Genomic DNA, 144,179 nt, shown 5'->3' on the forward strand with positions numbered 1-144,179 from the left:
TTATGTGGTCTGTGCAGGGTATGTTCTCACTTCTTCTAACAAATAGCACTACTAGAGCAATCGCACCAGGGTTCATTTGAACTGCACAGAAAGCAGTTTGTGTGTGGAGAGGAAGAAGATCTGACTAGCTTATGATCTGTTACAGGAAACGGGACAGTGTTCCAATGAAATGGCCCTCCCTCTTTCCCGCTTTGCCTTATTCCTGACCCTGCAAGTTTGATGACGTCACAGTCACATTTTTGCACACACACACAAGTTCCCCTACTCCACCTCTGGACCTTTCATGGCAGGAAAGCCCCATCGTTTTGCAACACGCATGCTGGCTTGTAATACGCATGAAAACAACTGCATATGTGCCTTGGCAGACGGGCCTTTTCCGCCTCATTCCTGGAATTGGTGTGACCAGTCTTATTGGAGAAAGAGAGTTCGGCTAACCAGGAAGTGCCAACTTGGGAACTTTTGGAGGAAGGAAATCACAGATGCGTCAAGAACAGGAAGTAAGCAACACCCCCATGAATCAGCTTTACCTAGTGGGATTGCAGGGAGTGGTGATCAAGAACCAGGATGTGAAAGAGTTTGCATCATAGCTTCCCTTAGAAGGAACAGTTCCTGTGATGTAATGTTAAGCAGGTTAACTCTTCACACATCCTACTTTCCCCCAGATGTTCAACAGAGCAGAATCAGGCCTGTCTTCAGCTCTGTTTACCTCTCAGATTGCGAATAGAGGTCTTTCCCTCTTGGTAGGCCTGTGGTTGAACACTGATGCAGTCTTGCCAGGCCATATATTTTCTGGAGGTTTGAAGCAACTGCTTTATGCCCGTGTCTGGTAATGATCAGCCTCTGAAGCAGGTTCTAGAGATGCACTTCCATAAGGCAGTGGCATATTCAGATTTCTTACAGGCTGGAGGATCCAGCTAGAAAGTATTATGTCCCAGAGACATCTCTGTAGAGGAAAAAAAAGGGACTTGTCAATTAGTCTTCTAAATTGTTATTTCCATAACCAGAGAGAGGGACAGATATTGCTGACCTTGCATTCAACAGTCTTGTTACTAACACAGCTGGCAGCATACCACAGTGGGTGACTATACATAACCAAAGGCAGCATGCAGTTGTGTAAACATTGCTGTGGCAAAAATTGGTGATGATCAATGGAAAGCTTTCATTTGTTTATGGTCGGGCAGTAACTCAGCATCTTTGGGTTTTTCTTGTATTATAAGGGCATATGACGAATTAAGTTTTGTTACATTCATTGGTATCGAAGGACGTTTAACAGTTAAAAATTTAGAGGGCCTGGCTTCAAAGTGAGAGTAGCCACCCCCCCACCCCCACCCCCTGCTCCTGCCACTCTGCTGATGTAAGCTCTACTGGTTGGGGAATTTTATTGGAGACTCTGTTTGAACAGAAGCTTAAAACAGTCTTCTGAAGAAACAGAGTGGTAACCAGTGTTCAGTAAGACTGAGGCCCAAAAATCTTTGATTGTTTAATTACATTATGCTTTATTACATTCCGCTTTTTTGCCTTAATTCAGTCCATCATCCCTTTCCTTGATATAATTTAAAATGTTTATGATTAAGAGCTATTGGCAGAAAGAAACACTGATATTTTGGTCAGCTTGCTGTCTAAACGTCTTTCTACATTTTGAGTGGTTTTATGTAATAATTACTTTTTAACACCTAAACACTTTGATGTACCATTTAAATGTAAACAATACTGTAAGACTGTTCCACAATACAGTAAAGTTGGCAAATGCTAGCATCTGCTTAGTCACAAGGGGGTAGTAAAGAACTGAACGAAGCAGGGAGAACAGCGCAGCATGGTCAAGAGATTCTTGACCTTTCGGTGTTTTTTTGTGGTTGAGTGACCATTGATTTCCACTCTCTGAGCAACACAGGCCATAGATCTCTTTTCACTTTGAGCTCTGTTTTGTTATGGATGCAGGTCAGTTGAAACAGATGTAGGCCTAGCTCTTCAGATCAGGCATGCACCATTTAGGGAGTTTAAATGTGCTTGGCCATAGTAGCCATAAACTCCATGAGGTACATCTAACAGCCATTAGAGCTTAATAAGCTGGAACAGCCTAATTCACAGCTAATGACTGGATCAGGAAACCTCATTAAAAGGGAATCTACAAAATAATCCTTTAACTTTTCTTCCAAAATAAGTCATGATGGCTCCAATGACAATGACCTTCTCAGACAGAGCTACATACTTGATTTTTTTGACCTCTCTTACTTATTAGTTTTGAGCCTGTATTCACAAAGATTATTCAAGTAAGAGTGCTGAATAAGGATATTATATCTACATATATATGTATATATATATATATATATATATATATATGTGTGTGTGTGTGTGTAGATATGCACACACTAAATGGACAGAAGTATTGGGACACCACACATATTACACCACAGGAGATTTTATGACATCCCATTCTAAATCCATCTGCATAAATATGGAGTTGGCCCCCCTTTGCAGCTATAACAGCTTCCACTCTTCTGGGAAGCTTTCTACAAGATTTTGGAGAGTGTCTTTGGGAATTTTTGCCCATTCACCCAGAAGAGCATTTGTGAGGTCAGACATTGATGTTGGATGAGAGAGTCTGGCTCGCAATCTCTGTTCAAGTTCATCCCAAAGGTGTTTGATGGGGTTGAGGTCAGGGCTTCCATGCTAAACTCACCCAGCCATGCCTTTATGGAGCTTGCTTCACTGGGGCACAGTCATGCTGGAACAGAAAAGGGCCTTCCCCAAACTGTTCCCACAAAGATGGAAACATACCATTGTCCAAAATGTTTTGGTATACTGAAGCCTTAAGTTTTCCCTTCACTGGAAGTAAGCGGCCTAAAGGCCAGTCCCTGAAAAACAATCCCAGAGCATTATCCCTCGTCCACCACACTTCACAGTTGGCACAGTGCAGTCAAGCAGGTAACGTTCTCCTGGCATTTGCCAAACCCAGACTTGTCCATCAGACTGCCAGATAGAGAAGCGTGATTCATCACTCCACAGAATATGCTTACACTGCTCCAGAGTCCAGTGGTAGCATGCTGTTCAGTGCTAACTAACTACAAGTAATACTGGAATACCATGAGAAGAGATTTGGAAAAGGTTAAAATAACACACTAACATACCTCAAAACCACAAATTAATTTTATTTTTTAAATTTTGCTTATTTGCTTACTTGCTAAATTGTATTTATATCAGTATAATTATTCATTTTAATATAGTGTTTTTCTGTGCAAATAAACACTTACTGCTCAGATAAATTGCCTTTCTGATTTTCTCAGCCCAGTTTCTTGCACAGTACTGTATAAACCAAAACAATCAAGGATTTTTATTGTACCGTGATATAAATATTTGGCTATACCACCTGCTACTAAACTGTTCTTATACATATGCTGACAATAACGTAAGACTCAAATGGGATAGACTAGCACATTCTTGCTAATAACCTTGTCTTTTTGAACAGATGTTCTAGTAGCATGAATACTTGAGATGTTCAGATACCACTATTAATGGAAATGTAACATTTGGGCTCTTTGTTTAAGCATTAAAGTGAAAGATATAAGAGTTTTTGCCCTGCTGGTGTTTAGTGAAACAGTGAAATTTCCTGAAACCGAAAACTTGCTTTGGATATAGGACACCTTTCCTGCAACAGACAAATAGATTCATCAGACTGCTCTGGAACTCTGAGGGGAAACCTGTGGTGATTCACATGAGCCAAAAATGAAGAACTTGAGGGATAAAGCCATGTGATGTGCTGTTCTCTGATGAATCTGGGACATGCTCATCTGTCTGCCAGCCAAAGCAATGTGTCTCTTGACCTTCTTTTGGTGGACGAATCTCTGCAATTCTCATATCGAGGCACCTCAGGTTTTGTGTGGATCAATTTCTTTTGATTCTGTTTGACCACTCATCCAGAATTCTCAGCAGGGAATCCAACTTTGAGACAGATCGAGGCCATCCGTCATTTTCTGCCTATACACAGTCCATCTGGGTCAAATCAGCTCAGGGATGTAAACATTAATTTGTGGTTCTTTTGTCTAGATACATCTCCTAATAAGGCCTTCACTGGTTTGGTAACTTAACTGGAGAGTAGCATTTACTGTCAGAATGGCCAAGAGAGTAATTCTTACATTCATACATTATTCAGTCTTGTGCAAAGGTTTGAACATGACATGTTTTGTTGATTTAGTTAAAGTTAAAATATATTAACACATCTTATACAGAGAACTTAGATGGTATTTTTTGGCAACCTTTCTTGAACAGTTTCTGTTTTTGTTGTTTAACATATTGAGAAAACATAAAATGTGCCATAACTTTTGCATGACTATCCCCCCCCCCTCAATACATTCAGGTCAGCAAATTAACAGTATTAAATATGCATTAACAGCATGTGTTAATGGAGCAATAAGCAATGTTTAAGACAAAAAAAACAAATCCAAACACTATGTATAAGACTGATTTGTCTAAGTTGGCTTGTTGGCATTGTCGAAGTTGGCTTGTTAGGCTTGTATGAACCATTTTATCAAAAGGGGCTCTGGGTCCACACCCATGGGTGATGCCATGTTGAGACTATGTGACAGCAGGGAGCAAACGGTCTGCAGGAGAAAAAGATTTGTGAGCTCATTAGTTAAAGCTGCTAAAGCTATGCTAGTCACTTTCCCAAAGCTTACTTAATACAATATGTGACAGGTGAGTTGCGTGTTGCTAGTATTGAATGAAAAAAAATGATCATGGCAGATCTGTACCCTTTGGAAGTAGAAACAATAGGGAGTCAGCAGCATGTAAAAAATGCAATACAAAGGAAGAAAACTAAAGGGCTAGCATCGTCAAAGAACCAGGATAAACATCTGCATCACGTTTTCCAGATGGAAAGTCCTCATTAAGGACTGAAGACTTCAGAGTGCTGGTGAAGTTGCTTGTTTTCTGCTAGAAAGATAAAATTACCAATCAAACATACATTTTTGTTCCCCTTTATATTGTGGCATCCACCACCGGCTGCACTGCTGTGGGGAGTTAGGGGGTGTGGCAATGCAAATTTGCCCAAATATGCAATGTTGCCCACGTTTTCTCCTGCACCAGTGCTACAATATCTTTGATGGATCAAATACTTTTTGTTGTTAGGCATTGTCGACATGACCAAACTCAGTATCTCAGTGCTAGCATAAACACTAATTACATCCCCACTACAAAGTGAACGCTTTGATCAATCTAAAAAGAGAAGTCGTCCATGCAACATTACATTTTGCAGCACTTAGAATTGATGTAATAGTGCTTGGTCCTCATTAGGAAGAGTAAATAATTCACTAAGTTGTGTTGCTGTCAGTCTGATACTTTCTCAGCAATGTAAACTTCAACTGCAAGTGATAGCAAAGTTACAAAAATCAGAAATAGCTTGATCTGAAACATTACATAATGCTGCTCGATGCGTTTGTAGCTGTTGTGTGTTACTTGGACAGATAACTGTTACTGTCTAAACTGGTTATGACGACAGCCGTGTCAGTTGTTGACAATACAGAACCCAAAAACAAGCATTTCATATAGTTACCAGCAATTTTCCGTAGCCATTGACCATCGTTCCTCTATCAAATGAGGAGAGGGCAATTGTCTGCTTATAGAGTTCCAAGAATGTTGCCATATTGGTTGCTTGCGAAAGACAAAAAATATTGCTCCTTTAACTTTTTCACTTAATCAACAAAACTTAATTTGAGCAGGGATGCCCAAATGCTTGCATACAACTGTTCTCTTCGTTTCCAGTTGAGCCCTTAGAATGGTTCCTTTGCAGGTTCAAAGATTAAACTCCAGGGCTTCATGATATTACATGCTCTGTTTGCATTATATTGGGGAAAAAAGGTGTGGCTTGTAGTCTTCTATTCTCTGACAGGACCATGTGACCCACCAAAGCAGAGTCTGAAATGTTTCTCTGTTCACTGGAAAGACATCAAGCTGTCTGTGGCACAGTTGGCTTGTGTTGGGAACTTTTCTAGCCCAGTGCATCACACAGCACAAGTGTTTACATTGGTAGGTGGCATACAACCTGCAGTGCCCAGCTAAGCAGGGAAAGTGGGTCATATGGAAACCCACCCAGGGGACCTTAAGCTTACTGGCAGCATCACAGAACTTCACCTGTCTGTCTGTTCAAGTGCTGACCACTGAGAGACACTGAGATATCCATTCTCTTGTGCCTTGTAAGCAGAACGAGCATTGCTGCAGCAGAGATCCTATTCATTATGTTAATATGCTGGGGTTAGGTTGGTATCTAGGTCTGGCCATCAGAACTGCTAGGAACATGCCCAGTGAGCCACTGTATCTATTATATTTACGTTTTGTGGTATTTGACAGATGCTCTTACTCAAAGTGATTTACAGTTTAATTATGTTACAGTGCTAAGCGACTGTAGCATTAGAGGTCTTGTTCAAGGACTTTGATTAGTGTGGTGATTGGTAAGGTTGCACAACAGTTATTCAAAAAGTAGTCGACCAATAGTAATTTCCAAATTAGAAACAAAAATATTTCAGACAGCCTGTTTAGCTTGATAATAGGCTGGGGCAGCAGATGTTGCAGTTTAAGGTGTGAGATTTGCACTACACAAGAGTTTTAATTGTATTTCAGTAAGTTTCAGCCTCAGGCACTTTGCCTTCAAAACATACTCAGACTGTCTGATGCAAACTGCACATTAAAATCACCACAGCTCTTAGAATCTTACCTCTCACTGAGGATTTTAACTGTCTGTGGCTATCCATACTTCCATGAAACAGCTTTATTAGTCCAAAATGATTCACTATCAGGCTAATAGGCTATCAGGTTAGTAATGAGCAGTTGCATCTCTATAGATAAGAATTTCAAACCCTCACATAGTCGCTTAACCAGAAAGCTGCCCCATTTTAAGATGTTATTCCTGACTTTTGTGTGAACCTGTAGTTTTGACCTGTGTTTGCCAACTTCCACTCCACTTTATCTAATGGTAGTTTGTTTTTGTTACAGGAATGTCATGTGAAACAGTCTGTGGTTGATTTGCACAGAAAAGAAAAACCTTCGTATTAGAGATGCGGTTCTCAAAAGCTACCTGTTCTGGCTTAAGAGCCTGTATAGTTGCACACAGCTTACAGTAGAATTGGTTTTAACCTGTGTAGTACTTCCATACTAATAAAGTACTTTGGGCTTGGGATTTAGCAGAAAAACTGATTTCTGCTCTCTCTTTTTGCCTGTTCACTGCCATTTTTACAGCCACTCTATTTCAGGCAGTGTCTTTAACCCCTTAAAATCCCAGCTTATTACCCACTAAGGCTTATTATTCAGTAACTACATTGACTTTAATGCAAACTGGTTGAGCTGTTCTTAGGTTATAGAAATGTGTAATAAAACTGGCCTTGTAGGGGGTTAATTAATTGACTGTTTAGTCAACTACCCTGTGCAACCCCTAGCGTGATGTGCTTGCCCAGTCTGTCACATGGAGGATAGTAGCATTACCCACTACCCTAGACCAACTGCTATGCTATATGCTATGCTATGGCTGTACTGTCAGTTCACAGTGACAGGGAGAACTAGGAAGTGAGTTACTTGCACATATTGCCTTCTCATTACATCTGTGTGATCACACAATCTAATTATAAGTCCATCCCCGACTGGAAACCTCAAAGGTTGGGTTAAGGGTTTAGGATTAAGGATGACTGACCAGAGAATTTGGTCATCTTTGATTGCTTAGCTAGATAGAAAGCTAAAAAAACAGCTATGTTACAGCTAAACTACCTTATCTGTAAGGCAGCCCACTAAAAAGCTAGCAAGATTAAATTTACCAGTGAGTGCACACTGACAGTGGGTACAAGAATGGTTGGTATCTGGCCAGTTGGGAAAGGCCATTCTGGACAAATTTCCAGGGACAGTTTTTGATTTCTGTCTATTGCTGGTTGGTATGCCACATTGCTGCAACGTAAGGCTGCTGTTCTTCTCGAGGCTCCTGTGCTTGCTTCAAGTCTGCTTGGGTCGTTAGTGGCCAGTGAGAGAGGGGGTGGGCAAAATTTCCTGCAGGAAGGAAGTCTGCTCTGTGGAGGGGCTCACAGTTCCCTGGGGCAGAAGTCTTACACACCGCAAAGTCCAACCCCAAGCCACCCCACCCCAGCGCAACACTACCCCTGATCCACCTATCCCTGTATCACTGCACACTTCCCAGAAGTTTCCTCTCCTGTGGGGCTGGAGAAAACGGTGTTACCACAGCGCTGATGGTGAGGTGGAGATTAACAGTTGACTGATGCACAATAGGAAGTTACACTGTGGGAATGTAGGCGTGGAATGAAATAACCGCAAAGTGTAGATTTCACTGAGAATCAAGGCCTGGAAAGATGCTTGTGTCAGATTCGGGGTATCGTGAGTTGAGGAAGATGGTCTGTGTGCATGTGAGCATGAGATATCTGGTGTAGGTGTATTTATATCTTTTGCCAGAAAGTGGGTGAAGTTTCTGCATTGTTCTCAGACTGTAAAGCCATTAGCAGTGTGTTTATATGGGGTAGCAGAAGAATCATATCATGGTCTCTGCTTGTCCTATTCAGAACACCCTATGCACCCATTCAGAACAAAGTATTAAGTCCATATTGAGTTTAGTTTTGTTTCCAATGTTAAAGAAAGTAAATGTACGAATGACAGAGGTTCATTTGTGTCTTTAGCTCACCCGTCCTGCTTATTGATTGGTAAAATAACTTGTCAGTTATTATATATAGTGCAGTTGTTCCACGGGAGAACACATTTTTCATCCATTTTTTATTTAATAGGTTCATCATGCTTGTTGTATTTCATCATCATCATCCTCATCATCATTACATATCATCTTAAACCACTTAATCCAGGTAGGGTTGTGGTAGCAGTTGGGAAAACAGAGAATCCCAGACTCTGTCCCCCGCAACTTCCTCCAGCTCATACTGGGGGACCCCGAGCCGCTCCCAGGGCAACTTAATATAATAGATGTAATCCCTCCAGCGGGCCCATAGACGACCTCAGGGTCGGGTCTCATCACAGTAGGCCATGCCTGGTAAACCTCTCCTCTGAGGCATCCAGGGGGCATCCTGATCAGATGCCCAAACCATCTCAACTGGCTCCTCTCAATGCAGAGGAGTAGCGGCTCTGCTCTGAGCTCCTCCCGGATGACCACCTGCCTCATTTCCACCGCTCATTTCCACCGCTTGTACCTGTGATCTCATTCTTTTAGTCATTACCCAAAGCTCATGACCATAGATGAGGGTTGGGATGTAGACTAACTGGTAAACTTGTTTAAAATCTGCAAATATTGTAGTAATACTCATGTCACTGTTAGGTTTGAGTAGAAAACAAAAGTGTTAATATCTTGAAACACCCAAAAGAAATGGGTCCAATCAGGTTTCCTTTTTCCATTGGTACTTGAATAGATGCAGCCAATCAGCTCTACCTTTGGTTAGGCTTCAGAAACTGGACAGAAGGCCATTTGAATGTCAGAAACTGGGAAATACCATTTTTCCAATAAGTAAATTGCACTGGAACAGTCTATGAAGTCACATTTTCAGATGGAAAATTCTAGATGATGCACAAGTGTTGTACCATGGGGCCAGAAGAACGACATTTTGTTCCAATGTATACAAGTGATACTGAGGAATGACAATAAAGATCACTTGACTTTCGAATGGTGAAATGCTGAAAAAAAGTATATCTGATGCATTACTATTAGATTTATGTGTTCTTCAATATAGATATTTGTCTTTTTCCATGTGGTGGGTAAAACATTTACCATTAGCACCCAAACACAGCATTAAACATTAGATTAACTACCAACCTAATTAGGATGTGACATTGGAATCAACCACATTTTGATTTGCAATAGGACCAGTTTAATTTGGAGAACATGTAACTCTATGCCTTCTAGAAGCCTTAGATATATAATTAGCTGCAAGTTTCAATTAGTTAACCAAGTTTCAGTCAAATGTTCGAAATGGTAAGCAATAGCAGCATCTCTATGTGGGGGCCCTGAAGGAGCCACTATAATACTGAAGCATACAAGGTATCTAATATAATAATATAATATAAATATAATATATCTAATGTTTGTTACAACCTTCAAATGAAACATGAAATGTTGCAAGCTTCAAATGTCCAGGTTTATGTCCAGCGTAGCTTAGTGATAACATACTGCTAGATCTTCCATAAGGATGGCAGCACAAATTAGAATTAGTATAGAGGCGTTTTTTTACATTTATGGTCCAAACTTGAGGCCTAGCTCTAATAGTCACATTTTACAATTGTCACAATTTACTGTCTTACCAGACTTGTGACAAATAAGACTTAGTCATCTCCTGATAACATACTTGGATTTTGCTTTGAGCTGTTGGGAATTCTTGCATGAAAAACAGACAGTATGTTCTATCATGAATAAAACAAATCCCATTTGTATTGATACATTTGGCATATAAACATGGTCTGGCAAGTGTGTATTTGGAACTGGATGTTCTTTTTTATGGCTCATGGGCTCCATGTTTAATGCTACACAGTAGAGGCCATCTGCTTGGTTGAGGAGATCAAGCAGCAAAGCCATCAGATCAACTTAATCTTTAAATGAGGGACACAGCATAGTAGCTAACATGATTGTTCTGTTCTGGAAATCATAATAAAACAATGTTCAGAATTTTATTATCATCAGCAAAAGAGCCTACGCAAGCCTCGACATATTTAAGCTGGGGAACCCCGTCAAGCAAGTGCCACCTGAGCTAGAAATGGCCTTGCGGCTTTTTCTTTGGATTTGGCAGTCACACATGCGTGACAAAGTCCTGTTGTAAATAAGATTCAGGATTAGTACATTCAGCTGGATCAGGTATAAACTGAAGGCTTGGAGGGTAAAAAGAGGATGGCTGTCGTGTTTGTTTTCCATTTGAGAACGTTTAATGCGCTTTGTTAACTTAAGTCCACTGCGGCCATTAATGACCAAAGCACCGAACGTCCTTTGGGCTCACTTACATCATACCATCTTTGATTCATTTTGAAAGACATCATGTACCAGAGCGCAGCCAACAAGAGCGTGACGCTTCATGTTTGCAAAGGACAAGTTATAGATTTAACTGGGAATATCGCACAGTAATCTAAGCCGGAATTCTCATCTTACTGAGTTTATATCCGCATGTGCCTGGAAAGAAGACTGTGGGCTGTGAGTTTACTGATTTAACCCTACTTTGGAAGTTTACAATTATATTGTTTTTACTACACTAGCAGCCACACATGGTTTCGCCCACGCACTGCACTTGTGTGGCCTGCAGCGTCAAACCGCAAGCAATTTCATCATCACCGTTTCACCAGCCACAAACGAGTGGAAAAAAGGCTAGCTCCATTTGAAAACCATTTGAAAGGGCTTGTACTACTAGACGCTACTGAAGCATTTCACCCATTGATAAAAAAGAATGGCCAACTGAAAGTCATAATCCAGTGAAAGGCAACAGTCAACACTGGTGAGTCAAGCGCAGACTGTAATCCTCTAACAGGCCCTCTGTTCTCTAGCAGCTATTACGGAGGCCTACTGAAGGGATTATGGGTAATTAGGGAGAAGACAGACGGAAAAGAGAACAGTGCTGATGGAACATACTGTACATCAGGCATGTCCGGACGAGTGGCTTTAGCCTCTGAGATCATTGAAACATATAGAACAAAGGCACAAACTATTGCAATTGTTAGCTGCTCAACTGCTTGATGTGGTAAAATCAGCACGTAAACCAGAGTTTCGGTGTTACTTTTCTTTATTTGTAGAACGTGTTGCTTTAAGGGGACTGTAGGGGGCAGCATGGCTCTTCATCCGTCCACAAAGACCTGGCCCCAAGGCTTTGTATGGCCAGTTTTGGCCTGCCTTGGATTCTCTCCCTCCTACTCTCTCTAGATTCTGCAGACACTTGACAGCTGTGTCCAGCTGTAGCTGTTCTATTCCATGAAGTCAGGAGAGTCTGATTTCTACAAAGTGTGTGTACAGTTTTTAGATATTTCATTTTATGGTTGTACCGTGCAAAAGTCAGATACTGCCCTTAAGTTATTTAATTTCCAGGCAAAACTGATATAAAGGAGAGGTTATTCATTTTTCAGGAGATGTTTCTGAAGATATTACATATAAGATCATCCACATGCACAACGGCAAAGTAAAAGGAAAATAAGTTAAATAAGAGTTTTCAGAAGTTGACTTCAAGAAATGAATAAAAGATATAGAGAATGTGGGACTACGAACAACCATGCACGACCGGATAGACCACCAAAACTTTCACAGTTAGATAAACAGTACTTAAATCTTTCATCTGTAAGTGATGAGAGAAAATCAAGCTCCAGATCTGAAAAAATACACAGGTGTTTCTTTCCATCCTTCCACAGCGAGAAGACAACTCAACCCTATGAGTCTGAAAGGGAGTGTAGCTGTCGAAGTACTTGCTGAGAAAAGGAGATTGGTGAATCAAACAAAGAAGCTGCTGGTGTTCTCAGAACAATGGACTGTTTAACCCAGAGTCCAGACCTCAATGTAACGTAATGGAATGTGTTACTTGGATTGTGAGAGGCAGAAAAATCCAACCAACTTCTAAGACTGAACTTTAGAGGTGTGGAAAAATATCTCATAGAGATATCACATAGAGACCCTCAGGGTGGAATGAGTTTTAAAAATCCGGTACCATTTACAGTCAGAGTTGAGCAAAATACTTTGAAAAAGTAGTGATGGCTGGATATTGTCTTAAATGTACTCTGTAGCATATACCATTACAATACATATAAAATACATAAGTATGTTTTTAGATTGGAATACATCTTGGCACACTGAAAGATCATCTTATTTGACTTTATTCACATTGTTCCTCATGGTTACTGGTTGGCAGTTTTCTTCATGTAATTACTCTGTTAATACATTTAATGAAACATTTGCTTATAATTGCTTTTTTGTTGTTTAAAGTTCAGAAAATCACCAATTATTTGGTTTGTGTCTCACTGCCTGCTTCAGTCCATTGCTTCTCTCATAGTCTCCCAAGTACAACATTAATCCCAAACCTATCACTCACAAACATGTACAGTACTGGGGAGATTATTAGTTTGATTATCCCTCAATAGAGCTCAGTAACACTGACATTAATAACTGAGCATCACCTTGTTTAATCAGTCTACTCTGGCTTTAGCAGGAACTTCAGTGTTCATAAAAAAGCTGTTCACTGAAGTCCTCTGTAAAATAGTTAATAAAAAAGCATTGGATGGTGTTTCTTTTCAAGATTGTATGCTTTTTTATTTGGTTGGTTAGTATACTAAAAGTGTTCTCCTAAAATATAAAAAGTAACTGTATTCTGAATACTGCTTTTTCAAGATGTAACTTGGGCTGAAAACAGATACTAATTTCTGGATTCTGAATACTGTATTCCTGATACTTGTCTTCATGCGTAGTATCTATGTATGGAAATTAAGCTGAAAAAAGCCCATTTTGAATTCATTGTCTGTGATATCGCCAAAGCCAACGCATATTCACCTATTAAACCTCCAGCAGTTTAGCTGGTCCATCCACATAGGGCTTATAAGTGAAGGGCTTGGGTGTTATGGTTTGGATTACTTTTTGAATGGGGCACAATACATGGGGGCCAATCAGAACAGGGGTCATTTACATATAGCCATCTTAAATTCAAGGTAACAAAAAAAGCCAAGAGATGGTTGGAAAACTGGTATTGTACATAAACATAAACTGAAGTGAAAAAAATGAAATGCAAGAAAATATCAGACATGAGCCGTTTAAGAAAGTAACATGTGCAATTGTGACTTTCATGTTTGGTTCCCCACTCCTCACTCTGTACTTCTCAGTTACCTTCAAAACCACGCTCCCGCCCACTTGCCGTTCTTTTGTTTCAGTTCCCCACCTCCATCCTAAAAATACTGATTGATGCAGATAGTACTGTACATTTCCTTCTTCTTGATTTCCGTCGAGATAGCGCACACTCCACCCTCTCTTACTGGTGTATTGTTGTTGAGATTGAGCGGGATGGTTCCTGTGTTTATGCTCCATCTTCCTCTTGGACACGAGTGGAGTCATTTATGAAGGAGTTGAAAGAGCCGGCAGGGCTGGTAGAGGGCTCAGGAGGAATGAGGGCTAACGACTTGGCTGCCTGACATGTAGCCGCCTGTCCGGCACCGTCTGCCCAAAACCGGGGGGACAGAGCGCATAACCTCGGCTGACCTCTTCACATGACCTATCTTCCAGTCGCGTATGAATTGCCCATGACCCCAGAAGCCGACCAGCTGGGCTTCGTCTCTTGATGTTATGTCTTTGATTGCTTCGATCAATTTGTCACGTCGCTTTCGATTAGAGAGGGCTTCTACGCCTGAGTGGACGGTGAATAAAGTGAGTCATGAGAACTTCCTGGGGCATCCAAAATTTCATGTGTGATGAATCCACTTCTGAGTCCTGTGATGAAAAGTGAAAGGTCCAGGATTGGCCTGCTTCCACCACCATCTAATTAACAGGCTTGCTCAGCTGCACTCAAAATGAAAATGACATCATTGTTGATTTTTTTTTTTCTTGAATGTTCACACAGCAGCTCTCTTTCTTTTCTTTTTCTCAAACTCACTTGACTACAGGCTTTTTGTAGCTGAAGAACCACTGTGCACCATATTTCATATACTTTAGGACACCGATCTCTCCGTTTATTGGGTAGACCTACCTACTGGCCAGTTTATTTGGGCCTGGGGTTGGGGAGGTGCATATTTCTGACGGCTGGTCAGAAAAAAAAAAAAACCTCTTCCAATGCCAAAGAAAGTGTTTTTCTTGCACTCTTATAATACAGGATGAACCCAAAGGCCTTATGCCTTATTTTCACCTTAAACAAATAAAAGTGACCGCCACAGTTCTTCTTTAATTATTACTGGTTGCTATGACCATGATGGCAAGCATATGTAACTAGTGTACGTCAATACTTTGCTCCTGTTCATTTTGCCCTTGTTTTGCTCTTTACTGTGCTTTGTACTGCAGCAATAGAATAATTTCCCTATCTTTCTATCTATCTATCTATCTATCTATCTATCTATCTATCTATCTATCTATCTATCTATCTATCTATCTACACAGCTGCATGCAGTAGTTGGTTGTATAATGTTTTAGTTTTAAAACACCCAGGGTTGCAACTATTAAATATTTTCATTTTCAAATAATCTATCCAAAATTTTCTTGAATATTTGATAATTATACTATGATCTAATGACAGCTATTGCTGCTATACAATCATTTTGCTGGTGTTTTGTTAGAAATGTGTGATTTTATTCAGGTTAAAGGAAGGCTAGTTTGAGTCAGGTTTAACGCAGTATCACTGAGCTCAGAGCAGTTTTGGACTCAAAACCTGATGATATGATTCAGGTCTGGCTCAGACAGGATGTTCTCAGACTGTATTCAGGTTCAGACCAAAATTTCAGGCCAACCAAAACTAAAGCCACTTGGTGGCTGATAGCTGTCAATGTCACTACAGCCACTTCTTTGGGACAACCTGTAATCCGCCCCCCCCTAAAATTAAAAGTTTAGCTTAACTACTGGGTACCCCAACCTTCTAGGTGCACTTACTGCTTTTGACTGTTGCTATCCACCCTCTACTGCTTCCATCAGTGGGAAAGTGAACACTATAGGACCACTGCAGACCAGAAACTGTTTGGGTGGTACCATTTATCAGTACAGTAGTGACGCCAACATGGTTGTAACATGAGTATTTACATAGTTTGTGTGTCTCTCATATGAGCAGTGCCGTATTATTTTAAAGTGAGCATCTAGACTACAGCTATATAGTCAGAAGCTATAGTCAGGGTCAATGGTGTCAGTGGATTATGAGCAGATACGTCAGAGGGCACAGGTCAACAGTGAAAGCTTTGAGGTCAAGACAGGTTCAGCACTTACATAAGAACCCAGGCCTTTAGTGTGTGAGTTACAGAGGGATGAAGCACTTGTGGAATGTGGAGTAAAAAGAGACCTTCCTTCTGTCAACATATCACCCTCCCTCACAACTCTTACTACCTCTTCTCAGAAACTGAAGGAGAGGAGAAATAATGTGAGTAAGGCTGAGAAAGTGAGGGAAAAAGAAAGAGAAAGCTTGAATGCAGACAAGGTCATTGTCAAGCTCTGCATTTCCGCTTACGCTGAACAGACAGCACGAGTGGTCTCTGTCACAGTTTGAAAGTCTCAGGATGACGACTGATAAAATGAAAAAAGCGGATATAAAAGGTACATTAGGCTGCAGAAGAAAGAGAGGAAGAATGATAACACAAAGGAACTGGCCTGCAATAGTGTAGCAGAGACAGCCAGAGAAATCGAGGCAGAGGCCAAGACAGAAGGCCATTATTATAAGCGCACTGAAACATCTGCAGGCTAATATCGCTGCAGTCTGTAACTTAACACTCAAACCAAACTCAAGGTCTACACCAACGGTGGCCCAACGTTTTGTCTTAGAGGGTGCAAAAGAATATATTAATAAAGAAGGTAGGTTGGTTACTAAAATAATAGACTACTAAAATAGTTTAGGAATAATAAGAATGTATAATAGGAAAATAAGAATTTAAAGTTAATTAAAAAAGAAAATGTTTGTTTTCTCATTGGGTAAGGGAGTAGGGTGTGTACAACTTTCAGGTGGGCCAAATCAAATATTCTCACAGGCCAACTTTGGTCCACAGGCCACACTTTGGGCAGACGTGGTCTGTACACTTATCCATAAGAAGTTTGAAGGCATAATGATATTTTGTTGACACTAAAAAGGCCTGGATGGTCATCTTTGACCTTTTGTTATGAGATGTTATCACTTTGAGCTGATCCCTGACTGCTACTAAATTAGTGCTGATTTCTGTGTGACATTGTTAACAAATCAATATTAAGAAGTACAAAAAAGTTCTGAGTATTCCTCCTTCGTAAGGTCATTAGCGGTCATTTTGACTGTATACATTATACTGCAGTTCATCTATGCGAGCCGAATCTTTCTATTCTGTTTTCCAGCGGGTTGGACATTACTTTAGTGGTGGTTATTCCATAACCTACCTGCCTTATCTGATTTACCTCACAGAATATCCAGAATCTGGACCAAAGCATTAGTATGGTAGTATGTGGTTTGAGACACAGCCACAGTCTAGCCTGTAGTCAGCGCAGTTTGCCACAGAACGATTTGGTATGAATTAATTTCATTTTGATTGTACTAAATGATATTTAACTATGCTCAAATTATATCTACTTGTTAGTTTTATGAATACATGTGAGTTAATTGAGAGCAGTTTATAAGTTTCCTTTTGAAAGTTTGGCCATTTACCAGTAAAAAAGCCAGATTTCCATGGCATACAAACATAAAAAGCAACCATCATGCGACAGAAACATTACTCTTATGCATTATTGTTATATTTGTTCATGTTTGAAAGTAATTAATGTAATACGTAATGCTTTTCTTACAGAAACACATCAGTTTTTAACTAGTTATAGAGCCTCTGTTGTTTATTAGTAGAGGCCCTTATGGATTAATTAATAAAACTCAATTTAAATTTGTCATATAGACATTTCTTATGACATATCCCAACAATCCAAAATATTTGTTTTTAAAAATGTTTTCATAAGCATGTAAAATTCAAATGGTTAAAATGACCCACATAGATTTTGTAGTAGTTATAGAATTCCAGCCTGTCTAGCATTAAAGGACAACTCCGTCATTTAGTAAAATAACTTCTATTTGACATGCAGAAGCTATATTACCTCCCTGAGAGTCTAAAGTTATTGTTATTGCTAAACTTTTGCTTCTCCTTACATAGTAATTTATATGCAGTTACATAATTACATGATTGATTACCTACTCAGTTATATGTACATTTATTTTACATTGTGTAAGATCAGTACTGACAGGTTTGAGTCTACACTTTCTCCATTTATTTTGATATCAAACAAAAACATGGCAAAAGGAAAGATTTTTGTTTCCGCATAACACTGAACATAATAAAGCATCTCCTTTTCTTACAAACACAAATGTCATATGATTGAAAGTTTAGAATCTGTGCTTTTGACTGAATTTCTCCACTTATTTCAGGGGATATCCATCATGGAACACCAAGACACTTTTAGACTTTACTGACATACAAGCACAAAAGGAACTTCACTCCAAAACACAACAAAGCAAACAGCACTCCTGACAAGACGCTGCTTACATAATTTATTATAAAAAAGTAATATGATTCCCTATTTATGTAATGGCAGTTAGGAGTTGCTGTCTTGGTGGCTTGACTTTTCAAGAAAAAACATTTCTTATGTTTTGGGAACAGATGTACTTAGTTTTCAGCCTAACAAATAGGAAAATCTAGTTGTCGCCAAAAGTATCTGAATACATTTTCTCCATGTGAATGGGATCAGAGCTGATCCAGGCATATTTTAATGGGTGTCAGTCTATACTAAGCCCAATCCAGTTCTAATGCTTTGTTTCATTTAGTATTTTGCGCTCTGTTGACTCTTTTTTAATTTTCCACCACCTACTGCAGTGAGGTGCAAATTAACAAAGAGAAATTCTGCATTGTGGAACAATTTTCCAGTAAAATATGAAAGCGTAGATTTATGAAAACATCATTTGACTTTGAACTAGTCACACTTCTGCTAAACAGTAGCACATAAAATGTAAGAGAGCAGCTATTATGATTTAAGTTTACTTTCTTCCACTTACAACAAGCAGCATGCCAACAGAAGCATGTACTAAATACAGTCCCACTGCGTTTTTCACTCGCGAGTCACAAAGGGTCAAAAATAAAACTGTCACCCTCTACCTTACCAGCTGCACCACTGCACTGCTTTAAAACTGTTGTTTAGCTGTGTTCAAAACTAAGAGACAGGAACAGGCCACTGTTTGTGTAACAGTGTATGCACAACACTACAAAATACTCTTTTCACATAAATAGTTCAGAGAGTGTATATCACTATGCATGTCAAAAATGAAGAGATTGTCCTGCAGAATATTAAAGTAACAGCCAAATCATCCGATATTAGTTTGATCAAACACACAATAAAATGGTAATTAAAATAGTAAAAACATATCATTTCAGAATGAAGTAATTTCACTTTATTTATTTGCAGACTTTCGCATCTAAATTATGTAGCTGAATTATCTATGAAAACACAAAGATTGCATCAAAGTGGATCTTTATTGGCTGATACTCAACTCTTAAAGTACCGGAATTGTATCAGGTGGCAAAAAACTGGATCAGGATATCCCTATCAAAAACACATTTGAAATTGTATTAGAGGTTAGCATACTTGTGACATCTCCCAAACAACATTATTGGTGATTTAATACATTCTATTACAAATATAATTTATATTCCAAACTGGAAATGTAGATGGAGATGCCTTTTCAGCTCTGTCTTGTGGAAGCCTAAAGTGCATTCAGTAAACAGCCCATTTGACAAATAAATAAACAATGCTTGTTTTATTTTAAACCAAGGGGACCTCCAAGGACTGTACTAAAAGTTAGCCTTCAGCAGAGGAACTTAATTGCTGCCTTCTGTCATTTGGCTGGCCGTGTTCCCCTATTCTTCTGGGGAATGTCTCATCTGTCTAAAACAAACATCATTACACAGCTCAACTTGCAACTGTCATAAGCATTTTCTTACATTTCTTACTACTCATCAAGAGAACAGTGAATGGCTATTGATTTTGGCCCATGTCTAATAACTGATACTTTTGACTGAAAGGTCATTTCAGTGTCGTTTGGACAGGGGTGTATAGTTTTACTTCGTAGTGGGTTCAGAAAAACAAGTTCTATTTACATATACAATACACAAACCTCAATTCCAAAAAACTTGGAACAGTATGTGAAATGCAAGTAAAATCAGAACGCAGCAATTTGGAAATTCACTTTGACTTGTATTTAAACAAAAACAGTACAAAGACAAGTCACTTAATGTTTTACTTTGTCAGCTTAATTGTTTTCCATTATTATATGAAGATTCTGAAATTGATGACTGTAACACATTTCAAAAGAGTAGGGATGGGCAATTTAAGACCAGGAACATTATGAAATGTTTAAAAAAAAAATCTTAAAAAGTGATGCAATCATGCTTGAGTGTAAAACGAGCATTAAGGAAAGGCTTAGTCCTTAACCCCTTAACAGGCCAAGGCTCATTAAGTTTTGCTGCACACTTCTATAACCTAAGAAAGCTCAACCAGTTTGCATTGAAGTCCCTGTAGTTACTCAATACTAAGCCTTAGCATGTAATAAGCCTGGTATTTCAAGAGGTTAATGAGCAAGGATGGGTCAAAACTTGCCAAACACATCAGTAAATCATCCAGCAGTTTAAGAACAATATTCCTCACAAGTGATTACAAGGATTTTACTCACTCACCCACTTTACTACTATCATCAAAAGATTCAGGGAAGCCAGAGAAATCTCTCTGCCTAAAGGCAAGGCTAAAAAGCACAACTGATTGCCTGTGATCTCTGACCCCTCGGATGGCACATTAAAAACCAGCCTGCTCCTGTGATGGATATCAGCACATGGTCTTGGGAATACTTTGACAAACCATTTTAAATAAACACTATTGTTGCTGCATCCACAGCTGCACTGTGCACAGCAGAAGCCATAGGTCCACAATGTCCTGAAATGCCGCCAACCTCTCTGGGCTCAAGCTCCTCTGAAATGCACTGATGCACAGTGGAAATGTGCATTGTGGTCTGATGAGTCAACCTTTCAGATTGTTTGTGGAAATAAAAGGACCGTCCAGACTGATACAAGCGTAAAGTTGCACGTGTAAAGCATGGTATGGGGTGTATTGGCGCCCACAGCATAAGTTATTTGCACATCTGTGAAGGCATCAGTAACACTGAAAGATATATACACATTTTGCAGCAAAATATACTGCCTTCTACACAAGGTCTTTTTCAAGGACATTCGTGCTTATTTCAGCTCGACAATGTCAAGGAACATTCTACATGTTACAACAGCATGGCTGCGTAATCAGAGAGTGAGGGTGCTAGACTTGTTTGTGTGCAGTCCAGACCTGTCTCCTACGTATGGCGCACTATGAAGTGCAAAATATGATAACAAAGGCGCCATATGGTTTCACAGCTTAAGAATCTACTTTCAAAACTGGATCAGTTTGTGTCGTCAGCCCACAAATGATTATTAAGTGTTGTTACAGGAAAGTGTTGTAACACAGTGTAAACGCAAGGTTGGGGAGGGATGACAAACAAACAAACAAAAATCAGTTCAGTTAATATAAAATCAGCAAGTAAATGGTCAAATATTTTGTTTTTTGTACCGGAGGTTTGTATGATCATTTGTTGTTATGCCAAAGAGAGACATGAGCGCATAACATTTTTGTTATAGTCAAAAAGTGCATTGTATTGAATGTTGTGCTGTAATTGCAATGCAGTGAGTGTTGAGCTAAGGCTCTTGTTGAACACAGACCTTATCCACCCTTTACTTTCAAAACAGGAAAGGGATATTAGATAAACCATACATTTCTTGATCAGTGAACCACAAGCTGTCCTAAGCCTCACAGCCTTGTTGACAAGTCTCAGCCGAAGGGTTGTCATTTAGATGAAAGTGCCGCTCTTCACCTGGTGGAACATCTGGCCGAGGTGTGGAAACAACGGTGATTACAGACCCACCAAGCTTGGCGGCCTGTCAGCTTGGGCTTTTTTCCAGAGAACTGAGAGGTAGCAGCACAGAGATGATAGAGTGTCTTCTTGGTACCTCCTTACAGGAACAGGTGTTCGCCTGTGCGCAGTCTTCCTAACATCCACTTCCTAGGGTTAGCAGGTTACAAAGTATGTTAGCCCTAAACTAGAGCAAAAAAGTTAAAAGCCTTCGCCTTCGCTTCATTAGCGCATATGTACTTGTCTGTGTGATGTTTTCTCAGGCTGGCTTTACAGAGTGAACCATTTGAAAAACTGGTTGCCAGTTCTGAGTGGCATGAAACAGTTTCCATGCAACTTGGCAGTTATATAAAGCAACTTAAAAAGAATCAGTTGCATGCAACCCATTCTGTTATTCCACTATTTAGCAAGATTAGTAACTAAGAGTTTTCCCACAATTTAGTCATTGCCAATTCCCACCCACTAGCTAGGTCTCTCTCTATCAGATGACACTGGCAAGCTGGGAGAGTTAAGGCTAGCATGTGCTTCCTCGGAGGCACGTGAAGCCAGCCACTGCATCTTTCTGAATTATTGCAAAAGTAATGTCATCACACAGCTCAATGTGCTTGGAGGAGAATGCTAATCACCAATTGTGTTATGTCAGCTATGGGCTTAGCTGCCTGGTGTGTGGCCAGTTAGGCTGTCTTGGATTCCTGGGCACAGATGGCTGTAGCATTGGCAAGGATTGATCTTGTGATCTGATGATTGAGCCAATGCGTGGTAGCCTGGTAGGTATCAATCCCGATCACAGCAGACTAACAAAGCAGAGCAAATGCAGGCACAAACTGTTAAAAGAGGTGTGACATTGGCTAGCATGCTAGCTAGTTAACCTAAGGCTCTCATGTATTTGTTGTTATAGCTCAGATGATTGACAAAATTATAAGTCTCAATCAGATGGACCTCCCTGTCAGCCATACAAGAGACAATGCTTTGTTTTATTGTCTTGTCCACAGTTTGAAATCAGTGATTTAAAGGCGATCACTTGAAATGACAGTGTTTAGTGTCATCATTTGGTACACAATCTTTGAATATGTATTTCATAGAAGTTGAGATGGTTACAAGTGTTGTAGATCAGTACCAGACATGTGAATTGCAGGATGCTTAACCTCTTGAAATTCAAATACAATCTAGCTCCTTGCAAAATTCAAGGAAACAAAGATGGATGAAAGTCTCACCCTGCAGGGCCAGCCTCAGACTTACCTTGGTCACTGAAATTGTGAAATTGAAGAAGGACAAGGTCCATGAAAATGTTTCTATAAGCAATATAAGGTAACAGAGGAAGCAGAAGAAGGTCCTGATGCCAGTAACTGCTATAATGACTTAGATCTAGTGTTTGAAGTTGGACTTTAGTACTGTTTCAAATTTCCAAACCTGACAGATGCAGAATGATTGCACTAGATGCTACCAGTGCTTTGGTTCTTTGTTGTGCCATCTGTTCGTGGGATGTCCTGCTTCTACCTCTGAACCAGGGGTTGAGGTTTAGGAGCTTAGATTTCATGCCAAATGGGGTCTGCCAGCTTCAATATATCACAGCATGGTCCTCACTCTAAACTGTCTGATTTCATTTCTTTCTCTGTTTTCTGGAACGTTTTTAAATTCTGTCCACCTGAGGCACGTTTTGGCTCGGCTGGCGTACAGGGGGCCCCTAAGAAACTGCTGAGTTGCCCCCCACACACAGATGAGCAGTGGGTAAGGGATACATCAGTTTATGGCAAAGAGGCACAAGAGAATGATTACAGTAATTACGGGGCCTCTGGACCTACGGGGTCGTGGATCGACACGTGCTGGCTGCACACTTGCAAAGTTGGGAAATGAATGCAAGAAAAAAGAGAATGGTGTGACCTAAGGCACAGGATCTGGACTTTAAGCTCACCCCAGCTGCTGACGTGGGCGGGAAATGGGGAGTAAGGTCCCTTCAACCCCAAGGGGAAGTCCTTTTGACGTCAAGAAAGGGCTCTTGCTCGCTGGTCCACTGTTTTGATACCAGTTCGAGGAGCTTGGTTTACAGGAGAACAGAAAATTGGAACCGGTAGAAGGAAAAGTGGAAAGAGTGGTATAGTACCTCTTTAAGCTACACTGTCACACACTCTTTCCTTTTTTTTGCTAACATACAATTTTGCCTTTTTTCTTTTTTTTTTTGGTCCCCCAACATTTTCTCTCACTTGTTGACCCTTCATGGTTTCATTTGTTTTTTCTTCAGCTGTTTCTTGTGAAAAGGTTTAGGGTTCCACCTGCTTTGGTAGCATTGCTTTGGCTACATTTTATGCTATTTTAAGAGGAAGCGAAAGAAGATGAGCAAAATAAATTGTGATCCAATGCTATTTTTCCCCACTTTAAGAGCATGGTCCTTCTTTAAGTCCAAGTGGCAGTTAGTTACCCAGTACATGGCCTTCTGTGGATAAAAGGTCAAGGTTGTCAGGAAACATGTCGCAAAAACACTCTCCTACCACACAGAGTTCCATAAGCAGACTCAGCCAGTATCTTCTTTTCATCCAGACTCGCTGAAACTATATTTATATCTATCCTACAAACCTTCCACAAGCTTATTCGCGCCACCAACTAAGTACCACACACCTGTCTGTATCCCAGATGCATCAAACTGACACAAGTAGATCTGTACAGATTCAACTGACTCTTGATGCCTCAACAGTAAATGACTAGAGACACTGAAAAAATACTGTTCAATAATGATTGGAACTCTTTGAGCATAAGTTCAGTTTTGTTTTTTTTGGTGAACAATGAGGGGTCATCAGTCTGAAATGCTTTCACGATAAGTTTCTGAGATCGTCTTGGATCAGAAAAACCTGTCCAAACCTTGATGGTTTTATCACTTGCTCTTAGTAACCTAGAAACCGATAAAAGCTGTCAAAAAAGTATATCTACTATTGTAATAAGAGAAGTGCTCCGAGACTGAAGTGCAGTAGAATTCATCACTGAGAAGGCAGAAGATGAGTGTACAGAGTGTACCTCATTTCTTTGCTATGTAACTACAGATGCGCCTAAGGGTTCAATACTGAGCCCTCTTTTATTTTCCCTTTGCACAAGGCCTTTGGAAAGTCATCCATACATATGACTTTTTGTGAAATATGTGTGACCTAATTGGTCTTTTCTACTGCCAGAAATCCCTGTCCGAACTGCTTTATCACATTAAACTGCATTGCGCCCAGTCATGACAAGACAGAAGAGCTTTATTTAACTTCTAAAACCTTATTAAGGCAGATGGTTTGGACTAGAATGCACTGTATTTACCATCTGTAAAGAGGTGGCTTATCTTGGATAAGGGCCTATCATTCAAGAAGAAATTTCTCCTTTTCAGCTTGTTCTTGTCACAATAGACCAGTGCTGATCTTCCACCATGTACCATTATAACTGACACTACTGCTCATTTCCTGCAGTTGGTTTCCTACTGAAGAATAAGTTCAGTCTGAAAACCATATATGCCAACAAAATCTCTGACATGCATGTAACTCCCTCTCGGAATACTGACCAGAGCAGGTCTGCTTTTCATCCCTGGGCTCAAAAATGGACAGAGAGGGAAAAAAGCTATGGCTAATTGCATTGGGGGCTAAATAAAGTTAAAGTTAATGAAGTTAAAGCTAAGTCTGCACAGAATATTTTCTTTAATGCCAACATGATTTATCTTTCAAAATGAGTTGTGAAACATTTGAATAGTTTAGTTTCTTCTATTTCGTCTGCGTATAAGCACATGCACACACATATAATCACATTGATTCCAGACAAAGGCATACAGTGCAGGTAAAATATGCAGGAAAAATATGTAGATGCGCAGAGGAGATTAGAGTAGGCTGTGATCAGTGGCTGAAGCGGATATGATTCCATGATAGATTACTTTATTCTCTCTGTGCTGAGGACACGTGTGAATGTGTATGTAATTATGGTTCTGGTTACGTGCATCTCTGTCATTAGAAACACATCTGAAACGGGTGAAGTCTGCGACAGAGCACACAAGACTGTGGAAAAAGCTGCTAAGCTGTGGAAAAAAATGTATAACCCATGTACCTGAGTGAAAACAGATGACTGACAATTGCTCAAATAACAATTAAAGTTGCTCTTTGGAATTATGCAATTCTGTAATTTACAAATTCAGATTACAGACAAAAAAATAAATAAATAAGTGAAAATGATCTGATGAGAACTGATGAGAAAACATGAGCTAAAGAAAATTAAAAAAAAAAAAACAGTGAGATGTGAATGATAAGGAGGGTGATTTTGGCAGGGATACCTTGCATAAGCGTGCTTCAGTTTACAGTAAATTAGCCTAACATGACCTTAAATGGACACCTGAAGCAAAATAAAAAATAAACCACTGATGCATCTGTTGTAAATATGCCTTGTTACAGTGATTATCTCTTGGAATACTTGTCAAAGTCCCTTCTGCTGACCTAAAATGGGAGTACATTTTAAAGAGGTTGGCTATATGATTTTTTTTCTTGCTAGCTCACTGCTAGAAAAACCAGCATAGACTATTATGGAAGAAAAATATATTTAGATATGTTAGCTCGTATTAAAACACATATGTGCAATATATGTGATGTTTGGCAATATGTGGCTAAATATATGCACAAATGTCAATATCTTGAAATGTACCACTGTGTTTTGTCATTTCTTCTTTTAACAACATGCTGTACTCTGGGAACTGAGGAGACCAACTGCTGTAGTTTTGAAAGTGAAATGTTTCCTCATTCTTGTTTGATATAGGATTTCAGCTGCTTAACCCTTCGGGGTCTCCTTTGTCATATTTTTCATTCATAATGTGCCAAATGTTATCAGTGGGTTACAAGTCTGGACCGCAGGCAGATTAAAAAACAGGGCTCTTTTAATACAGAGCAATGCTGTTGTAATACATGTAGAATGTGGTTTGACATTGTCTTGCTGAAATAGGCAAGGCCTTCCCTGAAACATGTATATATCATTCAGCATTAATGGTGCCTTCACAGATGTGCACGTCACCCATGCCATGTGCATTAATGCACCCCTATACCATCATGAATACTGGCTTTTAAACTGTGCACGGATAACAAGCTAAGTGGTCTTTAGCCCGGAGGACACAGCGTCCATGATTATCAAAAAGAATTGCCAACGTTGATTCGTCGGACCACAGGACACTTTTCCACTTTCCCTCAGTCCATTTTAAATGATCTCGGGCCCAGAGAAGGTGGCAGCATTTCTGGATCTGCCAGTATTCATGATGGTATATATGGTTTGTTCTTTGCGTTTTAAAGTTTTAACTTGCATTTGTGGATACATTGAAAAACTGTGTTCACAGACAGTGGTTTTCAGAAGTGTTTCTGAGCCCATGCAATGATCTCCACTACAGAATCATGTCTGTTTTTAATGCAGTGCCGCCTGAGGGCCCGAAGATCACAGCCAGCAAATACTCATTTTCAGCCTCGTCCCTTGCATACAGAGATTTCTCCAGATTATCTGATTCTTTTAATCATATTATGCACTGTAGATGATAAGATCTCCAAATTCTTTGCTGTTTTACGTTGAGAAATGTTATTCTTGAATTGTTGTGGTCAACCCCTCATCATCTCTATTTCTGAAAGACTTTTTATAGCCACTCATGTTACTGACCTGTTGCCAATTAACCACCAGGTGTTTTTTTAGCATTACACAACTTTACCAGCCTTTTGTTGCTCCCGTCCCAACTTTTTTGAAATGTGTTGTTGGCATCAAATTCAAAATGGGCATATTTTTCAAAAAATAAAATTTCTCAGTTTCAACATTTGATTTGTTGTCTTTGTACTGTTTTCAATGAAATATAAGGTTTAAATGATTTGCACATCATTGCATTTTTTTTTTTATTTACGTTTTGCACAGTGCCCCAACTTTTTTGGAAATGGAGTTATAGTTTCTTTGCATGTGGGAATAGCTGGTCACCACCAAAACAATACTGGTTAACCAGCATGGAATTCATGCTGGTCTGAGCTGGTCTAACTAATGTCACTGTGTACTAGGAAGCCAGGTATCTAATGATATCTTATTGCAGTTGTATTATTTTGCTAACTGTGTTAATGTCATCACTACGTGCACACCTGGATTCCTGAAAATCTGCTAAAGTGACAGAAATTACTTTCAAGTTAGGAGGACAGCTAGCTAGATATCTTACCATTTGTTACCTCTTCTCTGTCTGAGAACTTGCCCTTTTTGTGCTGAGTGAAGTTGATATTGCTAGATTCTTGACTATTTGCTGTGGTAGATATCCCATTAACTCTGCTTTCAAATCTGTTTTGTAGTCCTCTGGGTCAAAGTTTGAACTGGACACTTATAAATGGGCATTATCATTAAATTCTTCTTGCAAATTTAACATCTTTTCAGGGAAAAAGTAAAAAACAACATCTTCAAAGTAAAAAACGGTAATCTTGAGTGACTTATAATTGTAAGCAAATGTAGCTTTAGCTTTAGGACCCTTGTTACTAGAGCCGGGCCTGCCTGGACAGGGAACTGAACCTCAGTTTCCTATATGCAGTGAAATGGGGTCCACTACACTATCCAAACATTAACCTTTTCATATTTTCTACACGACTGTGCTCCATTCCGCATGCATACTGGAACTGAATTATGTCTTTGATAAAAAAAAAAGTTAGCTTCCCTGCATGGTGACACTGGTTTATGATATTCTAGTGCTGGGCTGTTGCTTGTTCAGCTGGTCACCCAGCATGGCTAGGCTGGTTGACCAGCGTACCAACCTCCAAAACACAACATATGCTGGTTTTGCTGGTAACCAGTCATCTTGGTCTGTCCTGTCTTTTCCACAGCAGGTTGAGATAAGCACTATACCACTTATGGTATTAGCCTGGATTTATTTATTAGCCTGCAGCTCAGTGGCTATAAGCTAGCAGTCAAGAGTTGTTCAGTGCCATAGAGCAGTATTTGCAAAATGCATGCTGGGTATTGTATTGAGAAAATACTGATGGAACAAAACTTGATAATGATTTAAAATTGTGTTCTGTCAAAGTGCTGAGGCTGAGATACAATGCTGTCCCAAAAAATACATAACAAATGATATATTAAATGTCGGTTGCCTCTATAAAAATGAAAAAAAATATTAAAAATTAGAATACTTCACTGGAATTGAGCAATCATTCATCATTCATATTAATTTACTATAATTGTTTATTAATCGTATATTAACTAGTACTGCATCCTGCCACAATAATGAATAGCTTTTCACACTCATTCAGTTTACTACTTCAAAAAGATATATGGCGGACTGTCTTGATGTCCTATCAGTACGTCTACCTGATGTATATTTTTTACTGGTGGCTAAATGGATACAATTTGACTGGCCTTGCATAAACCCTGCAGCTGAGCATGAGCTGTTTTGAGCTGCTACCATTAATGGCAGATGCATTTGTCCAAGCAAACTGCCACACATTCACATTTGAGCTCCCTTAGGAGCCTAAATAGGTGATAAATGTGAAAATAATCAAAGATATACACTGTGTGTAGACGTCTACCATCTGTGGCAACAAACCCAGCCTAGCAGAACACACTGACGAGCAGGGTGACTGCTTGTTTTTACTCCATCAAGTACCTTTCAAACATTCAAATGTAGAGCCTCGCTGTTTATTTTAATGATCCATGTAAATAGCAAAATGAGGGGGGAGGGGGATGTTAGTGTGGACAAATTTAAAGTAAAGGTGACTGAGTGTGTGTGGTCAGCCATAAGCATAAAAGACAATGTTGAATAACACAACCCATTCAGCAGGTTTGGGTATCAGCTGAAGGAGAGGTGTGTGTGTGTGTGTGTGTGGTGGGGGGGGGAGTGTGGGGGCTTGTGGGGTGGTGTTGGGAGTGGCATTCACGGAGAGGTGAGTTGGGCCCAAAGCAAACACGCTGTTTTACAATGGCCCCCCTCATGGCAGACTGTCAAAGTATGGTAAGCGAACCTCAGGAAGTGATTCTCGTGTGTCGCTGGGGTTAATTGTGTTTTGGTGTTATCTTTGAAACGGGACCCCCATCACCCCTATACTCGCCAGCTGGGGAAACAAAACAATACGGGACTGTGTCGAAAGGGACTGGCTCTCACTCATACACACACACACACACACACACGCACACACACACACACACGTACACAGACACATTCACATTCACACGTGCCAGTTCTTGAGCAACGCTGGGTGAAATGAGGGCTCTGTCGGATCTCACTGTTTGATGTCTCAGCACTTTTATCAGAGGCTTTGTGGCAGCTCCTGCAGTCCTGGAGTCTAAATCATGTTCTGGATATGACAAGGCTTTGCTTGGGGCTGCAGAAAAGAGGCCAGAAAAATGGAAAAACTACACTTTTTCTTCAAAGAGAAAGCTGCCTCTCAGAAGAGCCTCTTTAACTGTAAAACCTGTCAAATTTACCACTGGGGTGGATGATATGGCAATAACACTGTATGTATCACGATATTTCATTTTTTTGTCAGTTCGCCAGCAACTAATGCTAGCTTGCAGCATGGAGGTATTCATTAGCCTACACTATCAGCAAAAAGTACACACATGCTGTGGTGAACATATTAGAGCTAGGCCTTCAGTTCAGGAGAAAAACCCCATGTTGTAATGCTAATTTCTGCTAGCGCCCATATGGGATTCTGGTAGTATGTTATCACTAAGCTAACACTGATTCATATTAACATTTTATTTCACCATTCTAGATTAAACATGGACACTGTAACAGACAAATAACATATTTTACCTTACATACAATGTTTTACAGGGACTCCTTCAGAGCCCTGGCATTGCCGCTGAACTTGTGACTGAAGAGTGTTGGTGAGGTTACCACTCATATTTCCAGTTAGTGATGTATCTGGGACTTTCAGAGGGACTTTTCAATGATGTTTTTGCACAAAATTTGTCCCACCCATTGGAAATCTTCTACAGCTCTGAACAATGAGAGAGCTAACTTGTATCCACCTAGATACTTGATTCATTTTCTGTTGGGTGTTTTACCTTTTTGTTTCCAACCAAAACTTAACAATGAAATGAGAAAATGACTACAGTACAGATCCTGAAGTTTCCTCACTGTGTAAATGTACCCTCAAAAGTACAAAACAGTCTTTAAGGCCCAATTGTGTGCCGTCATTGGAGCCAGAACAGGGTGTATGAGCATTGTGGACAATCCTCAATAGATGTATTACTAATGTGCATATTACATGCTGGGCATTGTAGTGAGAAGAAAAACTGTGAATTGTGTCAAAGCGATGAGACAGACATGTAAAACTACATTTCGTCATCCTACCAGAATGGGTGGTCATCATAAAAACCTAATATTCATTAAAGACTTACAACAGTGGTGCATTATGAAGTAATTTGTCCTTATATGAAACAGCAACTGGTTTCATTTACTGTGTACTACCACATACTCTAATAATGAAGGCTTCAGAAAAAAGTGGTCCTATGCGTAATGTCACGATTTCCTTTTTCGCTAAACCACCCACCATCACACTCCCACACACACGTGCACAAAAGCATATTAACTATAATGAGGGGGTCCATGTGTGGTGTGTTAAGACAGAGGTCTGCAGTGTGAAATTGCTGCCCTTGCATCTCACATTCCTCGCGCGGGTGTATGGACCTGTGTGGCTTTCCTGGAATCGGAAATTTCACTCCCAACAATGCCTCCCTACAGCTCCTGTAACATGAGCAGTGAGAATTAGACAGTATCGTAGCTTGCACATTTGTGCAAAAATAAACCGTACATAACATGTGACTCCACTTATTATAGAATTAAATGAGGAACTGCTTAGGAATGCCTTACCTCTCATTATTTTATTACATACTTTACTCATTTGTTATGTAATACTGTGATCATTTCACAGTATTATATAGTTGGTTTAACCCCTTACTATAGAGTTAATCATAAGACTTATTATTAAATAGTACTATATTTTTTAATGTAAATGATAGCTACTGTGTTATGTAATATTTACAAAAACAACTGATAACACTATATTTGTGTTTGTAAAACATTAAATACCTTGTATCTCAGGGTCTTGTTCACAAGTCATGGGAAGAGTGATCGTGCAATCGGCTGCAGGCTGGGACAGGTGGCAGCAGTAATGTGGTCACTGTACCGGACTGTCGTGGTGAAGAAGGAGCTGAGCCATAAGGCAAAGCTCTTTGTTTACCAGTCAATCTACATTCTGACCCTCATCTATGGTCATGAGCTGTGCATAATGACTGAAAGAATGAGATCTTGAATACAAGCAGCAGAAATTAGCTTTCTTCGCAGGATGGTGGGCTACACTCGATACTTGATAGGGTAAGGAGCTCAGTCATCCGGGAGGAGCTCAGAGTAGAGCCGCTACGCCTCCGCATTGAGAGGAGTTGAGGTGGTTTGGGCATCTGATCAGGATGCCCCCTGGCTGCCTCCCGGTGGGGGTTTACCAGGCACGGCCTACTGGGACGAGACCCCGGGGTTATCCTAGGACCCGCTGGAGTGATTATATCTCCAAGTTGGCATGGGAGTGGCTTGGGGTCCCCCGGAATGAGCTGGAGGAAGTTGCGGAGGATAGGGTTGTGTGGGATTCTCTGCTCTCCCAACTGCTACTGTGACCCTGGATTATCTGGATTAAGCAGTTAAAGATGATGATGATGATGATGATGAAAAATATCTTGACTGTACTGTTTACATTTAAATGCAGGTCAAAGTAGATTTCTAAATCACTGCTTTCTGTTTTTATTTGCATTTCTCGTACTGTCCCAACTATTTTGGAATTGTTGGTTTGTACTGACGATACTCATCTTTTGTTTCCCAGTTAGTATCTTGTATTTATGCATTAGTTGTCTTCTGGAAAGGCACTTTTACTTAAGTTATTATTGCACAGTACTCTTGTGTCTCTCTGTATCCTACATACAGGCCCTTAAGGGGTTGATACACTGAGAGTGTAGGGGCAGCTCCTCACTGTCCCTTTAAGACTCTTAAGATACTCATGAGGCAGGATAGGGAGTTTTCCTAGAACATTTTTGTCTTCTAGTACAGTTTGATTTATGCGTCTGTACTCCAAGAACTATTCTGCAAGCTTTGCAAATGCATCATCTTGGAGGTTGCTGGCTTTGAGAATACTGTGAATGGAGGCTAAATGGTTTGTGATTACCAAAACATGTAAATGATGATGGTGAGCTGGGGTTGGCTTGCACTGCACAGAAATGCTCAGATGGTGTCTAGTCAGTCGGCACGTGAGTTCCTGCTTCGTCTGCAGACGACCGCGGATTCCACTGTTTGACCTATTCATGCTCTGCTCAGCTTCTGTCCAAATGCCTAAATTTAGAGTGTGTTAACCGCTTAAAAACCCAGACTTTTACATACCAGGCTTATTATTCAGTAACTACAAGGACTTCAATGCAAACTGGGTGAGCTATTCTTAGGTTATAAAACTCTGGGCTCACTGGCGGGCCCTGGCCATGTAAGGAGTTAAGATTTTTCGATTAATTTTATTTATATGCATGTGAAGGGTCACACTTAGGATAGATTGGGTGCATTTTTGGTCATGTAATTGACAAATTAGTTAATCAGCTTCAGTTAATCAGCTTCAGTTGTTTAAAAGTCAACATGAATCAGAAATCACAATGTATTTTTCTTCCATATTGTGACATGAAGCACCATGCAAACATCTTAGATATCTGAGAAAATGAAGTTATTTTTTATGGGCAGTAATATATTGTGATTTTGTGTGTTAGCCTGACCATTTCCAAAGTTCTCCTCGAGGACCCCAGTATTTACAATTACCACTGAAAACCTGCTTCAGCTCATCTATTCTTTTATTAAATTAAATAAAATTAAAGTAGATGTGCTGCTGATGGAAATTAACAAATCCCCTTGAAGATCACCAAGAGGTCAAAAACCAAACTTGTTTTCTTGTGACTGCATTCTTCTAACCAAGACATTATTTAAAAAGTTATTTTAAAACTACAAATTCTTGTTACGATTTACTGTATTTACAACCCCATTTCCAAAAAAGTTGGGATGCTGTGCAAAATGTAAATAAAAACAAAATGCAATGATGTGCAAATCATTTAAGCCCTATATTTAATTAAAGATACTACAAAGACAACATATTAAATGTTAAAACTGAGAAATTGGTTTGTTTTTGGAAAAATATATGCCCAATTTGAATTTGATACTGGGCAAGTTGGGACAGGGGCAGTAAAGTTGCGTAATGCTAAGAAAAATCACCCGCTGGAACGTCTCACAATTAATTAGGTTAATTGGCAACAGGTGAGTATTGAATATAAAAAGAGCATCTCAGAGAGACATGTCACTTTCAAAACTACAGCAACTGGTCTCCTCCGTGGTAAACATGCCCCTGTCCCAGCTTTTTTGAAATGTGTTATTGGCATCAAAATCTAAATAGGCATATTTTTTTACACCATTGCATTTGCACAGCATCCCAACTTTTTTTGGAAATTGGGTTTTATGTCTATTTATGTCTAATCGAATATTATATAACATTATATAGGTAAAAACACATTTAGTACCAAAATAAATAGCTTTAAACAATTTTTTTTTTTTTTGCACAGTACTGTATTTCCAAGTAAAACTCAGGGAGGCTAGCTGGGATGATAGTGGAGGATGTGTGAAGGGGAGTTGAAACATGATGTTATTGGTTAATATTCTTTTTCTGCTTGCTGGTGCACAGTGACATGATCAGAAATCAAAAAAGACGTTTTAGAGGCAGGCAAAAATCATTACACATTGATTACAAGAAAACAGGATACTGGCAGTTTAAATGAGGATAATGGTCAGTCATGCTTAATTCTGACCAGCAACATGAAGTCAATATGACTTTAACTGCTCTCTAAGGGATTTGCCGATGCTGACTTGAGCCGCATCAATGAAGACAGGCTACTCAGTGACAGTGATGGAAAGACAAATTAATGCAGAAATCAATAAAGGGAAATATGTGATAAGCCACACACAGTTTCCTTAATATATAAACGGTTGCTAAAAAAAAAGAAAAAACACATTTGTGGGTGGAGCATGGCCGGGTCAGTTTCAAAGTCTGCTAACTCCATCGCAACCTCCACTCTGAGAGGCTTGACGTTTAATCTACGCAATACATGTGTCACTCGAAGGGGTTTAAGGGGGGGATCATTTGGAGCACATGTCAGGAAGGGAATCTAATGGTGCTTCAACTCCAATAAACTTGGCCAAGTAATATGTAGGAGTGAAGTGGCCTCATTTTTTTTTCATTTTGAAGATGGAGAAAGCAGACCATTTTTGAACATGCTCTCTTGTACTGTTGCGTCTCTGGATTTGGAGGCCTTCTTTCCCTGAGAGAATTATGAGCACCTCTCGTTGTGCTTATCTTGTGGTTTCTCAGAGTCCAGCGAGTACAGGCCAACTGAGGCTCAGCCGCACACACTGTACATCTCCATAACCCGGCAGAGCCTGCCAAATGACGTCAGGCGTGTCAATGCTAAAGGCTCCAGTGAAGGATAAGGCACGTTCGCAGGGTGGTTTTTGTAGGAGAATCTTTCATCATTCGCCTTCTTCTCCAAACCGCCAGGTCTCTCTGCTTTTCTTCTTCTCTTTCTCTGATTTCTCCAGCTGCCCCACCACTGGCTTTTCTCTCAGCCCTGCTGACGTCCAAAGCTCTCGACGTGCGAGAGAGGCTCTTACCCTTCAGCCGAGCCATTCATCACAGACGCGAGAACGCTTACATAATACTATTTACACACGGAGAAAGTGCAGGCTTATGTCATCACCCTCAGATTACCACAACAAAGAAAGAATATGATGAAAGAGGAGACTACTCCTACTGTCCTCCTTTAACTGTAGCCTTCTTAAATCAGCGTGCGGTGTCAACAAACCTCATAAACAATTTTCAGGAGGATAATTCATTTTCGCTATATTTCAGTGTTGCAAAATTGTCCTGCACTGTGTCAGTAATAGAAGCATGCAGAGGCAAAGGTAATTGCAAGGATTTAAAGTATTTTTTTTTAAAGTATTTAAAGTATTTTTTCCATATAAGAGGTTTAGGGACAGCCCTGAATTATTGACATTGTGTAGGACACTGACACAAACTGAATTAAACCGATTAAAAGGAATGCCAAATTGAAACTCTAGTATTTGTCACACTGTATGACTTGCCAAAAACAAGCGCTGCCATTATTTTCTGTGCTGTAAAGGACAGGAACATTTACATGTATTTCAAGTATTATAGTTAGGGTTAAACATTTAATTTAAGGCACAAATGTCACTCACAGGTGTTTCATTTGGAACAAGCGCTTGGAAGCGAATCTACTACCGTAGGTATCACATTGATAATATAAACATTACAACATAAGCATGTAAATGTAACAGTATATTTACATCATAGTACAATTCAACAGTGCATTTACAACCCCAATTCCAAAAAAGTTGGGACGCTGTGTAAAATGTAAAACTATGTAAATAAAAACAGAATGCAGTGATCATAGTCCCATATTTTATTCACAATAGAACACATATGAGATGTTGAAAGTGAGACATTTTACCATTTCATGAAAAACATTAACTCATTTAGAACTTGATGGCAGCAACGCATCTCAAAAGAGTTGGGACAGGGGCAACAAAAGGCTGGAAAAGTAAGAGGTACTAATAAAAAACAGCTGGCGGAGCAATTTGCAACTAACTCAAATTACTGCGTATAAGAAAAGCATTTTAGAGAGGCAGAGTCTCTCAGAAGCAAAGGTGGGCAGAAGTTCACCAATCTGCAAAAAACTGCATCTAAAAATTCTGGAACAATTTCAGAAAAATGTTCCTCCCTGTACGCAAGGGACAAGGCCGACGGTCAGCATTGGATGCTCGTGGTCTTTGGGCCCTCAGGCAGCACTGCATCGAAAACAGGTATGATTCTGTACTGGAATCCGCTGCATGGGCTCAGAAACACTTCCGGAAATCACTGTGAACACAGTTCTCCTTGAAATCCACAAATGCAAGTTAAAGCTGTATCATACAAAGACGAAGCCGTATGTCAACACAATCCAGAAACACTGCTGTCTTCTCTGGGTCAAAGCTCATTTAAAACAGACTGAGGCAAAATGGAAAACTGTTCTGTGGTCAGATTAATCAAACATTTTACATTCCTTTTGGAAACTTGGACGCCGTGTCCTGCAGACGCAAGACGAGAGGGACCATCCAGCTTGTTATCAGTGCACAAAAGCCTGCGTCTCTGATGGTATGGGGTATCAATACTGAACAGTATATAGAGGTTTTAGAACAACATATGCTCCCATCCAGACAACATATCTTTCAGAGAAGGCCTTACATATTTCAGCAAGACAATGCTAAACCACATACAGCATCCATCACAACAGCATGGCTTCACAGAAGAAGAGTCCAGGTGCTGAACTGGCCTGCCTGCTGAAATGAAAAATCCAGGAAGAAGACCCAGGACTGTTGAGCAGCTTGAATCCTACATTGGCCAAGAATGAGACAACATTCCTCTCCCAAAACTCCAGCAATTGGTCTCCTCACTTCCCAAACGTTTACAGACTGTTGTGAAAAGAAGAGGGGATGCTACACAATGGTAGACATGGCCCTGTCCCAATTTTTTTGAGATGTGTTGCTGTCATCAAGTTCTGAGTTAATGTTTTTCATGAAATGGTAAAATGTCTCACTTTCAACATCTGATTTGTGTTCTGTGTTCTATTGTGAAAAATATGGGTCTATGAGATTTGCAAATCATTGCATTCTCTTTTTATTTACATTTGTTTGCTCAGCGTTCCAACTTTTTTTGAAATTGGGGTTGTACATCACCTGCAGTTTTATACAATGAAGCACTGACAACTGTCGTGACCTTCCTTGAAGTTACTGAAATTTTACACTTTCTGTACTCTTTAGCTGTATAAACTTGTCAATACGGTAGATATACAGGTGTGTGCTGTGTGTTTATGAAAAGATTCTATAGCAATAAAATACACTAGCAACAAAACTACAGTACTGTCTTATACTGATATGTATGAGTTTTAATTGACTTGGACTTTAGACTAAAATCTTTTGGCTTTGAGTGACTGTATACTTTAATAATGTTTATGCTATTAAAATAAACGATTGAACATTCTGTTTTGTCACTAGCAAAACAATCACAACACCTAAACTTTACCTAATGTTTCGGTAGTGACAATTTTAGCTAATTATGAACAAAACTTAAAAACACTAAGTACATGTGTTTGCTAGTCATGTTAAGTACATGACTAGCAAACACAGCTTTGAACAGTTATACACACGTAAAATCATAATATTTTCCACTACAATGCAAAAAAGTTAAATTCACTGCAGAAAATATGTGTTTTGGAAGTTTTAATTTTTAATGTTCCATATTGATTTTCAGACTTTAGGACACATTTATTTCAAAACAGTAGGATCTAACTGCTCACCATGTGGCCATGAGGGGCAGGGATGCAGTCTCACTTCCTGCTCCAAAATGCAGGGGTGTGGCTAAAATAAGGCTCCACCTATGGACTAAAACTCTTTGTGTTTCACTTTTTAATACAGTATTTAATACAGTTTTTTAATTCCTTTTTTATATTTAAAAATTCATTACTTGATTAAAAACAGCACAGGAAAAAATACAAGATAAAAAACAGAAGTTAAAATTTAGGGGTTAGAGTTTTGAACAGCCACTTCCAAATAGAAAGATTCCAAAAAGAAATTATGAATTTAAATTTGAATGATGAATGTATTTAGTTTATCATCTCAATAAATGCCCTGTGTTTACATAAACCATAACATGATCCTAAATATGTACAACTTGAATACTTAAAGTATATATATATATGTCCTTTTTATTGTATTTTACTATCACAGTACTTCATTATGCCATTATGCAGTTTCTTACTATTACTATATAATAAGTATAGTAGTATGGTATGGTAGTATAGTACGATAATACTATGTATTATCTAGTATCTTACTTTTACTATCATATTCAGGATTGCTTGAAGGAACCAGGCAGAGAAAACACATAGGCCAGTTAAAGCTGTAACACATCATTACCATATTGGCCTTTAGGGTGCTAATCCATTCATTCAGACAGCATGGAATGACTGGAAATGCATTGCATAATACAACCTCACAGTGTTACGGTTATCTGTTACTGTACAACTCAGACTCATTGTATTGTGAATGAGCAGTCATTTATTGACCAGCAACAGGCCGCGATATTTAGGAAATCCCCCTTTGCGAGGGCATTTCACACAGTGTTGCATTACTTTAACTGTTGGAACTAATTATATTCAACCCTCCACCTGTAGAACTGATTTTATGCTCCAGTAAAAATCGCAAAAATTTAAGACTTTGAGCATAAAGGAAAATGAGAAATTCTACTCAATGAGAAGCATGGACTCCTTACTCTGAATCCATACCACTTCCAGAAACAGGTGGTTATTTTATAGCCAAGCCATGCACTCACTGAGCCCCATGGCAGCCAGGCAGTAACCCCGTCTTAAGTAAATATGTTAGCAAGATATACAGCTCCTTCAGGGGTTATGCAACAAAAAAAAGTTGGAACGACTCTTAAACGGATACCACGGCTGCTCTGAAGCAGAGTGAAAGAGGCACTTTAGCAAGTTCTGTGCTTTATTTCTTCATTTAAATTTAATTGAGCCCAGCAAATGTTCATATGAAACCTTGTTATGGAACAGGCTGGATTCAGGAGGGTAATGGAAGGTACTCTCAAGCTGGAGATCTAGATTATAGAGGGCTGATCCAAGAGGTCTTGTAAATTATAAATCCACCTACAATCCATGAGTAATTGGATGTTGACATTATTAGCTTTAATGTTAACTGTTAGCTTTCATTTTAAAATCACAGAAGCTCTGTTCCAGGTGCTTGCATTGGTTCACAGGAGCCTCCACACTGTTCTAGCTTGTTCCTTGCTGTTCTGGATTGTTCCAGCCTTACCCTGTCAGGGAACAGAAAGGCCAGACTACAGTTCCATAAAAAAGCCTCTGGAGTTCTGGGGTAGATGATTAAACTGAACCACAGTGATGGAAAGAGGAGGATGTAGCATAAAAAATGAACTGCACATGATCCTCGTCTGGGAAACATGGTGGCGTCAGTGTGTATGGCTACCAGTAACTGGATAATTAGAAAAGGGTGGACAATTAGACAAGTGGTGGCAACCAAAAAATAAATTCTGCAGTTTTCAGAGAGGTATTTTGACAGATAGACACAAACAAATGTATCTGTAAAGGGCCAGTGTGGCCCATTCCAATCAAGCAGGAGCACAACTGCCTCTTTGCCTATTGAATCAGTTGGCCAAATGTTGCTTTTGACTCGGTTCAGAAATGGGAAGCCAGAGTTTGGGATTGCACCTTCACGGAGACCTTCATGAAAGCCAGTATTGTTAGCAACAAGCTAGCCAGCTAACATCTTCATGGTGTAGTTGCTATCTTAAAACCAACTACTGTTTATGTATGTTGGCTGATCTAAGTCACATCTCATTTAAAAGTAACTTGAGGAAATGTTTGTAAATAGATAATTGGAATATATAATTTATTGTGGAATAAAACATCGAAAATGATCCCTTTAACATTGGGTTTATAATATTTAAATCTATTTTGAGTAGGTTTCCTGGAGGCGAAAAGTCCAGTCTAGTCCTGGACTACACAGCATTCTGGACTGAGATTCAGTAAAAGGAAAGTGACTCATTCCCTGCCCAGGAAACTGGCCAATACTGTTATACATGTTGTAACAGTTTCCTTGCTTGGCCTTTGCCCTTTTCTCTCTCTTCCTTCAGTCTTGACTCCCTCATCTACTCATCCTAGCTTCACCCCCTTATCATCTGTCTCACCTGTGTCTGTAACCCCTCCTCATGATCATTAGTCCCAGATGTTTCTTGTCCTATGTCTCTGTATTTATACCCGTTTGTTTACGTTTCTTCCCTGTTTAGCATTGTGATTTGTTATCCCTGTTATTTCTGCTATTGTCTTGTTACTTCATGCTTGGTTTTGCCAAGTATTATTTTCCTTTATTTTATTTTGCCAATCACTCTTAGTGTTTTCTTCCTAGTTTTTCCTGATAGATGTTTTGAGATTTTTTTGTGGCTTCTTTTTTTCTTCTGGTTTTCTCTTTGTCCTCATGAATATTCCTGCATTGCTTGCTTCTGCCACATTTAATCAACTCTCAGATGGACACAGATGATGATAAAACTCGCACCTACATCATGCCTCCTCTCTTCTTTCATCACAGTTTTATATCAAATAACTGATTATTTCATATAAACAAGTATGCACACTTAATAGTTATATACTTATAGAATGCACTGTATAGTGATAGTGTGATCACTTCTACAAGGGACCAGTGCACACCCAGAAAAATGTGAACTGAAATGCACTTTAAATAGTGCTTGGATTGTTCTTTCCTGCTAGATTGTGGATGAGACTACAACCCCATTTCCAAAAAAGCTGGGATGCTGTGCAGAATGTAAACAAAAATAGAATGCAATGATATGCAAATCATGTAAACCACATTTTTTAAAAAAGAAAATACTACAAAGACAACATATCAAATGTTGAAACTGAGAAATTTTATTGTTTTTTGAAAAATATTTGAATTTGATACCAATAACAAATTTCAAAAAAGTTGGGACAGGAGCGTGCTCATCACTGTTCTTTTAACAACACTCTTTAAGCATTTGGGAACTGGGAATATCCATGATTTCCAAAAAGAATTTTAAATTTTGATTTGTCGGACCACAGGACACTTTTCTACTTCCTCTCAGTCCATTTTAAATGAGCTCGGGCCCAGAGAAGGTTTTACATCCTGTTTATTTATAGTTTCGTCGTTGTGTTTTAGAGTTTTAACTTGCATTTGCAGATGCAGTAATGAACTGTGTTCACAGACAGTTTTAGAAGTGTTTCTGAGTCCATGCAGTGATTTCCACTACAGAATCACGTCTGTTTGTAATGCAGTGCCACCTGACAGCCCAAAAATCATGGCCAGCAAATACTGGTTTTTGGCCTTGTCCCTTGCATACAGAGTTTTCTTTAGATTCTCTGAATGTTATTATGTACCATAGATGATGAAAAGCAGAAGTTCTATGCTATTTAATGTTGAGAAAACAAAAAAAACAATAACATTTCTCAGTTTCAACATTTGATATGTTGTCTTTGTAGTATTTTCAATGAAACATAGGGTTTAAATGATTTGCACATCATTGCATTTTGTTTTTATTTCCGTTTTGCACAGCATCCCAACTTTCTTGGAAAATGGGGTTGTATGATCCATCTAAATAAGGGAGCGTTGTGGCCATCAGGACAGAGCGATCCGTTTCCAGCTTGTCCAGAACCGTGAATCTTCTACAGTAGTAGATGCTGTGCTTTTCCATTATGGGACAAAACAGACTGTTCCTTTTTTTGAGGGTAAAAAAAAAAAAACAAAACACCAGATTCAAGAACTTGAACAATGTTGGATATTAAAAATGAAAACAGTCCCATTTCTGTATTTGCTTAGTAGTAGACAGACTAGCCTGAAAGATTAGAGAACATAAATGAATGTCTTTGTTATTCTCATGTCATAGCAGGTCACTAAAGACCCCCTTTCTAAAAAACCTCTCGGAAATCTGATTGTGTTTATAACTCCAGGCCTTAAGTGGAAGTCAAAGTTGCTTTTGGAGACTGTTTTTGTTTTCTTGATGACTCAGGGCCACTCGTTTCTCCTCAGACGTACCAAGTACGTCATCTCATACGCAGGGCCAACTAATGCACTGCGTGAAGTTCCCTTGCATCCATTCGTATGCTAAAGAAAAAAAAAAAAACACTAAAATTGTGGATGTCCTTATCCTTAGAAATACGGGCATCTGGCCTAGGGGGAAGGACGTTACTTGTGGGAAGGTCTTCAGAGTGGGTGACTCTGGCATTGTGACCATTCTCTTTCACGGTGAGACAGCCTGAGTAGTTTATGAGCCATGACTAAGGCTTGGTTCCCAGAGATTCTTCCCACTGAGACCATTTGGGGAGAGAAAAGTTCAACGGCCTGTACACTTTACACAGTAATAATGGCTCCGGTGAAGAGTCTGTTTTTTTTTTCTTCCTTCTACTTCTAAAGGTTGTTCTAATGGTTGTAAGGTTAATGTTTAGGTGATATCAGCCTTCTGTTGTAGACATGGCTGAGATGTGGTTCTTCCCTGGAAGAGCTGAAGAGCAAGAGTGACACTCTGATGATGTAATGTTGAGTCTTGTCAAATGGAAATCTTAAACTCCAGAGGCATAAACTTCCAATCTTTAGTTCTAAGTTAAGATACAACAAGATAACATTTTTCACAAATGCATATAACAGAAGCAAATCTTAATTTAGCAAATAAATCAGTGACTGGTCCTTTTTAGATGAAATAAACACTCAACAGACTCTCAGTAAGTGAATAAGATATCTCACTTATTAGACTCTTTATGCAAAAAAAAAAACAAAAAAAAACTTTTGAGTAACTGTTTTTAGAGACGCGATGCTGTGAAATTCAGCATTCAGTGACTGTTGCTCTGAAAGGCTCAGTCATGGCACACAGAGCCAGCAACTGCTTAGAAAAGTTTGTTTCCCGTCACTGAACAGAAGTGTATTCACATGGCCTTGTGAACAGCCAATCAGAAATGACAAAATCTGAGAGTTGTGGCCAGATTAATATGCAACAAGTATCAGATGGTCTACTTACGTGGGGCAGAGAGCCACTAGGGAATCCTAACCTACTCAATCAGATCGATAATCAATTGTTTTGTCTGTTAACAAGCGAACCATTAATATGTGCACAGCTAAACAATGTCAACAAAACTATAAACAACAGTAAGCTGGACAGCTACTGTTGCAAAAAATGAAAAAACATAACCAAAGTGCAATGAACTAGAAGTTTCAGCAACCTCAGTCCAAAAAAAGCTTGGAAACTTGGAAGCACTGCATTAAAATCATTTGTACACAAAAGTTTTTGCAACCATGGTTAAATTACATGTCATGTTTGCTGTTCTAGGTGAAAATAGATTAACACATCCTATACAGGGAAAAACACTTTTTCTGCACATCTTAGTGCACAATTTCTATTTATTTGCTGAGTTTAATATATCAGAAAAAAATATTGAAGGTTTCAAAACTTTTGCACGGCCATATTTTATTAGCAAACAGTAATTATACATTAAAAAGTGTGGTCTGTGTACAGGATGTTTTAACATATTTTCACTTACAAAATCAACAAAACATACAGTTTGACTAGTGGCAATCAAACTGTTGCATTTGACTGTATACAGAATTCGGGAGAAAACATCTGCTTTTGTAAAGCAATTTCACAACTATCAGGATGCCTTTAAACTGACCACAGTTAAAACAAGACCTCGTCCTTCATGATTTATCTAAGAAACAATGACCAAGCAACTTTAGTAGCCCTTAAAACCAACTTTGAGTCAGCTGCCACAGATGGTAAAAGTGACTTTTACTTTAATGGGGTTAATCATTATCGACAGACCACATTAGTGTTTGGCGGCTCAGACACGTAATTGTGTTTGGCACCGACGAAACCAAACAGTTAACAACAGGCCCCATAAAATACATCAGCAATTGAGACAGTAGTAGAGGAACTAGAAGAACACATCACATATCTATCAGTCATTGACCACAAAGTGGATGTGACATCAGCAATGACCTCACATCACTACAACACACCTGAATGACTCCATAACTGTGGATGTGGGCGTGTTACACACACACACATACTTAACATGAAAACGGAAAGCTTTAACTTTGATTGTTCCGCTGGTCTTAAACCACAGAGTGCATGATTCATTAGTAGCTAGGGAGGTGGCGGGCTTAGACTTCCACACATTGTTCAGGGGCTTCCTGCTGTAATGAAGGTCACTTCATTACTGGAAGTCTCACCACTATTTTAATAAGGATGCATTTGTGAGGATGAATGATGTACTTAAATTTAGGCCGTACAGGAACATCCCAGTTCAACCCTCGTCCTTGATGGTTCCTCCAGGATGTCTGGTGACAGGAAATGTTAACTTTAGAACTGAATAGAGTGGAATCTGATTGGGTTTGATGGCTCCTGTTGCTTCCAAGCTTCCATTCAGATTCTTCTCTGAGGATTTTTTTCAACAGAAAGTGCCACTCAAACAGTGTCTCGCAAGCAAGCTCTCATAGTGAGCAGCGCTAGCCTTAGCTAAGACATATACTTTGTATTTTTACAGTCTTATGCAAAAGTTTTAGCGCCCCTGATCAAATGACATGTTTTGTTGGAGTAAGCACGTCTTCTACAGAGAACATACATTTTAATTTAAATGTACTGTTTATTTGCTGAATTTAACATGGAACACAATAAGACAAAAAAAAAGTTTAAAGTTTTGCGTACGATTGTAAACGAGAGAATGAATTTAAAGTTGTCCTTTTACCAAATTTGTTCTATTTATTAATTTAGACCATATATTAAAGAGCATGAATCTTGTTTGAATATTTATTTATTTATTTATTTGTGCCTGAGGTGCCTCACTGTATCTGCTGCACTATTTAGGGTGGAATGGGAAATTCAAATAGGAAACTAACTTCAGCTTTGTGCCAGAAGTTGGGCCTGGATAGTTACTGGTGGGTTCAGCATCCAGCATTTTTTATGTGTATATTCAGGTTCAAACATACATGGTAGAGGCTCATTTTTGCAGAAAATGTGGTCCTCAAATTCATATTCACACATTGTATTGTATATGTATATGTAAGTACACTCGTTTAGCGGCTCTACCTGTGTTCCCCTACTTTGCACATGTGTTGTCCATGTCTTTGGTCATGTTACATGGAATGTGCCTATGGCCAGACAAGCCCCCCTGCACTCTCAGAAAAAAAGTCACGACACTGTCACTGAGGCAGTACCCCTCTTGTCACTGGTGTGGTACCCTCAGGGGTACATCTCAGTACATTTATTCAGGGAACATAATTGTATCATAATCCACTGAAATATATTCAGTGGATATTCAATATTTTCTAAGTTGTATTGACTCCACACATCCCGTCTTGTCTCCAGGCTCTTTATTTTATTGTTTATTTATTTTATTTTGGTACAAATATGTACTTTTCACCTGGGAAAAACTTATTTAAGGTACACAATTGGACCTTAAAACCACTGTTGTACTTTTGAGGGTACGTTTACATTTTTTGTACCTTGATGAATAAAAAATGTACATGTATAGTAACTTTATTTCTAACAGTGTGGGGTCTGCATGTTTCTTCTGAAATCAGACCTAAGTTATGTAACATTGTAACTGTTTTAAGCAGTGCTGTTGCTGGATATGCACAGTTTGCAGTCAACTTTATACTTGATGGTTGATTGAAGTAAATGTTTCATGTTGAAATAAACAATTAAGTAGTATTACGGGATATGCTTATTCACTATCAATAACAAAAAGTGTAAACAGAACTTAGGAAAGAGAGAGAGAGATAAACAGCACGTTAGGCACATTAATATACTCACGCATGCACACAAAGAATCTGAATACTGTTTTCCTTGTAATATCAGACGCATCTACGCTAGGAGCCGTTTCTCTGTGTCTATTTTCTTTTAACACTGGCTGAAATAAAGCCATCATGTTCAAGAATTTGAAACTAGAGTCTCCTCTTAACAATCCAAGGATCATGATAACTAGATGCATATGGGGGCTGCGAAAAGAGAGACGCACTCTTTCACACTGTGCAATTTGTGTGCAATCCAAATATGGGTCCATTAACTCTCAAAATGAAGGGCTTGTTAAAAACAACTGTGTAATTAGGACCAGCTCTCTAGTGCACAGGTTCGGCAGAGCTTAAGAAAACACTGGCCTCAATCGCTGTCACCTGACGGCAGAAAGCGATTCCTCCTGACCCCACTGCCTGCACGCTCTTCCACATGGTCAGGAAACAGGAGGCAGACATTGGCCAGGGCAGCACCTCGGCACTTCTGAAGCCTCTATTCACTACAATTGTATCTGTGAGAGGAAGCGGCAGTTCAGGCGTGTAACCTCTGGGTAATGTAGTGTGCCAGACATTCTTTACTGGTTTTGTGAATCCCACATATGGGTCATTCAGTACTTGCCAGCAGAAGAATCATAAATGAAAGACTTTGTTAACTCTTTAATGCCAAATGTTTGCCAAAACTATTTTTGCCATTTAATATATGCTTCTGCTTTAATAACGTGATTTGTCAACTCGCCATACTTATTTGATATGTAAAGAAAATTATGCAAAACAGGCTGAAAAACTTTTATTTTGTCGCAAAGTACCATTTTACAGTATTATTCTGTCATTAAGGTGTAAACAAAGCCATTCCGAGTGGTTTGACGTGAAATGCTCTGTTAATGCCTCTAAAAGCTACCTCAAATGAAATGGTTATGAAAACGCTGCCTGATGCCTGAGATATTGTTTTGCAATAGTTTTGAGATCAGATTTTGGCCTTTTTACATATTTTTAAAGATACAAAAAAAAAACATTAATGGTGGAGAGCTACGTGCAAGGTGTTGTAAGAGGTTTTGAAAAAATTCCTTTTAAGCAAGCAAGTGTATGAATAAGAATATATATAGTAGGGAACCTCCAGGGCCTGCTGATAATACATTAATTAAATTAAGTAAAAATGATTAATTGGTTAATAATTAATTTTTTTTTAATAAATAATGAATACAGTAATTTTTCATTCATTTTTATTTAACAAAATTAGGGCTCAACATCACTGCCCAGTCACCTGGGGCAAGTAAAACGTGGAGCTCGGACAGCAGAAGTGATCATGTATAATGATAATGTGTTTAAAAATGGGATAGTTCCTGTTTTGAGGGGAAAATCCTTTCAGTAAACATTTAATGAGAAAAGTGAATATTTTGCAATGCCCAATGGAATTTTTTTTTCTGTGTGGTATTTACATAGAATGTATAGTGTGGAGAATTACCACTTAATAATATCTTGCAGGTTTGTCAGACACTTCAGGGCTGCTGTGGAGATCATAGTTTGAAAATGCATCATTAGTTTGAAAATAATCATTTTTATATAGAAAATGCTTTTTTTTCTGAACATACACTGCTGTTATACTTTTGTGCACTATTAAACTCCAGGATTTCATAAAGGTGCCACATGTACATTCATGATGTCAGTTCAAAATTTTTCACTCCACAATCAGTAGCAGTAATGCATCCCACTGCCCAAACCCTCTTAGAAAAATGTAGAGACATGCTAGTGAAAAATGGAAAGACAGAGGTACGTTTTCTTTGATGTAGCAAAATACATTTCTCTGCTTTCCAGGATTAAATGGTCCTGCACAAGTGATTAGAAACATATTAGGTTTTTAATTTTTAGCCTTTAGCTCTATTCACTTCTAATAGGCATTTTTTGATATAATGAGAGAAATAGTAAGTAACAAGGCTCCCCTTAAACCAGCTCAGGCATTTAGACAGAAGTGATCTCTCCCATTGGTTAGGCCTTGAGGAATTTGACCGAAGGCCATACACGTCAGCCCAACTACCAACATTATTAGTAAGTGACAGTGGAATCAGCCAATTACATGTTGATAAAAATGGGACCAACGCCACTGGAGTATTTCAGTAAGTTATTAGAACTGGATAATATAATGATAAGGTTACAAGCATCCCTGATTAATCCAGAACTGCCAAAAAAGCAATGTGCACCTGCAATAGTTTAGTAATAGGTTTTTTTCCGGTTTCTTTACCAAGTTTTTTAAATTTATGATACAAACAGGAGGTCTATCTCTAATAGACATGGTTCCTTACTGAATATACTTCAGATTTCAGTGGTATTTTCTGGTTACTCTGTTGAACAATTCAATAAGGAACATTTCCTTAGCAATTAATGGTGTTCTGAATGTGTACACACACTCACTCTATCAAGTGGCACACAGGAAACTCCTATTCCACAGGCTGGAGTTGCACATGGCCCAACTACTCTGGGGGCAGAATTTAATAAATTAAAGGGGACAAAGACAAATTCAGTGTATCACATATGATACATTAGGTGATATTGGGTTAACAGCAAAACCAGGGAATGGGAACAGTTTGGTAATATTGAATGGGGAGATATGCTTGATCCTAAATGGCCCCATACGAAGACAGAAACAATGACTGAAAGTGCACTCAATATGAATTGCATGGCAGTGAAAGACGGCTTTGTGTTCTAAAAACTGCACAATGCTGGCAATGTTGAAAATGAAATGTGTGCAGTTTAAAAAAATGGTCCTTTTTGCAGGTCAGAACTAAACTCCTTTTGTTTCCATGTAGGTTGCACATATTTTTCTACACGTCTGGCACATGGACCACATTGTTGGCTCATGCCTTTGTATAATCACATTATCTTGATTCACACTTTAAACCATGCAGGGTCTTTGGAATAGTGCCACGATCTAGATGATGTTAAAATAAGCCATGTTTGGATTTGGAAAGAGTAATGAATCTCTCTCGTTTATAGGAATCTGAGAGCCCTGCATAGTGAGCAAGCACTGGTAGTTCATCTGCCAGCTTGTTTAGATCAGTAAATAGCTATTTAATTTGGAAACAACTCCTCCAAGAACAATAATTCTTTCAGGCTACAAGTACTTATATTTTGGTCTTCTTTGACAATTCAGCTAACTGAGCAGAAATCACAGGTGCATGTGGAGAAAAGCTGCACTAATGTTTTTCCAATGGCATTGTGAATACACACCATACACGTGATTTAAAACAACCTTTTCTGGGTTTAGTTCAAAGGGAAAAATATCCATGTTCAGAACTGTTGAGTCTAGAAGTGTTCACAAGTCAATTCATGCCTGAGTTGAGTCTCTGAGGGTCAAGTCTTAGAAGGGAATTTTAGTTTAGTTAGTGCTACACCGTAGCTGTTGTGTTTAGAAAGAGGAAATAGGCAAAACAACTGAAAACTTTTGGTAAGTCTGTAGTTAGGTAGGTGCATATGCTCGCTAGCTAGTGCAATAGCTAATTCTAAAGTTTTGTTACATTTTAAATGAAAGTGATTTGTAATTTAGAAAAAAGTTCACTAGATTAGCGGGTAAGTTCAGCTAATTTAGCTACTGCGCTAGCTAGCATAGTTTCCAGCTGAAAAAAACACCACAGACCAACATGAGGTCCTTGCTGGTCTAAGCTAGTCGCTCTGGTGCTTATCTAGCATGCAAAGAGCACTGTATCATTAATTTAGATTGTCTTTATTAGTCTATGATCTATATGTTTTTGTTTCGACCATAGCATTTTGAATGTTTGGTAGGAATGTGCCATTAGCATTCATAATAGTTCAACATAGCATTTTTTATTAATCTACACTGCTAGCATGTGTAAGCTCACAAATTGCCACTTTTTTGACTGAAGACATAAAACTCCTCCATTGTCACTGACCTAATGGCATGCTGATTTTTCTTAGCCTAGTTAAGGCTACCAGAGCTAACTACGCTAACTTAGAGATTGTTTTCTAGATTAAACCTCAAGGCTCTCAAGGACAGCATACAGGGCCATTTCATGCTATAAGTTTTCTAAGCAGTCCCTTTGGGGCCCCAAGCCACAAGGAGCCACTGTTTTTTAATATATTTTATTATTTATTAGCATTTTTTAGCTAATTAAGAAATTAAATAAAAAGAAAAATTTAAAAAAAATTGTTAACATGTGAGCGTAATAATTTATTTTCATTTCCTGATACAAAATAATATGATTAGAGTGAGTGGGAACCCCAAACAAGAAATTCAGTGGGGGCTCCCAGATGCCTTGTATATACGTTCATTGTCCAGGACCATCACATCCTGCATTGGTTACTTATCCTTACTATAGTACTATAGTTGGCCATGTGGTATAATTTCTGATCTCTTCCTTATCAGGAATGAAAGTAAACCTTTTTCCACAACTATATAAAGGACTATTTGAGAAGCACTCCTCACATCACTTTTTCCATACATTATACACTTTCTGTGTAGATGTTAAATACCTGTGTCGTAACCCTGAGCCACCGTAACTCTCTATACCCTCGTTGGCGAGACCATGATAACGACGTAAAGGCTCTCGATGTGAGAGGAGAATGTCCTGAGTCAGCAAAAGACTGGTGAGAACGAGATTCTGCAGATGGAGTGGGGGGCTTACACTAAACTGGCTGTGGTGCCCCCCCACTGCCCCTCCTTGACAGGACACACATCACACGTTTAAGTGCAGGGGCCTCCTTGAGGAATCTTAGCCTGCAGTAAAAGAGCTGAGGCACACAAAATCATCCGAACAAGGAGCTCACTGTGGTTGCAGCGTCTCATTCATAAGAACTTGGTAATGCATTGCAGGCCAGATCCATCAAATCCATGTCATATCTTATTTCACTGCCTATGCAATTAGTCATAGACAAATATACAATTGTTGCTAGTTAATTTATGTCATATGGCCTGTTAGAATGTATTGAGTGTCACAAGGGACATTGTCAGAAATGTTTCAGACACATGGAGAACTGAAGCATCAGGCCAAAATATAAAGGGTTCTTTGGAGTGATGCCACTTTTAGTTCACTAAAGAACTTTTCATCTCAGTGGTTTCAGTTGACTTCTTTGAAGCATCCAATGATCTTTTGGGAAGTTGTTGTTTTACAGCATCACTCCAAAGAGCCCTTATTAACACTTTCATGTGTCATACATATGTTGTATGTTGTAAATTTGTATGTACATAATATTCTGTAGTGCAGCACTATATCCACTTCATCAGTTTGACAGAATTGACAGTTGTATATCATTTGCATTATTTAATTCAGCAATGTTCCTACAATAGCTAGCATGCATTATGCAAACATGTCACACAACTGCTGGAAATCCCTGTGGTGTCAACCAATCCTGACCTAGACCTAGACCCTGATTTCTAGGCTAATAGATACAACCAAGCCAGCATTGGTAAAACTTTTGGTCACCAAACAGCATCTTGAAGGAAGTCTTGATTTTGACTTTATTCAACACAAAATGGATAATGGAGACAAATTTTCACCCTTTCAGTTAGAGAAAAGAAGCCAAATCCGAAGTGAGGTATCTAGATAGCCAGCTACCTTGCTAAATTTAACATTTTAGTTCTTGCTCTCCTTATCTGATGAGCCATTGAGTAATCCATTCTCTCCGTTGTGACAATGATTTGAAGATATTTAGCTTCTTAGCAGTAACGTTAGCTGTCTGCCTCGTTCACCAGCTAACGAAAGGAACAAAAATCAATACACCCCACAACAATCCACCCCATTGCAGTTGAAGTTTTTGAAGTCCTTCCACCTTCAAGATACATCCTCAGGAGGGGGATTTTCCTAGTTTTTAAACTGTAAAATCTCACTCTGCAGATGACAGCAGCACCACTGTAAGATATGAGTAAGCTTGTTTACAACAGATGTAGTGATATATTTTTATTTTGGCCAGAATATCCATTCAAGAGTGCAGCTCTGGTGCTTGTTGTGCTCTGCAAGTCAACAACATAGCCAGCATGATGATTAAATCACAATGGCTTTGGCTGAGAGTAACAAGGCCGGAACTTTAAAAAGGATAGGCCAGAGTGAAAAAGACTGACGGATGGGTGGCATAGTGAGGAGAGATAAAAAGGACAGAAAAAGAGACAGAAAGAGAGCAGGCTCCTGCTTGTGACCCAGATTGGTAGGAGATTTGATGGAGAGCGACAATGCAGGCAAACAAATGCGGAGCGGTCGCTGAAAGACAGCGAAAGATCAGAGATGAGGGAGGGAGCATGGGGGAGAAGTGCTATGATCAAACAGAAAGAGTCAGACAAGAGCAGGGGGGAAGCTGGAGGGGGTCATGGTGGGACGTGCAAGGGCGGTAAGAGGTAATGGTGAACTCTGGGGGTGAGCTGGTTGGGGGCGTGAGATTCTAAAGCGAGGGGGCATTTGAAAATGATGCATTCAGAAGCATCCCCAGCTTGGATGCCAACTAACGACACCTGCTTGAACAAAGCTGCCCCACCTCATTTTCCTAAAGGGGCTATCATAAGTGGCGGCATAGCTTCTTATGAAGTAGGTCCAAAACAGCAATCTGCGCTAATCTCTGAATAAAGACTGACCGCTTCAACCAGTTCACAAAACGGGCAAAAACTGGAAGGGAGATGTGAATGTTGTGAAGGCCAGCAGTGGTCATTCTAAAAGTGGCTGAGGTCAAAGCCTGTGGAAACTAACAACGTTTCACCAGAATTCCACATCAAACCCAGCTCCCAGGAAAGCAAACACTGACACAGATGCCTCAGCGAAGACGTAATGTTCCAAGACATGCATACATAGTCCTCGAGTTCAGTAGCCAAATAAATAATTTGTGATGGAAAGTTATACAATCACATAGAGTCCATACAAATGATTATTTATTGTATTGCTTTTGTTGTTCGACCCACTAAAAAGCAAAATGCTGTTATACTGTTAATACTGTTAAACTGGGTAGGCCTCTCAGGCCTGGTTTTAGAATGGCCTCAGGCCTGGTTTAAATCATATTTAATAAAAGACAGTTCTTGTTTCATGAGATCATTCATCAAAAAAATGTCATATTTCTTGTGGAGTCCCTCAAGGGTTAATCTTAGAGTCTTTGTTTTTCTCTCTCAAAAAAAAAAGAGCTCATATCACACCAGCATTTTGAAAGAACTGCATTGGCACTTCCTGTGTAGAGTTTCAAGTTCTTTGACTAGGTTTTAAAACTGTTTACGTTCCAACAAGTGATCTTAGATATGCAGATACAGGCCTTCCACAGATACCTTCTGTAAAACACAGAAAAGGCATGGAGATGCCTCTTTTATTATTATGCTTTTAAAATTCCACCAATTCCACCATTTATTAGGAGGTCAAAAGCTCAGGACACATTTTTACAGACATCTTTATTAGTTAAAATTCTACCTCTTTTTGAATGTATCTTTTTAATTTGTCATTGATCACATGATTTGAAATTAATACTCTTTACTATTATTTATATTATAATGTTAAAAATGATAACTTTATTTAAAGAGCACCTTTCATACCCGTGGCAGCTTATATTGCTGATGTCATTGTAAGCTATGTCAAAATTACATTACAGCATATCAACATTCAATACACAGTGAAGTATTGAAAATATAAATCATAGTAATAAACTTATTACTATGTGTTCAGCTACACATCAAAGTTTTCATCATTTTTATAGCTCACAGTAAGTCATAATGTCCTGAACCAAATCGGTGTAACCTTATTAAAGACCTGCATGCAGTTTGAGCAGGTTGGTAGAAGTTTGGGTGACTATTGGCTTCTACGCTGTTAGAAATAAATGTATTATGCAGGTATATGTTTTATCTTGGCTAATCAACTACACCTGTGGAAAGTGGAAAATATATTTTTTTTATTTTCTAAACATCTGTTTATCTGTTAGCCAATAACATGAACATAAATAAAGTCTTTCCACATCCTAGATAACCCATTGTACTATCTGCCAAACACACAAGAAAGATGCATTTATAGTCATATGCAAAATTTTGAACACCCCCATTTTTTTCCTGCAAATTTTAGTTCATTTAGTTTCTTGCCATAATAACCTTTTGCAAAGAAACAAAGAACAGTGCATTTGTGTGGCCACTAGAATCTGCAAACGCTAATACCCCTGGCTTCTGAAGCTATGTTCAGCAAGCAAAATTTGTTTTTCATCTGTTTAAGGATTTGATTGTTTACATACATTGCAAACGTGATCATTTGGTGAAATTATTGCATTGTTGTATGAGCATGACTTAGGTAAGAATAGAAACAGCCTCGTTTTATGGGATTTAGACTGTTTATACTTCAAAATAAATGGAATCAAAATGGCTTTCTATGTCTAAACAATGGCAATGTTCACTCTTTTGGAAGTTCCAGTGAAGAGAGTAAGAAGAACCGTGCCTTGACGAACCTTTAAGAAATCACAGGTCTTCCTGGAAAAGTTCTGCATAGAATCTTTAATCCAAGGCGATAGAGAACATTAACACTTTTAACTGTATTCAAAGCACTATAATAATAATGAGGTCAATTTAATAAGTTACATAGGACTAAAAGTTCCTAGGAGTTGCTCTGAGTAAACCAATTCTGTGTTTTCTCTTTCCTGGAGGACTGATTAGCCATGCAGAATTCCTGGAAGAGTCTGGCTATGGTCCATCCTGGGGCCGACACAGCGCATGAAGGGGGCTCGGTGGAGAAGATGGTATATCTTTGCTCAAGATTAAGGAATAGCAAAACAATGGAAGTTATTTATTAAGATAAGAAGAAGCTGCTGACTGAGCTTCCTTTTTAAAGCGATCTGTCCCACTTACTTCTACCTTTTGTCTTTTAGGTTAGCACATTGACCTGAACACATGGAAATAATCATCTCCATCACTGTCATTGTTTTTGACCAAGAGGAATTTGTGGAACGTTGGCTTGATCCTGCTTCTGTCATTTCATAGGTCATTTCAGTTGTGACTTGTCACTTTCCAACATGTGCAAAGCTGCGGAAATGTAAGTTTGTCAACAGCAGGAAAGAAAATGTATCGTAGAGTCGTAGATTTAAAGATGTTTTTTTTTTTTTCAAAATTTCTATACAATTCAATTGTTGAGATGTAAACAGTCATTCAGAGTGGTTTGATGTGACTCGGATTTCTTTACAGTGGTGGTAATAGGAACCAGGGGTCACAATGTCACAAACACAGCCATTTATTTTACTATCCAAAATGAGCCTAGACATATCTTCTGAGTTTTTATATGCAGTGTTAGTTCTGGATCATTGAGTTATCAGTCCCTGGGCACAAATGTTTGGTGTGCCTACCTGGCTACCTTTTTGACTAACCATGATGTTTAGCATGTTACCGCTGAGCCCACGCCCATAAAACACATGGGATAATCCAGGTCTGTGTAAGGTTGACCATGACAAAATAGTGATAAAGATTTCTTTGGGGACTATTCTGCCTTGCAAAACCCTGCATGTACGTCTCCACCATTAATGTTTTAGGCCAAAACATTCTCTCAAAATTATTCCAAGTCAATGTCGCAGGCATCAGATAGCATATTCGTAACCTTTTCATGTAATAACTTTTGGTGAGGGAGCTGTTAGAGGCATTAAACTCTTCAGACATCTGGTTCCTATCACCAACACTGTGAACAATTCTGACTCCACCTTTCTTGAGATTCTGACTAGTCATTTTCTTGAGAACTGAGCAAATCACCTTGAACCACTTAGTATGACTTTGCGTATGTCTTTCTGAAAAAGTTTCGAAAAACTGATGGAACACAGGGGGAACATATCCCTTCAGTGTTTGGAAGAGGATGAATTGTTCCCCCAGTAATTCAGTCTAAACATATCTGAAAATATGTTTAAATATGTTTAAATCATTTTGATTTTTAGAAATGATGGCTTAAATATAGAAGTTCTTTGGTTTAATTCATATTTTCTATTATGTCTTCACAAGCGTGTGAACAGACTCTGTAAACAGTCTGCATATTTCATGTTCCCTTACTGTAGCAGACCAGCTCCACTGTTCTAATGTTCAAGACTGTTAAGGATGTTTAGAAGTAAGTAAGGTTAACCAAGACTTCCTGTGAGAATGTAAGTCACTGACAGCTTGTTATCTACCGAAGGCTGTAGTTCTTCCTTGATTAAAAACACTGATGCTGTAGCCTAGTTTACTGGTGCCAGCTAGCTAGTTTAGTAAGTCTATCAGATTTGGTAATTTTTGTTAAACCTATAAAAAACCCTCTACATCTAAAGATGTACTTCTGCACCTGAGTGAGACCTGTGTACATCTTACTAGCATTGTTATGAGTCCAGTTTTAGAACGGAAAGTCCAGTTTTGAGCACCGTTGAAAATTGATAATTATCAATTTTCCTGGAAGTTATGTTGCGTGCAGCTTGCAATATGCAACTAGTTGCATGCAAGTATCGCCTAAGACTTTATTCTAAGGCAGTGTTACACAATGACACAATTATCAACTGAACACTGAGCCCCAAGTTTAAGGAGTGAAAATCTGCAATCTGGCACAAAAAGCAACAAAAATAACGACCTCAAAATTCAGCTGTGTGGAAAACGCTTGTAGGGTAAACAGTTGGCCACTGAAACTGTACTCCCAAGCACCTTCATTTGTAATCTACTCCAGGAATGATGTTTATATCTCTCACTGTGCTGTTAGGAAATAAAGTGAATGCAACTGACACACCATCTAAACACGCTGCATCTGCCTAGAGGTCATTTCACGTATTTAAAATTTAATGTGTTTTTATCTCTGGCTATAAAATACACTAAGATTGGCACATAAAGATTTGCTTAATCTCAGCACTGACATGCCTATATAATAATATGGGTTTGACTATAAACACATTTCGGTGGTGAATCAGAACTATTACAGCTAGGCCTTCAGTTCAGGCCATAAATGTCAAAAAGTGAGAAGAAATCTACCTTGACAATAATGCTAATTTCTGCTAATGCTTATGCACGTGAAGATATTTGGCCATTCTAGATTACACACAGACATTTTAAGCTTGTAACAGACAATGGCATATATTTTACCTTGTATGTAGCACTTTTACAGTGACTCAGTAAAGAGCCCTGGCATCGAGCTGCAGTTTTTTTCTCTTTCTAACAACTGACTGAAACCTGGTAAGATTACCGTGTATTCATAATCAGGGACGTGTCTTGGACTTTTAGAAAACATAAGGCCTTCCCCTTTCCCAGTAATGTGAACGGACAACATGAAAAGAAGCACAAATGATAAACAGGTGATGAAATAAGATATTAAAGATAGTCAATGCTTTAAATAGCAGATATACCACAGTTCAAACGAGAACCTGTGACAAAACAAATTCATATAAAGAAAGAAGCATTTCCAGTGGTTTAGTGATGAATCTAGGGTATGATGCCAGTATTGAATGAACCCCATAATGAGTGCCAACCTGTGTAAAATGTAAACAAATTTAAATAAAAACAAAATGCAATAATTTGCAAATGTCATAGACCCATATTTTTTCTCAATAGAACATAGAACACATATCAGATGTTGAAAGTGAGACATTTTACCATTTCATGATAAATATAAACTCATTTAGAACTTGATGGCAGCAACACATCTTAAAAAAGTTAGGACAGGGCCATGTCTACCATTGTGTAGCATCCCCTCCTTTTTTAACAACAGTCTGTAAACATTTAGGAAGTGAGGAGACTAATAGCTGGACTTTTGGGAGAGGAATCTTATGCCTTTCTTGACTGAATTCTAGCTGCTCAACAGTCCTGGGTCTTCTATGCTGGATTTTTCATTGCATGATGTGCCAAATGTTTTCTATTGGTAAAAGGTCTGGACTGCAGGTAGGCCATTTCAGCACCTGGACTCTTCTCCCGTGAAGCCATGCTGTTGTGATGGATGCTGTATGTGGTTTAGCATTGTCTTGCTGAAATATGTAAGGCCTTCTCTGAAAGAGACATTGTCTGGATGGGAGCATATATTGTTCTAAAACCTCTATATACTGTTCTGCATTAATAGTGCCTTTCCAGATGTATAAGCTGCTCACACCATAGGTACTAATGCAATCACCTACCATCAAAGATGCAAGCTTTTGAACTGTGCACTGATAACAAGCTGGATGGTCCCTCTCCTCTTGAGTCCACAGGACATGGTATCCGTGGTTTCCAAAAAGAATTTCAAATTTTGACCACAGAACAGTTTTCCACTTTTCCTCAGTCCATTTTAAATGAGTTTTGGTCCAGAGAAGATGGCAGCGTTTCTGTATCATGTTGACATATGGCTTATTCTTTGCATCATGCAGCTTTAAATTGCATTTGTGGATTGCATGGCGAACTGTGTTCACAGACAACGATTTCTGGAAGTGTTCCTGAGCCCATGCAGTGATTTCCAGTACAGAATCATGCCTGTTTTCAATGCAGTGCTGCCTGAGGGCCCAAAGATCACGAGCATCCAATATTGACCATTCTCTGAAACTTTTGATGATATTATGTACTGTAGATGGTGGGATATCCAAAGTCTTCAATTTCTGAAATTGTTCCACAATTTTTAGACACAATTTTTCACAGATTGGTGAATCTCTGCCTATCTCTGCTTCTGAGAGACTCTGCCTCTCTAAAATGCTCTTTTTATACCTAGTCATGTGAGTTAGTTGCAAATTGCTCCTCCAGCTGTAGATCATCGTCATAAATACTCACAGTACTTCCACCCCAGCCATTTAGACAAGGTTTACACACATAATTACACCCTAGGAGGGTATTCATTTAAAGCTAAGTACTCCTCGGATCTTAAGTAGATCAAAAATGTGTTTAGATCAAGGGTGATGGCAGTGGAAAAGAATAAAATGCTGTACTTATAAACAAATTAGATTCTTAAAGGCAATTTTTGAGGATTTTCCCACAGTATGAATGGGGGAACCTCAAGGAAACTGGTGGATAATGTTAGATATTAGATTACCCAGCATTTTTAAATGTGCATCTTCAAAATATGCCTTATGATTTTTACCAATAAATGTGTGATTCTAGTGCATTTTCTGTATTCAAAACGATACAAGACATTTTCCCGTTAGAGTCAAAAACTGAAAGCTGAAAGACTTTTCCTTCAAAACTTGACTTTTCTTTCAATCAGAGTCTCTTTCCATTTTACTAAAGCTGGAAGAGCAAAAATATGTCTGCAGGTTTCCATGTCTGCATGTTTCCTGCCAGGAACAGTTTTTTTGATTGATTATTACAAATAAATCAGTTTAATCTCAACTTAAACCTCAGACTTTAAACATATTTATATTTCTTGCATAGAGGAGGAAAAAAGTTGATTAAGAGCAGTCTGGAAAAAAGAACATATATATATATATATATAAGAAGATAACTGAATTGGTTTATAAACTAAGAGGTTTAGCCATTTTCTAATAGCAGCACCATAAATGTTAATAAATTAATTGCAACTACCAAACAAGCCTTTCATTAAGTAATATGTCAAAAAAAAAAATGAAAACACTGGCCATCAGGAGGACCAGGGGGGCCACTATACGAGAGAGAAATGCATGATCGTTTCTAATGTAGTCCTATATAAAATGAATGAAGACTGCCTAGGACAAACAAAAGTAACAGGTGAATACAGGAGTGCACATATCTACATCACATATCACATCACTGCATTCTCAGTGTGTGGCCATCAGCCGCCGCCCCCAGAAGAAAGCATAATGATAACCAGGAAAGTTAAGTTGTAAAAGGCTAGCTAGAAGGATATGGAGAAACCTCCAAACAGCTTAAAGGGGAGGCAGTGGGTGCATGATAAAAAACAGAAAGTTACTTAAACAATAAACAAACAGATGAAGAATTGGAAGTACATGATTTGTTTGCATATTAGAGCGAGGAACCGCAGGGCCAAAGTGCAGAAGTCCTCAGCATACTTCTTCCAGACACAATATTCGCTTGGCTTTGGTGAAAAATTGGATGTAATTGCGGAGAAAAGCAACAGCCACAGATGTCGCATGTAGGCTTTGCTCACCGTTTCGCGCACAGTACAGCTGGGTAAACTCAGCGAATGAAGTGACTGGTCTGTAAAAACAACAACAAAGATGGACGTGAAGTTCCGTTTCGCAAGAAGTATGCTGAACGCTTCGGCTGACACACCGGTAGTTCACTGTAAAACTTGTAATTGTTAAATAAACACTGAATCTTTCCTAAATGTGAGATGTTAAGTCTGCTAGTACAAACAAGTAGTAAGCACCAAAACGTGCATTCCACCTTAAATGGTACAGCATTCTGACTTGCACTTCACCATAGCAACAACCAAAGATTATATATAAGACAAATCCTCTCTGCTAGAACTGTGATAGAATAGCTTATCGTCATAAAATGTCATAGTGCCTCCTGCAGTAGCGGAGTGTACATGGCAGGCAAAACGAAACCGCAGAAAGTATGCAAGCTTGTAAGCTCGTAAGCACTTTCAGTTTCGCGCATTCTTTGCGAACTTTGCTTTGCAAGAACTTTGCTGAGCACTTAAGTTAGCCTGTTCATTCAGTCTACTTGTACACTAAGGCTACGGAAGACTAGCTTAATGGTAATATACTAACACACACTGGCTAATTAACTACCAGTACTCTAGCATTTACTCTAGTTCTCTGCCAAGCTACAGCGTCTGTGACATTTTCACACTCATGTATTTTAGAGAGATAAACCATGTTTACTGTTGTTTGAAAATATGCATACACCCACTGTAGCTATGATAACACGCTTAGTGGGTTCAGTGATGGGGGTTCACGGGTCGTGTTTTTTGTGGGTTGTGTTAGCACGAGGTCACTGTGGTTGTAGTGGGCTGGTCTGGACAAAAGTCTGGGGCTGAATTTAGTTCCCAGTCCAGCCCTGGTTTAAATACTTACTCAGGCAGTAATGCTAATACTTTAGGCTGCCTTGGGAGAAAGTCAGAACACTACTCTTGATTTTCTGTGAAATATGATTAGACTGTCTCTCTAAATAAGAGCGTTAAGGTTGCCTCTTTTCCCTTGAGCCCCCACCCAATAAAATGTCTATGCATAGGCCTGGCTATGGTACTTGCATCTCAGCTGGTGTCTCATTGAGCCTATTTGATTTGTGAAATTTGAAGGGTGTTGCTTTTATGCAATAGCATTTCATGCAGTAGCCTTGATTTATGACTGTGCTGCTGAGTCATTACTCAGTGGATGCACATGAGAGTTATGGGTAATATCTCTGCCGGAGGCCCAGCCCATCTCTAGGCCGCTCTAGACAGGAATCTTCACTGTCAAGCAGGGTGAATAATCTTTAGTTCCCACAGACTAAACAACCCAAGTTAAGCAGAGGTGGGAAACACTTGTACTTTGTTGGTCTACTTTCTTTTTCAGGAGATTCTTATATTGCTTCAGTATTATTACAGTTCCAGGAGGAAAAAAACATAATTTTTGCTTCTTACATTTTCAATTACACCTTACAGTACTTTGTAGAAATATTACAGTACTTGTTAGAAATTTTAAAGACCAGGTGATCTATCTATCTATCTATCTATCTATCTATCTATCTATCTATCTAAAAGTACAATCCCATTTCCAAAAAAGTTGGGATGCTGTCTAAAACATAAATATAAACAAAATGCAATGATGTGCAAAGCATTTAAACCCTATGTTTCATTTAAAATAGTACAAAGACAACATATCAAATGTTGAAACTGAGAAATTGTATTGTTTTTGAAAATATTTGCCCATTTTGAATTTGATGCCAACAACACATTCCAAAAAAGTTGGGACAGCGACAACAAAATGCTGGTGAAAATTGTGTAATGCCTAAAAAAATACCTGGCAATTGATTAGCAACAGGTCACTAACATGATAGGGTATGAAAACGCATCCCAGAAAGAATAAGTCTTTCAGAGGTAAAGATGGGGAGGGGTTCACCACTCTGTGAAAGACTTCACAATCAAATTTCTCAATGTAAAATAGCAAAGAAACTTTTCATCATCTACAGTACATAATATCATTAAAAGATTCAGAGAATCTGGAAATCACTGTATGCAAGGGGCAAGACCAAAAAATAGTATTTGCTGGTCATGATCTTTGGGCCCTCAGGCAGCACTGCAGTAAAAACAGACATGATTCTGTTGTAGAAATCACTGCATGGGCTGAGGAACACTTCCGAAAACCACTGTCTGTGAAAACTGTTCGTTGCTGCATCCACAAATGCGAGTTAAAACTCTAAAACACATAGAAGAAATATATAAACAGGTTCCAGAAATGCTGCCACCTTCTCTGGGCCTGAGCTTATTTAAAATGGACTGAAGGGAAGTGGAAAAGTGTCTTATGGTCTGACAAATCATCGACACTGCATCTCCTAAAGACCACTAAACTGGCCTGCCTGCAGTCCAGACCTGTCATCCGCTGAAAACATTTGGTGCATTATAAAATGAAAAATATGACAAAGGACACCCCAAACTGTTGAGCACCTGAAATCCTATATCAAACAAGAATGGGAAAATTTCACTTTCAAAACTACAGCAGTTGGTCTCCTCAGTTTCCAAACGCTTACAGAGTGTTGTTAAAATAAGAGGTGATGAAACACAGTGGTAAACATGCCCCCATCCCAACTTTTTTGGAATGTGTTGTTGGCATCAAATTCAAAATGGGCATATATTTTTCAAAAAACAATTAAATTTCTCAGTTTCAACATTTGATAAGTTGTCTTTGTAGTATTTACCTTTAAAAATATGATTTACATGATTTGCATATCATTGCATTCTATTTTTATCTACATTCTGCACAGCATCCCAACTGTTTTGGAAATGGGGTTATAAATTTAAATGTAAATACTTTTAACTTGCTTTCACTCAAGTATGTTTTGGCTCCATACTTCCACTTTTAACTGAGTGAGATTTTGACAAGTACTCATACTTTCTTTAAGTGTTTTACCTTTTCCACACCTGCATGTAACACAGGCAATTTTATGGAAGCCCATTGCTGCCATTTTTCTGGCAGTATTATATTAAAACATTGGCTTAGTGTCTCAAAATAATTTTGTTAATATAATCGAAATAATTACTTTTTTTCTCAATGATCATGATCATCGCATAATGACTTATTTAATATTAGTTTGTTATCTCATTTTCTTGAAATGTTGACATAACATTCAAAATAATGACTTTACCATTTACTTGAAATTTTGGCTTAGTATATTGAAATAATGACATAACAATGCTACATCTTTTTGAAATATTGTCCTTAAATATAAGGCTTAAATATAATGGCTTATTTAACAAGTCAGTATTACGAGATACTAAGTCACTATTCAAAAACAAGTCATTATTTTGAGATGGTAAGTCAACATTCTGAGAAAGTAAGTCATTATTTTTGGGAGCCTAAGTCAATATTTTGAAACCTAAATGTTTTTCTCCTCTACTGTCTCAGAATAGGCTCCCATACAAACGCTAACTCAATAATGTAGAAATGATAGGACAACTACTTCAAACTGTGCAGACAAGCTTTCAGGTTTTTGGCTTCTTTCATCATGAAAGAAACTGAAAATGCATGAGAATTAATTAATTGAATCCACCAGCACAGAATAATATATTTTTTGCTTAATATCTTGATTTTGTCACAAGTAAAAAAAGTCCAGCAAGGTAGAAGAAAATAAGTTACAGCTGAAGGTTACTGCATTTGTCACCCAACACCAGGTCTGCTTTCAACACCCAAATGAGGGATATGTCGATGAAATCTGGTGAGAAGCTGGCTATGGAACACAGTGTGCTGGTCTTACCTTTCACAAGATAAATGAATGTTAAACAGCACATGTGGTGAGTAATGATTTTGTTGCATTTGGATTTTATAGTCATGATTGTTTTTAACTATGGCTGTATTTATCCAGACATTAAAACTGAAAGGTAGTAATCACACACTAATAAGCACTGCAGGTGTGTAAAGTAACTGGTTTATTCTCATATGTTCCATCATAAACAGACCTAATTACACTCTTAAAACTGTGTTTTGTTTGAAAAAAATCACCTCAGGACTTCTCTACTCTAATGCAGAATCCATAACTGAATGCACTCTTCCTGAAAAACTGATCAAATGGATTGTGTAAAGGTTGAGTTAAAATAGGTCAGTAAGCACAAATGATGTGGTTTTTTTAACTTAAAAATGAAAATGACCAAGTGTTTTTTTTGTCTGAATGAGGTCAAGGTGGAGCAAAGTGGAGCCATTGCAGGCATCGTCATGACAGAAACAAGCCATTTATCCATAAAACCCTGTCAGTGGATATAAGGAAGTTCACCATTTGGTTAGCAGATTGGGCCACTTGAAAGAACCCAATGCACTGTCATTTTTTCCACAAAGACATGACCCGTACCGTGCAGATGGCTCCTACAGTGCACCCAAAGTCAAGTGAACTCAGAGACCTGTCGCATTTGTAAGTGCTTCTTCAAGGCCTTTATGCTGAGGACACACAGTGAAAATAACCTTTGAAGATGTGGTTCAAATCCAGTGCTGACTTTGCAGACATAAAAAGGGGTCCTTAGGTAGGGGGCATGTGCACGACTGCACACTCATACTTTCACAACATATTGGCTCCAGGAAACTGTATTAAGTAACAAGAGGCTCAAGTCCCCATCTCTCTGAGACTCGTAAAATAAAAAAAAATAATAAAAAATAAAAAATAAAAAAAACACACACAAACAAACTGATTATATTAGGGAGCAACACTTATATTTATACACTTATATATATTATATGTTGGGTCTAAAATGAATTATTATTGAAGGTGAGAATCTACAGGTCAATAGGGTTTAAAAAAAAAAAAACACAAATACATTCATTTTTGCCATTTGATTATTTTGAAGATCCACTGTAGAAGATCTACAGATACTTAAATTATTTACAAACTTTCTTGTGATACATAGTTGATTATAAAGAAAATTATGGTTAGGGTTAAAAGTAGGTGTGCCTTTTTTTTTGCTGAAGTTAAGGTTGATGCTAAGTTTAGTAGATGATGTAATTAAATCTGTCACGCTCAACTTCAAGTTAGATATTTAGTTGAATTAATTGAACCCTTGCAATGAAAAACAGTGTATGCAACATTTTTTTGTAAAACTCATAGCATGGTATGGAATTGTTTGATGCCCTGTATTTAAAAAAAGGGGTCACTAAAACATAACTAAAGCATATGTGGGCTTTTAATGTAAAATATTTTGCAAAATAAAACACAAAACACAAACAGATAATATACATATCGCATATTGCACTGCACTTGTTTATACCCCCATGCATATTGCACAACTATTAACATATGTTATCCTTTACAGTGTATGGTCACTCAGTTCATCCACTGGACGTGACATGCACCGCTGCATTGTCACCTGCATAATATTTATGCGATTTTACTTATTCTGACACTGCACATTATATTTTACAGTTGTTTGAGAATATTTTATCATATATCACATATCTATCTATCTATCTATCTATCTATCTATCTATATATCTATCAAAAGCATTTACAGTGGACAAAATAAAGTGTTACCAGTTACTGATGTCCACATATTTCTGGCATGCAAATGAGACATCAACTACTTAGTTGTGCAAAAAAACTTAAAATAGGGTTTTGCTGATGCTAGAACGAAAAATTAGTATTTCATTGTGAAGACACTTTCATTACTTTTAGTCTGATTGACAGAACTGAAGCACTACATGGAATCATGGAATTTGCCTCGCAAGTATGCTAGCTAGTGGAAAAGCTGTCAGTATCTAAAGTTGTCAGTTAATCTAGCTGAAGTTTGAGTAAATTGAAGACCAAGTTCTATTAACATTTTCTAAAACTTCAAGTGGATTATGCTAGCTAGCTGGCATACTTGCTAGTTAATCCACAGACTTGCCAACTTGTTTTAGTGCATTTAGTGATTCAGTTTTGTCCTTTGACAAAAGGACGAAGGTTTTTCTATAGTGAAAGGCTCATTATATGAAGCTGTGTCAAACTTTTTTTTTTTTGTACAATGCAATGCTAGCAGCTAATACTGAGACTAAGCTAAAATTCCCCACTACTTTGACAAATTTCATATTTACACTACTCAAAAGTTTGGGGACACTAGCTGTTTCAATAAGCATGCTCTCTTTGTCAGTGTAACATGTTAAGGAGAACGGTATCTAGACCAAAAAAAACACTACCCTTGGTAAAACACCACACCCCCACACATTTCATCTCCTTGTTGTGATGTCAGCCCTCATTAGCACTCAAACCTTTTAGGTGTCGAAACCACCTTCAGGCTAAAGATGTTTCAATATGTTCTTTAGTTTGGAAAGAACTGCTGTCCAGTCGTTCTTTGGCAACACTTCATATCAAGGAAGACACTTTGATGAACATGAAGCAGGAGATATGCACATCTTCATGCATTGCATCCTCTAAACCTGTAGTCCTCATCTACAAGCCACAGGCTCCTGACTGAAGATTCGGAGAGCTTTTCTCTTTCACAAAACATCTGCAGCAAAATAAACAAGGTTTCAAGATGCAAATCACAGGCCTGGCTCAGGATCCGACCGCCCCGAGAAAATAATGAGTAGAAGAGCCCATCACTTTTTCCATCCATACGAGACTGATTAATTTTTATGAAGATTTTTTCGTTTTTCCTCCCCCTGTTCAGACCGGACCGACAGATGGAATAGATTCATTTATCACTTCCGTGTATGTTGGAGGAGAAGACTTTGGCACAGTTCTTAATGTCCTCATTTCAAACGTGTGAGATCCTGGCATGCTGACAACACCTGAGGTGTTGGCAATTTGAGTTGCAGACTTTTGAGATATTAAACAAGCTGGTACAAGCTGGATGTTAATTATTCTGGTGGAGCTTCAGGTGTTACCTGACAATCAGCCATGCCAGAGTGATAGAGCTGCACGTTTTCAGACTTTTTAATTGGCCATCCTTTCAGTAATAGAACTCTTGATATCACTTTTACCTTGACTTGCACAACCAGCCCATCATTTCTGATGGTGTTGTATCAAATAGAAGATTACAAAGAGCTCAATTCTTCCCCAGCATCTAATCTGTCATTTGCTATGTTCTCCATTTCATGTAATAAACACCAGGCTTGAAGATCAAACCTGGGTTGGGAGAGGAACTAGGCCATGGAATGAGTAATGCATGGTAGTAATGAGTACTAAACATACAACAAATTTAAAGTCCAAATGAACATGAACTTTAAGTCAACAGTGGAGGTAACTCTGGTTTGCTGTAGACCTGGAAAACACTTCAAAGACTGGAGGAGAAGTAGAAGGGCATTTAAAACCGTGAACAGAGAAGGGGAGAGTTAATTGAGAGCACATCATTTCCAGATGGGCTCGCAAAAAAGACCTGAGCCAGAAGATGATTAAACTGCTAAGAGAGGTGGAAGCCCTGTGCAATTAAGCCAGATAGCTGCCATATGCAAGGGGACACAGATGCGAGTCATCTAGGTTTAATTCCAACTTTCTACCCTTTCTTTCCACCAGACCATCCATAGTAGCTCTATAATAGAGTACTGCCTTGTGCTATATCTGAATACACTGTTTACAGTGAAGGAGAGCTTGTGAAGACAGAGGAGAAGAGGCAGGATGATGTTACATTAGCCTCTTTCTGCAGGCCCTGTAGTGGCCTTTCCAATGGCGGGATGACACTGTTGGCTGTCTGTGTGTGTGAAATGTTGTGACTCTGTGTTGAGCTGTTAGTAAGCAATGAGGGTTGAGAATCCCCTGCTGTGAAAATAGTTCAAACCTCTCCACAAAGACAGCCATGTCAAGACAAACTAGACAGCAAAACTGCAGCTTTTTTAAATAAAAAAATCATGCGCAACTGCCACAAGAAAAAAAAAGCATTTAAACACAATATAAACATTTGAATAACTGTTGACTGGCTCGCTCACCTACGAACAAGAAACTCCAATGTGCGTACAGTTTTGTAAATCATACATATTGCTATCACACTAAAAAAAAGGCATACCAAAAGTTACCACCACATCCAAACAGTTGTTCAGGACTGAATTTAAAAGTTGAAGTTGAATATGTACAAAATCATCATTGATACGGTACTTTCTATTATACCTTATAATAAAATTCAACTTCGAAATGTGAATTTTTAAAATGAAGTTGGAAAATTTGGATTTACCATGAGTTTTAAAAAAAACTTTTAAAAAACTATTTGGAAATTCTGTCCCATGTTTTCATGTCACTACTGAAACACAAGTGTTAGTCCATAGGCGGAGGCATATTTTAGCCACATTCCTGCAGTTTAGAGCAGGACGTGAGAGTGCATCACTGTCCCTCATGGCCACATGGTGAGCAGTTACATCACATTTTTTTGAAGTAAATATGTCCCAACTGTCCCAAGTGTGTACCATTAAGAACTATCACTATTCAAACACATTTTCTGCAGTTAAGTCAAATTTTTAGTGTTTTTATTAAAATATTGTGATTTTATGTGTGTACAACTGTTTAAAGCTGTTTGCTGGTCATGTACTGGCTAGCATTTTTGAGTCATGCCTCAAATTAGCTAACATTGTCATTTGGTAAAGTTTCTGTAGTTCTATAGTGATGAAAGGAAATGTCCTTTAATTTTAATAAAACAAATATAATTATGTTATAGAGTCATTCAAAACAAAAGGACTTTAGTCTAAAGTCCGAGTCAGTTTTGAACTCTGACTCATGAACAAGAAACAGCAGCCATGGAGGCTTTAACAGCTTCTTTCAGAAGCACTATGAAAGAATTCACCTGTTGAGAGTTCTTAAGCCATGTGATGGTGGGGGACGGGGGTAGTAATGGAACAGTCCTCCCTGTGCCAAAAATGAGAAGTAATAATAATTTCCTGTAATCAGAGGGAATAACTAGACAATAAATCTGTATGAGGTCAAATGTAATTTTAATATAATTCTTAGAAACTTGCTTCTAAGGCCAGTGTGCAGCTTTGTGGAGAGGATAGTACAAAGTGCAGCTCTACCTGGAATCTGTCAGAGTGAAAATGTCAATAAAAATCAAATAAGTTCATTTTACTTTCTACTCATATACATTTGAAGGAATTTATCATTTTAGCTAACTAACTCTTCACATACTTGCTGTTTTCAAGCTAAAAGATACTAAATGAAAACAATGTGACTAGGCTAGTAATGTTAGCTTATGCACATATGGTTAGCATTTGTCTGTTTATCTGAAAGGTTTTAGATTGACTGCCTTTATCAACCCATGTCACCTACCATCAATTTTTATGGTTTTATATTGGGTTCAACTTAAAGCAGTAATAGCAAAATGCTAAGTGGCATGCTGTGGCACTTAGAGAAATTGAGCAGTGCTGGAAGTGCTGAGAAAATTACTACAATGGCCTGTATAAAGACCAGATTACCACATACCACTCTAATCACCACATAACCTGCATATTAGTTTCATGGTAGTTAACAAACTATTCATAAATCTGAAGATTAATAATGAGATAGTAATAAAGGTTCAGGAGGTAATAAGAGTTCAAGTACAGTTGAGCTTGAAAAGTATGAACAAGAAACAGCAGCCATGGAGACTTTCAGCAGCCTCTTTCAGAAGCACTATGAAAGAATACACCTGTTGAGAGTTCTTAAGCCATGTGTTGGTGACGGACGGGGGCTAGAAACGGAACAGTTCTCCCTGTGCCAAAAATGAGAAATAATAATTTCCTGTAATCAGAGGGGATTTACGGAACTAAACAATAAATCTGTATGAGGTCAAATGTAATTTTAGTCAGCCTAATTGGATTATCCCAAGGTATTTTTAATTTAGGTTTTACAGCCCTGAACTTTCCTTTGCTAAGTGCCACTACTTCTGCTGGTGTCCTAAAACACTCGAACTCTGAGATCTGAGATGGACTGAGGAAGGATGGAGAGAGTGAATGAGATGCTGCTGCTGCCAAGCGCTCAGACTCTCCCTCACATCCCTCCCATCCCGTTTCGGAAAAAGAGATCCAGAGCTTAGCCTGGAAGACGCTAGGCCTTGTGGAACAAGCATGTGTTTTACCTGGATCTATGGTGCAAAAATAAACAAGATGGTCAGGATTTTCCACAATGGCATCTCACCAAGGGATAAGTTCAGCACTGTGTGCACCTAATACCCAACCACACACAGATAATCAATGTGTCTATGCTTGCCCCAAACCAAAGCTCTAAATGTACTGAGGTCGCAGCAGGTTTAGGTGTGCACATAGTTGTGTTGTTAAAGTGGGCCAGACTTGGCCTGGATTAAGGGTTTCATTCCAGGACTTGGGGAATGAGGTCAGTGCTGCCTTTGAGTTCTCCCTTACATGAGTATTCTGTTGTGAGCAGCACACTGTTCGCCTCTGGGAATGTACTGTAAGTATTGCGCTTCTCCTCAATTAGCTCTGCTATGTATTGGTTCCTTTAGGGAGTCTGCACAGTATCTTCAGGTGTTCTTCCAATGCGCACAGGTGCAGCACTGAACGGCAGCCAAAACTAAAACATTTCCTTCTGCTCACCTACAGAGTATCAAAACGCGGTGGAGAAAACAAGAATTCTTGAGGAATAATAATGTAAATGTATGAAAACCATTTGGTGTTTATCAAAGTTATCACATATTCTAAGCGTAATTTTCAGTAAAATAATGAATGAAAGCGGAAGAATCTGCAAGTTCTCATGAAAATGGTAAGAAACTTAGCACTGTTTTACCTTTAACTGGACTATTATCCAGTGTGTAAGAAAAGATGGTAGCACTTAATTTGAAGCTAACTTCAGTGCATACGCTTTGATACGCTTTTATTTTATTTTATGTAAATGACATTATGCTGATGTAAGTGGCCTGGAACATACAAGGCAGATGCCTGTTAAGAACACTATATATCAGTTCTGTGAATGCTTTTGATAATTTTCATCTATATTTTATCATATTTATGCATAGCGCTGTCGCCCCACAGCAAGAAGGCCCAGGGTTCGATTCCCCAGCTGGGCGACCAGGGTCCTTTCTGTGTGGAGTTTGCATGTTCTCCCCGGGTCTGCATGAGATTCTTCCGGGTACTCCGGTTTCCTCTCAGTCCAAAAACATGCAGTCATTCAGAGATGCTAAAGTGCATACACACTGATATGTGATGTTCTTAACTAGGCCTGTTGTACATGGAGTGTTGTACGGAACAAATGTGTGTTACTTTAGTTTAATGCTCCTTCTACAAAGTCATTTACTGCACAAAACATCTTATGCTTATTGTAATTGTTACTGGCAAAAGCTGTAAATACTCTGTGATTGCTTCATAGACACATTATTCAGTGATCAGGCATGTATTATGAAGTTCCTATGTAGGTAACTTTCAAATAACGTGTTACCAAAAAGACATAAGGTCAACCAATCACTGCATTGACATTCAGGACATTGCATTCTTCATAGACCATAAGATTCAGCTCAGCTCTATTCCTAGGTCTCTCTGAATCTGAGTCGGAGTCCATGCCAAGTGTCTGGACCCAGAGGCGATATGAAACAACAAGGAGTGCACTCCAACTCTCTCAACCCATAAACATACCAAATAAAGAAAATAAACCACACTGGCAGTGCTCAAACTAGGTCAGGTCCTCTCCTTCCCATCTCTCCATCCATTCTTCTGCCCATCCATCCTTTTATCCATCCAGAGTGGGGATGCAACTGTGGCGAGATAATGAGAAACAGACACAGATCACGCTTCTAGGGCATGAAGTTTTGGTGCCTTCTCTTAAAACTAATAAATTTGTCTTTGTGCAAGTTTTGACTTGTTTTTTTTTCTGTGGTCTATAAAAAACTGACAGATTCCAGTCCTGGGGGCCTCCATTCAATTCAATCTTGCGTATAGTGTTTTTTACAATACATGTTGCTACAAAGCAGCAGAAATCTGGGTCCAGACCCTTAATGAGTCAGTCGAGGGGGACAAAAGGGTCACATCCTTCTCTGGTCTATACCAGACAGTGCATTTATGATATGAAATTTATGATATGAAAATAGTATTAAACAGAGGTACCTATATAAAAGAAAGGCTAACACTTTACTTGAGCCCTGCTATAGCATTACACAACCTTGCCATAAGCATGTCACAGCAGATGTTATATGCTGTCATGACTTGTGATGACTGATAATGTCCATTAAAATAACAGCATGATGTTACCATTAATTACCATGGTAAAATGTTTGATGACCAATACATCCTTCATTAGCATGACATACACTGTCACTGACATCAAACATTGTAGCATTTGTCATAATTCTCAGTGGTCTTTCAGGACGACTCATGACAGCATGCTACATCCCTTATGAGATGTTGATGGCATGGGTATTTCAATGTAATGTAGCAGAGTTCATGTGTTGCCAAAGAAAGATTCAAGAGATAAGAGATAACACTTCTGCTTCAACTCAGTCTCTTATCCTTACTAGTCAAGTAAAATGTCTTTTCAGCGAGGAAAACTCTGGACCATAGCCGTGTCTCAAAGCCAGGGATACAGCGTTGATGTCTTGTTTTGTAGGATCCTTTCAAATGTCGGCAAGAAATGCACCCTTAATTTCTGAGAAATCAAAGGTCTGTGTCCTTCCTTTAGTCATCCACAATGAGATATTGCAACTTCGAGCTTGAAATGCAATGCAAATTTCAATTTAATGTTTTTAAACATTTTAACGTGTCATGTTGCTTGCCTCAGTAAGCCATGACATGTCGGTGCAGTTTGCAAAGACTCATGACAAAACTGATTAAAATGATTTAATGTGTGTTCCTATACTGACAGTCATAGTACAGCATTGTAGCAAGACTGCGGTCTTGTTTTACAAAGGCTGCATGATCTATGATCTGTTGGTGACACTGCATCTTGAGTGACACTTTGCTGTTTAGGTCCTTTTCAAAAAACAGGGCTGACCAAAATCACTGGGAAAGACCGAGAGGCGGGGGGGATGCCGCTGACATATTCTTGCTTAAACTCACTGGTGCAGTGGCGCCCCAGTGTTTTCTTGTGGCTGTATGGTCCACCAGATAAATAGAACAATAATTTCAATATGGCAGATTGTGAACAGACCTTTTTAAGTGTAGCCTCCGAGGAGTGTGAGGCCTCAAAGGAATATGGGCTGGTACAGATCACAATAGAGACCAGACCCAGGCACACTACCCACTGAGTGAGGCCTGGAGAGTGTGGTTAACCCTGCAGTAGATCAAAGAGCAGTTCTCAGCTGACTAAGAGAAACTGCATGTTTGTGTGGAAGACACTCAAAAAGAGAGAGCGAGAGAGAGAGAGAGGGATTGAGGGAGAGGGTTAGGAAAAAGAAGGGAGATGCATGGGCCAGAGACAAGAGGATGTTTATGTGTACGTTAGTGTCTCATCTGTTTATCTGACTGTTCGTTTTATTTATTAGTGTGTGTCATCATGTGTGCGTGTTCATATTTGCGAGATGCAGCTTTGCATCCTGCCTGTCAAAACATTAGCATGCACTGGACCCAGTCTCAGGGCTGCCTTTCCTACTACCCTAGTGGGGCTATGTGAGGTATGAATCATTGGCCAAAGCAACAAAGCACGTTGACCCCAAAGGGCTGTGAATGGCTAAGCAGAAAGGACTAGTCAGGGACATGCACCCCAGGCCATGTGGCACACCAGCCTGTGTTGGCAGGGGATGAAAGTTTCTCGTCTAAAGAGGGGGGCATCCATCGGAGATAAAGACAAGAGGGTGATGGGGGATGGCAGCGGCTATAGGAACAGGCAGAGTGGCAAGCGTAGCAAGGCCTCATCAGGCGGCTGCTTCACAGGGGCTTCCTGTCAGAGCTCCTATTATCTCCCCTTGGCAATGCTTCAATGGAAGTCTTATCACCTTAATGGACATGGGAGGAGGCGCTGACAACAGTGCTGCTCTCTCCAACCCTCCCCCCAACCCCTAGCATGGCCTAAACTGTCTCCTCTTAGGTGCCCCCCCGGTCAGTGACAAGACCTTTTGAGTGGGGCCCCATGGAGACTGAACCTGATGGTACTTTTGCGGAAGGTACGCTTAAGCCCTTTGATCTTCCATACCTGCGCTCAAGGATCTCAGTCTTCTCAAGCTCCTTCTCCTCATCCATCATCTCCCCCTTGGATCAACAAAAGGGGTATTAGCTTCTGCTCGGTATTCAATGAAGATGAAACTCCACTCTCTTGGGATTAGTATGTCATTTTAAACTGTGCAAGATTGTTCTTAATGCACAGTGTGAACCTTGAGACCTGGCGATTAGTCTGCAGAGGTAAGTTAATACTTCCTTCCACTGGTCACCGGGCCCCTTGGCTTCCCCCACTCCACACCCTTGAGCTTCAGGCCACTGACCCTTCCAGTCTGGCTCTGCTCACTTTGGGTGGTCAGCTAGTGCTTGAGAAAAGAAGAGGATAATCAAGTCACTTGGTTCTAGGACTTCAACAGTTGAGCAGATTAGCATGCTAACGGGGTCTTGTATCCAGTGAAGGATGCATTCTTTCTCAGGAGACACTACAGAGTGGTTAGGAGGCTTGGAGACAGGAAAGCATGAACTGTTTATTCCCACAGCAAACAAAGGCAATCGGTGCATGGGCAGTGGTCAAAAAGGAGACAAAGTACTGTCTAGAAATTCTCTCCCACAAAGTTGCTTAACCAGCTCTTGAGGCTTTGGCGCTTGGCATGCCACGCAGCCACATGTGAGGAGTGTTACTTGACTGGTTATGTCTACAAGCTGTGATGTTCCGTGTTCTTCACAGCAAGCAGGCCCACTTAGTGTAACGATACAGCCCATGACTCACTGTCTCTTTCACAGCTGCAGGCAGCACTCACCTGTCAGGCCCGTCAAGGACCAAGCTTCAGGAAACACAAGTGGGGAGGGTGGGCCTTGGAAGCCTGTCATACACTGAGAGAGGCTTAGCCTGATTTTACTTACCAAATGCCTCCTAGAACCCTAAATACATGCATCAAGACCAGAGATGGGGACTTGAGTCAGTGAGTTGTGTCAGACTTGATGTGTGTTGTGACTCAGGACTCGAACTGGTCTTTAGACTATAGAGTTGTGAAATTTTAGCCTGAGAAATCCAAACATTAACAAAATTGAATAAATTGTGACCACCAACATTAATGTGGTAAATGAATAAAATCTTGTTTCTAACCTTACATGCATGACTTTTTGCGATTTTTGCCAGTGTTGCCATGATCATGCGCAGTCATTACTGTTCTCCTGACTGTAACAGTCAGTACTGTTAATGCTGTTCTCCAGCGGCTCGCAGCAGCATCAGGTTCAATGTATCTTTCATTATAGAAAAACCTTTAGTCTGAGGAACAGAACGAAATGCTACATGCAGTAAAAGGCTAAACAAAATGGTTGGTTCGTCTGTTGTGTGGATAGCAAATGTGCAGTGAGTATTCTGTCTAGCACACTAGACAGTAACTGTTATGCTAGCTAGTCGGCACATATTCTACACCAACCAACCAGACTAACCAACTGTTTCAAGTTGTTTTCTCTCTTTTCTTTAAACACTGGATTTACTGCTTGTAGCTGTTCTTCCTTGAAGCTGAATGATGCTCTATAATGAAAGGCCATGTTGAACCTGACAGGTTTTTAGTAGGAGTTTACTGTTGTGTTGTGTTGCAAATAACGAGACTAAAAGAAAATTCTCCACTAAAGACTAAAGCCTCGACTCACACTTGCACCCAAGAGACTTGAGATTAAACTGGTACTGGCACCCCAGAGACCTGCAGGTCCATCCTGCAGGATGAAGGATTCTCTATAATAACAGGCTAATTTTCTCAAGCCATATTGAACCTAATAGGTTTTAAGTTGGGGTTTACTGTTGTGTTAATTGCAAATAACAAGACTAGACCAAAATTATGTACTACAGACTTAAAACTCACACTCGCATCCCAGAAACCCAGGATTTGACTCTCACTTGTGCCCCAGAGACCCACAGCTCCACTCTGACTCAGAGGAAGTGACTTGTGAACATTTCAGCTCAGGACTGGTACTCATAAAGAAAATGATGTGCTAATCCTTGATCAGTTTTTGTTGCTGTATGAATGAGGAGGTAATCTGATGCAAGATCGGCCTTCTCTGCTTTTTTAAATATACAAATACAGGACCAGATGTGCTTTTAAACGATTAGAGTAAAAAAATGGCTAAGACAGGGCCTTCCCACTGCTGCATGCATGGACAGAATCCAGGGAACTCTTTCATTACTCCCGTATCGTGTCAGGATCATGATGACAAAGCCAGTCTCCCCTGAGATTATAGCACACCAACGTCATTCCTACAACAATGTGACGTTGGGTGTCCACGTAATCATAATGAGGCATAATATGTACCACTAGCTCCTGGCTTTTGAGACTGGAAGCAGTTAGTCATTCCCATGACCCCTTTTTCATTTATCAGCACACTGGCCGTATTTTTGTTGCTGTTATTCTGTTCAGACTTTGCCAAGAACTCGCAAGAATATTGTCAAATTTCCAGACGTGGCATCTAGAGTGCCCAGGCATGTGGTCCTTTGCTTGCACTCAGGGGACTGAAGCTATTTATGATGTTATTGAGATATGCTCTAATGACAATGGGGAAAACAGATGGATCTGTTGGTTGGGTTATTATGTTCCAGAAAGTGATGCAGAGCAAGTACAAGCTGATAGCTTTAATGGACTATGTCTACATCATCTATTGCCTGATATATAAGACTCAAGCAAATAACTGATCAGACCTCAGCTTCGCTTTAGCTAGCAGTGGCAATCTGCTGGTTGAGTATTGTCATCCACTTTTCTTTTTTCACTTTCTGTTTTCATTTTTAGCCTGTTTCATCTTGCGTGGAGTGAATGCCAGGTTTGTTCAAAGCACAAGTAAATGGAAAAAAATAGATTTCTGTAAAGTCCACTTATTACAAACTGGAAAATCCTTTTTCCATCGTGTCACTCTGGCCTTTTCCTTAGACCATCAACTCAATGTGTCCCTTCGAGCTCAAATTGACAGCCTGCATCTGGTATCAATAACAACAAATGTACTATAATGATCTATCATCTTGTATATCTTATTCACACTTAACATCTACATTCATTTACAGACCGGCCTTTTCAAAATAAGTCACAGTGCTGTAGTTTGCAGACATTTGAGCGTCGAAAAATGGATGAAGATTAACAAATACGGAAGCCAAGAACTGTACCATACCCACACACTGACATGTTACTTTTCAGCTGTTATCGTCGTGGTGTGTGGCAAGGCCCCTCTTGACCTAATGCTTCTGAAGTACTGGATTTCCTGATGTGTTTCATATCTAGTTTATCTCACCTCCTCTCATCTGGTTATTGTGCTTTTAATCTCTGAGCCCCTTTCTTCTCATTGTGTTTTCAAACCTCTAAGGGTTCTCCCATTCTCTCTATGTCTTTCTCTCTTCTCCCGTAAGGAGATAAGGGAGTTAGGGTGATTGCATCTCTTTCTCTTTGATCATCATAAGGCCTCAGAGATAAGAAGAGTGTATCCTTCCATGATCCACAGCGTCTCACTCTATTGTCAAGTTTGCTTCTGACATCAAACCAGTGGTAAAGTTAGCTCTCAGGATATTTGTTGGAAGATATGTCACAGGTCCTTTTACTTTTTGATGTATTGGTCATTCTGAGTTAATTTACCTACAGTAGATATATGATTTGTCACTTGTAGACATGTGTCTCTTTAAACTACAACCATTGCAAAACACCTTTCAGCCCACTACTTCATAAAGTGCAAGAATTTACAATGTGCTCCATCATACTGATTAGCTAAAGCAGCAAAGTCCTTCTTAAAGGTACTCTGTGGTCAGAATTTAACCATCACTACCACTGTAAAAATCCTACAACGCATAGAAATGAAAAAACCTAGAAAAACCTTTCAGAACACTGAATAATGTGACAATTACATAAGAAATGGTAGTTTTAAGCTGAAAAAACGTTCATCAAATGTCTGAAAATTAGATTCAGACATCTGGGATGAGAATGATGGCTACTATGAATGAATTAATGGTCCTGTTTTCATTAATAGTATTACTCTGTCTTTTTATATTTGTACATCTTATTACTGTCCACTGCTATTAATGTAGTTAGGACTGTAACCTGTGTTTGCCTTTAATTCTGAAAACCAGGACGTTTCTGACGTGGTGAATAGCAGAAACCCAAAAAACTGCAATGTCATCTGGCACGCAAAACCAAAGCTTGGCCTGGAAGACAGCTGAGACCATTTTCTTTAGCAGGGCCTATGTCCCATGCCGTGTCCGTCAAATGGGATCTTTCCTGGCTGCCAGCCCCCAGAACATCCTACTGTCTCCAGGACAATGCCCATTCATGGTTGACCTGCTGCCACCTCAGCACTATCAAACAGAACTACATGCCCCCTAGTGGACAATCATATACAATATTTTGTACTGTATATTTCTATGTGTTCAAAACAGGACAGTGGCAATCAATACATTACAGCCCAGTGTCTTGCGGTATGGTTTCCATGGCCTGAAGACGTAGCATTTGGCAAAGTATGATAAGTGTAGCTTTTATAACCATGTGTGAATTGTCTACGGTTGTTGTAGGACACTAAATATTCTAAGTGTTGGAATTCCCCCGGTCCACCTTAAGAGCTACTGCCTGCAGTTCTAGGCAAATCTCTGTAGATGGCAGTGTGAGACTGCCGAGGAAGTGATTTCCAGCCGAGAAATGCAAATTAGGGGCGGGTCTTCCCTTAAGGTGGACCAGAGAAGTTATGTTGGCACAAGTTCTTCAACTGCTAGCAGAGGAGAGCCATGTGGTATGGTGTAGAGTGGTGTTTATGCTCAAGTGCAACCGGGAGCATGGTCATGCATAACATTTTGAGTTTGCATGGTGTACACTGACACAAGCCTTTATTTTTTTGGCTTAGAGAGACTGTCTATGCACACAAGAAGCACTGATGAACTCACTTGAACAGTTCTTTACTATATTATTGATATATGAGTATATAATAAAATAATAAATGAGGGAACATCTGGGTAAACTAGAAAGTCCTGGTACATCTTGTACAAAGGAGATGGGCATAAAAGTGTTTGCGTGTCTGTTTTCAGGTTTATTGCAATGCCTGCGTCCTGGCATGCTCTTCTATCCTAGTTTCTCTGTGTGCTCTCTGTTCATGCTTGGTTCAGTTTATTCCTCACTGTGCACGTGCATGTGTATGTGTGAGCATGGGTGCCGACTTGGGTTAAACATTGAGGGGGTAGGGTTCAGGTTCAGGTTTAGCCGGTTTTAGCCAATCTGTGCTCACTTTTACTCTAATAAACAGCATCGTAATCAGCTACATTTCCCTCATTATTCACCATCTTTGCTACAAAAGGGAGCTTCAACAATGTTAGGGAAGACTACAATGACCAGAAAGAAAGAAAAGGTTACACTTTACATGAACCCTGCTACATAACACTGACATAACCATGCCATAAAATGTCATGGCAGATGGCATATGCTGTCATAAGTTGTTATGATAGAGCATGTTAAGTAATATAACAGTGTTATGTCAACATTGCAATTAGTTGTCATGACAGATATCATGATGTTTAGGTCATGACAACTTATGTCACATGCAATTTTTTGCTAAGCATACTCTAGTCAGCTGTCTTGACATCAAGCATCATTAAACATTATCACAATAAACAGTAATGGTTACATTACATCAGTGTTATGTAGTAGAGCTCAAGTAAAGTGATACCAAAACTTTCTATAATTTACTAATGAAGTGTTTATAAGCTACCAAGTGTTAATAAGCCAATGAGCTACAGAAAAATCAAGAAATAAAGTAGATAACGTGGCCACTTTGCACTGCTGTTGTCTTTTGTAATGTGAGCAGATCTTGTAGCGTGAAAATGGGGAAATAGAATGAATTATCCCAGTGTCATTCAAATGATAGTGTCATAAAAACACAAAATCTAATCTGCTAAACCTCATGCTGTGCTGGTATTTTGATGAAAGCATTTGTTTATGATTGCATTAATATGTTCCCTAAATAACAGAGCCCAATCTGTGAACCTTCCACTGTGTGAATGTGTGTGTGTGCCCTCTGACTGATCGGCGGCAGGCTGTGTCCTGGTCCCGGCTCGTGGAGGCTGACGCAGTAAAGTAGATTAGCCTCGTTCTCTCTCTTTGCACCGCTCTCTCGGGGAGCTCCGGCCGGACTGCCTTCCACAGTCAGCGGATTAACCATACTGTGCCATTACACTGCCACCACCACTAACTGACCAGCCGGCACTCTGCATGCCCCCATACACGCATAATCTGTGAGAAAAAAAAACACTGTACAATGCCAGGTGAAAATCTAATGTTTTAAAACCTTAAACTGAAGGGACCTCCATGCTAGAAAAACAGCAAAACCAGCCTATGTTGTGTTTTGAATGCTGGTATGCTGATCAACCAGCATGACCATGCTGGGTGACCATCTAAACCAACACTAGACCAGCATCATACCAGAGCTGAAACACTACATGCAGTTAATGCACTGCTTAAAACTTGAAAGTATAATATAATATAACTAATTCAATAACTAATAACTAATCCAACTAATCTGTAACTTACTGAAACATCAGATAATTAGCTGACAACCTTGGCTAAATGCTATCCAAACTACATGCAAGTAATCCAAACTATACAGTGAACAAGTGTCTTGACTCACTGACTCAAGTCCCAATCTCTTACAATAAAAAGTCTTAACATTAAAGTCTGGATAATAGCCTTGCAGTTTAAGGTAAGTAAGGTATAAATTGGTGGAATGGTGAATTTAAGAATTAGAATGAGGGATAGAAAGCTTTTAATAATGGCAAAGAATGCACTGACTAGAAAAACAATTTTTAGTTTGTGGACTAGAGTTAGAGTTTCTCTGCTGGAGATCAGGAGTGAGCCTTTTCTCCATCAGAAAGGCCATGTGCTACTTCCATCTATCCCACCTATTCACGTGGACCATACCATGTCTTTGAAACTGTTGTAAACAGAACTGTCTGCATCAATAGCCTCTGGTCAAATGATGCAGCTGAGATGTCTGACTCCTTGGCATTTGTGCCCACCCCACCCCCCCCACCCCAAACAAAGAAAAGATGACTCAGTCTCGCACTGAATCCTTCTCACTGTACAAAGAGTGTCTTTCACCAGGGCATGGCACACCTCTGACTTAGCAAATTGACTTGACTATAGAGTTTTATTGATTGTTGCTGCTTATAAGAGGTCATTTGATAACTTATGACCAGCGATACTATTTTTTAAGCATTCTAGTGCAGTTTTTCTTCCTGCCGACAGTACAATACAGACTGCTTATTGTCCTAAATTGTACTACAGTCTTTGCTACCTATGGCTTAGCAGTGAGGTGTAAAGGCAATGCAACATTCAAGATTTTCAGCTGAATGTAGTTTATTCATATTTGGATACATGTCAGTGTTTGATAGTGCTATCTGTTTCGAAGTGTTTGCGCTCTCATTTGAGAAAGTGCACAGGTCCATGTGTGTTTATGTGACCTTTGCCCCATGACTCCCGCTGAGTTAGAGGGTCATGGCCGTAGAAACCATGCTGTGTGTCTGGAGCCTTGCAGCCAGGTACTGTCTTGTGAAGCTTATAGTGGGTAAAACAGCAACAGTAACCAGGGAGAAAAACAGCAGACCTACCCCAGGCCAGGCCTTGATTGCCACGACCCCTGACTTAGGCGGTCTTGCACACACATACTCACACATTTACTTTTCGCAGACTTGGTCTTTAACCAAAGTCCCTGTTTGATCTCTTCTAAAAGAGACTTACGTAACTAAATCAGGGAATTATGGTTTACCTATTGTTTCTGCACTGTATAATACTTACAAATACAAATAAAGAAATTAATTTTTTGCATGCATAGCATTCATTAGACAGAAAATCCTAAATAGGCATTAGTGAGTGTATGCCTTTATTAGTTTTCATTACTTTACAATGACATGTTAATTTCATAATGTCACATAATATATTACATAGGTCTTGTTCAAACTGTCAAAATAACATCATTGTGATCAGTTCAGCCTCTGCAGCTCCACCTCAAGTTCAACTCTGCTTCAGATGAAGCTCAGGACTAGAGTATGAAGATACCTCGCAATATGCAAATCAGTCAACCAGTGTCACCAGAGAGCAGAGACATTGATCGTCTGATTGTGACTAGAGTGTGAAACAATGTTGCAATATGCAAATCAGTCAAATGATGTTCCCGCCCCCTGACGGCGATGCCCACCTTGTGCTGAATTTGAAATTTGAGAAGTTGACTGAGAGAACACAGTCGTACGTTAGCTACGTTGCTGTCACTCTCTTACGTAATGTTGCTTAAGGTTAGCTTTGTGATAAACTGCCACAACAAATCACACAAACCATCCGTAAAACATGATGCACAGGTCCTCTTTTAGTACACTTTTCACCTTTTTCCTCCTGTTTATTCCACAAATCACCACCAAAATTAATCCAAGCTGACTGTAGTGAATATTCACTTTCCCACACTGGTTTTAACATTACCCTGTTTAAACTGATTTGTTGGCATATCTGTTATCATGGATATTCGTTTCCATTCTCGTACATTTCTCTCCTCTCTGTTGTGTTCTGAGACTATAAGAAAGCTATGACATTTTTTTAAAGGCATGTGTTTGACCAGCATTATTGTAATTGTGTTTACATTTTTGTTTACACTTTTGTAAAATTGTAATTGTGTTTGCTGTTTTACATTATGGTGCCCACCTCATATGATCCAAATTATCCCTCCGATTTTTAAGCATTTTTCAAAGTTGAAGAAGGGGCGGAGTTTTAAACTGGGGGGGGGGTGACGTTACTCTTAAAACTGTATAAATATTGTACTACTGTTATTTCATTGTTAAGTTTTGGTTGGAAATAAAAGAGATCTTCAAACACCCCCAAAAAGTGTCCCATTAGGATTTTTTATTCTGTGATATGTAGATAGATACAGCCATGCGAGCTCTCCAATTGACTAGGCCCAAAGAACCTAAACACGTTAGATGAAGAACCAACATAATTAGGGTGTGACAATGCAGTAAACTAATCATGTTTTGATTTCTTATGGATGAGACCAATTTAGTGAGGGAAAAAATGCCATTCCAGAGCTGTAAGAAAACAGCATCAGCTCTATGCCAGGGCTCTTTACTGAAGGAGTCACTGAAAAACTCAAACATACAAGGTAATATATATGCTGATATGTCTTACAAGCTTAAAATAAGCATATAGTATGTCTTTTACAAGTTTCCAGTGCCTGTGTTTAATCTAGAATGGCTAAAAAAAAGTTCACTTTTCATGTGCACCAGTATTATCTTAGCACTGACATTCTATGAGAAAGTCAGTACAGGAGCAGAAGAAGTTAGCTTTATAGCACAGGTGTTTTTTTTTCTGGTTTTTCCACTGAGTTTTGACATTTATGGCCTGAACTGAAGGCCTAGCTCCAATAGTTGTGGTTGACCACTGCATAATGCACGTATCCATCTTTATTTATTGTACCTTAAGCAAGTTCCCTAAGTTAGGTTTCTTCAAAATGAAAAGGCTCTTTGTCCCACACAAAGACAAATTCATACTTTTTGCCTGCATCCAGTTCCCAAAGATAGCTGTATAGACCATGCAAGGCTAAACACAGCATTGGTTCAAGGCCTAAGGGTTTTACTCCATAGTGTGATACCATCATTTGCACTAGTGTTAAATCCTTTACCTCACTGACAGGATCTAACTCGTCATTGTCCTCAGTTACTCCACTGAGAGCGTCTAGCTTTGTACACATGGACGAGGCCAGATAAAGATGGCTTGTGGCTGTGAGGTAAATATGCCACTGTCCACGTAAAATGTGAGGCAAAAGTAAAATAAACCACACCGTTTACTTACGGAATGAGCAAAATTAATGTGACTGTCTAGGCCAAGCTATGAATGCAGCTACTGCTTCCCCAGAAAAAGAATGTGCTGACAGGGCTGCGCTATATGAAGCGATATGAACCTTCTTGTACTGATAATTAAATATCAGATATATGGCACTGTTTTTCTGTTTTAGCGTTTGGATTCAGATCACATGCTCCAGCATGCACAGGCTAGCAGACACATGGGTGTTGAAAAGTGTGGGCCTGCAGTGTGTGTGCGGTACTTAATGTTTCATTCCTATAGGCCGGAGCGGAACAATCTCAAACAGTGTTTTAACTCTATAGTAGACAAGGATAGGTACAATATGTGCGGGAAAATAACATACCACGTGTCCCTATACCAGCCATCGCTCCCTTTCCCTGCAAAAAAACAGGCTGCCTTTTTTGCCAGCAGGAAAAAATAACACTGTACAAAAATAGTTTGCAAGTGAAAAAAAACGCTTGCAAGTGAAAAAGACAATGGTCCATGAACAGGCCTCAGAAGACAAATGGGATCACAGGATCCAAATTAGTTTGTTAAGAGGAGGTTACCACTTATCATTTGTCCTCTTTCCTCATTGGTACAATGGAATCACATTGGTATTAGCTTGGATGGAAGTGGAGGCAAAAGTTGATGTAGTCTAGTCATCTCCTTTTAGTGCATTATCTCAAAAGCAGGACATGTAGTTGATGGCTTCCTTTTAGGTCACTTCCTGTGCTCGATGTGTGCATGCAAGACAAGTTCAACAAGGGTGTTAAATAGTCAAGAGAAGAGCAGGACAGTAAGGGATGAAGGATAAAAAAATGTCATTGATGTATTTATCGCAATAAATTACGAGTAGAAGAACATAACACTAAAATTACAGTTAAGACTCAAACCCTTTGAAACACAGACCCCACCTACAAGTGCCAATCGTATTAAAAAATAACCATATGCAAGTATCACATGAAAGTATGTCCACCAAATCACATAGACACAAACATATCCAGTATTACAGAATACTGATTGAAAAAAGGGAAACCAATATTTTCACGTTTCTTGTGTTTGAATGTAGGACTAATTGCATGGATGGAAAGTGGGAAGGCTGGTGCAGTAAAATGGGAGATGATACTGCATGACTACATGGCGAGGTGATAATTCTGTTGTCTCTTCCTGCATTGCTCTGAATCAGTGTTTCTTAAACTATAGGTCACCACCCAATTTGGGGTGCGTACATGTTTGTGTTGGATCGCTGCAAGATGAGGATGCCTAGGTGTGAATTGTGTAGTAAGTTTTAGGCCATTTCAGGTCTTTCACATTAACCCTGAAACTGACAGATTTTGGAAACTGACAGCTGGTGCTAGAGTGACCAGGTTGACCAATCTGAGCTACAATGTCATGGTTGCTACTGCAGTTAATTCGTTCATCATGTGAGGAACTCCAAGCTGAAGCAGTACCTCAAACTTCCCCCTCTCCAATCCATAAATAAGTTCTAGAGAAAGCTCTTGCAGTAGAGATTAACTCCTCTGGAATTCCCTATGCTGTTTAACTTTTTTGCAGAGTGAGCTGTTCTATTTCATTCATTACATTCATTTTATTCACACAACAGTCCATGAATAAGCAAATTAGTTGCACTAGCTAGAAGTAAACTGATGACTTTGTCAATGATACTACTTGATCAGTTGTTTTTTCCCTGCTCTTTTTGTTCTTCCTACATTGTCTGAGTGTTTTAATAAAAAACCTACTGGACTTGAGGTGAAGGTTTCAGTGCGTTAAAAGTCACATACTAGAACATGTCTGTGAGGAGGCCTTTAATTAAGCTGCCTGAAAGTGTAAATATGCTTACACAGGATACACCGCTGTCGGTCAGAGAAGCATTAACTTTATTAATACTTACATAAATTACACCTCCAACCAATCAAAATATATAAGTAATTTTCATGATGCATCTGGTGCTTAACCCTCTGGGGTCCGCAAACTCACCCCATATCAAATTCAATGTTTCAATATATGTTTCTCTGTCTTTGCAATAATACAGAGCAGAAATACAGTTCAAACATTTCCTGAATCTGTAGAGTCGCCCTTTCCACTCCATCTTATTGCGAGATCACATGTGACTCACATCCAGAGTTATGAGGCTCTAAAGAGGGGTTGAGAAACACGTCATCTGCCTCTCTTCATGTGAAATTAGTGGATTCGTGTGTCTACAATTTTTGTGAATGGACACTCGGGAAATCACTTACCCATCACATCGGAAGTCCTTCATTTTTCATTCAGTCGACATCCAAGACACGCGAAATGGTGTGAAAAAAGTTTACAGCCGCTGAAGTTGCTGCAGTGGTTTTAGAAAGTAGCAACAAAGATAACGGAGCATTTGAGCATCATGTTATATGCAAGTGCCTTTAAACGTTAATTTAACAATATATGCAAAAATCGCATGAATGGTTAAGAAGAGTTCTAAACCATCTGTTCCAACGTACCAGCAAGTTATCAAGCATGTTGGACTTGATGTGAAGGTTTCAGTGCATTAAAAGTCTTTCTTTTTTTGAAAATGTCTGTGAAGCAACTTACATCTAACTCCCTGAAAGTGTAAGCATGTTTGCACAGGCTTAGCCACTGTCAGTTCTTCTATAAAGAAGCATTAACTTTATGGATACTTATATAAATTACACCTCCAACCAATCAAAATGTGAAGCATCTTCACAAGTCACCATGTGCTTAAATATAATTGAGGTGAGCAATATGACTGGGTACAGTTCCAAACCATCTGCTCCAACTCACCAGCCAATTATCAAACCCTTCATGAGTCTAATTAGGATTGTTATAGCTAAGAAACACTAAACTCTACAGTTCTGTAAAGTCTTCTATGACTTCCAGAACTTTTGACTTTTTAAATAGTACAAATTCTTTGCTCTGCACATTCTCCTCTCTAACCCTGGCTCACTCCTGCCCATGGCCCTCAATTCCAGTAACCTTCTCCAGCAGCCCCACACTGCTAACAGCACCTCACACAATGCACCTTTGTCTCCCAGTCCCCCATTACCACGTTACATCAAAATCTCTGTGTTCAAGTGCCGTGAAATACAGAGACAGTGAGGACGGTGTTGAAGCTTAATACCCCATTGTGCTCCACCGCTCTCTACGTGCCTCGCTGGAGGAGATGTAAGTCAGCGAGACGCTTCCTCTGCGTAAGCCGTGAGATGACATGCTGTCAGTTGCCGGTGATAATAATGGATAGGCCGTCCTCCCCCAGCTACCCTGACGCCAAAGAGTCAGCACCAAGTTCTGTGTGGTCCCAACTAAGAAAGGGACGTGTACACTTACACACGCGTTTATCCCCCACCCCCACCAAGGGTCTTGTGGGAGTATTGTCATTTCATTGAGAATAACTTAATCATGATGACACTCAGTTATGGAGATGGTCTGATCTGTGTTTATACTATAGGCTATGTTTGTCTTGCATATCTCCTTTACATCAGGTGTGGTTTTGACTGTCCTGAATATAAACTAATGTTTGGGACACATACACTATTCAAAAGTTTGCAATCGCTGCTTTCATTAATATAAAAAACATTTTGTTGGATAGACCTTGTATACAATAATTTTAATATGATGCTACTCTACAGCTCTGTAGGTTTCAATAAAATAAAGAGTGTTAGATAAAATAAAGTGTTCAATAAAATAAAGAGTGCTGTAGATGTCAGTTCAATCTCAATGGCATTAGGGTTAGGATTAGGACCAGGGTTAGAGTTAAGTCTAGGCTTTAGGTAGAAGTTAAGGTTAAGGTGAATTTAGTCAATAATTTATTGATTATACCAGGGATGTCACAATATTTAACACTAATTCTTTACAGTAAAATACCGTATTTGTTGTTTTATTGTAAAATCAGCTCATCTTAAGATTTTTTTCTGTAATAGCACAGCAAATTACTGTGAGGTTGACACTGAGCTTTAGCATTATGGGATATGACAGCAACTGAGAGTTGAATGTGAGGCATGAATATTTGAATGAAAACATGAGTTTTTATTCTGATGATTCATGTTTTAATGTTTTAAAAGACTTTTAAAGTTTTACATAGATTTATCATTTGAATTGATTTGAATTGATTGGTATTGCCAATTATTTTCTTTTTATCAAAATGTTCTTTCAAAACTCAGGTGGTGTGTTTCAGATCACCCAAAATGCAGTTAAATTCAGGCTCTCTTCAGTGAGCATATACTCACCAACACCATTGTAAGAAAATAAGTAGTAGACTATGATGATTCCACCTCTGTGCTTTACAGTACTCTTAATACAGCATGGTTAAAATTCTTCTTCTAGCTGTCTCCACACAAAGAGTTTACCATCAGTGTTTTCTCCGAAACAAATATCATTTTGATAAGCAACCTGAAGAACTTCATTAAAGTTCACCAGTGTTTAAATGGTTAAATTGTCCATATACTTCTTGGGGTAATTGTACCTGTTACATGATGTTACATGCCTCAAGTGTGCATGCCTGCTTCTCTTCCCTGGTTACAAAAATCCTCCACATTCTTCATACAGACAAAGACAATTTATTGAATGGAAACATTAGGAGAGGCAGAGATGCAGCCCTGCTATTTTCTGGTACTGTAATTACTAGTAGATTGCATAGTGCTTTTTCATAACCACAGGGAAAGATAACAACCATCATGTGGCATCTTTCCAGTCATATTTAAGCCTGGCATTTTTAAAGTATAATAATTGAAGGCAAACTAACACGGTTCTGCCTTGGATCTATCAACATCAGCTTAACTTTTGTTTATTACTTGGCTTAAGCAGCTATTTCATGGTGGGCCCACACACCCTGTGTGCTTTGAAACATCAACATAGGAATGATGCCAGTACCTTTTTATGGTGCCAAATATGACAAAGTGAACAATCATAAGTTATCAGTCTACACTGATGCAATATAACAGCATGTGCATATCATATACAGCACTGTGCAAAAGTCAGAGACTACCCATCATTTATTTTATTTTCAGTCAAAAATGGTAATTTACTACAAATTATTCATTTTCCAGGAGATGTTTCTGAGAGGAATAGATATAAGATAATCCACTTGCTAATAGAAGAGGAAAGTCAGTGGAAAAAAAAATAAAATAAAATAAAAAAAAACCAGCAGATTCCAAAACTAGTCCTTACAACTATGCAAGACCTGGTAGACCACTGAACTGTCATCATCAGATGAACAGCACTTAAAGCTTTTGTTTCTGAGAGATATTAGAAAATCAAGCTCCACTTAGCATGTGTAGCTGTCAAGAAGCCGTTACTGAGAAGAGGAAACAGACAAAAAAAAGAAAAATTGCAAATCAAACAATGGTTTGCGACCAAAATGTAACCAACTTCTAAGACTGAATTTTGGAGGTGTGGAAAAATATCCCTGCAGATTTCTTTGAAAAACTGAAAGTCTCCTGCGAAAAATGGAAGCTGTAATAAAGGCAGAATGTGGGCACACTAAATACTGATAATATTAAATTTAGTTATTGAAACTTCACAAAAAAGTTTTTGTGCTTTTAGGAGAGTGGTCTCAGAGTGGTGTATATATGTATATTTAAAACAATATATTTTGTATGAAACATGTGATTTCCTCAAACTCCCAGGAAGCTTAACTGACCTGAACAGTTAACATTGCCAAAACAATTCCCAGATATTACAACACATTAAGAATTCCAGTTCTTCCTATAATGAAACTTGTGAAAAGGAACTATAGAAGGAAAGATAAATACTTAGGTCTGTTTGATATCTATGGACCAAGTCTGGGACGTATCTTAACAGGGTTCTTCAAAACAAGAGCTATGAACCCGCCATCACCAACTGCAGGTTAAACCCACTGAAATGGTGACCATATGTTCAGCTGATCCCGCTTATTCTTCCAGCTCCACACACTGACATAAGATACCTCAGCAAAGAGTGGATTTCCACGTGAAAGCTGCCATTGACGCCAACGAAGAATTTGCGTGAAATTGAAATTAACATGCACAAGTTTAGGACATCAAGGGGAAGCAGAGGCCTTTCTTTCAAAACAGACATGAAAAGTAGAACTGGGAAAAGGGATTCAATGTTCTTAATCAGTCAAGCTCTGCACACTCTCTTTTCTTCCTGGAGTGGTGGAAGAGGCAATTGAAGGCAGTTATCTAGAATTTGAGCGGTTGCTGATGTCTGATCTAAGTGGTTGGGTTGGCATAGCTACATGAGCCAGAGCCCAGGGTTGTCTAGGTAGTCTTGATGGACCCCAAAAGAGCTTCATAGACTACAGCAAAAGAAGGTGCTCTGTTATGTAACCTAGAGAGTGTTGGGAAGCCTTAGCACAACTGGGCCTTTCTCCAAACTTCTCAACCCTATCTTCAAATCCATCGGAAACCAACCCCACAATCAGTCTCTGCAAATAAGCACTCCCCCGTCACCCTTGACATGCTCTTTAGTGTGCTTTTACAGCTTGAGAAATAGGGCCCCTTTTCTCTCCCTTCTCACTGCCCTCCATCAATCCTTCTCTTCCTCTGCATCTTGTGCTTATCAGAGACTGTTATTACATCATGAGACTAATCTGTACATCAGAAGCAGCGAGGACCCGCTGGCCCAACTGGTTCACTGGCTATTGAGCCTCTTCTGTTGGTGTTAGATGTCTTATCGGGCCTGCTGACGTGCTCTTCCACGCTCGAAGGAATGGCAGATTGATTAGGCTAACGTGCTGGCTCGTGAGAAGTCAAACGTAGTCCACAGCTTCTCCCCAAACCCCTCAAAGCATATGTATGGAAATGGAAGTGACAGAGTGAGATGGAGAGGGGGTCAATCCATCACTTTCAAATACACCTGTGAGCATGCCTTGCAGACGTGCCCTACTGCAGCTGACGCAGTCAAACACGTGTACCTACATGCCTACATGAGCAAGAGCAATACATCAAGCCTACCTCTGAATGCTACTCGTTATTGTTGACTTTTGGAAGACGTGATGGAACAATGACTGCTGGTGACGTCTGTAGTTTACTATCAACTTTGAGAGTTGTCAAAGCTATCCGGTTCCAGCTGTCCTACTCTAAATAGCTACCAGTCACTATATTGATGATGAAGTGTTCTTGCTAACCTGAATGTAATTTTATAAATCTATAATTCTAGTCCTATGAGCTAATTCACCTTTGTGAATTACTCTATGACAACTTCTAACCAATTGAATTTTGTGTTAATGCACCAGTGCCAGGAATGGACTGCTGTGCTACTCACATGGACAACAAAGTGTATTAATAGATGAAGTAAGAACTCTTTTTTTTTTAACTTGTTAGGGGTGTAAGCACCACAGGTCACTCGGGTTTTTCTTCTTATTCTTTTTCAAAATGCTTTATCCACCTATAAAAATAAATTGCTATAAAAAAATTAAAATAAAAACATGCATACGTTCTATTGGTTTTGTCTTGTGGGAATGAAGTTCGTGTGATGCAGTGCACTGAGACTGACAAGTCTTTTGAGTTCAATTTTAAAGTTAATTAATAAAATGGTCTATATTTTAAACTTGTTTTCCTAACAAGTAGACTAAAAGATAAACTAATGGCTAAACACACTAAAAAGTGGCTAACAAGGTAAACCACTCCTACATTAATATTCAGTGTTAGGCTTTGATGTACTTAACAACTGGCTGTCTGACATGCTTTGTGTGTTTTTGGTAAAAACTGCTCATAGTAGTAATAAACACAATGTGGGAAAACGAATGTGTGGCACCATTAGCTTGTTGCTTAAGTAAAACAGAAAATCATATATGGAGGCGCTGGCAGAAATTAGCGTTATCATTGCAGTGGTAATTTAGTGATCAAAAACTACTTACAAGAGAAAGAATGCTGCCTTAAACAATGCTATATTATGGTACCATATATATTTATATGACCATTTTCTTTAATAAAATGACTAAATTATACAATGACGGGTGACTGAATGTTGCTGTCCTCCTTAAGCACAGCATACTCTAAACTAACTACATTATTTGAGCGAAGAATAGTTTGTTGTGATAATTATTAGGTCTGATGTAAATTATTTATTGAAAATGTGTGTATTTATTATATTTCATGTTCTCACTGTTGTCACTTGAGGCTGTGCATTACACTGTAAAGCAAGGCCTCTCATGGCTCATTGCTTTAATATACGCTTCACTAAGACCACCTCACAACAACTAAATTCCATATTAATGTCTGAAGTCACTAAAACCACTGTGCGTGTTATGCTGCTCACATGGACCACAAGATAGATGAAGTAAGAACCTGTTTTTGTTTAAACTGAGGTGTTGACAGCCAGGCCCAGATCATTCAGTGGGTTTTATGGGCATGTGCCCAGGAGCCGGAGCCACTTTTTACACCAAGCTAGCATTCCTGTGAATGTAATTTGAGTTTGAAACACCAGATATGCAACAGATATGCCTGGGGATCTATAAAAGCGAGACCTGATACTTCGACAGAGTATAGGAGGCCAAGCTTCAAAGGAAATCACAAATGAAAATATCAGCCCAATTTTAAGAAAAGCTGTGTTGTTGTCAGCAGTGATCTATTAACTGTCTACTTCAAAGGTAAGATATAAATGAACAAAAAAAAAAAATCCATGTCAGCTGTGGCCATTTGCTTTAGTTTAGGATGCCCGACAGTTTCAATTTTTAAGTTTGCTGGTGGTCTTTTCTTCGTCGTTATGTGCATCTCTTAGCTGACCGATTTTAATTGATGTCATCTTTATTAGGGTAAATGTGCTTGTGAAGAGTGGACACATGCTTAATAGATAAATATTGCACTGGTGGTTGAGTTCGTGTTAACCTGTGGTCTTGTTAATCTGTGCATAATCTAGTTATGGTTTTGTTTGTACTACACTAGCATAGTGGAATATGCAGGATGATGAATGTACTGCTGTCAGCAATAGACTAAAACCTCATAGTTCACTGTTCACTATTCATATCATGCCATAGATAGAGACACAGCACATTTGGAAAATGTGGTAATACTTTACTTGAAGGGTGTCCACATAAAATATTCAGAACATCTTACATAAACACTGATATACATAAAAGTCATCATTTTTTATTTTAAAAGTATATTATTTTCAGTAAAACACCTAATTTCTGGACAGCCAGAATAAAAATGACCTCACTTTATCCCTTTAGTCATAAAGTGTTTTGACACTCAGGCACATTTCACCTATACTTTTGACTTCTTTTTGATTATTTGTTTTTCTTAAGCATTTGTTGCTTGCATGTCACTATACTATAAGGACAGTGAATGACTCATAAATATGCTTAGAAACAATCACTTGACTGAATCTTAGTATAGTGGTGGGACTCATTGCATGAAGGAATTTTACAGGGCCATAAGACTAATGAATTCCCTGTAGATGCTGCATAGCCACATGAATGTAAGTAGACTACTCTGTATTGCAATTTAAAGATCCACATAACATGCATTTCAGTCTGGTTAGCTTCCATCACTTTTGAAGTAAAGGCAAAACAGAATTTATTCATCCTTTGGATAACAGTGCAACATTTAGCCTCAAAGAGTGTCAATTAACCAATGCACAATTATACTTGTGCCTTCTTCAATTCCATAAGTGAGGAAGAACAGCACTAAAACTAAAATCAAACCTCTAACATATTAATGAATCCTTGGGATGTCAGTGTTAGCATTTAACCCCAAGAGAGTTAAACTTAGGATAAATAACATTTTCACCAGCAATATATAGACACTTGAATTAACCCTTTGGCACAATAAAATTTAAATTAGTTGAGGCATTGTGTTGAAGTTTTTTTTATAAATACTAGGTCATTTTACTGAGAGACATTTGAAAAAGGCCTCTTGGTAAAATGACACAGTAGCCCATATAATAATATCATGTAAAACATGTATGCTTCATGAGTATTGATGTAAACATTCATGAACATGTTATGAGGCGTTTATGTAAGATGTTATGAATGTGTTATGTACACACACCAAGTGTTACCGAAAATGTATTGTTTGTCAATATGCTACTGTCTTTGTGCAACCAGAGCAGGACAACACAGTAAGCTAACATGTGAACAATGTCAAATGATGAATAATGTCACTTTACTTTGAGCTGTTATACCTAATAGAAACATTTGAGAGGTCTAGAAACATTCAAGTTAGTTTCTAGAATGATTTAGAAAACCTGATTGAAGTTTGTAGTTCCACAACCCCAGGACTATGCAGCTTGGTCAGACTCTTTCATATGTGAATAAAACTTAATAACAATTATATATTAGTAAACATTTGCGCCCAGGTGCTGATAACTTAGGCCTGCTGACTGTCATTGATGTCTGTTTCATTTACATTTTTACTGGAACAGGAAGAACAGTAAGAAAACAGTTCATGAAACGACTGCGCTATCCAATGATGGGTGACAATGTCCTACTAGGCCTAGTTAATCTGATAACAGAGTTACAGTGAAAAATGTTTGATTTGATTATGTTAATTAAAAATATCCACATCAATATCCATTCCGCTAGTGAAATGGCTACTAGGGCCCCTGCAGGAAGAGGTTGATATCCCTGCTCTCGCATATCCTAGACACACACTTTCCTTACAACACAAAAAATGTAATATTGAGTCAACAGACATGATGAGGTCTGCTATGGCGTCTAGAGTGCCATGCATGGCTTCCTCACCTCAATAAAACTTTGTGTGATTGCCTGGATAAGGTGAATAAGATAGCTGTGGGAGACACCCTTCCATGAGCAAGAGTCTGATGAACCGTCCTAGGGCTGAATCCACAGACTCCACCTGAGTTACGCTTCTATGCCACAGGCGTTTCCAGGATCTATAAGTGTCTCTGTCTGTGGTTGACTGGAACCCTAAAAACCCAGTGCAGCAGTTGCTCATTTGACCCCAGCAGAGGAGGAGAAGGAAATCCCCACTTGAGAAGCGTTTAAGGGGTCCATCATCAGGCAGTCAAAGCCTAGATCTAATAAGAGCTTCTTCAAAAGCATTGCTTCCATGCAGACAGTGGTTTGTTTTTGGCCCTGCCATATGAAATTCCATTTTAATTAGAGTCTTGTGATCTAAGGAAGGTAGGTTCCAAAACAATACCGCATTGTCATCTCCTCCTGGGAAGATATTTCAGGACAGGCGCTCAAAGACAAGGGAGGAAGGTGTCTGTTGTGTGTGATTTAATACCAAACACTCCCACCAAAGAGCACAATGGAGGATTTATCCTTGGAGATTGAGTGTTTCAAATGAAACTATGCTAACTTCAGGCTAAAGGAGGTATGAGTTACTCTGTCTAAGAACATCCAGCTGTCTTGGTATGACAGTAATCTTTCAGTACAGGTCACTAAATTGTGGCATATTTTTGATGCTATGAGATTGTGGTTAGGTTTTGATTACTTGTGTCGCTCTGGTTACGTTGATTGGGTGAACATCCTTAGGTAATTACATGAAACTATATAACAGTAAGGAATGCTAGGAGCCAGATCGTTTGTCTTGCAGCAAAGTTTTGATGAAATTGATACAGATCAAGACCATTATTGTCATTTGGTGAATACCAAAGAATTTATTGGGACTGCCGAGTGGCGCCTCTTTCTCATCTCCCAGCAGGCGCTTCGTTCCATGCATTGTATTCATTATAAGACTAAATAAGACTCCCTCTTATTCCAAGAATCTATCATGGTGTCAAATTATTAACACGTCCAATTGTGTTCTCACATCTGCAGGTGGACTGGGTGATAATTAGGACCCCTGTCTGACTCATTCTCTCCACCAGTGTCTGTATTTTCTGCTCCGTACCGACATCTGGAGGTCATTAGGTCCAGCCCCAGTTCTTTACAGGTCAGAGCCACTTCAAACAGCAAACCAAAACACATTAACAAATACCGCAATTACAAAGATATTACACAAAGAGGCACAGGGGCGCTCTGTTTGGGGTTACTTGGTGCCTCCTATTCTATAAGAGGCCCACCTCATTTGTGGATATGGATTCCAGGGGCAGAAGCTTCATCTACAGTATTGGACGGCCTGTTCTTCATCACACTGCCGATAAAACTGTGTTTCTACCCATTTCACAGTGGAATTTCTAGCACGTCCTGTGGAGGAACTCTCTCTGGTGCCACAAAGGAAAGGAAAACAACATTGTAAAAAGAATACTAGCATCATTACAAGGTTCTTCATTAAAACAATTGCTTTTGTAATTGCGCCTGCTTGCGCAATATGAAGCATGAAGCACTTTGAGATAGAGCCTGCACACATGGCCAAAGAGGGGAACCATGTGCATGTGATGACTTATTTACTGTAGCATTTGGTCCTCATTGAGAAAACGATAATCTTGTCGATAGCCTGGCTTGTCTGGGGGTGAGCAAATTTGTTTTTGTGCCTAGAGTTTGGGGGCATTTTCAGTAGTGACTATTCAAAGTAGGTCTTCAGTTCAAGCCATTAATGTCAAACTCTGTCAAAAACACCTTTATGATAATGCTAATTTCTGCTAGCACCTGTATAGGGTTCTAGTAATATGTTAGTCCTAATCTCTTCATGAGATTCACATGAATATTTTTTGGCTATTCTATATTAAACGCGGACATCCAAAGCTTGTAAATAGCATTGACCATGTATAGAATTATCATTGTATAAAAAGGTTATTTTTCTCAGCTCTATTCCTTCCATAAAGTTTGTGTTCAGACAACTGTCGGGTAGATCTGATCTGCTCATTAGAGCCTTTTGCACAAACTTCCAGAGTTCATGCCAGTTTGAGTGCATTTGAAAATGTTTTAAAGATTCTACTTTTCACTCAACTTGTTAAGCTAATAAAAGAATTTTTAATAAACAATTTTGCATTAAATTAGAAAAAAAATGCAAAAATGAAGCATTTTCACCAGTGGTCTCAGATTTTTGGAGCCCACTGTAAATTATACCTTGTAGAAGTTACACAGTGACTCTCTCAGTAAAGAGCCCTGGCGTAGAGCTGCTGCTGCTGTTTTCCATTTCAATGATGTATTTAGGACTTCTAGAAGGCCTAGAATGACTTTTTTTTTTAACTTGGTTCCACCAACTGGACATCAAAAAGTGACTGGTTGATTCCACTGTCACATCCTAATGATGTTAGTCTGACAAGATAGGCCTTTAGTTCAGCTCCTTTGTTTCCCTTGGCCATTTCAAGATTTTAACCCTTTTATTTCCAATGGAGTATTACTACAAAAATGAACTTAACATTACAGAGATATTTTTTATTTTTACATAAATCAGCCTTGAGATTACTCTGCTCTATATATCTGATGGTATACCTGATGGTAAGTTACTGTAAGTAATTTAACATATCTGCTTGAAGGAACATGGCTAAATATGACATTTTATTCAAAATTAAGTGCACAGTTTCTCTTTATTTGTTTCAGTTAATCTATTAGAAAAAAAGAAAAACAAAATATAATGCCATAACTTTTGCATGGGCCACATTTTATGTCAGTATGTTTTCAGTATGTAAAGTTCAGCACATAAACAGTAGTTGTGCGTTAAAATGTGCAGAAGTGTGTTCTCTGTAAGTGTTAAGCTTTGTTTATTTTTTTACTTGTCATTTGACCAGGGGTGCCCAAACATTTGTACATGATTCATTTTTTACATGACTATTTTCCATACTTTTTATCCCTACAGCTTTTTAAGACTAAGATTTTTATCTTTAAGATATGCAAATTTACCTTGTTCTGATTGGCTGTCCTGTACTTTGCCTCATTCAGAAAGTCGCTTGGGTTGAAACACTCCTCATAACTTTACTCTCAGAGGGTGGGCATAAACTGCTGTAGGCTGAATAGGCAGACATATGTAAATATGTAAAAGTGTTTGACATCACAAAAACAATACATTTGAAACAAACAACTTCTGAGTTCCAGACTTTTGGGAGACATTTATTTCATTACAGTGGGATCTAACTGCTCACCATGTGGCCATGAGGGACAGGGATGCAGTCTCACTTCCTGCTCTAAAATGCAGGGGTGTGCCTATGGCCTAAAACTCTTTGTTTCGGTCCTGACATGTAAATGTGGGGCAGCATTTTTTTGAATAAAGTTTTTTACTTGAAAATTAAACACATAATAATCCAGATCTTTTTTTTAAACTACACTTAAAAAAAAATTACAAGTTGAGATTTAGGGGTTAGGGTTTGGGACAGACACCTCCCAACAGAATATACCCTATTAATAATAATTTTATATACTTAGCTTATTATTTTAATTAAATAGATCATAATATAATCCTTGTAAATATCTATGGTCTAAATATTTAAAGTTTTTTAATTAGTTAATTTATTTTACTGTGAGATTCAGTAGAATCGTCCATATAGATTGCATGTTGTAGGGAATGAATAGTACAATTAGAATGTTTAAAGGTTTACGTACTACATCAAAACTCTTTAATTAAAAACAATGATATAATCTTTTATTAATGTACATTTCAATGCCTTCTATCTGTAAGCACATCTTAGAAACTGTTAGATAAACAACATAAAATCATGACCTTCAAATTCTTTGATTTATGCAATCCTTTCCTGACCCCAAATGAAGTCAGTCAGCCAAAACAAGTTTGCTTCTTTAGTTTTGCACTGGAGCTGTAAGGCTAACAAGCGACATTGATTTAGGCATGCAGTTTATACAATGCTAATGGGTGGCTGTATGCTTGCATTACTTGTTAGCTACTTTGGTCTCGAAGCTCCAGTGCAAAACTAAAGAAGCAAACATCAGACACCACACATGTCTTGGCTGATCAACTATATTTAGGTTAAGGGGAAAATTGTGTAAATTTAATTTGTGTCCAAACCAGCATTCAGAAAAGTGGATCTAGCAGTTATAAAGAGGTGGTCCAGACTAATAGTTAAACAGACCTGCACCAAACTGGACTCAGACCCGTGAATGCTATAAAGGGAGCTCTCACAGTGCTACCAGTGTGGAAGCTCATGGGATGACTGAGCTGACCTAAGGCCACTTTGGTACACGAGAGTTTCCATGGCAGAGCAAACCCAGCCAAAGCTGCATGAGGGCATCCTTTGTATTGCCGAGTGGAAGAAAAGAGAGAGAGAGGAAGAGAGAGGGGGAGAAAAAGAAAGAGAGCGTGCAGACCTTGGACATGCACTCAAAGCAGATCGTCCCGAAGTTTGTCTTTATCAGATTTCACACACGTTACATAATGTTATTAATAAAGGCCTCTCAATATCAGCGCTCGGTTATACGCAGTTATATAAGCTAACGGGGCTTAACGAGGAAAGGCACTTGCTTGAGCTTTATGTTGTTGTTAGATGGATTGGTAAAGGCCAATAAAAGTGCTGTTTCCATATGAGGGGATATGTTTAAAGACTGAGCAGGTTGGCGTACATGTGCTTCATATTTGGCTTGAGGCGAGAAGGTAACTAATAAAGCCTCTCTTTTCCTGATCTTCCTTATATTGCTTTCTCAGGGGTAATGCCAAGCTTTTGCTAGAGGTCTGCCCAAAGCCCGAACCCGTGACACTGAGACCCAACCAGGCCCAAGTAATACAAAATCTGAAACCTGAACCCACTTGGGCTAAAAAAGATAGGCTGTAAACTTTCCACCAACCCAGTACATCCATTTCGTCATCCATGATGAAATTCTGATGCACTGTCGAACTTCATTCTTGGTTTCATTCAGCAGTACCGAGTGGATCAGACACAGCAGTGCTGCTGGAGTTTTTAAACACCTCACTGTCACTGCTGGACTGAGAATAGTCCACCAACCAGAAATATCCAGCGTCTTGTGGGCAGTGTCCTGTGACCACTGATGAAGGACAAGATGGCCTGGATGACCAACACAAACTGTGCAGCAGCAGATGAGCTATCATCTCTGACTTTACATCTACAAGGTGGATCAACAAGGTAGGAGTGTCTAATAGAGTGGACAGTGAGTGGACACAGTGTTTAAAAACTCCAGCAGCAACACTGTGTCTGATCCACTCGTACCAACACAACACACACTAACACACCACCCACTATGTCAGTGTCACTGCAGTGCTGACAATGATCCACCACACAAATAATGCCTACTCTGTGGTGGTCCTGACCATTGAAGAACAGGGTAAAACAGTATGCAAAGGTGGAGCTGATAAAATGGACAATAAGGGTAGATTCAAGGCTGTCCTGGCTCATTGGTATATATATATACTAACTGGCCACTTCATTAAGTACACCCACCTTGTATCTACACTCTTACACTCCTACCTTGTTAGTCCATCTTGTAGATGTAAACTTAGAAACTATAGCTCATCTGTTGCTGTATTATAAATGGTTAAATAACTTGATATATTTTTTTTCTGCGATAATTTGCTCTTAATAATAAACAACAGTGGGATTATGCTGGCTATTTATTTCTAAGTGAAGTCAGAGTAGATTGCTAAGCGTGGCGTGCTTAACTTTACCAAATGCCTGTTAATGGCATCTTGATGTCCTGTGTTGTCATTTCTAAGAACGAGGACGAGCTTATCTGCACTCCGTCTAGTTTAGAGGGAGTGATCTGATGGATGAGGCTCGTCTCTCCATGGTTTGACAAAGTATGTTTATTCAGACAAGGACAGGAGCAGCACACCACCTCCATCAAGATAAGACGGGGGGGTGAGGGAGGGGGGGGGGCGGTATGGTCACAGTCTAATTCCAATCAGGTGATATAAGGAAAGGTAATTCCTTTTAGCATTTTCACTGACGTTATTATGAACAGAGAGATGGGGATGAGGGATCAGACTGAGCTTTTATTATTCCATTTGGTCTGGATTTTTGTTTTCCTCTTCTCTCTACTCACTCTCTGTCATCATCTTTGAGCCTGGGTTCAAGAAGTTCAGCCCAGGAGGTTTTGTGGACTGGTTTCGACCCAGAAAAAGGTTCACTGGGGTAAAGCAAGGACAGGGCCTTTCTTTCTTCCTGTCCCTCTCTTTTTCTCCCTCTCTCTCTCCCTCTTTTTCTCTCTCTCCAACACACAAACACAAACACACGCACACACACAGGTTGAATGAGGCGAGGTGGAAACACCTCAAGCCTTCTGTCCCTCTAGTGGCTGAGAGACAATGTCCTTAAATGCTCTCTCTCTCGTCCTGCTGTGAGACAGAGGCACCCGGCCTCATTACAGGTTTGGCCACTTACTTGAAATGGTAGCTTTTCTTACGTCTTATTTTTCAGTTAAGTGGTCATTTTCCTATATTTAGTAATGAAAGAGTTTTTGCTGTACTATGTAAACAATTTAGCCACGCATGAGCCTAAGATCATCATGACCAATGCCAAGCGTTGGCTAGAAATGTAAAGCCACCCCCCAGCACGGGGCTGTGGAGCAGTGGAACCATGTTCTCTAGAGTGATAGAGCACCAACACCTCGCTCTTGTTTATACAGATTTGGACTTTTGTTACAGTGGCTGTTGCTTTTGTTAGTTTGCTGCTCATAGATATTTCCATAGACCTTCCGAAAATGACAAAGGTATTGCTTTGATAGCTGCTCAAAAACTACATTTAATGCTACACTATATACGTTTTGGGGATTTGGAGACCTCTCTGGTGGAAATGTGTAATTGCAAGCAATGTGTGGAAAAATATTTTGTCATGTCGGTTACAAAGCTTCAGACTCCTTCCAGGTAATTGATAATTGTGTATGTGTTGAAAGAGTATTCAAAGAGAATCTAATCAACACTTGGTGAAGGACATGTCTTCTGAGGATGTGAATGAACTAGTTACTATTGTCATCATATCTTAATCACTATAATGTTAAACATGACATGGTTACAAAGACTCCCACAAAATCCGACCACACACCTCTGACTTATATGTTTTGTACAACCCTGAATCAGGGTTATGTTAAATTAAAATTAAAACTGAAAACAGTTATTTGTAAATTATTTTTGACCTGTATTGCATTGAAAACAATACAACAGCACATTATTTGATGTTTTACCTTATGCATTTTATTATGTAATGTTTTTAAAAAAAAAAAAATAAACATTTCAATGTTGATTCATGCAACAGATTTTAAAAAAAAAGCTGGGACAGTAAAGCATTTGCCACTTTGTAATGTAGTCATTCCTTTTCACAACACTTAACAGACATTTAGGGACTTAAGACACCAAGTGGAAGCATTGCAGGTGTAATTTTGTTTCATTCTTCATACAAATATGATTTTAAAGTGTCCAACAGTACGGGATCTTCATTGTCACATTTTCTCTACTGGGGACAAGTCAGAATTGCAGTCAGGCCAGTCCAGCACCCACACTCTCTTCTTCCACAGCCATGGCTTTGTAATGTGCAGAATGTGGTTTTGCATTGTCCCTGGAAAAGAAGGCAATGTGTATTGCTTCAAAATCTCTGTGTACTTTTCTTCATTGATGGTGCCATCACAGAAGAGTGAGTAACCTTTGCCAAGGGCAGTGACACAACCCCATACCATGACAGACCTTAGCTTTTAGAGTTGTAGCTGGTAACAGTCTGGGCGGTCCATTTCGCCTTTGGTCCGGAACACACAGCATCCATTTCTTTTAAAAAAGAAACACTGATACTTCCAAACCTGAAATACTGATTCATCTGACCACAATATGCGTTTACATTGTGTGATGCAGATGCTGCCAAGCCCAGAGAAGTCAACAGCACCACTGGATACAGCTAATATAAGGCTTTCTTTGTAAAGATTTAACTGGCATTTATGGATGTAACTATGTATTGTAGTGTTTGACAAAGTTTCTGTCTCTTATAGATGAATGATGGTTCTGAATGCAGTACATTCTGAGGGATTGGAGAATTATTCAGCATAGGCTTGTGCCTTTGCCCTTTACGTACTGAATTTCCTCCAGATTCCTTGAATCATTTAATTATGTTATCCACCATAGAGGGTGAAATATCCAAATATTTCTTTGAGGAACATGTTTTTAAACATTTCAATAATTTTCTCACACATTTTTTGGCAAACCGGCAATCCTCAGCCCATCTTTGCTCCTAAAGGACAAGGCCTTTCCTGGAGATTGCTTTTGTACATGATAACAATTACCTGTTGACGTCACCTGTTTTAAATCACATACTTTACCTTATTTCTAGCCCTAAATTGACCCAGTCTCAACTTTTTTGGACTGTGTAGCAGGCCTTAATATCAGGAATGGATGTATGTTTACAAATGAAATGAAGTTGACCATACAAAACATAAAATATCTTGTGATCACACTGTCTGCAGCGAAATACAAATCAAAGAATAAAGTATATTTTTAGAAATTATTGCTTTCGTCTTTCTTTGCATTTTCCCTTTTTTGTATTTTCTTTATATTTCATACCATCCCTACTTTTTTTTTTAGATTTAAGGTTGTACTTGTTTGACTAAATACTATATATATATATATATATATATATATATATATATATGAATATACTTTATGTGGCATTATCTTAAGCAATCTGCTATGTAAATAAAATACGCAGTTTCATCATAAGATAATCAAAGTCATTTAAGGGTGATATTCAAAGTCTGGAAATATGGAATAAGAAAATCACATACATAAATAACTTAATGAATGCATAATAAAATAATGATTTGTGCATGTGGACCTGATTACTCAGTGTAGAAACTGTGTCACATGCAATAAGTCAAGCACAGTAAGGCTGCATGGACATATCTAGAGCTGAATGGAAATGTTTAAAGATACATTATGTTTGGGTTTATGGCTGCTTATTTCAGCACCCAAATGTCGTACGTGGCTCCTATGAGTCTCATAGAAGCGGACGAGAGGCTCATCCTGCAAGCTCGATCTGTGTTCTGCGCTAATTCAAGCCGCAGTAGGCCATGTTCCACTCAAATCTTAACGTCAACACAATGAAAGGATACTGGTCTCGAGTTTCGAAAACATTTACAGCTTAATACGCAGCCAGATTTAGTATCGCACTTAATCATGTAAGTGATGACATGTTGGTGTAGCATGTGCAGTCTCCAGTCAGATTTTCAAACACTGCTGCCACTGCTGCCTCTCCTCTATTTAGCCTGTGGTGATTTTTCACAAAGTGGCCTACATTTCAGTCTGAGAGAGTGTAAGTACACCTGGGGGAGTAAATCTATTTTACATTTATATTCGGCTGGTCGGCGAGTTTTTATTCATTGAATGGAGGGTGTAAATCAGGTTTATATTTATCTAATGTCAGGGAGAAAGAGTGAAAAAAATCTAGTGATATATGAGTGTGTGTGCTCGCCTGCATGTGTGTGCTCATATCTAAGTATAGTTTTTGCACCCTGAGGATATGTTTGCATCATCTTACTTGTTGGATCTCCTATGCATTGTTATTCATCTTCTCGATGTAGGTGGTTAACTTGTTCTCAAGAGCAGGGTGGGATTGTGCCTACAGCAGAAATATCCCAAGTAGCATTTTTACTGAATTGAACAGTCTTGATTGCAGATGAAGTTTGGCAAGGACAGATAAGTGCACAGTGGATTCAGAGCGTAAACGATTCCCACAAATTCCTGAAAAGCAGAGACAGAGTGGTAAACCTCACTTCAACATACATTTGTGGTCATTTGAATCACTGATCCAAAAGATAATTTAGCTTTGAAACAAATTCCAGTTCAGTGGTAAAGCATATGTATATGACCATGTCACGTGCAAATTTAGCTTCGTGTCAGGATAATCCAGGCATGAGGACCCTAAGACATTTCTAATGATTTACTTACAGTGTACTTTAAATGAATAATTTACTTTCACTCTACAATTTGGGTAACAGAGTTGTTGTACTCTAACTAAGCCCTTAAATGGCCAGGGTCCACCAGAGGTTTTATATATCTGGAACATGCACATATGTCGTGTTTAAAATGCCTTTTACCTTTATACATATATTCGTGAAAGTAATATAAGTGAGACAGATGTCACCCCAATTATGGAATCACCCTAATAGCTTTGTTTGAAGTAGTATTCAGAGACATCAGACACTTCTGACGTCCAGTTCCTATCACTACCACTGCTAATAATTCTGACTCAATAAGTTTTAATTACTTTAGTGTCTCACAATTAGTTTATTAATTTGTCCTTTAATTCAGGCAAGTGGTTTGTAAGCTGTGGTTGAAAATTCAAGCGTACTTATTTTTATGAGAAGAACACACTTAAATAGACAAGCAATAAAACAGTAAAAGTCAGAGTGACTCAGAATTCTTATTGGGGTAGTTAAATTCTGTTTATCAGCTCTTATTTTTCCTTCGTTTTTTTTAACGCAAACAACGATTCTACGTTATATAGGCTATAAATTAAATGTAAGTTTCAATGCACGTTATATGTTATACTAACCATGAATGTGTTTTGTGTCTGCTTAACAGTCAATGTGATTGTAACAAAACAACTTGGACTAATTCACTATTCTTTTACCAGGCTGGTGTAATGGTATGTTAACTCTTAAGGGTATTTTTACTATATTTCAGCTTGTGCCAGGTTTATATTGAATATCTGCTGGCAATTCCATTATACCATGCATTCAAAGTTGTCCAGGGCTTTTGAAGGAAAACAGCACACTTCATAGTGGGGAAGAGGTACTGTTCTGCCTGACCAGCTTTGTGTCTATACCAAACCTACCTCTAATATTTTTGCCAAAATGCTCTATTTTGGCTCTATTTTGGGCTAATCTGACCATAGAACATGATCCCACTGAAAGTTCCAGTAATCTCTAGCAACCTGCAGGCACTTGATATTTTTAATATTGTTGGTCCTTGACAGCAGAGGCCCCTACCCCCCACCTGACAAACAACATGTAGTCATGTATTCACAGTTGCTGTATTCTCTGGTCTTTCTCTTATTGATGGATGGCAAGAATTTGGCCGGTGTGTCACCATCTTTATACCCCAGTGAAACAGCAAGTCGTGGCTGACCATTAAAGTGTTTCTAGTTGCTCAGGTGAATGTTAAAACAGAAAATGTGAATGGGAATATACTTCAGTTAGATTTCACTCATAAGAATTTATAGAGGTGCCATGAGTTGTGGAAAAATATTTATTTCATGATAATGTTTAGCTTTTTTCCTTTCAATAATTGTACTTTATAAAGGTTAAATTTTTGTTAATATGAATGTTATATAAAAAGGATATGAAATAAAGCAGCCTGTTTTGCTCCTGTTTTCCAGGGGCGCCAGTATTTCTGGAGAGCACTGTATGACCTGGCATGTCTGGATTGGAGCCATTGTGAGTTTCTGTCTTTAATTAGTATCAATACTTTTTCATGTAGTGAGCTTATCATAGACCACTACGATTTTAGTGTTACAACTCATATGTTTCTCAAATATGTTATGGAGATTACAAACTGATTTTGGCTTTGGATTCTTGCTTTTAAATGTTATGTAAATTGCCAATAACCAAATGGCCAGGATCAACTGGTGGATCCAAAGATTTACCACACACTTCTATAAACTAAGAATAACCTAGCCAGTTTGCATATTTATATAATTATTGCTAATAGCTCTGCCAGTTTGCAGACAATATTTCAGGGGTTAATATGTATTGGCTCAGGTTTTTAGTGCTGTCTGACAATCAGTTGTAAATATTATTTAGTTCCTCTTCACTCAAATCCATAGTAAAGTTGTTGCAAGCCTTTGTGAAGCTACGAATCCAGACAAAATATGGTCTGCGTCTGGGAAAATGCACTATATTGTCTTCCTGTCGATCAGGGTTCAAAGGGTAAACTGAGTTTTCATTTTTTCCAAGCACTTTCAAAACCAGGTCATGGCATCTATGCCCCTTCAGTTCCATCATTCTTTCAGAGTTGGGCCAGTTCTCTGGGATTTTATGATGGTTCTACTGGTGCCATAATCACCTTCTTGGCATCCACACCCTCTTCCACTCTCCAACATGTGCTGACTCCATCTGAGACTTTTTTTGCTGACCTTAAGTCAGCAGCAAGTTGTCTTTTCATGACAAATGGTATAACACAAGCCAGCCACTGTTACTTTCAAGGCTGATAGTAACGTCAGCAGCACTTGTGCTAACAAGGAACTAACTGTCAAATCGAGATGAATGAGACTCCAGACAATGTTAGGAAATTCCAAGCACATACACTGTATATATAGTCAGATATATTCACATAAACTTCTGCTCTCTAAAGTGCTAAAATTTTTACCAGTTTGGGGCATGTGCCCAGTCAAGAACCCTCAGATGCTTCCACTGCAGACTGCAGAGCCCTGCTGATGGCTTCAGAACACCACAACTGGAACCCATCATGAGGGCTGGCAGCCGTCCATCCAGCCAGATGTGTGCTCTCTATCTCTGTAACGTGAGTAGGTTCTTCCTTTCTTTCCCCACTCCCTCGATCACTCTGTTACTCTGAATTTCACGTAGTTCCCTAAGTTTAAAACTATTTACATTGTTTTCAAGATCTTGACCAAGTAGTGTGGACAAGCTGTGTCCATTCACAGGGCCAAAACTGAACGAGAAAACACAGAGAGGTAATGTGATGCTAATTGACCTCCTACATCTTTGCTTCACAGGAGAGACTACTGCGTTATTCAGCTGCCTAAAATGCTCTTTGTTATTTTCCATACCATCTTAGACTTTGGCTTTTTAATTGGATGAAATTGTCTATTAGCTGACAGGTGAAAATGGCTACCTATGGTATATATATATATATATATATATATATATATACTGCAGCTTACTTAGTGTATCAATTTTCTAATCTGGTTCTGCATCAGAAATGCAATTTTGTACATTCTTCTTCTGATGGATCTCTTTTTAAGGCTCTTATACAAGTATGTCAGGAGGCAGGGGTTCAAAGAAGGAAACAAGGACCACCAAAATGCAAATGTAAATTTCTCTTGGTAGTAGTTAGTGCAAATTACTGCAGGTACTAATCTTTATTCATCAAAGTTCAATGGTCAAATCTGATCATGAAATGTGTGGGTGGAAAATTTCACAGACAGTTTTGTTATTCATCAGTTTTGTCTTTGGAGTATCTGTGCGATCAAACTGACATCTGGTAGGACTGTGTGTAAATTTGAGTGTAACAGTTTAACAACCTGAAAAGGTGCTTGATTTGAAGTAAACCAATTAAAACAATTAGCAATATTATCTATAATACCAGTAACAAAAATAAATAATAAAAAATAAACTGATAATTTGCACATAGGAATCCAGTACAAAAATGTATGTATTAATTTTACATGAACATTAGTATAAACCAGTGGTGACCAACCCTGGTACTGGAGATCTACCTCCCTGCAGAGTCTAGTTCCAACCACAATCTGCCACACCTGCTTTTTTTTTTTACGTTGTATGAAAGTTTCATGCATCAGCCCAAGCATGGTAATGCTTGCCCATCAAGAGGGCACTTGTACAATCTAAAAGGTAAAGGACAGGGGTCAAGCCCCTCCTGGTCTATCTGTGCACATGCCTGATAAAGGTGTACCTAATAAACTAGAAACTGAGTTAAAGTTCTGTAGCAGATTTGAATGGCTTCTATGTCATGCTGCCGTTGCATGACTAAGCTGTCGTCCACTGAAAGCTGATCAAAACCACTGAGGTCTGGATAGCTTATAAGAGACAGCATATGCATGACTGGTTTAGCCATCCTGCCCACCAGTTCACTTGTTTGGCCCACATTCTGCCCAGTCTTCCTACAGTGCTTAGAGCTACTGCAATCCCAACTCTTGGATGGACTGTCAGACACACTTGCTTACTCAAGTTGCCAAGCTTGCATTAGTGCTAAGGCCAGTGGTTGGATAAAACATGATTTAGATGTTCTTATTTTCGAGTGAATATGAATGTACACATATGTTAACTTTCCACACTCCTCCAGGATGCATGAAGTGCTCTTACATGCGAGATTAAAGAAGACTAGTTGGTGACTCTTCCACTGGGCAGCATCTGTTCTCCTTCTGCAGCAAGATTGGCCACTCTAACTGCCTTTAGCATGTGAGCACCAAATAGTCCTTTGTGGAATTAGGTATAATGGAGCCCCTGCATCAGCCCCTCTTTGAGCCATCGACAAGCTTGACTTAACATGAATCCCTTTAACTGTCAACAACTTTCAGGCCAGAGAGCCTATAAATGGTTTATGCCTGAAGTGATACTTCGCCAGGACTATATGTAAACTTTATGAGCAGGTAGCACTGGAGCTAGAAAATTTGCAAGTGTTACACTATAAATTTAGTGTAGCTCTGTCATTTAACTGTGAAAAAACATAAGCAGCATGTAAATATGTTCATTTTAACTTTGATGTGTACACAATTCTTTTTCTCTACAATAATCCTGTTTCAGTTAGTTCAGTTAGTGCAATTAGTAGAATTAAGTTTTTGTGTGCAACCCACACCAGTAGGAGCTCACAAATGCAGTCACAGATTTCAAACCAGGCAGCAAAATAGTATTATAACCAAAGGTAAGGCTTGGTGTTATTGAATAAGTAACTTTTAAATTTAAACAGTTAAAATCAGTTTCAAAAGAAACTAAAGATAGCAAACATAGTATATGAAGCTTCCAAATACAGTCTGCCTTTGGGCAGACTTGCTTTCTTCAGAAGACAAACAGTAAAATCCTACAAGCCTAATGTGCCATTAAAGACTGTGTTCTACAAGGCCACAGCCTTGCAGAGTTTAGTGTTCATCCTCATTAAACACGCCAGATTCAGGTCATTAGCTAATTAGCAAGGTCTTGAAGAGTTGAGTTCAGAGTGCTGGAAGTAGGTAAATGTCAGAGCAGTAGGCCTGTCACGATCATGAAATTTTAGCTGACAATTAATTGTCCTATAAGTAATCGTGGTTAACAATTTTATTGTATCTTTTTGTTCATTTTATGCAACTATTAAAGTACAAGCTCAAAACAGGTAGGTCAGCTGATTGGCTATCTTTCTTTCTTGCTATCTTTACTTTGTAGCTAACACTACATTGTAGTGATGTGAAATGATATATTGCGTTTCTGTGCATGCACACAATCTCAAGTATCTAGCTCTGCAATATAAGGTTAAAACTCCCCACTTAGAAGAATGTTGAATAAAGTAAGATGTAATTGCAATTGCAGCTCTTGCAATATGAAAATTGCACACTTTCAAAATGCAATTTTGATAAAAAAAGACTTTTTCACTTCTAGCATAGAGCAAACTAAAGCTTACATACTTTTCTTGAAGCTGTGAAGATCAGCAAAAAATGTTTGTTCTGCAAAGATACATGCCTACGGTCTAGCTAACGAACAAATGAAAACAATCCCACAAACATGTTATAGCACCCAGTTAAAGGCTGGAATTTGTGTTGTTTCCCTAAGACCTATAACTCATTTCAGTAAATGCGTGAATTTATTTTGTCTCAACCCAACTGTTAAAAATGTGTCCGCTATACATTCTGTTGGAATGATTTTGAGACTATAATTGTGGAAAATAATTGTGGTAAGCTTAAATAACTGCCGTCAGCCGATTATGTAATAATTGAGACAGTGCAGAGCTGTGGTCTAGTGTGCAGAGCTGTGGCCTGGAAGGAACCCAGTTTGACACCCCTGAATAAAACTCTAGAACTTAAAGTGTTTTGCTGTTTGCGTGGGGAGATGGCTTAGCCAGCTGGGAAATGTTGTTTGATATTGCAAATGCCAAGTAGTCAAGAAAGTTCATAAATTACATAATTGGCTGCAACTTCCATGACAGATAGGACTTGACAAAACATTAGATAGAGAAACTACACAGAAGCGCACATACAACATTCTGTAGTGTCTCTTAGATCTGTAATAGATTCAGCCTCGCATGATTTTGGAGTTCATCATTAAGTCTTGTGCAGGCTGAGTACTTGCTGCTATGTAACTGTGGGTGTTTGCCAGAGCTATACAGATCTGCTATACAGCATTAGGAATATATGTCCACCTGCACATGCAGCTTGTTTAATCTTCAGAGAAAAGCAGAGCCCAATAGAATGGGATGTTCTCAAGCAAGTAACCATGCCCAGTACGAAGCTTTGGCTACAGGCAAATAAAGCACCCAAGCTTTGGAACTGCATTCTCTGGAGAGATCCATGAGTGTTGTTTGTGATCCAGATCTAATCATCCAGCATCAGTACCTGACCTCACTAATGCTCTTGTGGCTGAATGCAATCAAATCCTCAACGTTCCAGCATGTAGAGTAAAGCCTTCCCAGAAGAGTAGATTTGAGCAGGTATTTGTAAACAACTGTTGTCTGGTAATGGTTGATGTTCTGGTCTGCCTTGATTGGAAAGTCGTGTGGCTGATTCAACACTTGCAGTTGAAAGCTGCCATCTAGCACGTATGACCCGCTGCCAAACCCAAGGCTGACCTGGATTTGCTGACAAATTCCTATGTGGAAAGTAGCATTGACGCAGCCCCACAATTAGAGGTTTTCCACAGCAGGGTGACAACATGATAATGACACGCAAACGCAGCAGGATTGGCCTTAGCTCCTACCAGGCCTCTGATGCAGGTAACACCTTGAATCAATTGCACTGCACATGTAGAATATTTTGTCCTGCTGTTTGATAGAAGATTCGTATTGAGATTATTATCTACAGTAAACTGTCAGATACATTCTGTAACATAAACTGAACAAGAGCTCTTCTTAACATACAAAATAAAATGGCTAGAGGCAGTGATAGAGGTGCGGCCTAAACACATTTATGGGCTATTTACAACGTTCCCTCGTTGTTTTTTCCTAAATTTCCTTAATTACAACTGACAAATCTGTTGCACAATTACAGCTATTAAGAAACTTACCAGAAACGTCCTCAGCATAATGTCAAAGTGTGCAAAGCAGAAAAAAGTAGAAAGAAGCTGGAAATTGTTGCTGGGAATACTGCTTATTGAATTGGTCATGAATTCTCAATCTGCTCCTTTTATGCTAGATCCATTTTTGTTCACACTATGATTAGTATTATTATGTTCCAGTTTAGGTGCATATATGAACTACTTGTGTTGCTAGACCAGTACTTGTTTTTTTTTAAATATCCCAATACATACATACATAGACAGAAACATACTCATAAATAAACACATATGCAAGGAGGAGGTAGAGTCAGAATACATGTTTAGCCATTTAGGTTCAGCCTTAAGGGTTTTCTCAAAGGCCTAACTATGGTAAGACCATAAGTGATGCCAGTAGTCTCAAGTCTAATTGTGCAATGTCAGTCCTAGGATTTGAACCAATAAAAAGAGAGTATAGACCTCTGAAGCTGTGTTGTCATTTTGTAGTTTCCAATGGGAAAAATGAATGGCATACCTAAAAATGCCTTCTATGGGATCTCAAGCTAAACAAAAATGTTCCAAAGTCCATACATTTGGAGGTGTTTAAGGAGTCTAAGTATGATTATTGCTACATGCAAATTACCACTGCTGCACATTGAACTGACAGCATAAGACAGACTACCTCACTAAATACCCCATGCATACCAGCAGGCTGAGTCAAATGAGGTAGTTAAGTTGCTTTAGCACTAGTAAACTACACTTTGACTAGCTGGTGTTGTTATATAAGTGTTATATATGGTGTTGTTATATAATGCAATAGTTAGAAAAACTACTTAAGGACCAAAGTATATAGAACTCATTAAAGCATCATGGCATTGTCATAGTGATTCATAAACATTGTGTAAGAATGAATTTGATAATTCATCATTTAAGCCGGGGTTACACTAAATGATTTTTACGCCAATTTTAGCCCAGACTCAGTCTGTGCTGAGTGGCTCTGGGGCAGTCGGAATCTAGTGGTCAGCAATTCAACCTGAACTCCTGGAACAGCCAATGATACCTAAGCGTGTGAAAGAAGAAAATACAGCAAGTAAAATAAGAAAAACATTGCGGAAAGACACTCAAAGCAAAGTTTTTCATCGAGTTTAAGCACAATTGAGTTTATGTACATCTGAAACTCTAAAAACTGCCACACTAATCAGATCTTTACATTCATGACCCCCACTGAATTATGTTTACCTGTTGCTTATTTACTGTGGCAGCGCAAGCGGCAGTGAAACAGCAGCAGCATGAGTAAGCTGCTCATTTGTTTATTTGTGTCTCGTAGTAACAGGAGAAGGCATGTGTGCACAATGAGTTTGCTTCAGTTGGGCAACAACTTACAAGTTGATGAGTGTGTGATCCCCAATATTTCAGTCGCCCAAGAAATCAACAGAAACCAGTCGGATAGTGTGAGATAACCAGTCTTTTATATGTTCAGAGTTTAATTAGGAGTTTATGCTTTACTTAAGGGGCAGAGAAAATATACATAACTCTGTCAGTGACGTGGCATTGCCATACAGCTTCATAAGGATCTTATGAACACAAATATAACACTCACTTTATGCAGGATAGTTTCATCTTGTGACATCTTTAGGAATGACTTGGGTTAGTTTTGCCAGAACTAAAATGGACTGAAATGGACCCTACTAGAAACAAGAGACGAACTGTAAAATGGACACAATGCCACTAAAAAGTCAGCTGTCAAAACGTGTAATGTCATGTTACCCCAGAAAGTGTTATGACACAACCAAAAACCTGTCAGGTGACATAAGTGTTATGTCAACTTGACACTGAAGTTGACAAAAGCAGCCTTTATGATAATTGCTGCTTATTGGCATAAGCCTTTATAAATGTTTATGTAGGTTTCTTTTAGTTGTCATAAAGGGCTTATGTGGTTGTCATATAGCCTTATGAACATGACCCACAGTAAATTATTACCAAATATGAGCTGCGGTCACAGCAGTGTCTACAATTTTGGCCATAACTGGGTATGAGGGCAGTTTCAGTTTTTTCATATATTTCCATTCATGAAATTTAATTTAATTTAGGTCTGATAATTCAGAAGCCTATGCAGGGGGGCGGACTATCACAGGCCTGCTCAATTAAATGGGGAAGGGATTATTATTAAGCTGCATTTTTTTAAGATTTTGCTGTATGTTTTTAAAATTTTTTAAAGATTTTTTTTAAGAAGTGAAATTTGATTTGTTTTCTGTGATTGCTGCCACTTTATTGTGGTCTGTCAAAATCATTATGTGCTCTGCCAAGATCCCCCTCATTAACCTCATTAACAGTGTAATTAATATGCAAACCTCATAATTCATGTTTTGTTTGGACCACTTGTAACATTGCTGGCTACATCAGCATGCTTTAGACTAACTCCAATAGCTGTGTTACCTGCTCATAACATACTACAACCAGCAGGAGAAAGTTTACTGTTAACTAGCAAATTGATGGCAAAGTATCATCTAACATAGTTAAGAAATCAACAGATGCATAAGGCTGTTTTTTGTCTCATTTACTGTATGAGTACCATGTCTTTCGCATTAGCTGGGGTGTCTCATAAGTGTTTTTTAAAACCATGTTTTATACAGTTCCTTCTTGTTTTTTTTCTCGTTCAGACTTTGCTGGATGTTTAATATAACACTCAGTTTAAATATCATACATTTTAATCATTTACACTGTGTTCCCAGGGACTTTAGTGAAATTAGAGTAGGGTTTAAAGATAAGATTATGAAGTCTGGGAGTGACGTAACTGTGGAAGTGCAAGCATACTCATTTTAAACACCTAAGCTCCAGCAGGATGCTTGCGTCTCATAAAATATGTTCTGAATAATGGAAATGTCAGTATGTTAAGGCCTTAAGTCTTCTAAAGCACTGTGGCTAAAGGCAGGATTTAGTGTACCTGTGGAACACCTCTGTTAGCCATTTAGACTTTTGATTGAGTTGATGACCTTAAAAGACTTAAAAATATCTACTACACAATCATCTGGATCAGAAAGATAAGCTGGGTGGCCAACTGGTGGTCTATGCAGATACAGTTTCAGGCCATTAGAAGGGCATCAAAAGAAGACAAGCATCTCACAACTGACACTATATATAGATAAAGTTGCACGCAAACATTGGCCTGGAGACTGACCAGGCAGTCTTTTTCTGGTCCGGTTAAGATCACTGCTGCGAGGTGGGTGTTTGATGTCCAGCCTTAGATGTGGTAAATGAAGGACACCCTGGACTCTCCTCTTTGTTACAAAGGCTGACTTTACACAAGGAAACTCTTTTGGAACTTTTAGCTGCTTTAAACTCACATGAACTTAAACTTGTGTAACATAAATTGTCCTGCAACTTATCTGAAACTCAGCCACAAGAGTTGCAAGCATCTCAACTTTGTGAATCAAGTTTCATAAAACAGTCAATCAAAACACTGATAACACATCATGTGATCAAATAATATGAGATAGCTAGTGGAGTAATAGGATGTGTTGTGTGTTTGTTTTAGTTGCATGCAACTCACTGCATGAAAAACAATTATTATTGACCTGACCTATATCTATTTCTCTGTTAGATCTAGGGACCCATTTTCACCTGGCATTAATGTCATGGACAATCCAATCATACCCTTCTTATCATGAGGTCACTGAAGAGGCGTTTGAGAAACATGGAAATGTAAGTAGCTTTATATCTCACTGCTGTCGGAAGAAAACGTTCTATCTCCACTTTTGTTGTTTTTCAGTTTTTGACTAATTTGAGAGTATCCAATGCCCTTTACACTGTGTGTGAATTTCATAGTGAATGGACCAAAAGAAATGACCCAAAATGACTTGGAAAAAAGTCTGGTTCCATTGATTTACATTAAATGTAAAGTCCGTTTTTTTCCTTCTCCTGTGAAGTTATAATTTTGGAGTCAATGAGGTTTTGTTCCGACAGCAGTGAGATATATTAACTTAATTATTAGTTAATTTAGATGTAATTTAGATCACCAATGTAACACTCTCCAAGTCATATTCATTTTCTACGAGTTTTATGCATACCCTTGCAGAGAATCAATCTCTCTGCAGTGGTGTTATCCCCTATGCTATCCTAGAATTGTCCTTGAATAATCCTTGAATTATCTCTTGAGGTTTCCATTTTCCTAATGAGGCTTAATACACATATTTACAGCATAAATAGGGACCATAACACTACTTAGAGTACTACTGTGGAAATTTAATAGCATTCACACTGTAAAGTTCATGTTTATGTTGCTTTATTTTATATCTCAAAAAAAAATCTCATTGCAAAAATACTGCAAATACTGCTTACGTGGACCCAGATGTGAAAGGTTGCTCTAAGGAACCAGATCCAGCAGAACAATGAAAGGATTTTCTTTTATGTTGTATTTTCAGCCACACACACCCTTATCCCAAAGTACATCTGCCCTCTTCAGGACCCCTTTGTGCTCTTTCGATGGCCTTGACTGATGTAGAGTAAACATAAGGGCATTTCATGAGTCATTGGCATTTCATTGGTGTAAAATGAGCAGACAACCCTATCATCAAACCACCCAGGAAGGACCTTTATCATAGTAGGTTGTGCATGTACATCAAAGCAGGTAGGATTTATCCGTAGTATTAGAAAGATAAAGGGCTGTTTATTTCCTCATCTAAGTTAATTGGTACCTCTACAGTTGGAAACAGTATGTTTTCCTTACAGTATTACTTCAGATGTCATTTCTACTGTGGTCATGACCGGTGAAAAGTGAGTTGTGCATAGTGCTTCCTTCTGCCTCGTGCATGGGTGGGCATGAGACAAGTGGTTGAACAGGGCTGCCCGACTGTGATCATGTGTGGGAGGCATACAGCAGTTCCCTAAACATGGGCCCCAGAGAAAAGATATGATCTCGCTGTCTCCATAAATCAACCAACCAGGCCTGGTTTATCTTCAGTAGCACCTGCGAAAAAACGATCGCATGAAGTTCTGGCTGTGGCTTCAGTGGGGATCACAATGAAGTGCAAAACAGTAGCAGAGATTTTGCCACATTGTAGGCCTGAGAGGGGAGAGAAAGAGTGAAGTGCTGCACTTAAGTTGAGGCGAAAAGGTAGGCGGAGTCGTAAATCACTGACTGCTGTCCTCTCTCTCCGCGCCCAGAAGGAGCACATTTAAAATCCATTAGTGATGGTGCAGCCAGCTGTACATCAGCAGCAGTCATAAATTGTTTTATTGGATGAAGTTTCTGCAAAGTGATGAGCTCAGCGATACCGATTTCCCGGCAAACGTATGGTGTTACTCTGCGTAGACGTTTTCAAATTGTACTTCAACAATATTAAAGAAGATGGCACAAGGCATGACTAATCCACCTTCAGTTTGACTCAAAATCAGCTGATTACATTTAGCCCTCTATTGCAGGGGTGCACAACTCCGGTCCTGGAGAGCCGGTGTCCAGCACAGTTTTGGTAGTTTCTCTACTCAAACATACCTGCTAAACCTAGCAATTAACAAATGAGTGTAATCAGGTGTGTTTAAGCAGGTAAATCTGTGCTGGACACTGGCCCTCCAGAACCAGAGCTGTGCACTCCTGCTCTATTGTATGATGTTGCCTCAGGTAACAGATGCATTTTCTTCATTATATTGATATGATGCATATATAATAACAGTGAAAAGGTTTGAATAAACCAATAAATCTTTTGGTGGGCATTTTTAAGCATTTTTCTGGCCTGGTGCAGCTTGGATGTCATACATTTCTGCACATTTGTTAGAATATGAAGTTGAGCTTTTAACATTCATTATCATATTCAGTTTTTTATGTTTGATGATTTATGTCATGAATGGAACAATGGAATGGATATATGAAGAGTCACTTGAGAGAACACTGTAGTTATTTGTTTTTCGTTTAGAATTGCTTTCTGTTTCTTTTTCTTCTTCTTACTTTATTATGTATTACGTTCATAATATTAGTGGCTAAAAAAGCATTCCAGGCAGTTTTAATAGGCTGCAGTGAACATACAGTATAGTTTTCCAGTTTTATTGGTACATTTGTTTAGAAAGTGGTAGGCAAGTCTGAATACTTGAAAATTACTTATATCATTATATAAATTATTTTTGTGTTTTACATGGTTAAAAATAAAGATACTGTGCAGGTACATTTTTTGTTCATCAAGGCACCAGCAGTGTAAATGTACCCTCAAAGGTACAACAGTGGTTTTATATTTCAACTGTGTACCTTAAATTATTTTTTCCAGGTTAAAAGTACATATTTGTACCTTTAAGGTAATGTTTTAAAACAGAACAATAAAATAAAAAGCCTGGAGACGAGATGGGGTGAGTGGCGTCAATACAACTTAGAAAATATAATTTTAATGGATTGGATGGTACAGTTATGTTCCCTGACTAAAGGTACCCCAGTGGCAAGTGGGGTACTGCCCCAGTGACAGTTTACTACCTTTATTTCTGAGAGTGTAGCATGGATTTAACTTGATTGGTGTGAATCAAGTTAAAGCTTTAGTTCAAAATGATGCTTCATGGTAACAGATTCTGAAATAATAACAAAAAAAATTACATTCTCTTTTTTTTTTAGCATTTTAAGAATTTAAAGCTACTTGATTTTGTTCCAAATATATATCTTCAGAAAAATCCTGTTTTTTATATGATATTCTGTTTCATGTTCTGCAGAATGTTGCCTCAAGGCAAAATGTTGCCTCAAGGCAACGTGCCCCAAAAAGACACATATTACTTGTTAAAAATGGCAAGAAAAAGAATCAACGATTCTTCTGGATTTTTTGTCAAAATTCCCTTAGTTGGCTGGTTAACAAGCCTAATGTATGAGTGAAAGTTGTCATGTAGTTCAGCCTCTCTCTCTCTCTCTCTCTCTCTCTCTCTCTCTCTCTCTCTCTCTCTCTCTAAAGAATGGCTGTTTGTTCAGACATATTGACATTAGGCCCCCTGGCCCTCTCTCCCAAGTCACACAGCTGTGTTCAATGCAAACACACCAGGGGCCTCCTACCTTGTAGCTGTGGCAACCAGGGAAGTTCTATGAATACTGTTCCACCGCAAAGCAAATTCATCTCAGAAAGAGAGGTTTATGTTTGCAGTTTCTCTGTGTGCTCCTTCTACAGGGCTACGTGCTTGATTCACGAGCAGGTATCCACATTGGGTACCTCCATGAACTTGCACGGAGAAAGTTGGAACGTGTCACATGGGAAAAGTTGGGTGTCTGGTTTGATATCCATGATAATGTTGCCTAGAGACAGAATTCCAACAGGTTCGGAAAGATCTGGGATCCCCCACCGGTGGCCCAGGCAAGAATAACATGTGGGTGCGTCAGCAAGTTCTGCAGGAGGGGAGGAATGTCACCCTAGACGACAGGTGCACCCCACCTGCAAGTCCAGCAGTCATACCGTGGACGGAGAGTAAATGTTTATCCTTCTTAAACTGAGTCTGGTCCACCACTAGTGGTGCAGGCATTCAGGCCCATAGCACTGTAAGATAATTGTGTAAGACCACACTACGTTGTGCACAACGTGGAACTTGATATTCTTACCATGACGCCAACTGATGCAAAAGATCATTGGTTATGGTACATGGGCATAGGGAAATGGATGGCCTCTTCATGTTTAATTACACTGAAAGTAGTGTGAGGTCATTTGAATATAAACAGTTACATGTGCTCTACATTTTGAGACTGCATTACATCAGTGGTTCCCCATCTTGGTCTTGCAGGACCCCTGCCCTGCATATTTTAGTGTTTTCCTGAAACATTCACATCAACTCATAAAGGGCTTGGTGATGAACTTATTAGTTAAATCAGGTGTGTCAGAGCTGGAAAAACATCAAAATATCAAAACATGCAAGGCGGGGATGCTCCAGGACTATAATGAGAAACTACTGCATTAAAGCAATGGTTGAACAGAAAATGAAATGTACATAATTTTCCACTGACCAGAGACAAGACATGTTTGGTGTCCAAGTTTTGCTTGTTTAGTTTAGCACTGGAGGCTATGGAACTAGAAGTCAATAGACACCCAAAGTTTTTCCTGAACTCCATCCCCAAAACTTCTCAAACCGCTTCCAGGTGTTTATTAAGATTGTGAAAACTTGTTGAAGGAGTTTTAGACAAAGTATGACTTACTGTGAATGATCAAAAGGAACAAAATTTGTTCCCATATTTTATTCACAATATAACATAGAACACATATCAAATGTTGAAAGTGAGACATTTTACCATTTCATGAAAAATATTAACTCCTTTAGAACTTAACGGCAGCAACGCATCTCAAAAAAGTTGGGACAGGGCCATGTTTACCGTTGTGTAGCACCCCCTCTTCTTTTAACAACAGTCTGTAAATGTCTGGGAAGTGAGGAGACCAATTGCTGGAGTTTTGGGAGAGGAATGTTGTCTCATTCTTGTTTGATGTAGGATTCTAGCTGCTCAACAGTCCTGGGTCTTCTTTGCCGGATTTTTCATTTCATGATGTGCCTTTCTATTGGTGAAAGGTCTGGACTGCAGGCAGGCCAGTTCAGTGCCTGGACTCTTTTTCTGCGAAGCCATGCTGTTGTGATGGATGCTGTATGTGGTTTAGCATTGTCCTGCTGAAATATGTAAGGCCTTCCCTGAAAGAGACATTGTCTGGATGGGAGCATATGTTGTTCTAAAACCTCTATATACAAGCTGGATGGTCCCTCTCCTCTTGCGTCTGCAGGACACAGCATCTGTGGTTTCCAAAAAGAATTAAAATTTTTGATTCATCTGACCACAGAACAGTTTTCCATTTTGACTCAGTCCATTTTAAATGAGGCCCAGAGAAGACGGTGGCGTTTCTAGATTGTGTTGACATATTGCTTCTTCTTTGCATGATACAGCTTTAGCTTACATTTGTGGATTGCATGGCGAACTGTGTTATGTGATGGTATTATGTACTGTACATGGTGGGATATTCAAAGTCTTTGCAATTTTATGTTGAGGAATATTTTTCTAAAATTGTTCCACAATTTTTAGACACAGTTTTTCGCAGATTGGTGAACCTCTGCCCATCTTTGCTTCTGAGAGGCTCTGCCTCTCTAAAATGCTTTTCTTATACCCAGTCATGTGAGTTAGTTGCAAATTTCTCCTCCAGCTGTTTTTTATTAGTACCACTTACTTTTCCAGCCTTTTGTTGCTCCTGTCCCAACTTTTTTGAGATACACTGCTGCCATCAAGTTCTAAATGAGTTAATGTTTTTCATGAAATGGTAAAATGTCTCACTTTCACTTTCTATGTTGTATTGTGAATAAAATATGGGTCTATGAGATTTGCAAATCATTGAATTCTGTTTTTATTTACATTTGTTTACATTTTACACAGCGTCCCAACTTTTCTAGAATTGGGGTTGTACAATTTCTGTTGATTCTATTTATAAAAAAATATTTTGTTAGAAAGATTAACAGGTATTTCAGCACAACATCTAAAATTGCTGCCAACACCACAGTACAATCAGAAGTACACTTCAAACAAAAATGATGTTTCAAAGCCAGTGGGTTGGGAGAAGTTTACCATCACACCTATATGAGCTTGTGAGCTAGGACAAGCCCCTTGCAGCTATAACAGCCTCTACTATTCTCAGAAGGTTTTCCACAAGATTTTCCATGTGTCTGTGGGAATTTGTGACCCACTTGTGTCCCAATTGTTTGTCTATAGTGATTGCATGGTTATGTGCTTGATTATGTACACCTGTTAGCAATGAATGTGGCACGTAAACACCTGAAATCAGTAATTATCTAGTGTTTGTTAGCAACCAGTACTAGCCTAGGCTCACTCACTTTTATCACTGGCCCACTGAAAATGACTGCTCAGGTTTACTTTTACTGTTCAGATCTGATGAATACACAACCAGAAAACAAGAAAAAAAATGAATGCACTTTAAATTTATGATGTAGTCAGTTTACCCAACATGCATAACTGTAAGGTGTTCCATTAAGCATCACTCCTGAGCCACCAACACCCAGCTATACAACTTAATTCAGGCACTTCTCATGACTCTGATATGAAAATTATGAGTTTATCAAGTTTACTGTATTGTTCTGAGTTTCAGTTTTTATGTGGTTCTGGTGAACTAGCAAGCCAGAATCTCCTATTGCTTTTTTTATATATTCCAGTGTTTGAATGACACTTAGCAAATGCCTCAGTTACGGTCTTTACTTTGTTTTTTGTATTCTATATCCCCATTGGGATTCGATCCACCCATGAATTTCATGCACATGCTAAGCAGCAGTCCTGCGACATCTGGGCTAAGTACTGTGGGTTTTTTCACCAAACTATTTCTTTAGATTAGGCATGTCATCACTGTATCTTCATTTTTGTCTTTTTTTTTGGCATAATTTCAAAACTGTTGTCACCCCTTGCCTTTGCATTTCATTATAGAAATGGTCTAAAAGTACTTGGGAAAAATATTGTAACAGTAACTTTCGTTACACAGTTATAATGTTTTTACCTTCTCCTGTAAAGTTACCATTTTGTAGATATTTACCATTTAAGTTCTAACAGCATTGATATACTTCTGTTCAAAAGTTTGTAACCACTGTTCAAAAGTTTAAAAAAAAAAGTAAAACAAATTTGGTCAGATAAATGCATAAAACTAATTCAGTATGCTAGTCTTGTGAGTGGCCCTATACCTGAATTATGTTTGTTGAATATTTTATTTTGTTACTACCACAATAAATACATCACTGCCGAAACTTTACCAAATGTTTGTGTAGTGACTGTTTCACCAGTGACGACTTTGAACATCTGAGTGATCTTTAAGTAGCCTCACAGCAAGAAGGGCCTGGGTTCGATTCCTCAGCCGGGTGACCAGGGTCCTTTCAGTATGGAGTTTGCATGTTCTCCCCGTGTCTGTGTGGGTCTCCTCCAGGTGTTCTGTGTGTGTGTGTGGGACACAGTTACTTGAAAGAGCAATGGGAATGGGATCTAACTGTTCACCACGTGGCCATGAGTGGCAAGGATGCAGCCTCACCTCCTGCTCTATAATGCAGGGACTCAAATAAGGCTCCACCTACGGACTAAAATTATTTATGCTTTGGTAGTGACAGAATTTTTTTATTTAATTTAAAAATAAACTCATGATGAATGTAGATCTTTCAACTTCACTTTAATGGAATCAAAATTTTAAGTATTTTTACAAGATGAAATTTACAAGTTAGTGTTTTCAACAGCTATCTGCCAATAGAAAGCCACTATAAATGATGATTTCGCATATATTTAGTTCATTGATATCTCAATTAATGCCTTGGCTTTAAGTAGTTCATAACATAAACTTAAATATTTAAGATCTGTATACTAATTTAATTTTTTTCTCTGTGGGACTACAGTGTGAACTAATTCAGTAGAATGATCCGTATGTATCATCTCCACATAAATTACTCACTCTGTTCTTCACTATTACAACGTGAGACATGTTTACATCAAGCTTGTGTAAACATGAAAAGAGCAGTTACACATGTGTGACATGCAAAAAAAGATGTCTGCGAAACACAGTGTCTGCACGAGTGACGTACGAGTTTGACGTACTCATTTGGAGCGCATCACGTCCAGAATGACCGGAACCAGAGCAACTTAGGGAAGGTTTTATGAGAAGAAATTAATTGTGAGTGACTTTTTTATGGAGAGATGCTACACAGCTAAAAGCATGTGAGCCTGCATTGGCAGCCCCCCTCGACCAACAGCCTCACAGTCGCATATATTTGGAACATCTGCAGCCAATAAAGTTGTGTAATTTCCCAACTCTCCTCCCAGCCCAGGAGCCCAGCTGCATACGTCAATGGCAGGGACAGACAAGACTGTTTGGGTGCTTCCAGAAGCAGGACAGAGCTTAGGTTGTAAACGTATGTGAATAAGGACATAATAATCAAGGACACCATCGCAGCTTGTTGAACAAACTGTTCTCTTGTTTTAGTACAGAAGACAAGTGAGCGGCAGTCGCACATCTGCCGTTCAGTAATGTTATTTCAACCATAACACATACAGTATTGCAAAGCTGTGGTTGTGGAATGGCGCAAAGCTTGATGGGAATGTTCTTGGTACTGTACGCATAAAATCAGACGCATGAAGCTTCAGTTGTTGTACAGACATGGAGAGTGTGGTCAGATTCTGTGTATATACAACCTGTAAAAAAGGTCTTAAGAAAAAGTTTTATTTCATCAAGTAGACTGAGCAAAATGCCTTAAAAAGTTTTGAATGTCTTGAAAAGACTTCTTTCGTATAATGAAGAAGTTTGATAAATAATAACTAAAGAGTTCAATGGAAATTTCTCTGCCAGCTGATCATCCTGAGTTGAGTCAAGCAAAGTTTTAGTCATAATATCAGAGATTAGATTCGATTAGACGAGCAAAGGCGGAATAGGACATATCACAAATTCAGTACTTAACTGAAAGTAAATAGACGTTTGGTAAAATATAATGCAAGTAAAAGTACAACTGCTCTATTTTTGCTTGACTTAACTAATTTTACAATAATACTAAATAATATTGTGCTTTCTATTTCAAGTTCAATACAATTAATCTTGGCCTTGAGCAGGATATCCCAAAGCCTGTATTGCTGGATATAATAGTGTTAGGATCCAAGAGGAGAGAAAATCTGTGGCCACCTTAAGTTAATCATATATTTTTACACAGTACTAAGCCATAGAATGAACTCAAAACTCTTTTGTTTTTTGTTTTTTTTAACACACAATCATTCTAGTCTAATTATTCTAAAAAGGATATCTGAGCTGACAACTATTTTCAAGCAAAAATATGTATGTATGAGCAAAATTCTAAAAATATAATAGGCAGCAATTAAATTTTGATCGAAAAATATCCAAATTCAAAAATATATCAAAATTCTGTTCGCATTCACATGCCAAATAATGACATAATGACTTTGTAATTGTAAATGACCAAAATATGAAAAAAAATATGCAACACTGCCCTAAGCTTCTATGAGTTAATAACAAAAGTATTTATTTTTAAGTGTACTGATGTATCAAAGGTAAAATTATTGTGATTCTAATAATCTAATATTTCTCCTTAATGTACTTCCCATTTGGTATCTGATTTATAAATACCCTGCGACAGATCATGGTTTGACTCCGTGCTCAGGCATGCACTCAATGCACGCTACATTAATAAGAGTCATTGGGGAACATGCCTAATATTGCTATTTTTGCGCAACATGACTAAAATTGTTGCTCTGGATAAGAACACCTGCCACCAAGTTAATGTAAAAGAAGAAAAACTGTTACAACTCAGAGACTGAATTCAAACATGTCTACCTCTATGAGAAACAGTATAGCTAATTATTTACAGGAGTGGAGTAAACAAGAAAAAGTCAGTGGAAATGACTGCTAAGATTGGTTTTTAGTTATTGTGCAAGCCCTATAGCAGCTCTGGACAGTAGCGGCACTATATATAACATTTTAGATGGGCATCACAAATTCACATGAGTAGTACTACAGCAAAGCAATAACTATAACAGTTGACTTGGAACATGGTGTGCTTGGTTACTTCCATGCTTTCAATAAGCCATGTTATTTCCGGTCCATGTGTGGAAGTGATGGTCTTGGAAAAGTTTTTATTTTTTCTATGACAAGCTTTTGTCCTTCAATGAGGTTGCAAATACCTCTATTAGACAATGTTTCACAGTTATGGTTATCGGTTAAAACGAAATTGGTTGATGCCAAAAACTGTACTTTAATATAGTGTGGCAACTGAACTGTGTGTGTGAGTGTGTTTGGTTCATTTACATAATCCAAAACCCTTTGTTTAGTACTGTACGGTCTACAACCTACTATTCTAGCCTTAATTAGCCTGTGTTAGCACTTACTGTGTGCTTAACTGTCTGGCAGCATTTGTGTACCTTACCAGTTACAAGGAATGTAGCAAGCCTTGCTATTTCCTGAGGGAGTCTGTGGTTTAGCTGGGCACCAAGTATTAAAAGCTACATGCTGTAAGTCTGTGCTAGCAGAAATCAGGGTCTTAAGTCACTCTGTTGAGTAACTTTTGACTCAGACGTGCGGTTAAATGACTTGGGACTTGACTCAGACTTGAGTCTTACAATACAAATTTTTTGAGAGAAAAAACACAAACAAAACTAATTTAATTAGCACCACCCACCTTAATGCAGTAAATGAAAGTGCTGAAATGAAATATGGCTTCAAGTACTGAGCTTTTTTTTTTTACTTTAGGGAAGCATTCAGTCAGAAGTTCAGAACTGAAACACAACATGCAGTAAATGTGGTGTTTAAAGGAAAGAGCACAAACAACATACAACTAAAATGATCTTGTTAGCTAGCATGTAGTTTGGAAAGCAAATATGCAAGCTAGCAATAGATATAGCTGAAGTTGCCAGCTAATCTACAAAGTTTTAGTTAAAGATCACATTAAAACATGTCATGTTAAATTTGCTAACTTCTATTTACTAACTAAAATTTACTACTACTGACCATGCTAGCTAGCATACATGCTAAATAAACCCCTGCTAAAAAAACAGCCCTGTTAAAAAAATCAGGACAGACCAGCATTAATTTCATGCTGGTCTAGTGCTGCCCTAGGTTGACCAGCATACCAGCGTCTAAAACACAACATATGCTGGTTTTGCTTGTGCCCAGCCATGCTGGTCTATGCTGGTTTTTCTAGCAGGGAGTATGGACTATTGCATGTTGTGTTTTGGATCTTGATATGCTGGTCAGCAGCAATGGAAGCTGTTATGCTGATCACCATGAAAACTTTGTATTGTTTTGGATGCTGATATGTTGATCGGTCACCAGGATTGGTGCTATTGTTTTCTAAAAAAGTCCAAAAGACTTGGAATAAAGACAAACTGGAGACTTGGCTCACAATATGCATGAAACGACTTGTAAACATCTGTGTGTGCTAGCACCTAATAAAAGAGCATTTCTTTTTCCAAGATGCTCCCTGCTCCCACCTCTTCTTTGCCTGTCACAATATTTATGAAGTGCTTTTTGTGTGTTTTTGTTTTATATGATTTAAAGATTGAAAATAAATTGGAGAAGTCATTTTGTGTGGGCTAATGATAAAAGTGAGCATGCCTAGGCCCTGTGGGACTAATCATACCACTGCATCTAGAACAGTGGCCCTACTTCATTAAAGTTGCATGTAAAAAGCAGATGCGACTGCTTTTAATAGCATACAAACTACTCTTTGTCTGATTCAGAAAACTTTTTTACGATGTGGCAGCAAGCAAAAATCCACAAATGATGAATTTGAGCGTAAATGTTGAATCAACTTCAGCGCATGAAATCAAGCGCCAGACTACCAGCACCTCAAAGCAGGCCCTAATTTATGGACGTTTCAGTAGGGAGATAATAAAACAACAGCACTAAGCAGCTAGTGAGCCAATAGCTGTGTTCGTAGGTGGAGTTTGAGGTTGAGCAGCGAATGCACTGCTCCTCCTACTGACCAAATTTTATAGTATTAAAATTATGACGGCTTGAAACAATAAAATGTGAAATAAGCAAATGTGTTTTTAAGACTGTAATACGTGTGATAATTTTTTCCGAATAACCTATATAAACACAGCATTATTGCACTGTTTGAGATGCTTCTGGACAAACTGTGTTTTGTATTATTTATTTTTGGGCAGTGTCAGTAGTATAAAACAAAAGCACAGGGTAATATATATTCAAATGGAGCATGGAATAGTTGCAGCATTTGTTTATACCAATGTGCATGTAAAATAAGTACATCTGCTTTTGTTCAAGGTTGCCATGTGCACAAATTATTCATATTATTGTTATTATTCTTTTTACTGATATTACAGATGTTATTTATAACAGTTTTGGTTAGTTAACTGCAAGGCTGTTAAACTATAGCACTCAAATTTACATGCACTCCTACCAGACGTGACTTTTATGATACAGTTATGCCAAAGATGAAACACAAAAACTTTGAAACAGGTCCAATGTGTCAAAAATACTATAAAAATTGTGACATACATTGTGGTTTTAGCAAAATGAAATCCTATTGTTCACACACACACACCACCACACACACCCAGGGTGCCAGGGGAGAAGCACATCAGAATAGCAGTGACATGGTCTGTGTTTTCTTAAGTGTCTAACAGGATTTGTAGCGCTAACAATCAATGGAGCATTAAACGATTCTGGCTTTCATGGTTAACTCTTAAACAAGAAGTCCTGTGGCAAAGACCTGCCTCTGCAAGGCCGGGAAACGCAGCTCTTCTAAAGGGGAGAAAAGGAGCTGTGGTTTTGTATAATGCCTTAAGAAAACAATGTGAGCTTACAGTGTTAACAGATATCTTCATAACAAAAACTAAAGAGTCATACATCATAGTCATACCATGTCATATTATGGTCAAAACATTGAAAAACAGTGCAGTAATGAGATTTTAATGCGTTTTCACAGTCACTGAAAAGGGAGCAACTATGATTATCACTGTGTTATTTAATTGTGGTTGCAGTGAAAATGAAAAATAATGTCAGACAATAATGTTCCCCTGATTTTTCATTATTTCTATATAATTAAATCATTAAGCCATTCAGAGTGATTTGATGTGAACTACTTTTTCTAGATAAAAAGGTGGTGGTGTGTTAGTGTGTGTTGTGCTGCTATGAGTGGATCAGACAGCAGTGTTGCTAGAGTTTTTAAATACTGTGTCCACTCACTGTCCACTCTATTAGACACTTCTACCCTGTTGGTTCACTTTGTAGATGTAAAGTCAGAAACAGTAACTTATCTGTTGCTGCACAGTTTGTGTTGGTCATACTCTAGTCCTTCATTAGCACTGCCCACAGGACACTGTTGGGTGGATATTTTCGGTTTGGGCACTATTCTCAGTCCAGCAGTGCTGAGAATGATCCACCACCCAAATAATACCTGCTCTGTGGTGGTCCTGTAGGGGTCCTGACCTTTGATGTAAAGGTGGGATAACAAATTATGCAAAGAAACAGATGGACTTCAGTCTGTAACTGTAGAACTACAAAGTGCATCTGTTTGGTAAGTGAAGCTGATAAAATTTTCAATCAGTGTGGACATAAGGTAGGTGTACCTAATAAACTGACCATTGCATGTATGTTAAAGAGGACATTTCCATTTGATTGTAAGACACAACTGTTTTCTAGAGGTCTGCATGAGCATGAAACTGAAGCCCAAACATGACAGGGTTATCCCTGTGTTCCCAAGGTCTTATGTGTCAAGCGTTCTGTGTTCCCCAGACCCTTTTTTTCTCATTGAAATTTCAAGGAAAAACTTATGTATAATGTTGCAAAACATTACCAAATTTGGCATTTGTGGTAACAGTGGACTCTTTGACCGCAATCTCAAAAAAGAAGTGCAGTACACCACACCTAGATTAGACAAAGCAATTATTCAAAAAGTTGATGTATTCTACACCCTGACTTCTCAAACATGGTTTGGATTACAAAGTTGTCTTAGCTAGCTAATTACAGGCTAGCATAGCTGAGGCAAATTACATTCTTATTGAAAAATCAGCTCCTTACTGTTCCCTGTATGACCTTTGGTGACCCTATCCATGACCTTGGTGACCCTAACCATGATGTATCATATAAAGAGCTGAACATAGGGGCCTGGGAATATAGAGCCTGAGAGCATAGAATTTTGCAGTTCATGATACCATGTACCCTAATGAGGTTCCCAGGGCCTTTGGAGGAAAAAGCCCCACATCATCACAGACCCTCCACTATACTTAACAGTGGGCATCAAGTTATTTTCAGTGTGGTCAGTCTTGGCAAACAAGGGACCTGGGAACACAGAACCTTGACAACATAGGGACCTGGGAACATAGGCACATGGCAACTTAGGGACCTGGCAACATAGAGCCCTGGAAACATAGAAACTTGACAACATAGGGACCTGGCAACATAGAGCCCTGGAAACATAGAAACTTGACAATATAGGGCCCTGGGAACATGGAACATTGGGGGACCTGGGAACACAGGGACCTGGGAACCTAGAAACTTGGCAACATAGGGACCTGGGAATATAGGGACCTGGGAACATAGAATATTGGGAACATAGAAACATAGTAACATAGGAACCTGGGAACATAGAAACTTGGCATCATAGGGCCCTGGGAACACAGGAACCTGGGAACATAGAAACTTGGCATCATAGGGCCCTGGGAACACAGGAACCTGGGAACATAGAATCTTGGCAACATCAGGACCTAGGAATATAGGGATCTGGGAACAAAGAATTTTGGCAACATAATGGGACCTGGGAACATAGAAACTTGGCAACATAGGGACCTGGGCATATAGGGACCTGGGAACACAGAACCTTGGGAACATAGAAACTTGGCAACATAGGGACCTGGGAACATAGAACCTTGGCAACATAGGGCCCTGGGAATATGGAACCTTGGCAACATAGGGACCTGGGAACATAGAAACCTGGCAACATAAGGCCCTGGGAACACAGGAGCCTGGGAACATAGAATCTTGGCAACATCAGGACCTAGGAATATAGGGATCTGGGAACAAAGAATTTTGGCAACATAATGACCTGGGAATATGCAAACTTGGCAACATATGGATCTGGGAACATAGAACCTTGGCAACACAGGGACCTGGGAACCTAGAAACTTGGCAACATAGGGACCTGGGCATATAGGGACCTGGGAACACAGAACCTTGGGAACATAGAAACTTGGCAACATAGGGACCTAGGAACATAGAAACCTGGCAACATAGGCCCTGGAAACACGGGAACCTGGGAACATAGAGCCTTGGCAACATAGGGACCTGAAAACATAGAGCCTTGGGAGCACAGGGCACTAACAGAGCTGGATTATCACAGACGTGGTTTTACTGTGTTTTGCATTGTTACTAAGCACTTGACTTGACTGACAGAAAAACCAAGCTTTTGCTGTAGCCAACACTGATTTAACTGGTATGTTGAAGTACTCTTACAGGTATTTGTTTCTGGCTAGTAACTGCTGTGGAACAGCTGCATTCGCGGCAAATGTGTTGCTGATGAGATGATGTGCGAGCAATTCTGCCATCATAGTTCAGATACTATTGCTAGCACTACACTATATGTGACCAGTGTGCATTTTATCTGACATAACAATGAGCAGGTCATAATGTTTCCACAATGAAGATCCCTAACTTATCTGGAATGTTTAACAGTTCCCCGTTAGCATCAGACTAGCCTTTTTGGACACATACTAGACTGTACTAGATAGAGTGTGCTCAAGAGAGGTATGGTGAATCTTGCTGAATTTAGACAGTGCAACGAGCCAAGAACCAGTACAGTGTACACTAGAGACATATTTACAAACTTGGCATCAAAACAACAACTACAAACTGTTGCACTGCTTTCACATTGTTCTAGCCTCTTTTTAAAGGAACAATGGAGAGCTTGCAAAAAGACTTGCTTGCTTGTCTTTCTCCTCTTCTCATTATATGACCAAAGACTTAACTGATGAGTCCCGGATTTGCCAGTGAGTAAATCTGCTAGTAAGTACGAAGTCACGGCAAGAGACAATTCCAATTTACACACAAGACAATGACACAGTGTGGAGTCCATGTGTTATTAACCATGGATTTACCATTGTGTAACACTTTCTTAATACTGAGGCTACTTTCTGGCGTGTTTATTACAATGGCACATCTGCAAGTCCCCTCCACAATTATTAGCACCCCAGTAAAGTAAAAAGAATTATAAGAAATTCAGCTTTTGGTGAATTAGCTTAATTTCACACTGAAAAAATGAGAAAAATAATAATATAAATAATAATATTCTGAGAAAAAAAAATCCCTTGTCAAGAAATAATTTTTAACAAAACCACATTTGCCACAATTATTGGCACCCTGCATTTAATACTTTACACAATCTCCCATTGACAGTAAAATAGCACCTAGTTTTAGGAATACAGGCCAGGGAATTTGAGACCATTCCTCTTTACAGAATCTACTCAGATCGTCCAGGGTCCTAGGTCCTCTCTCACGCACTCTCCTCTTTAGCTCACCCCACAGGTTTTCTATGGAGTTTAGATCAGGGGACTGAGATGGCCATGGCATTATCTTGATTTTGTGTTCAGTAAACCATGTTTGTGTTAATCAGCACATATGTTTTGAATCACTGTCCTGCTGGAAGATCCAATGACAACCCATTTTTAGTTTCTCAGCATAGGCAGACAGATTTTGATTTAAAATGTCCTGGTATTTCATAGAGTTCATGATGCCATGTACCCTAATGAGGTTCCCAGTAACTTTTCAAAGTATTGTGTATTCAAATATACCACCACATATCATTGCCTTCTCTGTACAACACAGGCCAATCTGAATTGCCAACACAGGCTAAACTGGTGCCACCAACTTTTCTCCACATGCTCATTTTATACAACCAATGTAGTTCTTCTTACTCAGATACACAAGCCAGTACAAGTCAATATTACTTGCATCATAACGCGTCCAGTCTTTTAAATAAATAAAAAGAACAAGGTTGGGTATTTTTATTAAGCCCACATACTGTAGCGATGTGATTAGTGAGAAGAAGTAGCATTCACAAAATGCATCTGCAGTTAATGGTGGCATATCCATTTTCTTGTTACACAGCTCTCAGAGGATGTTTAGAGTAAAGGCCCTGCAATATGGCAGTAGTAGGGCAGATAGAGTGGAAAGTTGGAAACACAACGTGAATAGACGTATTTATAGGTCGTAGAAATTTGCCTGCGGTTACTTTGGCTTTTTTTTAAAAGTGCCACTGTATTTTCAGCCACTTACAGAAAGCACAATCAGAAAGCTTGTTTTAGTGGTCAGCATTTTTATAAACCCATCCTAAGTAAATAAATGCCCACCTAATAGAAATTGCATGTTGAAGAGTTCAGCAAAACACACATGCACACACACACACACAATGGATTCCTGGCAAACTGGCGTCCTCAGTAAAATTCCACTAAGCTGTAAATTTAGAGGGAAAAAACTGTGCTTTTGGATACGGCTGGGCTTGGAGAGCAGAGAGGAGTGCTGCCAAACTTGTGGAAGTGTCCTACTGGTCCAGAGACAGCATGGCGATGACTACGAGCAGGGCATAGATGCCAGGGAAGGAGAGGAATGGAGTCAGGGAGGGTGTGAGACAGAGAGAGAGCACATGCATGTGGAAGAGTATATTCATCACCTCAGTCCACCCACACCAACCCTAATGACAGCAGAGACAGCGAAATTCAAGTGTATATGGCTGCATACAAGTGTGTTTTGCCTGAGGGGAAAACTATGACAGGATGACAAATGTGTTTTTTTATTTGCATTTTTCAAATGCAGGTTTCACTTGAAGGAGTGAAAGCACAAACCTAGCACAAAAGTAAATGATGCTTTTGAAATTTTGCATTTTCTGCATTGCACTTTCTGCAGACCCCCTTGTGGCTATTCTGCCAATTGAATGGAAATAGACTGGGACATTTTTTACTTAATGTATTCAAAATAAATAAAATAAAATATTTTTCCCCATTACTCTGATGTGAACTACTCATTGTGTGCAAAAAGTTGTGACTATAATGTTGAGCTGCTAGTGAGCACAAGGGCTGAGAACCTAATTTACACCTCTTCTAAAAGATGGAAAGGGTCACTTTTGTAATTGGCTTTATAGCAGAGTGGTTAAGTCACTAATTCTGCACATGGGAGAACAGATATTAAGCCTTGCTCATAGGAGTACACTACTGCTCCTAATTAGGCACCTAATGTTACAATCCCAACGATCTAATTATGTCACCCAGCTGCTGTTCTGTGTTCACAGCCCTTAATCATATGTTCACTGCAGAAACTCATTTTGTGATGACAATAAAAATGTGATTAATTGTGCAGCCCTAATATAAACATGGTTTACGTTAAAGTCTGTACAGTCCATATATGGAAACGAAGCTGCAAAAAAAACATGACCATCATTCAGCCTGCAGCAGTTTAGCCCTTCAATAAACTATTAACTACAGACAGTTTACAGCAGAGTTATTAGCGTAAGAGATGTGGAGGGAAACAATTAATCGTTGTGGTGTTCTGACTGTCGGAAAGCAAATGTGTTATTGCCTTCACAGCCTTGCAAAGGAACAAAACATCTGAAAGTATGTCCCTGAGGATTTCAGTCCTTAATGCTTTGTTCTGTGCAACTCAGCACAGACTGCTCTTGAACAAGGCACAATACAGGGCGGCCAATCAGAACAGAGTTTTTTTACATATCAGCCTTAAATGTGGAGTAACAAGTAGGACAAATTTGTGTGGTGTCCAATCTAACACTGACAGTGATATGTGTAAAAATCTAGTGCCACACTCACTACTGTGATCCATCACCTATAACGTCCAGTCAAAAAAGCTAAGTTATTCATATTATAGTGTCAATGGGAAAAAAAGTAGAAAAAAATGCATAGCTAACAGAAAATTGTTTAGTTTTTTTAATTATTTAACTTTTTTCTTCAATTGTTCAGTCTTTGATTTTATCACAGCTTTTATTCTTTTCAGCAGACTTGCTTTCAGGTTTTTAAAGAAATCTACAGGGATATTTTACCTTTAAAGTTCAGTCTTAGCAGTTGGTTGCATTTACTGCTTCTAATGAGCCAAGTACTCCCAGTTACAAATGTATTTCATCAGTCCATAAAACTTTACTCCACATCTCAGATGTCCCATTGAGGTGCTCTAGTGCACATGTTCTTCTTATTTGTCTATTTCCTTTGCTTAGTAATGACTTCTAGATGGCTACACATCCTTTCAGAACCATAGTATTGTGGATAAATCAACAAGCAGCAAGCTAACCAAAGCAACAACAAAGTGGAAACCTCCAGCTGTTACAAGAATCCACAAGCTGAATGAATAAGAAAAGTGAGAGGACTACCGTTGGATGTATATATGTTACACTGATTGTACAAGATAAATGGATAATTCTACCGAACATGTTCAAACTCAGAGCTGAAAACACATTTCAGAGTTTCAATTGACTTGGGCTGTAGACTAAAATCCTTTTGCTTTGAGTGACCCTATACCTTAATTATGTTTATTTTACTAAAACATATAATTAAGCATTCCATTTCATCACTAACAGAACAATCATATCACTGTTGAAACTTCACCAAATGTTTCAGTAGTGACTGTTTCTGTAGTGAAAATTTTAGCTAGTTTTGAGCAGAACTCAATACATGACTAGCCAGTACATGACAAGCAAACACAGCTTTGAACAGTTGTACACACATAAAATTATAATATTTTTCACTAAAACACAAAAAAGTTTACTTAATTGCAGAAAATATGTGTTTGAGTAATGACAAATTCTGAATGTTGCACACTTATTTCCAGACCAAAACAATGAGATCTAACTGATTATCATGTAGCCATGAGGGACAGGGATGCAGTCTCACTTCTGCCTAGAATAAAATTCTTTGTGTTTTGGTAGTGACACAAAAACAGGAGATAGCGTTTGTTTTTAAAACAACACACACACACACACACACACACACACACACACACACACGCACACACATCATCTAAACCACTTATCCTTCTGGGTCACAGTGGGGTACAGGAGCCTATTCCAGCTGTCATTGGGTGGAAGGCAGGATACACCCTGGACAGGCTGCCAGTCTATCACAGGGCAGACAGACACATTCACTCACTCCTAGAGGCAATTTAGCATGTTTAATTAGCCTGACTGCATGTCTTCGGACTGTGAGAGGAAATCCACACAGACACAGGGAGAACATGTGAACGCCACACAGAAAGGACCCTGGTCGCCCAGCCGGGAATCAAACCCAGGCCCTTCTTGCTGTGAGGCGACAGCACTATCCACTGCACCACCGTGCTGCCTTTTTAAACATGAAGCTACTTTTACTCTCACTGGATGTCGGTGATAAAAATTGGAAACATTCTGATGGAGTTTATTTTGATATTTATACAAAAAAGCACTGCTTTTTAAATGGGAAAAAGAATTAGACTTTGAATACAAAGACAAATGGATGAATTGCATTATTCATTTGAAAATAAATGTGTTAATGCAGTCTGAATACACTGAACAGGATACAGATCTGTCTCTGATAGGGGCAAAGGGCAAATGACAGGGGCGTATTAGCATATTAAACTGCAGAGTGATACAGGTAGTAAGGAAGTGAGAATTTGACAGGATGGATGAAACCAGTTTGAGAGGATGAGTGATGATCTGAATCAGGCCACTCCAAAACGGGGTGCTGCAACGGCTCTTCAAAGCGATGACCTGTTTGTGTGGAATGCCAGGCGGCCTGGTCCAGGCCGTTTGAAGTGGTCAGGAGAGCAGGGCTTTTAAAAATAACTGCTGCTGGCCGGTGGTCAGGCTATACCTGCCGTTTCTCACACACCCAGGCAGAGGTGGCATCATGGACAGCCCAGCTCGACATTCCACACTCACTTTCATATACTCCCCACTGCAGGCTGAGAGGATTTTCAGTTTATTTTCATATAAACTTCAGCTTCACATAAACATGGTTATATGCATGCATCGAAATTCAGAGATGGTGTGAGATGTGGCTTTCCAAAACAAATAATCAGGACCGTGCTTTGCCCTTTCGTGGCTTCTTATGTCCTACAGTTCATCTGTTCCTCATTTCATGTACAGTCATATGCAAAAGTTTGGGTATCCCTGGTCAAATGAGATGTTTTATTGATTTTCTAAGTGAAAATACATCAACTGGCCACCAGGTCTTGTGGGACATCCTGACCACTGAAGAACAGGATAAAAGAGGGCTAATAAAGTATGCAGAGAAACAGATGGACTACAAAGTGCATCTATATGGGAAGTGGAGCTGATAAAATTGACATTAAGTGTGGATACAAGAAGGTGTATGGCCGATTGGTACAAGTTAATACATCGTCTACCGACTTATTTTCACTCAGAAAATCAACAAAACGTCATTTGGCCAGAGGTGTTCAAACTTTTGCATATAACTGTACTTATATACTCAAATGTGCTTACATCTATTCTTGGCAAACCATGTAGAAACCAGAAAATATATGTAGTCTTAAATAAAACTGCAATAGTTAGTACTTAGTTGTAATTTAACTGAGCTCTGAAACTTTGAATCTTAGCATTGAAGCTGTGTCTGCACAATTCACAATTCATCCTGCAGCACTCATGTCATCAATAAAAGACAAGTGAACCACTTCCCCTGGCAGCCATACATGCTTATGCTGCACCATGTCTAATAGATGAGGTGGTAGGTTTGGAATTGTAACTTTTTTTTTATTCACTTTTCTTGTTCCATTACTTTTGTATGGATTAATCATTGCCTCATTTGTTCATAAAATTACAGCTTATATTCACAGTCAGTGATGTAACTAGGACTTCCAGAAGGCCTAGAGTGATGTTCTTTTCTCATTACATTGGTCCGATCCATTGTAAGTCAAAATGTACCTGGTTGATTTCACAGTCACTTCCTCTTATGTTGGTAGTTAATATAACATTTAAGGCCTTTAGTTCAGTTCCTGAAGTCCTAACTGGAGGTCTGCGCAGATCGCACTCCCACCCACTCATGCAGAAAATTGGAATCATTTGTCCCGCTCCCGCCCACAACCAAAACATTTTGGCCCCCTTCACAGCTCCATCAAGGTGAACTGACATCCAATACTTGACACAATTTATTCACAAATACATTATTCTCTGCTAAAATAACATGTGAATGTGAAGTAGTTCCACCAAACGCCATTTATTTCCAGTAAACACAAAGTTTATTTGTTATTGGTGTTTTGGAAAATTAGTTCTGCACCACAAAATTTTGTGGTGGGATTTCCGCTGGACCTGTGGGATTGCAGATCTCTAATCCTAACCAATGGGAGAGCACGCTATGCTGTATCTACCTGGATAAAATGGACAAAAAATCCTAATGGCATAATTTTCCATTGGGCATGTCAAGATTTTAACAACCAAACCAACCAAAATGTAATAAAGAGTTTTACAATACTGTTCTTACAGAGTTTAGATAAATACAGCAAACATCATGATTCCATAATATATAAATTAGCTATTAATCATAGACATGTATATTTTAAATTCCCAGACGGCCCTGGGGGTTCCCCACTTACTGACACACAGGCCAAGACACAACTGAGCAGCTAATTTTTCAATACTTTTGGTCTCCTACAAAGGAATAAAAAGGCTTTAATTCCTAAATAATTTGCCCAAGATGGCCCACACCAACAAACTACATCTGGCATTTTGCAGTCAAGCACAAACTGCCAGTGGTTTCAATTAAGATAAATTGTTTCAATTCAAATTCAATCTGCTGCAGTACAAAGCCAAAAAAAGTGTCACTACCCAAATTTTACTACACTATATATGCACATATACACCATAGTACAAAAATAGAAACACTGTTTTTATTGATTTAGAACCAATTTTGTTGCAGATACATGTGAAAAATTATTCTAATATGATTTTCAACTTATTTGTAGGAAGCTGTAGTAAATAAACAAATTAAGGTTTATGTTTATAAATGCGTTACTTTCTACATATTTAGGCAGCATAATTTATTTTTCCTTCTTTGGCGACCTCTCATGTTTCACATGAATGGCTGTTTGTCATAAATGTAATGCTTGAAAGCTGAAACTTAGTCAGGAAATCTAAGGTGAACCTGCTTCATACCTGCTTTATTGGACAGACCCCAGATCCACTACCTCTTGTTGTCCAACTATAAACCAAAACAAATGGCATAAAGTTTTTGAGATGTGATTAACCAATTGTGTTTTCTCACTCCTATATCTTAGACAACATAAAGGTGCAGTAATAACCCAGGAGTTGTTAAGGGGCCAAAAGAAATCTGTCATTTATTAGGTAAAGTGTGATTAGTATATTAGTATTAAGCCAGCCATCTGTAGCCTTTGTATATTAGTAGACTAAATGAACTGGCTAAGTAACGGCTTTCTTCACTTAGGTCCTGTGCTTCCTTGCTCTGATATCCAAACAAATCATGTACTTTCATTTCTTCATTTCTTTGCATCTTACTTACGAAACTTTCTGTTTTTATCACACACTTCCTGCTCCCCCCTTACACACCTCAATCTCCCTCTAGCTAGCCTTCATGGTTTAACTTTCCTGGTCAATGGCTGCACACTAAGGATGCAGTGGGCCACAATAGTGTCCAGATATGTGCACTCCAGTATTCGTCCAGCACATACTGTTCGTCCAGGGTGGTCTCCTTTCATTTTATGTCGGCCTACATTAGAAATGACCATGCATTTCTCTCTTTCTCATTCTCTCAGCGGCCTACACATATAGCGACCCACTTGGAATTGTCCTGGTCCTCCCGATGGCCAGTCCAGCCCTAGTACAACTGGTCCTTGGCATCTAATTTATAGCATTTCAGTATACACTGTGAGTAGTTTATGAATACAGCAATTATTAATGAGGCAAGTGATTCCAAACTATTGACACACTGTTGACTGTTAAGCATGTAACAGGAGCCATCAGAAGTGTTTCATTTTTTATTTTTAAGACATTGAGAACCCTTTTTCAGTTTAGTGACTGTAGTAAAATAAAACATTTATATAAAAACAAAAATCCACATTCTATTATGTGACATTCTTAGCCCTTTAAGAATGTCCTCTTCCCAGTACGACTTGTGTTTGCTAACGTTTTGGATCTTCTTTGACTGGCAGGTTGCTGACACATGCTCAGAGGAGTGAGGAGTGAGGTGGGCGGGGCCTGAATGTGCGCATTCAGCAGAAGAGGTGTGAAGCCCACAGTTAGGCAAACAGTGGTTCTGTATCCAGGCAACGGCAACAGTGGCCCCTCTCTCCTGTAGGAGGACTGCGCCTTTGTTGCGGGAAGAGGCGTCCATGCTGCAGGTAACGTTGCCATGGACACTTGGCCACACAAACCTTGAATCACCTGTAACATAGCACACACGCGTTTACAGTACACAAACCTGCACATGCACATACAGAGGAGAGTGGACATTCAAACAGACGGTAAGTTCAAAGAGGAGAGAGAAACTTTCCACACATTGTCATGAAAATCTGCAACATGGCTAGAGGTAAACAGGAGAGCCATCTGCTTCATCTCTCTATCTCCTTCACACATGTAAACAAAGAGAAGATTAATAGGCTTCAAAGCAGAGTTGGCTGTCACTGACCCAGTAGAAGCTCGCTATGAAGTCTGTGCATCATTAGGCTTCTGGGAAAGGGGGCCTGAGTGAGTGGAGTTGCTGGAAGTGATGTGCATGTGGGTTGTTTTACTATTTGTTGATGGCTGTCGTAGTCATCAAGGCATTTTGAGATAATTTTATCATCTCAAAGGATTTTTAGCTTTTTATCATATCAGTGGCCTTCATCATGGGCACAGATTTGACCGCCTTTAATGCTGTAAGAACTACTCCGCACCTGATTCAGGAAACTGTTGTATGACAACAAAACAAACTGTTGAATCAGAGTGCATGAAAACAAGTGCTCCCCTATGAGTACCGTATTTACATGCATAACAAACACGTTTCAGTGTGCCCTCATATACATGCAATTTGCATAAAACGCACCCTAATTCAAGCAGATGGTTTAATAGTGAGCCAATAAAATAAGTGTTCAGCAGACTCATGGGCCACTGGTTGTTCTCACATGTGGAGTTTGGCATCGAGCAGGATGTGCACTGCTCAGAGATTAAATATCTTTATAATGTTAAAATAACAAATATTAAAAAAAAGAGAAAATGCAAAATTAACAAAATAATTTGACCATACACAACTTTGATGAATGTGGAACACTGTCAGTTTATCTAACTACAGTCTTTGTAACTAAACTCTTTGTAAAATCTTTGTTAGATGTCAAATGTTAAAATCCTCTGCACATATTGACATAGTCTGTTGTACTCTGGGGCATATGTGCTTCTGATCAAATGCCTTTTTCAGTCAAAATTGTACAATTATGTAATTTTACTGTTGTACAGTGTGAGATGCATTATTTAAATCATCCACTAAGTATGCAGAGGATGTGCTTGCTTATTATCATATAGAAAATCAATAAAACATGTATTTTGACTGCAGGTGTTCAAACTTCTGCATATGACTCTATTTGTTTCAGCCAATTTTGCATTTGTCTCTTATGGCAGTGTGATACAATACAATCACAAATCTGTGATACCCTTTTTGCTGGGGTACCAATTGTGGAACGTAGCTGGAACGCACGAATGGAGCTAGATATAGTGCGAACCATTGATCGGTCAAACACAGTCATCACAGAATCATCACAGAGTGTTGCTGGCAACAGATTAAAAAATAAATGAATTAAATCACCAGCTAGTCATTTAGAACTTAAAACTGCACTGTTGCTACCATTGTTTGCATGTGCTGTTAGTATTAGATTGGTGGGAGAAATCATGTGACCAAATAAGGTAAACAGAACTCCTCCCACTTTCAGTGTTTTGCTATGCAATGGGAAAAGGACAAAGGAACACACACCAGCAGGATAGTACTTGGTGTGCATTTGTAACCATATTGTGTTACACCATAGTGCTAGATATAAAAACACCAATTGTTTACATAGCAAAACAACTATCAGCAATCAATTTATGTAGATGAATTATTTAGACAGTTTTCAGAAGTCTAATCATGTCTTCTGTAATAGTAATAAGATGTCCAGGCTTGGTTTTTCTGACTTAAAAACTAATTTTTTTATTTATTTTTGTGAGTTTTTTGTAGAGGTATGAAAATTGAGCACAGCATATTTTCAGTTTTAATCTTGTCAGGAATTGACATGGCATATTACATGAAAATCTTTTTTTATTATTATTATTTTTTTGAAGTGTTTCATTTTTTCAATGTAATTTCAGAGGTAAAGCTTGGGGGCATGCAGTGCTCAATATGGACCATCATATAAACCTATTTAAACCTTTGGACTATAAACAGCCTATAAACACATTTTATCAAATCTATCAAGGAATTATTTAAAATAGCTCAGTTTTTGCTAAGTATTAAATGTAGTGTGTGTACAGTCGTATGAAAACGTTTGGACACCACCTCAAATGACATGTTTTAAAAATAAGTTAACAGGAAACTAGCACAAATATACAATTTCCCTGCAAATTTTAGTGCACAGTTTAACATACTGATAAAAAATTAGACATTAAAAAATAAAATGTGCCATAACGTTTGCACAGGCCACATTTTATGTTTAATTTTTCCCCAATGCATTTAATTCAGCAAATGAACAGTGATTGTGTATTAAAATGAGTTCACTGTGGAAGATGTCTTTCATTTCATTTGACCAGAGGCACCCAAAGTTTTGCACATGACTGTAAATGTGTTTAAATTTCCCATGTATGCAGTCTTAAACACATGTTTATTAGGGAGTCTGACTGGGTGTCTCCATGTTCACCAAGCTTTGTGTGTGCATGCTTACAGTAGATGTGAACACATTCGTGCAAACAAATATGCTCAGGCTGTATTTATGTATTTAATATGTATGTGTAAAAATGCTAGCATAGCCACACAGGCGCCCACATGCACCCTGGTCCCAATTAGCCTGCTTCTCTGATTATCATGTCCATGTTGAAATCTCCTGGGAGACTTTCCCATGCTTACTCCCAAACACAGCCTGGCGGTAAATTACCCACCTTGTGCAGGCTTTCAGGACGGGGCCTCCCAGCCTATGAATGCCTCCCATGGATTGCAGCTCACACCAGGTTAATGGCTCCTCCAGTTCTGTATTTATGTCTTCTCTGGTCTAAAGGTTCAATCCGTGGGCTCTGTATTCAAACTGCATGCCAGTCCCAACGTAAAGGCATGTTATTTATGGGGGTGTTGTTTTTTTTTCCATATGTGCAGATGCGCAATGTTTCTAAGACAGTATATGTTCAAATCAATCAAAGACCTTAAGCCCAAAAGACTGATAAAGAACTGAGATGCACTACACCGGAAAGCAGAGATTTGACCTTAAAGGCCTAAAAACATCACTATAAATGTGTATGTAAATGTGCGTAATCACCTCCTACGGTGGTACTGCAGTAGTCTCTGGAGTGAGATTTTCTAGTTTATAGACTGCAAAAACGCATTTCTGATGTATCTTGAAGGTGGGAGGAGCCTTTGAAAAACTACAACCTCTTTGGGGTGAATTTTCTTTGGTAGCTGATGAATACAGAAGGAAGGCTAACGTCTTATTGCATATCTAAGACTGTGGTAAATGACAGAAATAACTCATCAGATGAGAAAAATGGCCACTTTACAAGAGTTTGGCTTCTTTTCTCTGGCTAGCATAGGGAAAAAAACTTTTCTCTGGCATCCATTTTGTGCTGAATAAACACAGAATCACTGTAAGAGTTACAGTCATTCTAGTTTGCCTGTATTTATTAGCCTATAGATCAGTCCGTGGCTAGCAGTCATGATAGGTTGACACCACAGGGATTCTCAACGGTTGTATGATTCGCTATAGTAGTGGAAAAACATTGTTGAATGAAAACATGAAATGATATGAACTTGTGTTGAGGCTAAGGGATATAATACTGCATAACATAACAAACAATGTATTAAACTCTGGTCTTAGGCCAAAATGCCCATCTAAGTGCTATGTTATCTTTCTTGGCCCAGAGCATGTGTACACATCAATAAAGCTCCACAGTGCAAATTCTGGTAAGTCTGGCTGCACCACCGTGACAAGGATCCATTAAATCTTTTGGTCGTGACACCGTAACCTCTTCACCAGGTTCAGTGACGTCTTTAGGTCAGGGAGCAGCATCTCAAGCTGCAAGTCATGACATCATAGGTGACATGTAGTTGCAGTCCCAGTTTATAGAGCATGGCTCCGCACTGTCCGACATCAAAGGGTTATCCAGAAGTTCCCAGCACTTCAGAGCAACTCTGACTCAACTGCTAGGATCACCTAAAGCCCTGACACTGCTCCTTATCCCAAGTTACAACGGGTCAGCGGTCAACGTATGGTCTGACATCATCTGAGCTGCAGCCGTCAACATTTGGGCAGTGTCCATGGTGATGATGTGGCTCCACCTCTTTTCTGTGGCTCGCGACTCCAGAGATCACAGGCAAACGTGGTGGCGAGGTTTGGAGATCCGAGTCAAAAAGATTTGTGCTTTCCTCTCCATTACAAAAACCAATGTTGTGTTAGCATTACTTGGCTCTTGTTGTGCTAAGGCTATCCAAAGTTCTCTCAAGCTGTTGCTTTGATGATAACTCACAGCAGAACTGCTGAGCAGCTCTCTGTAACTCTAATACAGAAATTTATGGCTGAATTAATATTCATTTCCATTCATCTTCAGAAAACTGCTTGTTTTTGAAGTTCACAAATGCTTGACTGCAGAAAGCGCTTTCCAGTTTGAAATATATTTAGGCCAGTATTTCACAAGTCTTGCACTGTCGTTAAACCACTAACTATATACTTTATACAGCGTTTCATGAACTGCCTCTGCACAACGAAAGCAGTCTCTTTGAAGGCCGTTTGCAAAGATCAAGGCAAAGTAAAGGTCAAGGGTGGAAGCAGGTCAACACTGCACAACTCAAGACGGTCGGTCCAACCGATGCTTGGTTGAAGTGGCACATTCTTTTTAGCATTCCTTTCGTTCTACCTTCTCTCTTTTGAAGGGAAGTGTGAACATCAGGGAGAACGTCAGGAGGAGAAAGAGCACAGAGGGTTTTGGCATGGCAACCATAACTCAAAACACTGCAGAGCCCAGGCTGTTGTATCTTTTGCATGTTTGCTTTATACACACATTTGCTCAAGGATACAAAGTCTTTCTTTGTGTTGTCTGGAAATACGTGAGTTTCGCTGTGTGTGGCAGTGGATTATCAT

General features: G+C 38.9%; 1 long non-coding RNA gene across 1 annotated transcript; it reads left to right on the top strand.

Annotated features, from left to right (window-relative positions):
• The first annotated feature begins 218 nt into the window (after positions 1-218).
• Positions 219-54,999, top strand: LOC118798251. Its single transcript, XR_005005988.1, has 3 exons — positions 219-497; positions 54,646-54,738; positions 54,868-54,999. It is a non-coding gene; the product is annotated as an uncharacterized LOC118798251 (long non-coding RNA).
• The last annotated feature ends 89,180 nt before the right edge of the window (positions 55,000-144,179 follow it).

Source organism: Colossoma macropomum, unplaced genomic scaffold, assembly GCF_904425465.1.
Source record: "Colossoma macropomum unplaced genomic scaffold, Colossoma_macropomum, whole genome shotgun sequence".
In the NCBI taxonomy this organism is placed as follows: domain Eukaryota; kingdom Metazoa; phylum Chordata; class Actinopteri; order Characiformes; family Serrasalmidae; genus Colossoma; species Colossoma macropomum.